This window comes from Nyctereutes procyonoides, unplaced genomic scaffold (genome assembly GCF_905146905.1).
Source record: "Nyctereutes procyonoides isolate TBG_1078 unplaced genomic scaffold, NYPRO_anot_genome, whole genome shotgun sequence".
NCBI lineage: Eukaryota > Metazoa > Chordata > Mammalia > Carnivora > Canidae > Nyctereutes > Nyctereutes procyonoides.
Window position 1 is genome coordinate 119,787,875 of NW_026575125.1, and position 131,970 is coordinate 119,919,844.

At 51.5% G+C, this 131,970-nt stretch overlaps 1 protein-coding gene across 1 annotated transcript; it reads right to left on the minus strand.

Annotated features, from left to right (window-relative positions):
- Window positions 1-39,850: 39,850 nt before the first annotated feature.
- Window positions 39,851-119,754, minus strand: GAB3 (GRB2 associated binding protein 3). Its single transcript, XM_055337436.1, has 10 exons — window positions 119,657-119,754; window positions 80,513-80,816; window positions 77,812-78,031; window positions 77,392-77,696; window positions 65,493-65,548; window positions 64,598-64,817; window positions 61,613-61,694; window positions 60,420-60,522; window positions 43,130-43,243; window positions 39,851-42,527 (listed from the first exon to the last, which is right to left on the minus strand). Exons 1-10 carry the CDS (start codon window positions 119,726-119,728, stop codon window positions 42,411-42,413), a joined length of 1,593 nt encoding a protein of 530 aa, XP_055193411.1. The 5' UTR covers window positions 119,729-119,754; the 3' UTR covers window positions 39,851-42,410.
- Between the last annotated feature and the right edge of the window lie 12,216 nt (window positions 119,755-131,970).

Genomic DNA, 131,970 nt, shown 5'->3' on the forward strand with positions numbered 1-131,970 from the left:
GAACCTCAGCGCCCCCAGGCCAAGGGTCGCAAGCGACCGCCCCCCCCCCACCTGCCAGCCGCCTGCGCGCCCCTGCCCGGCAAAACGGGTGTGTAAGGGGACACGAAACGGCCCTGGCGGAGTGTCGCGTCCGTTTTCTGTGTTCCCCCTTGGGGAATCCGGACGGGGGACACGCAGCGGACCTGTGTCATCCTGCTGGATGGCCCCCTCCACACAGCCTGGACGGCGACCGCTTCCACCCCTCTCCATTGCAAGCCCCAAGTGGAAGCCACGATCTTTCCCTCAGTTCCTTCAACAGCTTCCTGACTGCTTTTCTACTATTTTTGCTCCTCTACAGCCTATTTTCTACACAACAGAATTGCCTCTTAATTTTTTTAAAAGATTTTATTTATTTATTCATAGAGACACAGAGAGAGAGAAGGGCAGAGACACAGGCAGAGGGAGAAGCAGGCCCCACGCAGGGAGCCCGACGTGGGATTCGATCCCAGGTCTCCAGGATTGCGCCCTGGGCCAAAGGCAGGTGCTAAACCGCTGCGCCACCCACGGATCCCCTTGAGAGATATTTATAGAGAGAACACAATCAGAGGGAAGGAGCAGACTGAGAAGGAGAAGCCTACTCCCTGCTGAGCAGGGAGCCTGATTTGGGGCTCAATCTGGGACCCTGAGATCATGACCTGAGGCCTAAGACAGATGATTAATTGAGCCACTGAGGTGCCCCTGGGATATTGTGTTTAAAATTATTTATTTATTTATTTATTTATTTATTTATTTATTTATTTATGAGCGCGCGCGCGCGAGAGAGAGAGAGACAGAGGGAGAGACACAGGCAGAGGGAGAAGCAGGCTCCATGCAGGGAGCCCGACATGGGACTCCATCCCAGGTCTCCAGGATCACACCCTGGGCCGAAGGTGGAGCTAAGCCATGGAGCCACTCGGGCTGCCCGGGATATTCTTTTGAAATGTAAATAATTCTAACGTTTATCTGGAACAACATGAAAAAGTAACCAGGAACCTGCTGAAAAAGGACCCTAATGACCAGAGAATAGCTAGTCGACCCTCAAAATGCCTACCAATGCTAAATGTAGTGAGAACATGCTGTTGTGTTGTATGTTTACACTAACACAGAGAATATTCCAGGATGATTTAGACCTGGATGGATACAGGATGTTTTCCAAAATCCTGAGGAAAAATAATTATCATGGGCAGAGGAGCTAAGAGCCCAGTGATGCCGAGAGGACCACCAGAAGCTTCACACAGATGTTTCAGTCATTTTCTCCAAATGCCCTGAAAATGACAAGATGTGGCTGAGGAAGACACAGACACTCTCCCCTAAATGGAAAACAAAACAGCCCAAGGATCCTAATCATCTCAAGAGTCTTTCGGGCATTCCCTTCCTTTATTATAAGCATTCTACTCTAGTCAAGGAGAACATCTTTCTCTTTCCATGGAAGAAGCTACAAAGAAACTGGGAGAAATGAATAGATGATGAGGTTATTCGTATTGGAAAAAATCTAGGGTGGATATTTGTTGCATAAGCAGCTAAGAGAAACCAGATGTAAAAAAGAGAAAGAAAGAAAATGGACTTCCAGGTTCTAGTTCAGCATATAAGAGATTGGAAGTTGTCACTCTGCCCTAACAATCAGCCAAAAGCCGAACAAACAAAATAAAAAACCCTTGCTAGAAGTGTCAGAGAACCGGGGTTATGGGGCAAATCGCTGCCCCCCAAATGGAAGAGACACATAGATAAAGAGAATCACAACTGGAGTGCCTGGGTGGCTCAGTTGGTGAAGTCTCTGCCTTCCGCTTGGGTCTCGATCCCAGTGTCCTGGGATCAAGCCCTGCATCGGGCTCCCTGCTTGGTGGGGAACCTGCCTCTTCCTCCACCCCGCCACACCACTCATGCTCTCTTTTACTCTCTCTCTCTCCCCCAAGAAGTACAATCTTTTAAAGAGAGAGAGAGAGAGAGAGAGAGAGAGAGAGAGAGAGCGCACATCACAACTGACCCACAAGCAGACACCTCTATGAGAACCAGTGACAGGGTGGGAAACCTTGAATTGTAGTTGACCAACTGCTGGAGGCTCAGTGGGGACAGGTCTGAGGGCGACCCAGGCATGGGGCGGCCCCTCATTACTGTGAGCTTCACCTTAAGGAACTCTACCAAGTCCTTACAGTGCATACTGAAGAAACAGCCTCTCGTGCTTCTAGCAGGGGAATGGAAAAGGTACCCATCGTGACATATACCAGACCATTCTCATCCTAAAGTCTGCTCGCCAGAGAAACTATCTGGCCACCGCCTGACCTGCTGGGGTTTTATCAGAGCCTAACTGCCTGGGGAAGGGAAATACACAACTCCAGCCCTCTGCAGCCAATCCTGACCCACCTAAAAGAGGGAGGACTGAGATGCAGGCATGAAGTCTGCAGCCCCAGGTCACAGGCTCACCAGAGACGGGCCTCATCATATTATTACAGAATGCTTCCCCGACCCCACTCGCATCGCTAAAGGCCTATTTACCACAGTTCCGTTTACCCAGTAAAGCACGTCCAACTACCAAGAAAAACTTAGAAGGTGTGCTAAAGGGCAGAAAACAGTTTGAAGAGGCACAGCAAGTATCAGAATCAGATTCAGATAGAAGAGAAATGGTGGGATTGTCAGACTAACAAAATAACCATGATTAATATGCTCAGGGTTCTAGCGGAAGTGTACAACGTGCAGGAACAAATGGGTAAAGTGAGCAAAGAGATGGAAAATCTAAGCAAGAGTAAAAGAAAATGCTAGAGATAGAAACCACTGTAATAGAAATGAAGAATGTATTTGATGGGCTCAATAGTAGGCTGGACATTGCTGAGGAAAGAATCTCCTTAGTTTATTTATTTTTAAAAGATTTTATTTATTTACTCATGAGAGACACACACAGAGAGAGAGAGAGAGGCAGAGACACAGGCAGAGGGAGGAGCAGGCTCCACGCAGGGAGCCCGACTTGGGACTGGACCCCGGGACCCCAGGATCACGCCCTGGACCGATGGCGGCGCTAAACCGCTGAGCCACCCTGGCTGCCCGAATCCCTTGAGTTGAAATATATGCAGTGAAAACCTTCAAAACTGAACAAGGAAAGAGAAAAGAACGTATAAAACATAGAACACGATATCCACGGACTGTGGGACAGCCACAAAAAGTGTAACATCTTTCTAATGGGAGTGCCAGAGGAGACAAGAGAGAAGGAACCAAAGAAATATCTGAAGCAATAAAAACTGATAATTTTCCAAAATTCATGTGAGATACCAAACCACAGATTCAGGAAGCTCAGAAAATATCAAGTAGGATAATCCCCCAAAACATTGTATCTAGGCATAACATATTTGAACTGCAGAAAAAGATAAAGAAAACGTCAATAAAGAAGCCAGAGAACAATACAACTTCTCTATAGAGGAGTAAAAAATAAGAATTACATCCAACTTCTCCTCAAAACCAGAGAAATAAAGAGAAAGTAGACTGAAATATTTAAAGTATTCAGGGGCAACCCCCGCCCCCACCAATCTAGAATTCTACATCCTACAAAAGTGTCCTTCAAAACCGAAAGGAAATACTTTCTCGGACAAAGAAAAGTTGAGTGAACCAGTAAACGTACCCTTGCAAGAAATGTTAAAGGTTCTTCAGAGAGAAGGAAAATGGTCAGAAACTCAGATCAACATACAGAAAGGAAGAGCATTGAGAGAAGGATAGGTGAAGGGACAATAAAAAACTTTTCCTTTTTTAAAAAGATATTTTAAAGTTCTTTTTTTTTAAGATTTTATTTATTCACGAGAGACACACAGAGAGAGGCAGAGACACAGGCAGAGGGAAAGCAGGCTCCCCTCGGGGGGCCCGATGCGGGACTCGATCCTAGGACCACGGGATCACCACGCTAGCCAAAGGCAGACGCTCAGCCGCTGAACCACCCAGCTGTCCCCGAAAAACTTTTCCTTATTTTTTAATTACTCTAACAGATGTGTGTTCAGAATCTTACCAGCAGTAGTACATTTGACGATTCTAGCTTATGTATATGTGACATGAATAACACCACGGAGGCAAGAGATGGGAGGCAGGAATTAGAATTACTTTCTTCTAAAGTACTTACACTACCAGCGAAGGGATACTGTGTTCTTTGAAACCGGACTTGCAGGGAGGCCTGGGTGTCTCAGTGCTTGAGCATCGACCTGCCTTTGGCTCAGATCATGACCCCGGAGTCCTGGAAGCGAGTCCCGCATCAGGCTCCCTGCAGGGAGCCTGCTTCTCCCTCTGCCTGTGTGTCTGCCTCTGGGTCTCTGATGAATAAACAAAATCTTAAAAAAAAAAAAAGAAAGAAAGCGGACTTGGAATAGTTGCAAGTGTATATGGAAAACTCTGGGGAAACCATTAAAACTAAAGATTAATAACAACATTATTACTATGCTAAGAAAGGAAAGTAGAATCATGTAAAAAGATAAAACCACAAAAGAGAGAAAAGGACTGGAAGACAAAATTATGAACAGAGAATAAAGGTAACCAGTAGAAAGCAGTAACAAACATGGTAAATATTATTGCAACTACACGAATAGTCCCTTCAAACATCAATAGTCTAACTACACCAGTGAAAAGACAGAGATCGTCAGAATGGCTAAAAACCTGAAATCCAACTGTGTTGTCGACAAGAAACTAATTCTAAATATAAAGACGTGTAGACAAAAGCTAACGGGGTGGAGAAAGTTATAGCAGGCTAACGCTCAGCGAAAGGTTGCTGGAGTGGCTACATTAATTTCGTATCAGGGAAATTATAAGGAATAAAGAGAAGTATCACATAATGATAAAGGGGTCATTTCACAAAAAAAGCCGTCATGACGTTTAATGCGTACGTACCTACCCACAGAGTGTCAAAATACATGCGGCCAGAGCTGATAGAATTGCAAGGAGAAACAGATGGCTTCGCTATTACAGGTGGTGCTATAGGCTGGGTATGTGTGTCCCCCTAAAACTTGTATGGTGGGGGGATCCCTGGGTGGCGCAGCGGTTTGGCGCCTGCCTTTGGCCCAGGGCGCGATCCTGGAGACCCGGGATCGAGTCCCATGTCGGGCTCCCGGTGCATGGAGCCTGCTTCTCCCTCTGCCTGCGTCTCTGCCTCTCTCTCTTTCTCTCTCTGTGACTATCATGAATAAATAAAAATTAAAAAAAAAACCTTGTATGGTGAAATATAATCCCCAACGTGATAATACTTGGAAGTGGGGCTTTGGGGAGGTGATTAAATCACGAGGGGAGAGCCCCCCCAAGAAAGGCATTAGTGCCCTTACAAAGGAGGCCCCAGAGAGCTCCTTTGTCCTCTTTCACCATGGGGAGACACAGCAAAAAGACAGCCAGCTATGAACCAGGAGGTGGGAGTTCACCAGACCCCACGTTTTCAGCAGCTGGATTGTAAACTTGCCAGCCTCTAGAACTGTGGGAAATAAATGCTTGTTGTTTGTAAGCTACCCCGTCTCCGGTGTGTTTGTTATACCAGCTGAAATGGACTAGGGTACTTGGGGATTTCATCACCCACCTATCAGAAATGGGCAGATCCAGGAGGCAGAAAAGTAGTGAGGACATAGTTAAATCCAACAGCAACGTCAATCAACTCTAAATGACATGCAGAAGCTCCTTTGTACAGCAACAGCAGAGCACACAGTCTTTTCAAGTTCGCATGGAACATTCATCAGGATTAGTCACCTTAGGGCTGCCCGGGCGGGTCAGCGGTTGAGCGTCTGCCTGTGGCTCAGGGCGTGATCCCAGGGTGGTGGGATCGAGTCCCGCATCGGGCTCCTTGCATGAAGCCTGCTTCTCCCTCCGCCTCTGCTTCCTCTCTCTGTGTGTCTCTCATGGATAAATAATTTAAAAAAAAAGACCCACGGTATAGATATAAAAAAAGGAAAACACAAATAGACAACATTACGAACGATAATACCTTTTTAGCAATAATCGCACCTTGAATAAACCTCATTGGCTACGATCTGCCACTGCGCAAAGCTTATCGATAAGAATACCTAACAACAGACTTAAATAAATGGAGGAGGGGCGCCTGGATGGCTTAGTCATTTGGGTGTCCAACTCTTGGTTTCGGCCGGGGTCCCGATCTCGGGGTCATGGGATCGACCCCTGCATTGAGCCCCATGCTTCTGAGAGTCTGCTCGAGATGCTCTCCCTCTCCTTCCGCACTTCTCGCTGTTCACTTGCGCTCTCTCTACATAAAAATAATACCTTATGTATATGATATATATATGGAGGAAAATGTTAAAATCCACAAAAATGCTCCGTATGGTTTTATGACATTGTCATAAAATTAAAAAGTGATGGACAGTTTTCCCAAAAAGAATGAAACAGGTTTCACTCAAGGAGAGAAAACCAAATAGACTCCTCGAAAAGAAAGATGAAATAGAATCAAAGATCCGCTTTGCCAGAAGGCGGTAGGCGCAGCTCATTCCATCAACCCTTTAAGCAAACAATTGGTCCTCTGCTATTTAAACAGTTGCAGATGATTAAAAAAAAAGCTTCTCAACGCGTCCTAGAAGGTCAGCACTACCACCGCCATACCAAAGCCTGAGTGCAAGGTGGTACACAAAGAGAAAAATTTTAATTTTACTTTTTTAAGATTCTTATTTCTTTATTCATGAGAGACAGAGAGAGAGAGAGAGAGAGAGAGAGGCAGAGACACAGGCAGAGGGAGAAGCAGGCTCCCTGCAGGGAGCCCGATGCAGAATTCGATCCCGGGTCTCCAGGATCACTCCCTGGGCTGAAGGCGGCGCCAAACCGCTGAGCCACTCAGGGATCCCCAAGAAAAATGTTTAAAGTGATAAGGACACCCCTTTTAAAATAATCTGGGCAACTTTGTACATGTTGAATCACTAGAGGCATCCTAGTAAGATCAGGAATAAGACAGGGGTCCCCGCTACCACAAGGGTCATTTAACAGTGTGTCAAAATGCTAGCCAATAGGAAAGCAGCAGAGAGAGGTAGCAGTTATCAGTATAGGAAAGGAAGGGTCAAAAAGTATCATTATTTGTAAATGTGACTGTCTTTCTAGAAAATTCTGAAGAATCAACTGAATCCTGGTGCTAAGAGGAACATACCGAAAATTCATCAAAATAAGTGATACAAGGGTGCCTGGGTGGCTCAGTCGGTGAAGCTTCTGCCTTCGGCTTGACTTGTGGTCCTGGAGTCTGGGGATCAGGCCCATTTAGGACTACCTGCTCAGCGCGTGTGTGTGCGTGTGTGTGCGTGTGTGTGTGTGTGTGTGTGTGTGTGTGACTGCCTCTCCCTCTGCCACTTCTGCCGCTCGTGCTGTATCTCAAATGAATAAATAAATAAAATCTTTAAAAAAAGAAATAATATGGGGCACCTCGGTGGTCAGGGATAGAGCGTCTGCCTCTGGCTGAGGTCGTGATCCCAGGGTCCTGGGATCGAGTCCCACATCGGGCTCCGCACACGGAGCCTGCTTCTCCCTCTGCCTGTGTCTCTGCCTCTATCTGTGTCTCTCATAGATAAATACATAAAATTTTTTTTTACCAAAGTAAAATAATTTAAACAGAGAGGTATTGAGGGACAAATCAACATGCAGATTACAATTCAGGAGACAATAGAAAGTTCACAAACATACCTCGTCCAGAAGACCAAATCAGCAGGCAGATGTCCTCTCACACGTGATGCTGAGGAAAAAAGAAAAATCACGTCAGCTTTTCACAGCAAAATTATTCTTAGACGGATAAGAAGAGGTAAATATAAAACATGAAACTTTTTAAAGATATTCTATTGACAATATACACTCAAGATGAAGGGAAACCTCTGCACCAAACAGGCAACGGAAGGGATCACACATGAAACCTGGTGTGTACTGACCTATGAATAACGAGGCAACGGAAGAAACATCTGCCACCCGTATAGCAAAACACTAATATCCTATTAATCGTAAAAGCTCATTATAAAAGGTTAAAATGTGCAACCCATTAGGATATGAAAACAAAATGAACCAAAAAGATGACAAGACAATTCTCAGAGAGGGAGAAACAGAGTGACTTAGTGGTCAAATATGAAAAAACTCGGACCGGTTAATAAAGAAACGTGCATCGAAAGAAACCACCACGTTCCCTGATCCAAACAGCAGGGCGATACGGGGAGTTCCGACCCCGTGGGAGGAGGTCGACCCATACACCTTCCGGCCCACACTGGCCAAAATCCTAGAGCCTTCGTGCTGAGGGACCCGTCCTAAAGCCTCTGGGATAAACTCGCGCACATGTGATCTGTGTTCTACAAACACACACATGTTCGTAGTGACAGATGATGTCACCGTCATAGAGGAATGTAAACTGAGCCGCCCCGCAGCACCGGGTCTGCGGTCGCCGCACCCCCACAGCGCCACTGCCCCACGGGGTGGTCACGAACCCCAAGTGGGTATTGAGCACACTCAATGGGGGGAGGTGTAGGTGTCAAGTGCACGCGGAATTTGGAAAACACAGCGGCTAGAATGCAAACTACCTCGTTAGTACTCTTACTGACTATACACGGCGCAACGATCATATCTGGGATAGGAGTGGGTTCGGTAAAACCGATTGAAATCATTTTGTCCAAGTCTTTTTTTTTTTTTTTGGCTCCCTTAGTAAGTTCCCAAAGTGTTTCTGCTGCACGTTTTCTTGGTAATTTCATTCCTGAGTGTGTCATGGGCTTTACCGTCCCGGGAAACAGTGCTTTGCTGACCCTTACTTGTTACCCTCGGGCCCCGCGCTCGCTGGGGAGGCTGTTTCTCCCCCTTCCTCTGCCTTTCTCCCTGCTCATGCGCTCTCTCTCTCTCTCTCGCCCTCTCTCGAATAAATAAATAAAAGAAAATCATAAAATAACAACAACAAACCAGTCTTTACTGTTTTACAGTTTCCCTTTCCTAGCGGCAGTGTTGGTAATTTATGCCTCCGCAGGAAGACAGACCTTTGACCATTCCCCAAATGGTCTGACATGCGGTCGAGTAACTACTGTCTGATTCCACACAAGTTCCTCTAAGTCTGTGCTCGTCCACTGACTTTCTTGCGTTGTTGCGTGTGTTGGGGCTTTCTCCCCTTTTGGATGAGTATCTTAGCGGACCGATCACTTTTTTTTTTTTTTAAGAACCACATCTCAAATTTATCAGTTGTGTTATTTTTCTGATTGACTGACTCCTGCATTTATATTGCATGTTTCCTTCACTAGTTATTCTTAGGCTTATTTCTGGTCTGTGTCCTCATGAATTGCAGTGGATACTTTATTCATTTTCATATTTTCTGGCTCATTCACACAAGTAGGTAAGGCTATACATGTTCTTCCTGTTTTTTTTTTCTTAAGATTTCATTTATTTCTTCATGAGAGACAAAGAGAGAGGCAGAGACACAGGCAGAGGGAGAAGCAGGCCCCCTGCGGGGAGCCCGACGCGGAACTCGATCCCGGGGCCCAAGGATCACGCCCTGCACCGAAGACAGACGCTCAACCGCTGAGCCACCCAGGCGTCCCTCTTTGTACGTTTACATACACTTATCCCTCGATGACATGATGAAGTGGCTCTAAATGACACTTAAATTCTTCCACCCAGCTCCAAAATATGAGGCAGTCAGGATATCCATAATACGCTCCACAGTCTTTCCACCTTCCCCTCTCAATGAGCTTGATGATGTTGTTTCCACATCCTCGGGCAAAGTAACATTGACGTTCTCCTTTATGAGTATAATTCCTACGCCTTTACCACTTTTACTCTCAATACACTTCTTTTGGTGGCGTAACATTCATATAGAAAAGTGCACAAACCCTATACGTACAGCTCTACATATCGCCACAGAACCTCCGCAGCAATCAAGAAACCAAACCATTCGAATCAATAACCAGTACCCCAGGACTCACCTGCGCCCCTTCCCCAGTAACTGCTCCCTCTCTGCTCCCAGAAGTGGCCAACCTGGCTCTTAAGGACACCGGGCAGGTATTTTTGCTTCTTTTTGAAGGTTATGAAAATGCAGTTATACAGGATGGTCTCCTTAGTGCCTGGTCTCCTCTGCTCATGATACGTCTCTAAGACACATGTTTCCCGCTGGACATAGCTCGGGTTTTTACGTTTTCATTCATGTATGATATTCCATCATATGACTACACCACAGCTTTTTCCATCCACTCCAGTGCTTCTGGAGTTTTCATGTTTGTGACTATTTTAAGTAATGTCACTACGAATTTCATGTTTGAGAAATGTCATACACATGCACATACGACCAGAGATGCAGTTCTCGTGAGACCGATGGAGGAGCTTTCAGGTGATTTTGCTCATGACTTCGCTGGAACCACAAGATGCCCCTATGACACATTTACCCAGCGCTCTAAATTACAGCACATCACACGGTTAGGGAATGAAGAACATTACTCTACCACGTAGCAGAGGATACGGCCAAAAATGTGAAGATAGGTGGCTGCAGAGGTCATGCCCAGAATCAAACACAAGTCCCGAGTCCTCGTGGGAAGGTAGGGTTCGTTAGCCAGGACATCGGCAGTCGTGTCAGAAGGGTCCACCCCGACCCAGAGCTGTGACTGGAGCAAAAGGGTAAAATTAAGAGTCAGAAGCCAGGGTGAAACCAATCTGGAAAGAGTAAGTAAAGAACAGTAGGGAAATTATTTGGGTTACTCAGCTGAGAAGAAACAGAAAGCTGGCCTTGACCTCGCTTATTATGGAATACTAAATTTCCAAGAGAATCAGAGGTGTTTCAATCGGGGGGGGGGGGTGGAGGATTCAAAGCATACAATTAAGTAGATAATATGAAACCATGAAAATGAACACACCGATGGAGAACTCTTAGGTATACTACAAAAGCCACAAGCCATGAATAACGAATAAAAGTATGCAGTATTTGACTATATTCAAATGATAAATCTGTGGCAACATATATCAGGGAAAAAAAAAAAAAAACAACCCAAAACGGGAATGACTGAAAAAGTTATGGTGTGATCAACAACTGAACGGAGCATGATATAAAAAATCCAGAATCCCTGCCTCCCCCCCAAATCAGATCTCCCTCTCATTGCAGAAAAATGTTGGATTCTGGGCCGCCTTGGGGGCTCAGTGGTTGAGCGTCTGCCTTTGGCTCAGGTCTTGATCCCCGGGTCCTGGGATGAGGTCCCACATCGCGATCCTCGATCCCCGCGGGGAGCCTGCTTCTCCCTCTCTATGCCTCTGCCTTTCTCCCTGTGTCTCTCAGGAAGAAATAAAATATTTGAGAAAAGAAAACCATTAGTCACGTTCTACACCATAAGACACAAGTTAAAATTTGAAAGAATAGAAACTGGGGATACCGGGGGGGCGGGGGGCGGATTGGGGCCAGCGGTTCAGCGCCTGCCTTCAGCCCGAGGCGTGATGCTGGAGTCCCGGGATCGAGTCCCACATCGGGCTCCCTGCATGGACCCTGCTTCTCCCTCTGCCTGTGTCTCCACCCACCTCTCTTTCTCTCTCTGTATCTCTCATGAATAATTTAAAATCTTTAAAAAATAAAAAAAAATAAGAGAATAAAAGCCATATTGTATGTGCCCTCAGAACATAACAGAATTAAACTACAAGTCAATACAAAAAGACAACAGTAAGGTCCCATTATACTTGGAGATTTAATGGCATTGAAAAAACACAGGGCTCGAAAAAAAATCTCAAAAGAAATGCCGAGGTATTTTTATCTCAATGAAAATAAAAATACGACTTACCAAAGTCTGTGGGACGCAGCAAAATCGATGCCTAGAGAAAAACTGAAGACATGCATTAAAAAGAAACATCTAAGATCAATCTAAGTTTCCTCCTTAGGAAAGTAGGAAGAGGAGAGCAAATTATTCGTGTACAGATTTGTCTATTTATTTACTCATGATAGTCACACAGAGCGAGCGAGAGAGGGGCAGAGTCACAGGCAGAGGGAGAAGCAGGCTCCATGCCGGGAGCCCGACGTGGGACTCGATCCCGGGACTCCAGGATCGCGCCCTGGGCCGAAGGCGGGCGACAAACCGCTGAGGCACCCGGGGATCCCCAAGAAGAGCAATTTAAATCCAAAGTAGGCAGAAGACAAGAATGTTAAGAATTAGAGCAGAGCTCAATGAAATTGAAAACAGAAAAGAGGAAAATCAAAAGCTGGTACAAAAGATCAGTAAAGCCAGGCAAATAAGCCTCAGGAGAGGCAAACGAAGAAAAAAAAAAAAAAAAAACGCTAAGTCTCTAGGTAGGCTATCAAAGATTTTTTAAAAAGACACAAATTATTACCACTATGAGAAATGAAAGACTTCCACATTGTGAAGCTGCCGCTGCTGCCCCACGAGGTGCGGGGGGTGGGGGTGGGCGGACAAGGTGAACACCTTCTCTGACCCCCTCTTGGAGCCCTTCAAGCCCCCCAGTGCCTGGTAGCCCGGCTGCCAGCCCCAGTCGCTGCCATGTCACACACCCCCCTCCACAACCCCCTGGGGCAGAGTTTGCACAAAGTCCCCCCATAGTATAAGGGGAGCCATGTGAGGGGCGGGGGCGACGGTGAGGAGGTCTGTTCCGCCCGGTGGGGCTGGGGGGGGGGTGTGGCTGCCCCCCACCTCTCCCTGCCTCTCGCCTCTCAATAAGATGATCTTCAGCCACAAAAAATTAAAAATAAAAATGATTTTTAACACGCATACATGATTGTTTATTAATATGGCTTGTTTTTATATATTGCTAACGCATAATTATATAACATAAAAACAAACAGATTAATCATCTTAAGATATTTAACTACACAGACCCTTTAAAGCAAGAGGAATCATCGTGTCGCGGGGCTTTAATGTGCATAAACGCGACAGGTGAGAGAGCTGCGTTGAATGAATGACGGGAAAAGGAGTCGAACGGGACAATATACAATATGCGAGGGGACAACACAAAGAGTACATCTAAGTCAATACGTAGAAAAAAATGCAGTGAATATAAATTAGCATGGAAATATGTGTGTGAATACACGTACAATGTTCTTGGTGTACATAAAGTATTCCAACGAAATACTTAGGAGGATCACGTTGGCTACAAAAAGCAAGAGCTAACTCCGTTGTGCCTACAGGAGAATGCGTACGGCACACCATAGAACCTACAGTCATTACAAGGATAGTAACCCAATCCCACCAACGATTCTATCTGACAGCCTAGGCGAAGTGGACTGAATTCCTCAAAGACACGACGTGCTAAGAGCCACACAAGACGACGCAGCAAAGGTGCAAAGGCCGAGATGTATTAAGGATATTGAGTCAGTAATGAAAACCCTTCCGAAGGAGAACACCCACGGCCAGGACAGTTCCACCGGAAAATCATACCAAATACGGAAGGAAGAAATTATTCCGATTCTCTACAATCTCTTCCAGAACATAGAAGCGCAGGAAATACTTCCGAAGCCACTCTACGAGGCCAGCGTTACCCTAACACCAAAACCAAACGGACACAGTGTAAGAAAACTACAGACCGCTGTCTCTCGCCAACACACATGCAAAATCCTCAAGAAAATATTATCGAATCAAGGGGGAATCCCCGGGTGGCTCAGAGGTTTGGCACCAGCCTTCGGCCCAGGGCGTGACCCTGGAGCCCCGGGATCCAGTCCCAGGTCGGGCGCCCTGCATGGAGCCTGCTTCTCCCCCTGCCTGTGTCTCTGCTTTCCTCTCACTCTCTCTGTGTCTCTCATGAATAAATAGAAATCTTTAGGAAAGAGAAACTATTATCAAATCAAATCCAGTAACATATCTGAGGAACTATACATCACTACGAAGCGAAATTTATCCCGTGCGTGCAGGGATGGCTCAACAGGTGAAGATCAGTTAACACCATCTATCACATCAATAGGCTAAAAAAGACAAATTATATAATCCGATCAAGATACCAGGAAAGGGGCTTGGCATAGTTCAACCCCTACTCACGCCTGAGACATGCTCTGCAAACTAGGACTAGAAGGTAACTTCCTAAGCTCGATAAGGAACATCTGTAAAGCAATCTACGGTTAACATCCTACTGAATGGTGAGAAATTAAAAGCTTCCCGTTAAGATCAAGAACTTGCAAAGGAAAAAAAAAAAAAAAAAAGATCAAGAAGTCGAAAGGAAGGGATCCCTGAGTGGCTCAGCGATTTGGTGCCTGCCTTTGTCCCAGGGCGTGACCCTGGAGTCCCGGGATCGAGTCCCAAGTCGGGCGCCCTGCGTGGAGCCTGCTTCTCCCTCTGCCTGTGTCTCTGCCTCTCTCGCTGTCTCTCTCTGTGTCTCTCATGAATAAATAAATAAAATCTTCTTTAAAAAAAGAACTCGCAAGTATCTTTTACCTCTCACCACTCCCCTCTGACATTGTAGTGGAAGTCCTGTATGATACAATAAGCCAAGAGAAGGAAATAAAAGGCATCCAGAGTTGAAGGAAAAAAATGAAAGTGACTTTACAGATGACACGACTGTCTATGTAGAAGATCCCAAAGAATTGACCAGAAAACAAAAGCTACAGGAACTAATACACAAGGACAACAAGGTTTCAGGATACGAGGTTAAAATCTAAAACTCGACTGCTTGTCTCTATGTCAGCAATTAGCAAATGCAAGTTGAAATTTGAGAGGCACAAAAAAGCCATTTATATTAAATCAAACAGTCATTTACGTCAGCACCCCAAGAGTGAAATGCTAAAGTATCAATCAAACAGCATATACACAAAATTTGTACGAGGAAGACTACCCAACTCTGATAAAAGAGAACCCAAAGAAGTAAATAAACGGACAGACAGTCCATGTTCAGGGATGGAAAGGCTCAATATCGAGGAGACGCGGAGTTCTTCCCACGTTGACCTGTAATTCCAAAGCAATCCCACTCGAAACCCGAGCCGGTTATCTTCTGGATGATGACAAACTGATCCTAAAGTCTCCGTGGGGGGGAGGGGGCAACGGACCCAGAACAGCCGGCACAGTACTGCAGGAGAGGGACGACGTCAGAGGACTGACATTACGTAACCTCAGGGCTTACCATAAAGCTAAAGCAGGGGCACCTGGGTGGCTCAGCCGGTGGAGCATCTGCCTTCAGCTCAGGCCGTGATCCCGGGTCCTGGGATGGAGCCCCACGTCTGGCTCCCCGCTCGGCCGGGAGCCTGCTTCTCCCTCTCCGTCGGCCTCCTGCTCCCCTGCCTGTGCTCTCCGTGTCACCTACACAAATTAAAGCTTTAAAACATAAAGCTAAAGTCAACAAGACAGGTGGTGTTGGCGAAAAGGTGTGTGTGGCACGTGGGTCAACGGCACCGAACAGCCAGCCCAGAATCAGACCCCCCGCTGACCTCTGACAGAGGAGCAGAGGCTCTTTGGAAACGGAAAGACAGTGTTTCCGACACCCGGCACCGGATCGAGGGAGCACCTCGGCGCACGCGGAAAACACGGGAAGCCCGCATCTGGCACGCCTCGCAAAATCGTCCCAAAGCGGATCGCAGACCTACGTGGAATTCACTACACGACGGAGATGTAGACGACCCGGGGAAGAAGTAACTCATAGGCTGGACTGCACTAAGGCCAAACACCTGCGCTCCGCCGAAGTCGCGGTCCAGAGAACGAGAAGATGAACCAGAGTGGGAGAAAGCCTTTGCCGAGGACGCATCTGACCGCCGACAGCTACCCGAAACACGCAGAAAGCTTGTAAACCTTGAGGACAAGAAGATGAGCCACCGGACGACACGGGGGGCGGGCGGACGACCTTAGAGACCGCGTCGCGAAGATGCCCGCAGCTGGGAACTGAGTCTAGGAAAAGATGCTCCGGGAGCGCCCGGGGGCTCGGCCGGTGACGCGGCTGCCTGGGCTCAGCCGGGATTCCAGGGTCCCCGGAGGGAGCCCCGTGCCGGGCCCCCCGCTCCCGGGGGAGCCTGCTCCTCCCCGCCCCTCGGCCTCCCACCCGGCCTGCCCGCGCTCCCTCCGTCAGACAAGGGAGCGAAATCCTGACCCACGGCGAGACGCTGCACCTCCCGCCACGAGGTACCTGCAAACTGCACCGCTGGGCCACCTGCCACACCTGGGCCGCCCACCGAGACCCCAGCGCCCGCGGCCCGGCCCGGGGTGGTGGTGGGGGGGGGCTGGTGCGCGGCCAGCGGCAGTCGGCCTGCCGACGGGACGCCCGGGGCTAGACGGGCGGCCGCTGTACGAGGCGCTCCGGCCGCCCCGAAGCGCTGCCCTGCCGCGGCCCCCTCTCCTCGGCCTCGGCCCCGACGGCGGAGCCCTCTGGGCCACGGGGAGCCCCGCACGCGGGCGTCCGCGGCGGCTGTCCCCGTCCCCGCGCGCACTCGGAGGCGACCCAGCCGTCCTCCGGGAGGCCAGTGGGCACACGCCCGGCGTCCCGAGCCATCGCCAGGCCCCGGACGACCGTGCGGGACACTGAGACGCGCGTTAGGACGGGAGCCAGGGCGGGGTGACGGAGCTACACGCCAGGAGAGGGCCCCAGGCGCACAACGGCCCGGACAGGGCGAAACTCGGGGGCCGAGAGAAAGGTCAGGAGCTGCCGGGGCCTAGCGAGGCGGGAGGGGGACCGAGACGGGGATCACACGGGACTTGGGAGGCACTGGGTGTCCTCCGTAGGCTCCTGTGAGCGTGCATCCAGGCCCTGGCACGTTTATCCAAACCCGCAGACAGCCAACCACGGGAGGGTCACCCTAAGGTGACCTGTGCACGCGGCCGAGGAGTACAAGCTCGTCGGCTATGACACATGGGACGGCGGGGAGCGGGATGCGGACGGCAGGGAGGGCAGTGAGCGGGGAGGGCTGTGGGGTGTGGGGGAGCTCTTGGGACCTGGCCCTCACTTTTGCTGTGAAGCTGAATCTGCTCGAACAATACCGCATATTATTTTTTAGGAGATTTTATTTATTCCTGATAGACATGGGGGGGGTGGGGCCGGGACACAGGCAGAGGGAGAAGCAGGCCCCCTGCGGGGAGCCCGACGCGGAACTCGATCCCGGGGCCCAAGGATCACGCCCTGCACCGAAGACAGACGCTCAACCGCTGAGCCACCCAGGCGTCCCTCTTTGTACGTTTACATACACTTATCCCTCGATGACATGATGAAGTGGCTCTAAATGACACTTAAATTCTTCCACCCAGCTCCAAAATATGAGGCAGTCAGGATATCCATAATACGCTCCACAGTCTTTCCACCTTCCCCTCTCAATGAGCTTGATGATGTTGTTTCCACATCCTCGGGCAAAGTAACATTGACGTTCTCCTTTATGAGTATAATTCCTACGCCTTTACCACTTTTACTCTCAATACACTTCTTTTGGTGGCGTAACATTCATATAGAAAAGTGCACAAACCCTATACGTACAGCTCTACATATCGCCACAGAACCTCCGCAGCAATCAAGAAACCAAACCATTCGAATCAATAACCAGTACCCCAGGACTCACCTGCGCCCCTTCCCCAGTAACTGCTCCCTCTCTGCTCCCAGAAGTGGCCAACCTGGCTCTTAAGGACACCGGGCAGGTATTTTTGCTTCTTTTTGAAGGTTATGAAAATGCAGTTATACAGGATGGTCTCCTTAGTGCCTGGTCTCCTCTGCTCATGATACGTCTCTAAGACACATGTTTCCCGCTGGACATAGCTCGGGTTTTTACGTTTTCATTCATGTATGATATTCCATCATATGACTACACCACAGCTTTTTCCATCCACTCCAGTGCTTCTGGAGTTTTCATGTTTGTGACTATTTTAAGTAATGTCACTACGAAATTCATGTTTGAGAAATGTCATACACATGCACATACGACCAGAGATGCAGTTCTCGTGAGACCGATGGAGGAGCTTTCAGGTGATTTTGCTCATGACTTCGCTGGAACCACAAGATGCCCCTATGACACATTTACCCAGCGCTCTAAATTACAGCACATCACACGGTTAGGGAATGAAGAACATTACTCTACCACGTAGCAGAGGATACGGCCAAAAATGTGAAGATAGGTGGCTGCAGAGGTCATGCCCAGAATCAAACACAAGTCCCGAGTCCTCGTGGGAAGGTAGGGTTCGTTAGCCAGGACATCGGCAGTCGTGTCAGAAGGGTCCACCCCGACCCAGAGCTGTGACTGGAGCAAAAGGGTAAAATTAAGAGTCAGAAGCCAGGGTGAAACCAATCTGGAAAGAGTAAGTAAAGAACAGTAGGGAAATTATTTGGGTTACTCAGCTGAGAAGAAACAGAAAGCTGGCCTTGACCTCGCTTATTATGGAATACTAAATTTCCAAGAGAATCAGAGGTGTTTCAATCGGGGGGGGGGGTGGAGGATTCAAAGCATACAATTAAAGTAGATAATATGAAACCATGAAAATGAACACACCGATGGAGAACTCTTAGGTATACTACAAAAGCCACAAGCCATGAATAACGAATAAAAGTATGCAGTATTTGACTATATTCAAATGATAAATCTGTGGCAACATATATCAGGGAAAAAAAAAAAAAAACAACCCAAAACGGGAATGACTGAAAAAGTTATGGTGTGATCAACAACTGAACGGAGCATGATATAAAAAATCCAGAATCCCTGCCTCCCCCCCAAATCAGATCTCCCTCTCATTGCAGAAAAATGTTGGATTCTGGGCCGCCTTGGGGGCTCAGTGGTTGAGCGTCTGCCTTTGGCTCAGGTCTTGATCCCCGGGTCCTGGGATGAGGTCCCACATCGCGATCCTCGATCCCCGCGGGGAGCCTGCTTCTCCCTCTCTATGCCTCTGCCTTTCTCCCTGTGTGTCTCAGGAAGAAATAAAATATTTGAGAAAAGAAAACCATTAGTCACGTTCTACACCATAAGACACAAGTTAAAATTTAAAAGAATAGAAACTGGGGATACCGGGGGGGGGGCGGATTGGGGCCAGCGGTTCAGCGCCTGCCTTCAGCCCGAGGCGTGATGCTGGAGTCCCGGGATCGAGTCCCACATCGGGCTCCCTGCATGGACCCTGCTTCTCCCTCTGCCTGTGTCTCCACCCACCTCTCTTTCTCTCTCTGTATCTCTCATGAATAATTTAAAATCTTTAAAAAATAAAAAAAAAATAAGAGAATAAAAGCCATATTGTATGTGCCCTCAGAACATAACAGAATTAAACTACAAGTCAATACAAAAAGACAACAGTAAGGTCCCATTATACTTGGAGATTTAATGGCATTGAAAAAACACAGGGCTCGAAAAAAAATCTCAAAAGAAATGCCGAGGTATTTTTATCTCAATGAAAATAAAAATACGACTTACCAAAGTCTGTGGGACGCAGCAAAATCGATGCCTAGAGAAAAACTGAAGACATGCATTAAAAAGAAACATCTAAGATCAATCTAAGTTTCCTCCTTAGGAAAGTAGGAAGAGGAGAGCAAATTATTCGTGTACAGATTTGTCTATTTATTTACTCATGATAGTCACACAGAGCGAGCGAGAGAGGGGCAGAGTCACAGGCAGAGGGAGAAGCAGGCTCCATGCCGGGAGCCCGACGTGGGACTCGATCCCGGGACTCCAGGATCGCGCCCTGGGCCGAAGGCGGGCGACAAACCGCTGAGGCACCCGGGGATCCCCAAGAAGAGCAATTTAAATCCAAAGTAGGCAGAAGACAAGAATGTTAAGAATTAGAGCAGAGCTCAATGAAATTGAAAACAGAAAAGAGGAAAATCAAAAGCTGGTACAAAAGATCAGTAAAGCCAGGCAAATAAGCCTCAGGAGAGGCAAACGAAGAAAAAAAAAAAAAAAAAAACGCTAAGTCTCTAGGTAGGCTATCAAAGATTTTTTAAAAAGACACAAATTATTACCACTATGAGAAATGAAAGACTTCCACATTGTGAAGCTGCCGCTGCTGCCCCACGAGGTGCGGGGGGTGGGGGTGGGCGGACAAGGTGAACACCTTCTCTGACCCCCTCTTGGAGCCCTTCAAGCCCCCCAGTGCCTGGTAGCCCGGCTGCCAGCCCCAGTCGCTGCCATGTCACACACCCCCCTCCACAACCCCCTGGGGCAGAGTTTGCACAAAGTCCCCCCATAGTATAAGGGGAGCCATGTGAGGGGCGGGGGCGACGGTGAGGAGGTCTGTTCCGCCCGGTGGGGCTGGGGGGGGGTGTGGCTGCCCCCCACCTCTCCCTGCCTCTCGCCTCTCAATAAGATGATCTTCAGCCACAAAAAATTAAAAATAAAAATGATTTTTAACACGCATACATGATTGTTTATTAATATGGCTTGTTTTTATATATTGCTAACGCATAATTATATAACATAAAAACAAACAGATTAATCATCTTAAGATATTTAACTACACAGACCCTTTAAAGCAAGAGGAATCATCGTGTCGCGGGGCTTTAATGTGCATAAACGCGACAGGTGAGAGAGCTGCGTTGAATGAATGACGGGAAAAGGAGTCGAACGGGACAATATACAATATGCGAGGGGACAACACAAAGAGTACATCTAAGTCAATACATAGAAAAAAAATGCAGTGAATATAAATTAGCATGGAAATATGTGTGTGAATACACGTACAATGTTCTTGGTGTACATAAAGTATTCCAACGAAATACTTAGGAGGATCACGTTGGCTACAAAAAGCAAGAGCTAACTCCGTTGTGCCTACAGGAGAATGCGTACGGCACACCATAGAACCTACAGTCATTACAAGGATAGTAACCCAATCCCACCAACGATTCTATCTGACAGCCTAGGCGAAGTGGACTGAATTCCTCAAAGACACGACGTGCTAAGAGCCACACAAGACGACGCAGCAAAGGTGCAAAGGCCGAGATGTATTAAGGATATTGAGTCAGTAATGAAAACCCTTCCGAAGGAGAACACCCACGGCCAGGACAGTTCCACCGGAAAATCATACCAAATACGGAAGGAAGAAATTATTCCGATTCTCTACAATCTCTTCCAGAACATAGAAGCGCAGGAAATACTTCCGAAGCCACTCTACGAGGCCAGCGTTACCCTAACACCAAAACCAAACGGACACAGTGTAAGAAAACTACAGACCGCTGTCTCTCGCCAACACAGATGCAAAATCCTCAAGAAAATATTATCGAATCAAGGGGGAATCCCCGGGTGGCTCAGAGGTTTGGCACCAGCCTTCGGCCCAGGGCGTGACCCTGGAGCCCCGGGATCCAGTCCCAGGTCGGGCGCCCTGCATGGAGCCTGCTTCTCCCCCTGCCTGTGTCTCTGCTTTCCTCTCACTCTCTCTGTGTCTCTCATGAATAAATAGAAATCTTTAGGAAAGAGAAACTATTATCAAATCAAATCCAGTAACATATCTGAGGAACTATACATCACTACGAAGCGAAATTTATCCCGTGCGTGCAGGGATGGCTCAACAGGTGAAGATCAGTTAACACCATCTATCACATCAATAGGCTAAAAAAGACAAATTATATAATCCGATCAAGATACCAGGAAAGGGGCTTGGCATAGTTCAACCCCTACTCACGCCTGAGACATGCTCTGCAAACTAGGACTAGAAGGTAACTTCCTAAGCTCGATAAGGAACATCTGTAAAGCAATCTACGGTTAACATCCTACTGAATGGTGAGAAATTAAAAGCTTCCCGTTAAGATCAAGAACTTGCAAAGGAAAAAAAAAAAAAAAAAAGATCAAGAAGTCGAAAGGAAGGGATCCCTGAGTGGCTCAGCGATTTGGTGCCTGCCTTTGTCCCAGGGCGTGACCCTGGAGTCCCGGGATCGAGTCCCAAGTCGGGCGCCCTGCGTGGAGCCTGCTTCTCCCTCTGCCTGTGTCTCTGCCTCTATCTGTGTCTCTCATAGATAAATACATAAAATTTTTTTTACCAAAGTAAAATAATTTAAACAGAGAGGTATTGAGGGACAAATCAACATGCAGATTACAATTCAGGAGACAATAGAAAGTTCACAAACATACCTCGTCCAGAAGACCAAATCAGCAGGCAGATGTCCTCTCACACGTGATGCTGAGGAAAAAAGAAAAATCACGTCAGCTTTTCACAGCAAAATTATTCTTAGACAGATAAGAAGAGGTAAATATAAAACATGAAACTTTTTAAAGATATTCTATTGACAATATACACTCAAGATGAAGGGAAACCTCTGCACCAAACAGGCAACGGAAGGGATCACACATGAAACCTGGTGTGTACTGACCTATGAATAACGAGGCAACGGAAGAAACATCTGCCACCCGTATAGCAAAACACTAATATCCTATTAATCGTAAAAGCTCATTATAAAAGGTTAAAATGTGCAACCCATTAGGATATGAAAACAAAATGAACCAAAAAGATGACAAGACAATTCTCAGAGAGGGAGAAACAGAGTGACTTAGTGGTCAAATATGAAAAAAACTCGGACCGGTTAATAAAGAAACGTGCATCGAAAGAAACCACCACGTTCCCTGATCCAAACAGCAGGGCGATACGGGGAGTTCCGACCCCGTGGGAGGAGGTCGACCCATACACCTTCCGACCCACACTGGCCAAAATCCTAGAGCCTTCGTGCTGAGGGACCCGTCCTAAAGCCTCTGGGATAAACTCGCGCACGTGTGATCTGTGTTCTACAAACACACACATGTTCGTAGTGACAGATGATGTCACCGTCATAGAGGAATGTAAACTGAGCCGCCCCGCAGCAGCGGGTCTGCGGTCGCCGCACCCCCACAGCACCAGGATAGGTCTAGCTACCACCTGTCAGCACGCAAAGTTGTTAAGGTATAATTGACTGGGATCCCTGGGTGGCTCAGCGGTTCGGCGCCAACCTTTGGCCCAGGGCCCGATCATGGAGCCCCGGGATCGAGTCCCACGTCGGGCTCCCTGCATGGAGCCTGCTTCTCCATCTGCTTGTGTCTCTGCCTCTCTCTCTATGTCTATCATGAATAAATAAATAAAATCTTTAAAAAATAATATAATTGACTACATTCCCTATGGTGTACATTGCATCCCTGGGTCTTATTTATTTTAAAACTGGAAGTTTTGTACCTCTTAATCTCCTTCCCCTATTTTACTTATCCTCCCACACGCTGGTGGTCTGTGCAGCACCAGATCCTTCTCTGTATCTTAAGTGTTTGTGCTTTATTTCGTTTTTTAACATTCCACATATAAGTGAAATCGTATGATATCTGTGTTTCTCTGTGCGAGTTATTTCACGTAGCAGAAGACCCTCTAGGTCCATCCATGTTGCTGCAAATGGAAAAAGATCTCATCCTATTTTTTAAGGTTTTATGTTTGTACTCCGTTTGTACACGGAGACAGAGCAGAGACACAGGCAGGGGGAGAAGCAGGCTCCGTGCAGGGAGCCGGACGCGGACTCGATCCCGGGACCCGGGATCACGAGCTGAGCCGCCCAGGCGGCCCTCATTCTTTTGTGATGGCTGAGTAACATTCCTGTGTGTGTGTGTGTGTGTGTGTGTGTGTGTGTGTGTGTGTGTGTGATAGAGAGAGAGAGATAGAGAGAGAGAGAGAGAGAGAGAGAGAGAGAGAGAGAGATCTTTACCCACTCATCTCTTGGTGGACACTGAGGCTCTTTCCATGCCTTGGCTGTTATTGTGAACAATGCTCCGGTGAACACAGGAGGGCATAGATCTATCTGAATTAGTGGCTTCTTTTAAGAGTCTGTTTTTTTCAGTAATCTTGACACCCAGTGTGGGGGCTTGAACCCACCACCTCGAGATCCAGAGTTGCACATTCCGCCAGCGCAGCCAGCCAGGTGCCCCTGATTTAGTGCCCTTACTGTCTTCCCTAAGTACACAGAGGTGGAATGGCTGGATCCTATGGTGGTTCTAGTTGTAATTTCTTGAGGACTCTCCATGCTGTTTTTCCACAGCAGCTGTGCCATTTGGCATTCCCTCCCCCCCCCCCATAGCTTAAGGATTTAAATGAGCTACTTCATCCTGTTTGGCATTATTTCATTTAGCAGTTGTGCACCGACATTCGTAAGAATCATTCATAGCTTCATAGTCTGTGCTCTCTCTAGGGGCATCGATCCTCCATAAGCAACACATGGAAGTTTTAACTCTTTTATGCCTTGGACTACTTTAAAGTAGCACCGGAGTAGTCTGCGTCTTAAAGATTTGCTTGAATTGCCCTCTAAAGTCAGCTGACCTAGTACTTTTTTAGAAAAAAGATGTTATTTGCTTACTTGAGAGAGAGAATGCGAGCAGGGAGGAGGAGCAGAGGGAGAGGGAGACGCCGAGCCCCTGCTGAGCAGGGCGCCCGACTCAGGCCCCCGGGATCGTGACCGACTCAGGCCCCCGGGATCGTGACCTGAGCGGAAGGCAGACGCTGAACCCACTGAGCCGCCCAGGGGCCCCGACGCAGTACTTTTTATAGCAGCTGCTTTTGAACCACATTTCCTATTTCTTTTGTAATATCCGATGAGGGGGCGCCCGGTGGCTGGCTCGGTGAAGCCTCTGCCTTCAGCTCAGGGCCCGATCCCGGGTCCTGGGGTCGAGCCCCACATCGGGCCCCGAGCTCGCTGGGGAGTCTGTTTCTCCCCCTTCCTCTGCCTTTCTCCCTGCTCATGCGCTCTCTCTCTCTCTCGCCCTCTCTCGAATAAATAAATAAAAGAAAATCATAAAATAACAACAACAAACCAGTCTTTACTGTTTTACAGTTTCCCTTTCCTAGCGGCAGTGTTGGTAATTTATGCCTCCGCAGGAAGACAGACCTTTGACCATTCCCCAAATGGTCTGACATGCGGTCGAGTAACTACTGTCTGATTCCACACAAGTTCCTCTAAGTCTGTGCTCGTCCACTGACTTTCTTGCGTTGTTGCGTGTGTTGGGGCTTTCTCCCCTTTTGGATGAGTATCTTAGCTGACCGATCACTTTTTTTTTTTTTTAAGAACCACATCTCAAATTTATCAGTTGTGTTATTTTTCTGATTGACTGACTCCTGCATTTATATTGCATGTTTCCTTCACTAGTTATTCTTAGGCTTATTTCTGGTCTGTGTCCTCATGATTTGCAGTGGATACTTTATTCATTTTCATATTTTCTCGCTCATTCACACAAGTAGGTAAGGCTATATCATGTTCTTCCTGGCTTTTTTTTTTCTTAAAGATTTTATTTATTTCTTCATGAGAGACAGAGAGAGAGGCAGAGACACAGGCAGAGGGAGGAGCAGGCCCCATGCGGGGAGCCCGACAGGTCTTTGAAGCCATTGTGTTATCCTTGTCATTTTCTAGATACTCTTAAGGCTTATCCTGGATATATTCTTTGAATCGATGTTTAAGGCGGTATTTAAAATTTTCCAGATGACAGGGTGGCTTTCACTTTGTATATATATATTTTTTTTAAATTTTTTTTAAATTTATTTATTTATGAGAGAGAGAGAGAGAGAGAGAGAGAGAGAGAGAGAGAGCAGAGCATAGGCAGAGGGAGAAGCAGGCTCCATGCACCGGTAGCCCGATGTGGGATTCGATCCCGGGTCTCCAGCATCGCGCCCTGAGCCAAAGGCAGGCGCCAAACCGCTGCGCCACCCAGGGATCCCGCACTTTGTATATTTTTAAGGGTATTACGTATTTATTCATCACAGCACCGAAAGGTAGAGGCAGAGAGAGAAGCAGGCTCCTTGCTCCCGGGTCTTTGCTTGGTGGGGGCCTGCTGCTCCCTCTCCCTCTGCCTGCTGCTCCCCCTGCTTGTGCGCACTCTCTCTGTGTGTGTGTCGAAGAAATGAACATCCATAAAAAAATACTGTAGCTTTACATAACCCACTTAATCCCGTCTTGTGCATACCACCCGGTACAAGAGAACTTCCTGGGATGATGGAAATGTTCTGTGAGATCCAGAAGCCGCTAGCCACACATGGCTATTAAGCACTCGACAGCAAACGAGTGTCGTTAAGAAAAGCAATTTTCGATTTCAATTAATTACAGGTAAATAGCCACAGATGACCAGCGGCCACCATATAGGACAGTGCAGCTCTGGGCATTGTCTTTATTCCCCACGATGAGCATCAACTGTCCCTCCTCCCCTTTCCACAACCATTCAGGTTAATCACATTGTACTTTTCTCTTGAATGGTTATGTTTCAACATTTATTTATTCATTTTCTAAAGGAATTTATTTATTCATTCATGAGAGACACACAGAGAGAGAGGCAGAGACGCAGGCAGAGGGAGAAGCAGGCCCCATGAGGGGAGCCCGACGGGGGACTCGATTTCGGGACTTGAGGACCACGCCCCGGGCCGAAGGCAGGCAGCGAACCGATGAGCCACCCAGGGAAGCCCGGCGTATTATTTTTATGTTGAGTCACACGGGTCCCAGAAGCAAGAAAACCCAGGGGGAGAAGAGAAAGACGATCAGCAAAGTAGAGAGGCTGCAGGTCAGGATCACAATTACCATCTAGTTACAGACGACGGCCTCGACGAAGACGCTCCGCGTCTATAGAGCACTGAGCTGCCGTTATCAACCTCCCTGTACTTGACCCTTGAACGAAACAGGTTTGAATCTGAGGGGCCCACTCCTGTGCTGAAGTTTTCAACAAACACAGCCTAGTACTAAGGTTTTTTCTCCTGCTTCTGGTTTTATTCACATTTCTCTTCCCCCGCTCACCTTCTGGGCAGAACGCAGTCTGTGGCATACATACTCCGCAGCAGGCCTGTCACTCAGCTGTTTATACTGTCGGCGAGGCACGCACTCACGGTAGCCTGTTACGAGTAAGGCTTCGGGGAAGTCGAAGGTCACGCGCATTCTTCTGTGGTGCGGGGTGGCGGAGTCGAAGGTCACACGCATTCTTCTGTGGTGCGGGGTGGCGGCGGGTGTCAGCCACCCTAAGCTCTGTTGCGCAAGGGTCGAGTGTACTTCTGGGGATTTAAAGAGGGAATTTGAGCATGCTCGACGTTTCCAGCTTTAGACTGTCCCTGTGTACTCATTCCGTGTTGCAGGTGTCTTTATTTTTTTCCCCAAGATTAACTTGCCAAGTTGACACAGAGAGAGGGGGAGAGCGCGAGCGAGCGAGCGAGCGAGCGAGCAAGCGCACAAGCGGGAGGGGCTGCCGAGGGAGAGGGAGGGGCAGGCTCCGCGGTGAGCAGGGAACCGCACGTGGGGGCTGGATCGCAACCCCCGCGAGCATGACGTGAGCCCCCACGGCAGGTGCTCAACCGAGCCGCCCAGGCGCCCTCCGTGTGTCCTGAGACCGACTTGCCTTTTCGTGCAAAGTTTGTCAGCGCTGCTGAGTGTCTCCACGAGGCATAAACCCGGGCTGGAGAGGGACAGGAGGCTGTCGCCGGCCTCCGAGGAGGACCGAGCGCTCTGGCTCAGGGCAGGCGATACGGCGTCAGCGCACGATCCATCCTTCTCTTCGGAAACTCCCACCCGGTGCTTGCAACGCACCGCTGCCGTGCTGGAAGGTAGGTAATCCGGGTCGGAGCGGCTACCCACGGCTGGAGACAGGCCGGAGAAGGGGTGCGAGGGGCTGTGCGGCCCGGCCGCCCCCCCTCCCGTTCCGCGCACGTGCCCTCACCTGCGAGCGGGGACCCCAGCTTGGACCAGTCGGGCTTGAGATGGTAGATGATGCCATCCAGGGCGCCGGGCAGCAGCACTCCGCGCACCAGCAGCACGACGAGGGCCACGGAGGGGAAGGTAGCGGTGAAGTGCACGATCTGCGGGGGGGCGGGCGGCTCAGAGGGGCCCCCGGCACCCGCCTCCGCCTTGGGGGCCCCCGGCCCGGCGGGATGGCCAGGAGAGACTGGGGGCTCGGAGGTCCAGCGGGAGGCCAGCCGGCAGCCTCGCCGTCCTCCTCGAGGCCTCGGCTCCTCCCGGGGAGGCTGTGTGCTCGGCTCGGGCAGCAGCAGCAGCAGCCCCGCGGCGCGCAGGGGAGGCCACGGGGGGGGGGGGCAGGGGGACGGGCAGGGCCTGGACGGGGGCGGGGCGGGGGTACCTGTCCGACCGCCTCCAGGTGCTCGAGGACCCGGAGCAGGTGATCAGCCGGCTGGGGCCAGGCGGGGCGGCGGCGCATGCGCGGGCTGGGCCGGTCAGAGTCACGTGCCAGCCGCCTCCCTAGCCCCCCCCCCCGTCCCTACCACACACACACCCCCCCCCCCGCCGGGCTCGGCGCAGGCGCCGCAGGGAGCGCGGGTGACGTCGCCGGCGAGAGGCGGGGCCTCCTGAGGTAGCCTCGGCCGCTTCGGGACGCGGGCCACCCGTTCCATCCGGGCACCTGCGCCCCCGCCCCCCCCACCGCGGGCTTGGCGGGAAGCAGCGACGTGCCGGCGGCGTGTGCGCAGGCGCCCTGCGTGCCCCCAGCGGCCTTGCGCGCGGAGGGGCGGGGCTTCGCGAGCGGGCGGGCGAGGCGCAGCCGTTGAGGAGGAGTGCGGGCGGCCTCGCGCGGGGCTTTGGGCAGGCGGGCGTAAGTGGCGGCGGCGGCGGCGGCGGCCATGCAGGCCCCAGGAGACGGCGAGGGCGGCGCGGCGGGCGGCGCGGAGGGCGGCGCGGAGGGAGGCGCGGCGGGCGGCGCGGGCAGCAGCCGTGAAGGCGAGGGTGGCCCGCGCCCCGAGGGAGCAGAGGGCGAGGCGGTCAGGGCCCCTCCCCAGGCCGAGGTTGCCCCGCAGCCCGCGGGGCCCCGTGGGGACGTGCCGCCCGAGGTCGTGTTCGCCCCAAGCCGATTGCTGGAGTTGTATCTTTTCCGCGGAGGGGGCCCTGGGCGCGGGCGGCGGCGGGGTCGGTTGGGGGCGTGGCGGCCGCCCTGGGGGGGCGGGAGGGGCAGCGGGGCCAACGGCCTGGAGAGGCGACCTGAGGGGCCGAGGTTGGGCCTCGGAGGGGACGGGGGCGCTTGGGGCCTAGGAGGGGCCGGGCCGCTTGGGGCCTAGGAGGGGACGGGGGCGCTTGGGGCCTAGGAGGGGACGGGGGCGGTTGGGGCCTAGGAGGGGAGGGAGGCGGTTGAGGCCTAGGAGGGGACGGGGCCGCTTGGGGCCTAGGAGGGGACGGGGGCGCTTGGGGCCTAAGAGGGGCCGGGGGCGGTTGGGGCCTAGGAGGGGCCGGGGCCGCTTGGGCCTAGGAGGGGCCGGGGCCGCTTGGGGCCTAGGAGGGGCCGGGGCCGCTTGGGGCCTAGCAGGAGACGGGGGCCGCTTGGGGCCTAGGAGGGACCGGGCCGCTTGGGGCCTAGGAGGGGACCGGGCCGCTTGGGGCCTAGGAGGAGACAGGGGCGGCCTGGGCGACCTTCTGCCTCGAGGGCTGAGCAGGCCTCGGGCCCCCGGAGATTGAGCAGCCGGAGATTGAGCAGCGGACGGTGCCTTAACCGCGCCCCCAGCAAGCTGACGGTGCCCTTCCGGACACCGCTGGAGGCGGAGATGGCGCGCAGGTCCCTCGCACCGTATGTCCAGCGCCCCCGAGGACTAGTTCAGAAGGAGCTGACGGTGAACGGCAGCGCCCTGGCCATGTGAGTGCTGCGAGGGGGGGAGCGACGGTCGGAGGCGGGGGTGCGGGGTCCGGGGAGGAGCGGGGATCCCGGGGCGGGGGGGTGGGGGGGAGGACGAGGAGGGGCGCACGGGCTGGGCGGGGGAGGACGGGAGGGGCGCGGGTGCCGGGCGGTCTCTGTCTCTCCAGGCCCCCACGGAGGCCCTGCTCACCCCCAACGCCCTGTTCCTTTGCCCGCCCTGCAGTAGATGGACTGCCGAGGACCCGGTCTTCTTCCGCATTTCCGTGAACGCCTTCCTGGACCAGCTGTCCCTGGTGATGCGAAACATTCGAGGCTTTGGGTGCCCGCCAATGCGAAGCCTGGGCCGGGGAAAGAGAACCGACACCTAAACCTGCGCCCCCCGCCCCCGCAGGCGCGGCACGGGCCGTCGGTACCTGCCGTCGTTGCCGACCCGCTATCAGAGCCCCCACGTTTTTTCCCCCACAACGGGCCCCGGGTGCCTCCTGGTGCCCTCGAGTTCTTAGTTCTTTCCCCGGCCTCAGGGGAACGGGCCCTGCTTGTTGATTGCTGCAGAAAATAAAGCCGAGTTCACTGTTTCGGGTCTGAGTTTCTTTTCTCGGCTCCGGCTCCGGCTCCGGCTCCGGCGCCTCCAGGCTTCCTCGCCGTTGCTCTCCCGGGGGCGGGAGGTCCTGGGAGCCCCTTGCCGCCAGCACAAGGTTCTTGGCGACAGCCTGGGGAAGGGAAACTGCAGCCCCACGTTCAGGACTGAATGCTGTCGGGGTCCCGGAGTCCTCTCCCGGTTCTCCCCCCACGGTGCGGGTACCGCGCTGTATAACGGGCGACAGCTGGACGGGCTGGACTATTTCCTACTTCCTGAGAAGCAGAGCGGCAAGGCCACAGGCAGCGGGAGAGGCAGGCCCCACGCGGGGAGCCCGACTCGGGACTCGGGACTCGACCCCGGGTCCCCGGGATCTCGCAGGGGGCCCCGAGGGGCCGTTAGAGCGCCGTCGCGCTCTGGGTCTCCCGTTGCGGGCGCTGACGCCAGGCGGTTCCCGGCCGTGGGTCCCTGCGGGAACGCTCGCGTCCTCGCGCCGCACCCGGGAGGTGCGTTCACCGCGTTGGTCCCCTGCCTTGTCTTGAGCCGCTCGGTCCGCGGCGCAAGCTCGCCCTCCGGAAACGCCCAACGCCCTCCCGCCGCTAGGCTGCTCTCCCCACGTCCCGCCAGGCTGGCCGCCTGCCCGAGGAAACGGCGCGCTTTGAACGTGGGGAACAACCGCACGCCCGACACTGGGGATTTCCTGGCCCCCTGGCCCTGAGCGCCCCCCCCCCCACCCCGGGCCAGGGGCCTCCCGGGCCTGCGCAGGTCACCGGCTGCGAGCCCCACACTGAGGATTCCACCTTTGCGGCTGGGTCCCCCTCCCCCGCCCCCCAGCTTTGCTCCGGTGCTTCCTCTGCACGCAGACGGTTCCCGTGAGCCTTGCTCCTACGGGTACCGGCCCGGGCCCCCCGGGCGGCTCAGGCGCCTGAGCGGCCGCCTCCCTTCTGCTCCTGGCGAGGTCGCGGCCCCGGGCTGCAGCCCCGCACCCCTCTCCCTGCTCAGCGGGGAGTCGGCTTGACGAGTCTCTGTCCCTCTGCCCGGCCCCTCCAATAAACAGATACACGGTTTTTGCTAAAAAGGAGGATCAGTGGCACCAGAGCAGCTCTTAGGGCAGAACCCGGTTTGCACGGCCCCGACGCAGGCCCTTTCCCGGGACCGGCCTGATGCGCCCCCGCCCCTGCCCCCGCCCGGGGTGAGGTCTCCCGTTCTGGCCGGTGGGGACGGCCGGGGGGCCGTGTGCTGCGTGGGGCGGCGGTGACCCTCACCCCGGCGGCCCCGTCCCTTCCCGGCCTCGGGCGGGGCTCCCCCGGGCCCCCCCTGCAGCTCTCCGCCCCCGGGGGCTCCACCCTGGCCCTCAGCGCCCCCGACTCTCCGATCCGTCTCCAAGTCACAGAGGCTCCGGCTCCGCGCGGCCACACCGGCGCGCTCCGCACCGCAAGCTGGGGCACGGCCCCGTGTGCCTCGAGTCTCGGCCTCCCCCGGGGCGTTGCCCCGGATCAGCTTCCAGCCGCTGCGGTCACAGCCTGCTAGTCAGGGGTCCCCTGGGTGCCCCCTGGGGGTGGTCCGGGCGCTGGTCCCCTCACGCGCCTGAGCAGGCAATCTGCCTTTGCAGCCTCGATGGCCCACGGGCGCCGGAAGGACAGCAGCGACGCTCACCGCGACGGTGGCAGTGGTGGCGATGGCGGCAGCGGGGCCGGGGAAAGGAGGAGCCTGTCCCGGGAGCAGAGGGCTGCCACAGGGGGCCGCGTCCCCAGGTCTCGGTCACCTGCTCCTCCCCTCTCCCCCCTCTCCCTCTGCCTACCATCCTCTGCACGCGGAGCGGCTTCGGGTGGACAGGTGGCACCTCAGCTGCAAAGGCCACTGCTGACCACACTCTCCCCCTGCTCTCCAGCAGCTCTAGAACATTCTACTCGCTTTACTCGCTTATGTTTCTTAAAGGGTCTGTTCATTTATCTGAGAGGCAGATGGGGGCCGAGGAGGGGCAGGGGCGGAGCAGGCTCCCCGCTGAGCCGGGACGGACCCCCCCCCATCATGACCCAGGCCCAAGGCCCGCAGGGGACCCGCTGAGCCGCCCAGGCGCCCCTCCTTCTACTCACTTAGGCACTCCCCCCCCCCCGAGGTTAAAGGTCGCCTCGCTGAGGATGGCAAGTTCAGAGCCAGGTCCCCGGCCGCCTCCCGGCCCCTCGCTGTGGGGCCCGGGCTCTCTGCAGGCGGGCTGACGACGGCACAGCTGTCCTCCTGAAGTCCCCTCGCCCGCCCCGGGTTCCGTCGCCGTCCCTTCCTCTCCGTTCCCGTCCTTGCGGGTTCAAGTCAGGTGCACTGAGGCGGTGCCCCTACGCCGCGGCCTCCACCTTCAGGGCCCTCCCTGCCTTTCGGGGGAGACATCCCGTCCCCTGCCTGCCGCCGCGACCGACGTGGACGACAATGCGCCGCCGCAGACGTCCTTCCGTTTCCCGAGTCGCAAGGCTCCTCCCCGGGCCCTGGCCACCCCGACTTCTCCCCCAAAGCCGTGCCTTTCCCAGGAGGCCGCAGGGCCCGCCGCGCACGGGACGCACCCTCGGGCTCGGGGTGGCTTCTCTCCCGACAGTCAGCAGGTGCGGCCATCGCGGGCCTGTGGCTCGGTGCTTCGCGTCCGTCCATGGATGTCGTTTGTGACATTTTATTTCTTGATTCCTGAGGGACACACAGAGACAGCGGCAGGGACACCGGCAGAGGGAGAAGCAGGCTCCCCGCGGGGGCCCGACGCGCGCCTCCATCCCGGGACCCCGGGTCGCGCCCCGAGCCCTCGGCGGACGCCCAACCGCTGAGCCCCCCGGGCGCCCCATGTTATGGAAATACATTCCTCAGGTACGGATCGCACGAGAAATAAGTATATTTTCGGGGCAGCCGGTGGCCCCGGCCCCTAAGCGTCCCGGCTCCTGATTTCCGGTCAGCTCGGGACCTCGGCGTCCTGGGATCGGCCCCGCGCCCCGTCGGGCTCCCCGGCCTGCCCCGAGCCTGCTTGTCACCGTCCCTCTTCTCCTTCTCCTGCTCTCTGCTCTCTCTCTCTCTCTCTCTCTCTCTCTCTCTCTCTGAAATAAGTAAAGAAAACCTTAAAAGAAAAAAAAGAAATAGTTCCGTTGTGCACAGTGACCGTGGGTTCCGTCGGTTGAGGAGTCCTCCTTCCCGGGCTCGTTCTTTCAAGCGTCGGGGAAGCATCTTGAATCCGAGGACATGCCCGTCACCACCGTGCAGCACGTGTGTGCTTTGGTCGCCCAGCAGCCATTGCCTTTCTCCTGCTACCCGGATCCCCATTTCCCCCAGAAAGCCCCCCGTTTCCCTCCCGCCCGCAGCTCTGACCCTGGGAGAGTTGAGGGACCTCTGGTCCCAGGGGTGGCGTGCGGCTCTGGCCTGGCCCATCAGAGCGTGGCTTTCCCACGGCCATCGGCCACCCCAGCCAAGCGCGGGACGCTCTGGGGGCCGCGGGGGCGGCTGTGGGGGAGCTGCCGCCCGACAGATGGGAGGCGGGAGCGGGGTGCCCAGCGCCGAGGCCCGGGGCCTGGATCCAGCCTCGCCTGACGACGACCGGCCCTCGCCCCGCCCCGTTGGGTTACCCGGACCCAGACGCCCCCTTCGGCTGCAGCCAACGACAATACCGGGCACCGGGCCTCTGCGACTTTCCTCACCTGTGCGGTGGGGCCGAGGAGCCACCGACTGGCGGCCGGTTCATGCGACGACGCGGCTGCCCTTTCCCTTCCCCGACACGCCGGCGGGTCCCAGTCTCCCGAGAAGCGCTGCGGCCTCTTGTGGCCGAGAAGGAGGCGCTGCGGCTTCCGGGGGGTCCGGCTGCGGGGAGGGCTGGGGGGGGGGGGACAGGGACACGCGGCAGCAGCAGCCCGGGACCCAGCCTTCCGGCCCAGGGCCCCCAGGACGGGCGCCCGCCACGCACCGGACCTGGGGCCGCAGCACCCAGTCCCGGCCTCCCTCCCACCCAGCTCGGCCCAGAGCGAGGCCGGGCCGCGGGGCTGCGGAGGCTGCTGGCGGCGGTGACACCGTCGGGGCCCGACCTCCGCACCCCGACCCTCCCCGGGCTCCCCTGTCCCTCCGGGGCAGCACCTGGGCTGCCGGGGGGCCTATGCGGTTGGATGTGACTCTCCTTGCCCCGCCTCTTCTCTGGCCTCCTCCCCGTCCTCCCACCTGGTCCCTGTGACCCGGCCACTTTGGCCTCCTCCCGTCCTCCCACCTGGTCCCTGTGACCCGTCCCCTCTGGCCTCTTCCTCGTCCTCCCACCTGGTCCCTGTGACCCGGCCACTCTGGCCTCCTCCTGTCATCCCACCTGGTCCCTGTGACCCCGCCACACTGGCCTCCTCCCTCGTCTGCCACAGGCCAGGCCCAGGCCCCCTCAGGGCTCTTTGCTGTGGGAACTCTCTGCCCTGGGTCCGCCTGGCTCACCGCCCCCGGTGACGTTAGCAGGCCTGCGGGCGGGAAGCAGGCAGGTGCGGCCCAACGGAGACGCCGCCCAGCCACCCCCCGGGAGGAGTGTGGGTGCCACGAGGACAGTGAGGAGCCGGGCACGGAGCCCGACAAGGTCCCCCCCAACGTCCTCTCAAGTCCCCAGGCCCCGTGTGGGGAGAAGAAGGTAGACGAGGGCAGGTGGGGCAGCAGCGGGGACACGACCCCGCCCCCCAGCCGAGGGGTGCTAGGTCCAGGGGGCCGTGGCGGTGGGGGTGGGTGCCAAGGGCGGGGCCTCGCACGGGAACCCCCAGATTTGCTGACCTCAGGGTGGCCACGGCTGCCCTCCCTGGATCCCGGACCCTGCACCCCGTGACCATGCCTCCTGTTCGTGCAGAGGCCGACGCCCCCCGCAGGACACCTCTCCCCTGCCTACACCGCACCTGCCCCAGGACGCCCCGCACTTTTCACAGGACACCTCGCCCCCCCACCTGCCCCCAGCCTGAGGCCACACCCCGACCTCTCCTGTGTGGGTCTCTGGGATCCCGCTGCGGGCACAGTCCCTGCTCAGGGCCTCCTGTGGCTCGACCATCAGTGTCCCCCGCACCGCCCCGCGCCCCGGCTCCCTGACCACCTCCCTCCCGGGGGCAACGGGGGGTCTCATTCCCTTGCCAGGAGGCCCCCCCCCCACCTTCTCGGGTTCCCTCCCGCCCCTGCGTGCTCCGCTGCCCCTTCCTGAGTGTCCCAGGGCCCCGGCACTGGCTGCTTGGGGCTTTCTCTCTCTGCACCTGCTCTCAGCCCGAGGGGAGCTTGTGGGGGGCTCGGGGCTGTCAGGGTCGGGCCGGGCTCGCAGGTTGGTCCCATCCACGACACGCGTGTCCTCACACTCCCACATCCGGCGCCTACTGAGCTTGACCTCGCAGCTCCCACCCGCCCACCCTAGCACCGCGCCTCCCGGGCACCCCAAAACACGTCTGAGCTTTCGCAGCCTCTCGATCTCTACGGCAGCTCTGGGTGGTTTTGAAAAGTTCTGGGTCTCCGCCTCCCGACCCCTAGAAGCCTTTTCCACCCAGTCTTTCTGGTCGGGACGCTGACCTCGTTCTCCCAGTTGCTTGGGTGAAAACCCAAGCATCATTCTTGACTCGCCACCTCCTGGCCCCCGTCCAGCCCTCAGCGGATTGTTCCCACGCACACCGTCTACAATGCCCTCACCGTTGTACCCGTGCCGCCCTGCTCCAGGCCACTCCTTCCGGCGGTCGCGTGAGCGCAGTCCTGTGCCACCTGCCCTCCCGGACCTCAGTCTTAACCCTCCGACGCCCTCTCCTCAACCCGGACGCTACGGCAATCCTTGTGTCTCAAATGGAATTCAGGCCATGGGTCTCCACGGCCCACGGCCCTAAACCGGCTCCACGCTCATCCCGAACCTGAGCAAAGGTCGTCACATTGGCCAGGAGAGAGCTTCTTGGCTGTGCCTTCAGCATTGCAGGTTTGGGGAGTCGGCCTGCAGTCTTCTCGGGGCCTTGAGTGCGCAGCCCCATGCAGCTCCGGCCTCCCGGTCACCTCCTGCAGGCCTTCCCAAAGCTCGTGGCCTCGCCCTACCTACCTGCGTGGCCGGCCCCCCACAGGCCCGCGCACAGGCAGTTGCTCTCCCACTGCTGTGTCCCTTCCACACCACTCACGACCTTCTCAAATAGAGAACATACAAAGCCGTTGTTGTCGTTTCCCGCCTCCCCCGTCTTGGGTCAGCGGTGCAGTAACTGCGATCACATCACAAACTGCCCCCAGACTTAGTGAATTCAACAACTGACTTCGCACACGCATCTCCCACCTGGGCAGTCGCCGGGGGTTAGGCTCACGGGTGCTCAATGTAGCTGCAGAAATCACCTCCGAGAGGCCTCAGTCACAGCCTGCGGGCCTCGGGCCTCCGTTCCTTTCCCTGTGGTGCAGGCTTCCTCATGGCCTGCTGGCTCGGTTCCAAGGGTGCAAGTCCCAAGAGCGCACCAAGCAGAAGCTGGACCACATGGCCTGACCAGCCTCGGACACCTGGTGCCTCCTCCTGCTGCCTCCCCCACTGTGTTCTCTGGGCGAAGGCACTCACCGCCCAGTTCCAGCCAGCTCTGGGGGTGGCGATGCGGACTCCATCACTCAGCGTGGAGTGGTTAGATTCTGGAGGAGCAAGTGGAGGGGGGATAGCTCTGCAACCGTGTGACCACGTTGCCAGAATTCAACGTTCTTCAGTTGGCTTCGCCAAAGCCTCAGCCGCGGATACTTGAAAAGTAGCAGAAGTGCACATTTCCTGGAGGGGTTTACCATGAGCCCCAGTGATGAATGGCATATCCAGAGAGTCATGGCACGATGTTGAGTTAAGGATCGGAGTCTTCACAGTCACCAAAATATTCTTCCTAGTGCAGCTGCATAGGAATGGGGGTGCAGTGGCCTTGACAATATTTATTTGTTCTTCCTCATTGATATTTTTAATGAAGCTTCTCATTACGAACGTATCCAAGGGTGAATCATAAAATTGGGTGGAGAGTCATTCACTGAGTTTTGGTGGATTTCATCCAATGAAATCAATCACCGAAGGCAGGAATTTCCCAATTATATTGGTCATATTCCTGGTCCATTGCATCCTAGCTGAAGCCTTAGCTGCTCCATGACATGAATGGACAAGAAGATCTTCCAGTTCAGTTGAATATGAAGATGACTAGACTATGGGCAGCAGCACGGCGTGGGATCTGTTTTCCTTGAGTGGGTCAACTTCTCACAAGTGAGATAAGGACCAAATGGGGGACTGCTAATGGAAAACTCAAATGGGCAGTGGTGTGACCATAAATAAACTAGGACTCTGGCGTGAAGTCGTCAGGAACCCACCAAGGAAACAAACAAACAACAAACAAAAAGTAGCAGAAGGAGAAGAGTCCAAGTGAGGGGGAAGATTTCTGCAAGATCGCACTGGGGAACTCTGGAATATAACTTCTACTTAGACTTTGTCCCAATATGAGGAAAGGGAGCGGAGATTTCAGAACGCGGCCCCTTGTGAGGGCCTCCCAGCTCCCTGCTATTACAGGTAGAGCAGCTCTGGCTATTGTCTGAGGGGTCTGCTCGGAGAGGGAATCCCAGGGGTGGGCCGTTGGAAGCAAGTGCACAACCACCAGAAAGGGGCACATCCAACAGTGAAACGGGTCCGGGAGGCTTTGGGCGCGGCCCCAACAGAGCCCAAGTCGGAAAAGCTTTCCTGTAGTTTCCTCTACTAGGTTTTATGGTCATGCTTCTTACAGCGACTTTTGAATTCTCCTGGAGCTTATTTATTTTCCTTCATGCCAACTGGTATTTTGAAGTATGCTTCACATGCAGTAAACGGTACAAATATGAAACTCACTGAAAAATCCGTGGATTTTTACATATGTATTCCTCCATATAACCACCCAGATTAAGATACGGAACATTTCTATCATTCCAGAAAGCTCTCTTCTGCCCCTTCTCAATCAATAATAATCTCCCCAGGGTGCCTGGGTGGCTCAGGTCAGTTGAGTGTCCGACTCTGGGTTTCAGCTCAGATCATGGGCTCTGGGTTGTGGGATCGAGCCTCTCACCAGGCTCTGCACTCAGCAGGGAGTCTGCTGGAGATTCCCTCTCTACATCTCCCTCTGCCCCTCCTCCCAATCACTCTCTCTCAAATAAATAAACAAATCTTTCCAAACATAAGCTCCCCAAAAGAGGTAGCCACTCTTCTGACTTGTCACCATAGTGGATGGAAATGAATTAAGTCTCAGATCGAAGAACCAAAAATTGAAATAATGTAAAATTTTCAGACAGATCCAAAACAAGTAGGTTGCGTTTTTTACATGAAGGCAAACAGTCTCATGCAGATAAAACTCATTGCAGCAGAGGCCTTGACGGCGCAAGAGACCAGAGCAGCTGTGGTGCAGAGCATGACAGGACCTGATACATACAGCAGAGGGCACACACCAAACCCGCTGTTCCGCCTTTCCCACTGGGGGCCGCCTGGAATCGATGGCTGCGCGTGATGGCAAAGTGGGGCAAGGGTCGTTATTGTCCACGGGGATCTCCATCCGATGACCCGGCACTCGTGACCGGAAGGCCCTCGTGTCCCCGAGGCTCTCCTCTGTCTTCTGTACCGTGAGTGAAGTGCTGTGTGTGTTGTGGGGAGGGTCTGCGTCTCGGTCCCATGTCTTCCTCTCCCAGTGGGGCCCGGGGGCCCGCCTGCACCAGAGCCACACTCCCTCGGTGGCGGAAAAGAAAACATAAATTTGTAAGGCACATGGCACCGTGTAGGGAGATGACAGCAATAAGAGCAATGTGAACTCAAGAGAAGGAGAATCAGGAGGCTAGAAACTTAGGGGGGGCTCTGGTTAAGGGGCCAGAGCACAGGGGCCTGGAGTGAGATTACCCTTCGTTCGGGTCAGGTTGCCCGGCCTCCGCTTTGCACGCGCGCCTCCCGGGCCGGCCCGCTCCTCTCTGGGTCAGGGGCTGGGCTGGGCTGGGCTGCGCTGGGGAAGAGCGTTCCCGAGCTCGGCCCCACACCTCCGGGGCCAATTTGGCGTGGCCTCTTCTCATCTCTGTGCCTTTGGCCTGTGTCCCCAGACCTGAGCCCCCACATCTTTGCTCGTCCCTGCCTGGCTTCCCGGCTTCGAGCGCCTGCTGCCCCGGGCCCCCGGAGCGAGGGCGGCGCAGGACACTCCGCTGCCGGGGACAGGCCGGCCGGGGGCTGTCGCTTTCCGAGGTCTAGTGACGAAGGTCGTGTTGTACGTGCTGCCAGGGAGGGGTACTGAGCTCCACTCGCGGTGAAGCAAAGAGGCGTGGAGACGGGCTCAGGCCGGGCAGGAGCAGGCGGCCCCGAGAGCTGCTCCGCTGCCGACCTGGCAAATGGCAGTGGGGTCCGCTTCCACACGCCGGGCTTCCTGTCTTTTTATTTTTAAGATTTTATTTATTTATTCATGAGATTCAGAGAGACAGAGAGGCAGAGACCCAGGCAGAGAAGCAGGCTCCACGCAGGGAGCCCGACGCGGGACTCGATCCCGGGACCCTGGGGTCACGCTCTGGGCCGAAGGCGGTGCTAAACCGCTGAGCCCGCGGACCGCCCCATACCGGGCTCTCAGGGGGTGCTCTGCATTTCCACCGAATGCACCGCTTCACACGAAGAAGAGAGAACTCGAGTGTCATTCCTCCGTATAAAACCTTTATTAATGCCAGAAAGGAAACAGTACAAAACATACTGGGTTTTGCAGATCAGCGTGATTCTCCGTACAAGGCCGGTCCTACCCGGGACGGAGGGGGCCCCGAGCGGACAAAGGCCACCGTCCAGTGGCTCCCTGCCCAGGAGGCACCTGGTGGCCTCTCCTGCGGGAGGACCCTGTGCCTTCGAGCTCCTCCCTCCCCAAGGAAAGTGCCATGCCCCAAGTTCCTGGGGGGCCTGGGGGACTTGCAGGCTTGAGACCCTTGGGTCCCCCCTTCGGCACGGCACAGCCCCGATCTGCAGGAACTCCCCAACAGGATGACATGGGAGGAAAAGCAAAAAGGGGCTCCAGAGACCCACGTGGGCTCGCCCCACCACCTCCCGGAGGCCGTGCCCCGCGCAGGGCACACAGCTGCCGTGAGCACTTGCCTCCCTCTGGTATCTGTGATCGTTCCCATTTTCAGTGCAGAGCCCCAAGCCTCAGGCCCTGGTCACACTCCTGGCCCCGTTACCCACGAGCCAGCTCCGCAGGGAAACAAGAGGCGAGCGGCCTCGCGTGCACGGCGGCCCCTTTCCCAGGGGCGCTCGCTGCCGTCAGCCCCCAACTGGCTGCCCTTCCCGGCCGCGAGGCGTCAGGCTCCTGGGGAACCTTCCATCGGCAGTCTTACCGAAGCAGGGCCTGTCGCAGGGCCTGTCACACACACCCTGGAAAGGAGGCTGAAGTCCTTTTTTTCTCACCCCTAATTAATTGCTCCCAGACAAGTCACACGGCTGCAGTGTGTATTGCTTCGTGCAGCCGACGCTTCCGGGGACTGTTTTGCAAAGAGGTTTGGGGGGTGGTCAACTGGATGCCACCTCACTACCGGTGTCATTTTAGCTGTACTTTCTTTCCTGATCTAGCTCCAGTCGAGTGTGGTGCTTGGCACTTGGGCATAGAATATTCCGGCATCAGCCTGTCAGGTAATCAAGAATATGAACACAGGTGCACCCCCCTCCCCCCGGAGGTTACTGTCTACGAGGTCCACCAGCCCCGGATTGTTGCCTGAGGCTCGGCTCTGTGACTCTTTGTAAGTCACACAGGGAAGAAGGCGGCTCCTTCCAGGCTCTGGCCTGTGCGTTGTGACGTGGAGCTGGCTGCAGGGTGCAGGGGCCCCTCTCATTTCTCTGTCCAGGCTCGTGGGGGACCCTTACATCATTTAAAGCATTCGACAACGTCCCCACACCCCACTTTCCTCCAGGAAGAAAATGCCGTCACCAGATCCCGCTGCTTTGCACATGAAAAGTACTTCTCTAACGGTCTGAAAAGCCAAGACTGGACTTGACTTACCCTTGGGGCACTTAGAAACCCTCAAGCCCCACAGCAAAGCCCACAGCTGCCCCGACTGGCCCTGGCTGTCACAGACCTGCCTGCCTGCTTAAGCCATCCTCCTACGCGACACACAGCCGGTCAGAATGGCAGGCCAGCATCTGCTTCCGTCCCAGTTGTTCGGATTTGCCTTCTGGATGCAGCTGCTCTGAAGACTCGAGAAGGCCCATTGAATAAAACCCCGTGCCCGACTGAGACTCTCATCTGGGTCCACTTGACCCCGGTGCCCCATCAAGGAAGGGGTGACGCGATGGCCTCACGACAAAGTGGGACCGTGTGCTCTCGGGGCTTAGGCAGCACTAAAGCGGAAGGGAAAAACCCGCCAGGAAACTGGGTCCAGCATAGGACAGCCAGGGACGATCCCCCTTCCCGAGGGGACAACAAACCTCTGTGAGCATCAGCCAGCTCACGGGGAGCCCGCTGCCGGGGCACCGCGGGATCCCAGGCCGGATGTCACGGTGATCGTTAAGAGCTATTCGTGACGGTACCTACGGATGGCGTTACTTCCCCATTCGAACACCGCACAGAGGGCCTGGCGGGACATGCAGCCGTGTCCAGTCAAAAAGCACCAGCTCGAAACCCTATGACAGGGAGAGGCGAGGAGTCCTCCGTGTCTGCACGCGTTGCTCGTGGCCCCAAGGCCGGCCGAAGCGATAGAGCTCGTGCAAATCGTCGTGCCGGCGGGCAGCGTGGCCAGCTCTGTCCCAGGCCTCCCCCCGGGGCTGGGCTCCGTGCGGGCCCCTGGGCGGCCTTGCCTCCTCTCATGCTCACTCGTCCTTTCTTCCCAGCGGGAGCCACCATCCCTGGCACGCCTCGCTTCCGGGCTCGTTCAGGCAAGAGGTGGCCGAGGCAGGCGCACGCGTGCCGGGAAGGGGCAGGCCCACCTGGCCGGGGTCACCTGCTATGCTCATCGCGGAGCCCAGCACTCCCTGCCGTCGCTTGAATTCTCTTTCTCTGGGGAGACAAATGACTGATGTGCCTGTTGGGGTCTCCGGCTTGCGTCTCCTCAGCCGCGATTTCGGGGGCCGGGACGAGACGTCTCCAGGAGCCGCGGTGCCAGGACCGTCCGTGGGCCAGGAGGTCAGGACACAGGTCAGAATCCGCAAGTGTGACACCCAAATGGTCCCGATGGCAAGACCGGCTCTCCTCTGCGCCCCGACGCTCCGCTGGACAGCTTCTCCACCGAACTCTGGGAACCCTACTCCCCCAGTCTCGTTTTTACTGTTCGGAGCGTGCCTAAGTGAACGGCCCGGTCCGGGGCGCGGTCCACGGCCGTGGGGGCACAGCCTGGGGGCTCCGGGCCCGTGTGGCCGGGGAGGGCCGCTCAGCGTGCACAAATGACCCTCTCTCCCAGCGGTTCTTGCCAAGCCCACGGAACCTGCAGGTTCTCCCCGGATCTTGACCCGGATCGACCCTCGGTGCGATTCTGGCAAAAGAGCCGTGAGGGCAGGGCCCGAGCCTCCGCGCCCCGATCCCGGCCCGAGCACACGCCTCACACTTTGGACTGCCTCTCGTCCGTCCACTCCTGCTTCGTGCTCTGCAGGGCTTGGGTCTTCTGCTCATCCACTTGGACGTAGTCGACTCTTTGCTCTTCCGCGAGGAGAAGTTTCTGAGGGGGGAGCACAGAAAGGGTTTCGTCACATTGAATCACGAATCAGGAAAACGTTGGCCCTTTTGTGGTAGGTTCCAGCGTTGTTAACCCTTTGGAGCCCCCGCCCCGGTCCCCCGGTCGCTCTCCGCAGAGGCGGACACCTCGGGTGTGTGTTTGGACAGCTCTGGTCCTGGGCTCCTCCAGCCCTGCTCGGGCCATCGGGCTCCTGTGACCCATACGACGGCAGTGGAAGGGACGCACGCCGTCAGAGAGGGAGGCCGGCAGCTCGTGCTTCTGGCACGAGGGCAGCGGGGCCCCGGATGGTGGGCGACGGGGACACAGCGGGCCGTGGCCCGAGCACAGCAGCCGAGGCCCGCGCTGCCGCCAGCCCCGAGGGCCTGGGGGCGGGGTCCTGACTGCAGAGCCCCCCAAGGCCGCCCAGGCCCTCTTTTGTCCCCGCGGGTCTCCCGCTGCGGACCAGGTGTTCTGGAACATCAGCCCAGGTTTGGGGAACGAAATTACAGGTGAAGGAGAAGTGGGAGCTCATTTGGCAAAAGGAAAGGGAAACGCGGGGGGGGGGGTGCCCTCCCGGGACGGCTCGGGCACGACGGACGGCCTACCTGCTGTACAGGGGCCGGGGAGGCTGAGTTGAAGTCCAGAGCTAAGTAGTCCAGGCTGAATTTCTTTGTCCACGTCAGAGCGCCACTGCCTAGGGGGTTGGCTGTCCCGTGATTCTGGAAGGCAACATCACAGGGCCCACGTTACGGCTGTGAGGCCGGGGGCAGGGGGGCGACTCGGGGCGCACCGCAGCCCCTGCCATCGGGTCGCAGCAGGCTGCTCTCGGGAGACCTCCGTGTCTGCGCGACAGCTGGCCCTTGAAACACGACATCGCCAGGGGGCCCCCCGCACAAAGTGAGCCCTTTGTCCCCCCCGGAAACACTGGGCCGAAATCTCCCGCGACAAGAATTTAAGGATCTGACGGGCCCAGGGCCTTAGAGACCAGATCCCCAGAAGATCAGTCACAGTTAAGCTCGAGTAAAGGCGTCCCAGGTGCACGCAAAGGCCCTTTATACAAGGCGGACGGTGCAACGTGGGCGACACACACCCGTGGGCCCAGCACTCGGCCCCAGAGGCCCCCGACCCGCGCCACGACCTCCGTCTCTCCTCACAAGACACTACGCGCCACGTGGACGGCCGCATTTCCCACGCTCTCTTTAAAGCTACACTTCGGACGGCGTGCAAGTGCCCGTGAATCACACGCTGCGGCTCTGGCGGTTTTGGCCTCAGATCACTAGCAGCGTGTTGCACAGACTGGGGGGACGTCGCCGGCCCAGTCGCACGCGTCACGCTCAGCCCTGCGGACGCTCCGGCCTGGGTCGGAAGTGCCGCCTCCGGGCCGGGTCTGTCCTGCACTCACCGAACGCCTTGTACCCGGGCTGTGGGTGATGCACTTGCACGCTCAGCAGGAGCGTATCCACCCCGTCCTGCCCTCCGTCCTGGCCTGCGCTTGCTTCTAGAACACTCCGTCGCGTGGGGACAGTGGTGTCCTGCTGTGGTTTGATCTTCACGCCCTTGGTAACTAATTGGCCATCCTTTTTTTTTCTTAAATATTTTATTCATCCACTCATGAAACAGAGAGAGAGAGAGAGAGAGAGAGAGAGAGAGGCAGAGACCCAGGCAGAGGGAGAGGCAGGCCCCACGCAGGGAGCCGGATGCAGGACTCGATCCTGGGACTCCCTGGGCCGAAGGCGGGCGCTAAACCGCTGGGCCCCCCGGGCTGCCCCAATGGGCCATCTTTCTGTACATTTAAGGGCCATCTCTTTTTTTTTCTCTCTTGTGACTTGTCTGTTCGGGCGTATTTCTGTTTTTATGATTTTCATGTTGAAGCGCCCGCATTTTTCTAGTCCCCCCCCCTTCCTCCTCATGCGTCCTGAGGAGCAATTGTTGGGGATGTGCGGGACACATGGCCCATCGCAGCCTACAGTTGCTCTTCCTTTTTCTGGTATTTTTAAAATGAAGAGCAGTTCCCACTTTTAAGGTAAGGCAGCGATCTTTTCCTGAGTGGCTTGTTTTTGTGTCTTAAGGAATCCTTCCTATGCTGCGCTCGGAACTTGTGGCCCCATTATTTTCTCTTAGAATTACAAAGTTTTGCCCTACTTGACGGGATGAGCACTGGGTGTTATTCTGTATGTTGGCAAATTGAACACCAGTAAAAAATAAATTTATTAAAATAAATAAATAAATAAAGTTTTGCCGTTCACATGGAAGTAGTGATCTAGCCTGAGCTGGCTGTAACCCATGGTGGCGAATTAGGGATACACTCCATTCCTTTTTTTGTTTTTACCCCACATGGATGCCATCCTTTCTTCTCTGAGGCAAGGTCACCTAAGTTCCGACACGTGAGATGATGTTGAGCTCTATCAGATACTTGTCCTGCATCTAATGAGATAATCACATCTTTTTCTCCTTTGATATGTTAATGTGCTTGATGGACTTAATAGATCCTTTTAATTAATAGCTGTTATAGCTCATCTCTCAGAAAACAGTAAGGGGTGCACCTGTGCCGAACACAAGGTGTGGAAGTCTGAATCCCTGTATTGTACTCCAGAGACTACATAACACTGGACGCTGGACACTAACTAACTGGAATTAAAATAAAAGCTTTTTTAAAAAAGGTAATAATAGATTTTTAAAAGACATTTCCCCTTCCGGCATAGCTATTGTTTCCTCTGATCGGTTTTGGTCGCCTTCATGCCAGAGCTTTCCTGAAAGGTCTGATGAAATCATTGGCGCTCTGGTCATATTTAAGAATCAAAGCCCCCCCCCCCGCCAAAAAAAAAAGAGTCAGAGACCCAGAAGTTGAGTGGAAGCTTTGAGTACATTGCTGGTGCTGGTCAACTGTGGGGTTCGCTGCAGGGGATTCCACTGGATGCTTTTCTCGGGTGACGCTCCATGTCGGGAACTCGGGCTTCCTCGGGCTGCTCAAACAGCCCAGAGAACTATCTTCCAATCTTCGGGACTCTTTTGGAAAGATCTGATCATCCCCATTGTGGAGAAGAAGGGCTGGGGAACAGGTTCAGGAATGGTTCTCGTGTCCATCCCACGTATCGACCTAGTCACCGCGTGTTTGCTCTACCGTTCTTGGTCCAATGGATCCAATGTCCCCCGTCGGCAGCTCAGAGAAGCCTCGTTTCACTCCGTCGAGACTACACTTCAGCTTTTCTGCAGAGATGGGAAGTCACTGTGGCTCACCTCCATGCAGCGAGGGAGGGGCACCTGGAGATTTGCCTGCTGCTCAGGTGGACTTTGGCCCACTACCCCTTCGTTACCTTTCCCTCCAGCCCTGCTTCCAGAACTTTGTGCCATGGGCAATTCCTGAATCTTCTGGGCATTCTGTAGTATATTTGGCCTTCCCCACCTGCCTCCCCATCGTCCCCCATGTATTCAGGACTGAACTTTCTTGGGTTTGGTAAGTCATTCACCACATATCCATCTGTTTTCCAGTCCCCAGTCCCCAATGTCACTGCTGTTATCTTCCTGGAGTCTCACACCCTTGTGGGTTTGCACCTTTAACAAATCCCTTTAGTGACATTTTCCAGGATGTTTTGGGATGGAAGGAAAAAAATCAAAGCCTGTGGTCAACCCACCATCTTTACGGAGATGTCCACGAACAGATTCTGAGATGTTAAACCCAGTTTGTATACCTGGGAGAAATCCACCTTGCTCGTGGACATTCTCAGCTCCTTCATCGTGCTGGACTTAGTTTGCTCAAATCTTCGGGGCTGCTTTTCTAACCACTCGATTGAGCTATCATTCCAGACCATACAATCCTCCCATTTAAAGCAGACAATGCAGTGGTGCTTAGTATAAGCCCATATTTGTGCAATCGCTGTCTCAGTTAATTTTAGATCCTCTTCATCACCCCAAAAAGAAATCCGATACCCCTTAGCCATCACCCCCAGGCTCACCATCTCCCCAAGTGCTACGCAACCACCACTAATCTGTTCTTTGTGTTTATAGATTTGCTATTCCAGACATTCCATACAAATGCAATTGTACAGTATGTGGTCTTTTGAGATGACTGGCTTCTTTCACTCAGCATACTGTTTCCGGGGTTCACCACTGTTGCTTCATTGCGTGGCTGGATAGCATTCCACTGTGCGGCTATACCCCAATTTGTTCATCCAGTCCATAGCCAATGAACATTTGGGCTATTTTCATTTTTGGCTGTTAAGAAAGTGCTGCTATGAACATCTGTGCACAAATTTTGGTTGGACATATTCTTTAGGATATTTTAACCCGTGTGAATGAGTAAAACTGGTCTACAATTTTGTACTTACGTTATTGCTATGTGTTTTGGTATCAAGTTATTTTAGCCTTATGAAATAAAGTGGGTAATATTTCCTCTTTCTCCATCCCCTGGAGGCATTTATAGACGATTGCAACGATCTCTTCCTTTTGGTAGAAAGTGTACAGTTGTTTGGGCTTCATGATCCTTTGAAGTACAATTTTCCCTACTGATTCAGTTTCTCCTCTGATAGTTATATATTCACTCAGGTTTTCTAGTTCTACTTGAATGTATTTTGGGGTAATATTTTCTGATAATTTGCTTATTTTCACCAAAGTTGTCAAATTCGCTGGCGTGGAGTTATTCATAATATTCTCTTATGCCATCAATCTCTGGCATATTTGCAATTATTACCTCCTTTAAATTGTTAATATTGTTTATTTGTATCCATTTGCTTTGTCTTTATTGGTTATGCTCAATTTTAGGCTTCAAAGCCAATTAGGTGAGTGTTGATGCTCTCTAGTTTTGTTGTTTATTTTGTTCATTTCTGTTCTCACCTTTATTCATTTTCCCCTTGTGGGACTTATTTTTTCAAATTTTTATTATGAAAAATTTCTAAGAATCATCCAGACTGAAGAAAATATACTGTAAACACCTGTAACCTCACCATTTACATTCTATCACTAACATCTGACTACACTAAATTGCTCATGAGTCTAAGGGTTGGTATCTTTCATGAATCATGAGAAACTCTGCCAATTATCCCTTTGTATATTGCTTATCTATTTTTTTGACCTTCTCATACTATCTTCCATGTCTCAAATTTCTCTACGCTGTTATCTCCTTGTCCTGATTTACTAATAATTTCTCCACAACGATCTTCCAGTTCACTAAATCCCTCCTTGGGTTTAATCTGAGTTTCAATTTCATCCCAATCTTTATTTTTAGAAATTCTAAATGGTCTTTTCTAATATCCCTGGTCATTTTTTATTTTTATTTTTTTAAAGATTTTATTTATTAATTCATGAGAGACACAGAGAGAGAGAGAGCGAGGCAGAGACACAGGCAGAGGGAGAAGCAGGCTCCATGCAGGGAGCCCGATGTGGGACTTGATCCCAGGTCTCTAGGATCACGACCGGGGCCGAAGGCAGATGCTAAACCACTGAGCCACCCAGGGATCCCATGCCTGGTCATTTTTTAATACTATCTTGTTACTCAGTCCAACTTAACTCATCTTATTTCCTTAAGTATATCAAACATAATTATTTTATATTCAAAATCCAGTATTTCCAATAATGGCTTACTTCTATATTTGATTCTTTTGTTTGTAATTTGTATCAATTCCTTGGCATTTTTGGTCCTAGAGATTCTCCTTCCTTTCTTGCCAGTTGAGTTTTGCTTTTTAAAAATATGTTCTCTATCATTTTAAGATATTTTATGTGGTGGTATGTGGTTTTCATGGCAGCTTGCCTACTGAAGTGCCCCATCAAATTTTTAAAAAATAGAACAAATGTAATTCCACTTCCTCTTTTTCAAGATTGTATTTTTAAGTAATCTTTACACCTTACATGGGATTCAAATTCAAAACTCCAAGATCAAGAGCTGCATGCTCTACTGACTGAGCCAGTGAGGCATCCCAATGTAGTTCCACTTCTAATGTTGGATTATAATTTTGACTACCCTTTCTGCAAAGAACAGTATTTCATTTTTGGTAGAATTTGATGAATTGTTTCTAAAATTTGTATGGGAAAAGAAAGGACCAAAAATAGCCAAATAAACCTTAAGGAAGATAAACAAAGCAGGAAGACTTATCTTCCTAGGTATCGAGACTTATCAAGCTACAGTAACTAGCATAGGTTGGTATTGTCCAAAGACAGATACGTAGACCAATGGAACAGGTTTGAGAGTCCATAAAAAGACCCTTACATACATGGCAAAGATGGCACTGTAGAATAGTGGCAGAGCACAGTAATTTTAAATAAATGGTGCCAGGTCAATTAGAGAAACCTATCGAGGGAAAATGAAACCTGACTCCTACCTCAAATCATACACAAAAGTTAATTCCAGGTGTAATGCAGACCTAATTGTGAAAGGTACAACTATAAAGCTTCTGGGCAAATAACTAAAATTCACCCAATATTATGTAGATCATGTTAATGGTCCTGCAACTATTTAAGAAATTGAAGTCACCCAGAAGGCTTCACTGATGAATCTACCAAAAAACTTAAAGAATAAATAACACTAATTGTACACAATCTGTTCCAGACAGTAGAAGAGGAGAGAACACTTCTTGAGGATCCCAGCATTACCTGGATAACAAAACAAGACAAAGACACTATGAAAAACCTGCAGATCAACATCCATCAAATGACCATAGATACAAAATCCTCAACAAAATGTTAGCAAATCAAATCCAGCAATACATAAAAAGAATACTCCACCATAACCAAATGGGATTTATTCAGTGAATACAAGAGTAATTCAATATCCAAAAATAAACCACGATAGTCCACAATATTTACAGCCTAAAGAAGAAAACTAAATGATCATATCAATGAATGCAGAAAAGCACTTGATAAAATTCACCATCCATTCCTGATTAAAAAAAAAATCTCAGAAAACTAAGAATAGAAGGGAACTTCCTTAACCAGATAAAGGACATCTATAAGATACCTACAGCTAATGTCACACTCAATAGTGAAAGACTAAATGATTTCCCTCTGAAATGGAGACAAAGAGATTCATCTCACCACACGTACAATTCAACATTGTACTAAAAGCATTAGGCTGGTGACAATGCAAGTAAGAGAATGAAGGAGCATACAGATTGAAGAGGAAGGAATAAAGCACTGTATGGACAGAGGAGATGATCATGTAAACAGAAAAATCCCAGGGAATCCAAAGAAAATAAACCTCCCATATTTAACAAGTGTAGTTAGCAAGGTCACAGGACACAAGGCCAACACACAAAAAACAATCATATTTGTATATGCTGCCAACGGACAACTGAAAGCTGAAATTACAAAAATGCCATTTACAATAGCTCCAAAAAGTGAAACACACAGGTAGAAATCTAATAAAATATAACACCTATATTTTAAAATTATAAAATTCTGAGGAAAGAAGGAAAGAAAATCTGAATAAATGGAGAGACATACCATATTCATGAATTAGAAGACTCAGCATAGTAAAGGTGTCAATTCTCTTCAAATTGATTCATAGATTTAACACAGTTCCAATCAAAATCACCTCAGGATATTTTGTCAGATAATGACAAGTGTGTTCCAAAATTTATATGGAAAGACAAAGGAGCAGAGTAACAAAAAAATTGTTTTTCAAACAAGAATGATATTGGAGGGGTGCCTGGGTGGCTCAGTAGGTTAAGTGTCTGCCTTTGGCTTAGGTCATGACCCCAGGGTCCTCGGATGGAGCCCCACATTGGGCTCCCTGCTCAGCAGGGAGTCAGCTTCCCCCCCTGCCCCTCTCCCTGCTCATGCTCCCTTTTACTCTCTCTCTCCCTCTCTCTCAAAGAAATAAAATCTTTTAAAAAATGAGATTGAAGAAAATATGCTTCCCATTTTAAGATTACTGTAAAGCTACAGTAATCAAGACTGCGGTATAGATGAAATGATAGACACAGAGATCAATGGAGCAGAATATAAAGATTACAAAAGGGATCCCTGGGTGGCGCAGCGGTTTGGCACCTGCCTTTGGCCCAGGGCGCGATCCTGGAGACCCGGGATAGAGTCCCGCGTCGGGCTCCCGGTGCATGGAGCCTGCTTCTCCCTCTGCCTGTGTCTCTGCCTCTCTCTCCCTCTCTGTGTGACTATCATAAATAAATAAAAAATTTTTAAAAAATAAAAATAAAAAAATAAAGATTACAAAAATATACCCAAATGACGTTTTACAAAAGTACAAAGGGAATTTAACGATGAAGACTGTCCTGTCAAAAAATGGTACTGGAATATTCAGACATCCATATGTAAGAAAATCATCCTCAACACCATCTCATACCTTATATAAAAAGCAATTCAAAATGGATCACAGACCTTATATAAAACCTAAAAACAGGGAAGCCTGAGTGGCTCACCGGTTGAGCATCTGCCTCTGGCTCAGATCATGATCCCGGGATCAGGGATCGAGTCTCACATTGGGCTTTTTGCATGGAGCCTGCTTTTCTCTCTCTCTCTCTCTCTCTCTCTTTCTCTCTCTCTCTCTCTCTCTTTCTGTGTCTCTCATGAATAAATGAATAAAATCTTAAAAAAAAAAAAAAAACCCTAAGGACAGCCCGGGTGGCTCAGCGGTTTAGCACCACCTTCAGCCCAGGGCATGATCCGGGAGACCCGGGATCGAGTCCCACATCGGGCTCCCTGCATGGAGCATGCTTCTCCCTCTGCCTGTGACTCTGCCTCTCTCTCTGTGTCTGTCATGAATAAATAAATAAAATTTTTTTAAATAATAAAATAAAATCAAAATTTAAAAAACCCTAAAAACATGCATATTTTTAGAAGAAAACATGAGAAAATCCTAATGACCTAGGAGGGTTAGGCAAATAGTTGAACATGATAATAATCCATGAATGAAAAAAGTCAATAAATTGGGCTTAATCAATAGGCAGTCATGTCTCTGCCACTGGCTGGACCAACATTTTTCTAGATACGTCTCCTGAGGTAAGGGGAATAAAAACAAATATGAACTATTGGGACTACATCAAAATACAAATCTGCACAGAGAAAGATACCATCAACAGAGTTTAAAGGCAGGCTACGGAATGGGAGAAGGTATTTGTAAAATACAGAAAGAACTTCTTATACAACTCAACATCCAAAAACCAAATAATCCAATTTTAAAAATGGCTACAAGACATAACAGATGTTTCTCCAAAGAAGACATCCAGATGGCCACCAGACACATGAAAAGATGCTCAATGCCACTCATCATCAGGGAAATGAAAATCAAAGCTACAATGAGGTATCACACCTCACACCTTCAGAATGCCTAGAATCAAAAACACAAGACAGGGATGCTTGGCTGGCTCAGTCGGTAAAGCACGTGACTCTTGATCTCAGGGTTGTAGGTCTAAAGCCCATGTTGGGACTTACTTAAAAACAAACAAACACAAGAAACAACAGGTGTTGACGAGGATGTGGAGAAAAAGAAACCCTCTTGTACTGTTGGTTGGAATGCAAGCTGGTGCAGCCACTCTAGGAAACAGTATGGAGGGTCCTCAAGAAGCTAAACATAGAACTCCCCTACGATCCAGTAACTGCATGACTGGGTATTTCCCCAGAAAATACAAAAACACTAATTCAAGGGATACCTGCACCCCAATGTTTACAGCAACATTATCAACAACAGCCAAATCATAGAAGTAGCCCAAGGGTCCATCGACTAATGAATGGCTAAAGATGTGGTGTATATGCACACACACACACACACACACACACACACACACTGGAATATTACTCAGCCATAAAAAAGATTGAAATCTTGCCATTTGCAACAACATGGATGGAGTTAGAGGGTATAATGCTAAGCGAAGTAAGTCAGTCAGAGAAAGACAAATACCATATGATTTCACCCATATGTGGATTTTAAGAAACAAAACAAATGAGCAAAGGGAAAAAAAGAGAGAGGCAAAACAAGAAACAGACTCTTAACTATAGAAAACACACTGATGGTCACCAGAGGGGAAGGGGTGGGGAGAGGGGGAAACAAGTGATGGGGATGAAGAAGCGCGCTTGGGATGAGCACGAGGTGTTGTAGGGAAGTGTTGAATCACTATACCGTATACCTGAAACCAATATAACACTGTATGTTAACTATACTGGAATAAAAATAAAAACAAACAAATGTGGCTTAATCAAATGTAAAATCTTTGCTCTGCAGAAGAGAATGAAATGACAAGCTCCAGACTCAAAAGAAAATATCTCCAAGTCACATATCCATCAGATGATTTGTACACAGAATATGTAAAGAGCTGTCAAAACCCAGTGTGAGAGTGTCTCATGGTTTTTCTCCCTGATGACTTCCCCATTCGGTCTTCCCTCCCTTCCGCTAGGATCCTCCATGCTGTTTCTTATATTCCACATACGAGTGAAACTATATAATTATTTTTCTCTGATCGACTTATTTCACTCAGCATGCTGGAGGGGAGGGGTGTGGGGGGATAGGATAGCTGGGTGATGGGCATTAAGGAGGACATGTGATGTGATGAGCACTGGATGTTCTACATAACTGATAAATTACTGAACTCCACCTCTGAAACTAAGTATGTACTATATGTTGGCTAATAGAGGGGTGGTGGAAGGGGAGGAGGGCGGGGGGTGGGGGCGAATGGGTGACGGGCACTGAGGGGGGCACTTGACGGGATGAGCACAGGGTGTTATTCTGCAAGTTGGCAAATTGAACACCAATAAAAAATAAATTTATTATAAAAAAATAAAAAATAAAGAAATTTAAACCAGAAAGAAAAAGAATTTAAATTAAGAAGTAAAAAAACAAACAACCCAATTAACTTGTTCCTGATCTTGAGGGTCTTTTATAGATTTTGTGTGGGCAAAAGTTTTTATTCTCTAAGTTTTCATTTCTCTGGGGCAGTGATTCTCTGCTGGGGATGATTTAGCCCAATTAAAACTCGGACAAAAGGATCCAACAGATACTTGACCAAAGAAGACACATAAATGGCAAACAAGCAGACAAAAATAAGTCAGACATCATTTGCCATTAGGGAAATATATGTTAAAAACTACAATGAAAAAAAACTACAATGAGATATCACTTCCTACATGTTAGAATGTCTAAATTCAAAAAATAAACACAGAGCAGCCCGGGGGGGGGGGGGGGGGCTCGGCGGTTTAGCGCTGCCTTCAGCCCATGGTGTGATCCTGGAGACCGGGGATCGAGTCCCATGTCGGGCTCCTGGAATGGGACCTGCTTCTCCCTCTGCCTGTGTCTCTGCCTCTCTCTCTCTCTCTGTCTCTCATGAATGAATAAATAAAATCTTAAAAAAAAAAACCTGCAGTACGAAGTATGCTCCAGTAGAGCCACTAAAACTCATAGTTTTTTTTAATTTTTATTTATTTATGATAGTCACAGAGAGAGAGAGAGAGGAGAGAGAGAGGCAGAGACACAGGCAGAGGGAGAAGCAGGCTCCATGCACCAGGAGCCCGACGTGGGATTCGATCCCGGGTCTCCAGGATCGCGCCCTGAGCCAAAGGCAGGCGCCAAACCGCTGCGCCACCCAGGGTTCCCAAACTCTCATAAATAGTTGTTGGGGGTACAAAATGGTGCAGCCAGTATGGAAAAGCTTTTGGCAGTATCTTGTAAAGTTAAACATACAATTGACGACCCAGTTAAACGTGGCTGACAACCCAGCAATCTCACTTCCAGGTATTTACCCTAGAGGAGGACGTTTCAACAGTGGCATTATTGACTTTTGGGGTCAGATAATTCTTGGTCGTGGGGAGCTGTCCTATGTACTGTAGGATGTGTAGCATCATCCTGGGGCTCTTTCTGCTCAAATGCCAGCACCACAAACCCCTGTGCCAGGTCGTGCCAAGCAAAAATGTCTCTAGACCTTGTCAAATGTCCCTTATGGAGCTAAATCATCCCCAGCAGAGAATCACTGCCTCAGACAAATGAAAACTTAGAGAATAAAAACTTATGCCCACACAAAATCTATAAAAGACCCTCAAGATCATGAACAAGACATGGCAGCCTACTTTTGCAACTTCTATTCAACGACGTATTGGAAGCTCTAGCTATATATAGCAGTTAGAAAAAATAACAGATAAGAAGGCAGCCAAATAGGGACAACTGGGTGGCTCAGCGGTTGAGCGTCTGCCTTTGGCTCAGAGCTTGATCCCAGTCAAGTCCACATCGGGCTCCCTGCATGGACCCTGCTTCTCCCTCTGCCTGTGTCTCTGCCTCTCTGTGTGTTTCTCATGAATAAATAAATAAAATCTTTAAAATAAAAAATAAAAAAAGGAAGGCAGCCAAATTGGAAAAGAATAAGGAAAAGAATTCTGTGCGTTGACAACATGGTCTTATATGTAGAAAACTCTAAAGACGTTATGCAAAAAATTAATAACAAACAAAAAATAAACACATTCAGCAAGGTTGCAGGATACAAAAATCACACCCAAAATTCAGTTGCATTTCTTTACCCTAACTGAACCATCTGAGAAAAGGAAATCAAGAAAACGGTATCATTTACAATAGCATCAAAAAGATTGAAGTGTTTGGGAATAAATTTAACCAAAGGCTTGTAACGACAACTATAAAACATTGCCAAAAGAAAGCAAAGCAGATGTAAATAAATGGAAAGACGTTTCCATTTATGTTCATGGGTTGGAAAACTTCATATTGTTGAGATTACAGCATTACGCAAGGCAACCTGCAGATTCAATGCATTCCTTGTGAAAACCCCAATGGCAAAAAAAAAAAAAAATCCCAATGGCATTTTTGGCAGAAATAGAAAGATCCATCTGAAAACCCTTGGAATCTCAAAGAACCCTGGACATCCAACTCAATCTTGAAAAAGATCAAAGTTAAAAAAAAAAAAAAGATCAAAGTTGGAGGATTCACACTTTCTGATTTCAAGACTTACTGTAAAGCTACTGTAAATCAAAGCAGTGTGATACTGGAGCGAGGATAGACATAGAAGCCAATGGGCCCAGAAATAACTTTCACATAAACAGTCCATTGACTTTCAGTGAGGGTGCCAAGACCACTCAGTTGGGAAAGGGCAGTTTTTTCAACAAGTTATGCTGGGAAAACTGGATATTCACATGCAAAAGAATGAAGTTGGATCCTAACCTTAGACCGCACATAAAAATGAACTCAGTAAGGATTAAAGACCTCAACACAAGAGCTAAAAGTATAAAACTCTTAGAAGAAAATATGAGAGAAAACTTCATAACATAGGATTTGGCAATGATTATATGACGTCAAAAGCAGAGTCAAAAGAAGAAAAAAAAGAAATTCGACTTCATCAAAATTTAAATGTTCTGTACATCAAAAGGCACTACCAAGAGAGTGAAATGACAGCCCACACAGTGGGAGAAAATATTTGCAAGTCATGATCTGATAAGGAGTCACTATCATCATATATTTTTTTAAACTTTAAGATTTATTTATTCATGAAAGACACAGAGAGAGAAAGAGGCAGAGACACAGGCAGAGGGAGCAGCAGGCTCCATGCAGGGGGCCCGATGCGGGACTCGATCCCAGGACCCCGGGGTCACGCCCTGGGCTGCAAGCGGCGCTAAACTGCTGAGCCACCCCGGCTGCCCTATCATCATATATATATTTTTTTCATCATATACTTTTGAAAAAACCTGTACCACACCACCACAACAACAACAAAAACAACCTAATTCAAAAATGGGTAAAGACTTGACCAGACATTTCTCCAAAGATCCACAAATGGCCAATAAGCACATGAAAAGATGCCTAACATCATTGGTCATCAAAGAAATGCAAACAAAAGCCACCATGAGATGCCACCTCACACCCAGGAGGAGGCCTAGAATTAAAACCAAACCAATGGAAAACACTAAGCACTGGTGAGGATGTAGAGAAATCAGAAGCTTTTGCACCTCCTGGTGGAAATGCGAAATGGTTTGGCTGCTGTGAAAAACACTTTGGTGGTTCCTCGAAAAGTCAAGCTTAGGTGATTGTGCGATGCAGCAGTTCCACCTGTCGGTATGTACCCAGAAGAACTGAAAGACCCCGACACCTGTCCACCCGTGTTCCCGGCAGCAGAACTCACGACAGCCAACCGGCAGGAACAAGCCGAATGGCCATCAACAGATGAGCGGGTAAGCGAAACGTGGTCTCTCCAGCAGTGGAGTATTAGCTTTAGAAATGAATGAAACGTGGAGACACGCCACAGTATGAATGAGCACCGAAGCCGCTCTGCTGCGTGAAAGGAGGCAGACGCAAAAGGACAGGGGTCCTATGATGCCACTTCTGTGACGCACCGAGACCAAGCATATTCACAAAGCCTGAAAGTGCAGCAGAGGTCACCAGGGGCTTGGTGGAGAGGGTCGAGGGAGTTATTATGCGACGGGTACACAGTTTTTGTTTGCGATGATGGGAAAGTTCTGGAAACAGATAGTGGTGATGGCTGCACATCACTGGGACATAGTTTAATGCCACTGAGTTCTACAGCTAAAAACGGTTAAGATGGAACATTTTATGTTCCGTATATGTCACTTTAGTAAAAGACATAAAAAAAAATCCGCGGGGAGTGGGGGTGAATGGGTGACGGGCACTGATGGGGGCACTTGACGGGATGAGCACTGGGTGTTATTCTGTATGTTGGCAAATTGAACACCAATAAAAAATAAATTTATTATAAAAAAAAAAATAAATAAATAAATACTGTCGAAAATATAAATAAATAAATAAATAAATAAATAAATAAATAAATAAATAAATAAATAAATAAATACTGGGAAAAAAAATCTGGGCACCTGGGTGCCTCAGTGGGTGAAGCATCTGCCTTTGGCTCAGGTCACAACGACACAAGCACCAGGCTCCCCGCTTGGTGGGGAACCCGCTTCTCTCTCTCCTCCCTGCCTGCCACTCCCCCTGCTTCCGCGCTCTGTGTGCGTCAAATACAGAAATAAAATCTTGAACAAATCTGTAAAAGCACATTGCTGGGCACGTGGCCGGCTCAGTCAGTAGAGCATGTGACTCCGGGTGTCAGGGTTCAAGCCCCGTGGTGGGCAGGGAGCTTCCTTAAGATGAAACAAATGAAAAGAATGTTTATAACAATTCTATTCCTAAGTGCCAAAGAACTCGACACGATCCAAATGTCCTTCAATGGTAAGTAGATCAACTGTGACACATCCACACGCTTGAACAGTCAGAAAGGGCTACTGATGCGACTTGGGTGAACCTCGGAGACATAATACTGGGCCAAAGAAACCCGTCTCAAAAGGTGGCATACTGTGTGATCCCACTGATGCGGCATCTCGAAAGGACAAAGCTAGACTGGTGAAGGAGACACCAGTGGCTGCTGGGGACTAGGGCTGTGGGGCGTGTGACTACGAAGACGTAGCACGGGGTGAGGTGGCGCTGTGCCCTGCTCGTGCTGGTGGTACGCGGACCTACATAATACGTCACCTTTGGCAGAACTGCACAGCGACAGAAACTTCCACCCTAAGACCATCTAAAAACTACAAGTATTACATATGTATAATGCCATAACCAGTCACTGTGAGATTTAGGAGTCTACAATTCTCCTATAAAAGGCTTGCAAAACTATTGAGATTCAAGAATCTGAAAGTCCTTTAAAAAAAAAGAGAGAGAGATCACAGAAGTTAGGATTTTCATTCTTTTAACTTCTCTACAATTTCACAGGATTTTCAAATTCTTTAATTTTGGGCCTTCGGCCCAGGGCGTGATCCTAGGGACCGGGGATCGAGTCCCACGTCGGGCTCCCGGTGCATGGGGCCTGCTCCCTCTCTGCCTGTGTCTCTGCCTCTCTCTGTGTGTCTCTCATGATAAAATCTTTAAAAATAATAATAAAAGAATAAAAATTAACAAAAAATTTCGGGCCACCTGGGTGGTTCAGTGGTTGTGCGTCTGCCTCTGGCTCTGGGTGTGATCCCGGGGTCCTGGGATCGAGTCCTGCATCGGGCTCCCCCACATGGAGCCTGCTTCTCCCTCTGCCTGTGTCTCTGCCTCCCTCTCTGTGTCTCTCATGAATAAATAAATAAAATCTTTTTAATAGTTCTTTAATTTCAAAAAAATAAAAAAATAAAAATCATTTAATTTCAGTGGTTTTGCAAGCAAAATCAAACCCTGTAAGTCATGAGGGCTTGTTACATGGAATGAAAGGACTAATGCAACTGGAAGCCGTTTGCAGTTATTCTAGGACTACAGTTGATGAGACGGGCCAGGCTTTAACACAGCTCCGTGGCGCTGCCCCCACACCTACCTGCCTTCAGCCGGTGTTCCGGGCCCTTGATCTCCCCAGTAACGCCACTAACTACAGCCACTAACGGATGATGATAAAGTGGGGCAAGGAGTCAACCCGTGACGGCACGCTCGTAGCGCAACACTGGTCTTTCTCATAACCTCCAGTATCAGGGATGAACTGCTAGTGTCTGGAACGACTCTGCACTTGCCTCTATTAGGTTATAGATTCACTTCCTTTTTCTGTTCTCTGGAGACACAGCACAGCTGCTCAGTATCCTTTAGAAGAGTGTTTTCTTCTAGAAGTTTCCCAAGGGCCATTACTAAGTGTGAAAAACATTGGGAAGACCACAGCGGATTTGAATGTGAGTCACTTTCCATCTGCATACAGTTAAGTGAACTCACGGTACAGTTTTTATCAGATCGAAAGGCAAAGTGAAGCACTGACTCGCTGCTTCACGGGAGACGACCGTTTCTAGGCTTTCACCTGCCTACCGAGCTCCTGCGTACGAGGGCCAGAACCGCCTTCGCAAGCACATATCGTCACAGTGCCTCGAATGTCGTTCTTCTAAGATCTCTTTTCAAAATGTCACAGGTCTGGGGATCCCCGGGTGGCTCAGTGGTTTAACGCTTGCTTTTGGCCCCAGGGTGTGATCCTGGAGTCCCGGGATCGAGTCCCGCGTCGGGCTCCCTGCGTGGAGCCTGCTTCTCCCTCTGCCTGTGTCTCTGCCCTCCCCCCCATCATGAATAAATAAATAAAACCTTTTTAAAAAATGTCATAGGTCTTGGGGATCCCTGCGGGGCTCAGCGGTTTAGCCTCTGCCTTCGGCCCAGGGCGTGATCCTGGAGACCCCGGATCGAGTCCCGCATCGGGCTCCCTGCGTGGAGCCTGCTTCTCCCTCTGCCTGGGTCTCTGCCTCTCTCTCTCTCTGTCTATGTCTCCCATGAATAAATAAATAAAATCTTTTTTAAAAAGCCACAGGTCAAACAGAGGTTCTCTCCGGAGCCCATGCTGCTCCGCTGCAGAACAGGCACGGCTCTGGCTAACGCACCTCCTCATTCCCACAGGTGCTAACATGCCCTCTGTCATCAAAAACCCATGCTGCCAATAGTACCCAGGTAAAGAGAACAGAAGGAAGGACAGAGGGCAGGAGGGGGACATGACTGAATTAAAGGATAACGATGTCAGGTGTCTATGGGCTCAGATCCCCGGAAAGACCCTGTGACCCGAGTCTCCCCTGCCCGGGACACTGTGCTCCCTGCCCCCGGGACTCCAAGGGATCCCTCCGTCAGAAAGGTTCTCGAGCACTCGGGGTGGCGGAAAGGAACAGGCGCGATGGAGTCTCCACGCCTGCACTGGGCACACGCCAAGAGCTGCGAAGTCCCTGGGAGCAAGCAGGCCGTCGCAGGCCTGCAGGAAAGAACCGCCAACATTTGCACCTTGCCACCACACGTGCCTCAACCCCACCCTGGGGACCCTTGCATACTCGCCTCAACGTGGTGCGAGGCGCTGAAAACCGCAGCAAAGAAAACCTGCCTCGAACCGGCTGGTTCCCAGTAACCGGGTACTACGTTGCAGGGAGTGTTTTAGGATCGCAGGGGGCCCTCGGCCGTGCGCGCCTCCCTTAGAACGCAGCCCCAAGAACACGCGTCGGGGTGAAGCACACGAAGAGTGTGAAGCAGAGGATTACCATTTGGATGTAGCTCTCTTCCTCTTCTCTGGAAACAGAATCGGCAAAAAATCTTGCAGAATTAATACCGTTTCTTTCTGGAGAGAGAAATCTGGTTCGATTGCTGAGAACAAAAATATAGATGAGGTCAAGGCAATGTCTTACAGCTGCTCTGAAAGGCAGCCAGGAACTGACAGGGTCCCCATGGGCTCCCAGCCCTCCGCTTCCAGATACAATTTCCTCCTGGCCAAAGCAGTTCCTGAAGCAGTAGAGACTGCCCGGCTTCCGTCCCATCCTGGGGTGAGCAGCTCCCAATTCTCAAGGGCTACTTTTTTCCAGACCCTCCATGTGACACAGCTCACGAGCTTTCTAGAAACAGACCCAGGCATCGTATCATTTAGAAAACCCACACACACGCACACGCACACCAACACGCGCACACAAACTAAACGCTCCTGTGGGGCTCTCTCGTTTCCATCAACAGTAAGCAGCAAAAGCAGCGAGGTGTGGCCATCCCCCGATAGGATGAGAGCAAGACTGCAAATCATCTTCCGCCCTACTCCGGAGTCAGAAGCACGGGCTGCATCGCTGCAGTCTGACTGCAAACACAGCTGGCGGCCGAGCTCCGCTGTGCCGAGGGAGTGTACGCCGTGGCATGGACGGAGGCCCGGGGCACCGTCGGGCCAGGCCCAAGGCCTGGGAATGCAGCTTCTAAACGATGAGACGGGAGGCACATTTTGGGGTTTGCCGGCCGGGGCCCAGCGCCCTGTGTCCGAGAGCTCCCCCCGACCCTGTCCACAGAGACCGGCTTCTGGAAGCCTGGTGGGTATTAGTGGCCCTTCCCTCTGGGCCGCAGGTGCTTCTGCTCAGGCTGGGCCCGTGGGATTCCCTGTCTGAGGAAATGTGAATTGGGGTCGCAAGAGAGCCCATCCAGTTGGTGCTGGAGCCTCGGCACGTCGATGGGCTCAGGCCGTGGGGCAGGTGTGAGAGCAGCCGTTCTGGGGCTCCCAGCAGCTGGCTCCTGACGCTGGCGGCCTGGGCCACTCGTGACCCTGCTTCCTGGGTGATCCACACACACCTCGGGCTCCCGATCACAGACCCCATCCCTCTGACGGAAGCCCCACGGACTGGGCCCCGGCGACACTGAACCAGGGCCTCGGCCACGACCGGGACAGCCTGGGGCGGCTGAGGTCCCCCCCGGATCCGAGACATACCACGGTACAGTGCAGGTCCTGCTTAGAGATGCATGTTCCCGGATGGTGGACAGGTTCCTCAGGTCCAGGGGAGGTGGCCGTGCTAGGGGACAACACACAACACCCAGTGCAGTGAGTTCTCAGGGGGGTAAAGGCCGGAGACTGACGACTAAAGTCGCGACGCCCACGGACTCAGCACTGCACATCACACCCACGACCGAGCGGCGTGTCCCTGCCTGCCCTGGCCCGCTCACCGGTCACAGCAGCAGCTGGAGGGAAGGACGCTTCCGAGAACTCACCGAATCTCAGGCACACTTCTAGGCGCTGGCAGGCGCAGCGGGAGCCACTCGGAGCAGTCCCCGACCCTCTGGAACCCCAGCACCTACCTGACACCTGGCATGTCCCAAACGGACACTTCACCTTTCTCACTACAGGCAGATGGTGCAGCCTCTGGTCTGCCCTCCTCCAGTCCACCGTGTACCCGATAGTCTTTCTACCTAGAACATTCCTCCCCCCTCTGCCTGGTTAGTCATCTTCGGATTCAGCTCAATGTCTCCTGCACAGAAAACCTTCCTTGACGTGCAGACGAGACCAGGCCGCACGGCACAGGCTCCCGTGGGCTCCCGCCTTTACCCCTCGGAGCACCCCCCGCAGTGTGTGATGACACAGTCATCGTGATGATGGGATTTGGGTCCAGACTGGGAGGACTCCCAGACTGCTCTGGGAGGACGGGGAGTTTTTGGCTCGTCCACTGCAGGAGCCTTGGCACGTAGAGAAGCTGCTGGCATCTGACCCTTACTCTACCTCAGTGGCCCACCTTGCTGAGCTGGCCATGCATCTGTCCCTCTACCATGGTCCTGACCAGGTTCCTTTTGCGTCCTCCATGAGCCTACACAGAGAGAGACTATAGAAGTCCCCTCCGTATCATCAGAGCCTGGGACAGTGACTCCAGCTGCTCAGTCAGTTTCCCCGGAGCCTCTGACCTGAGCAGGGGACCAAGCTGGAAGGAACAGGTGAGTCACACAGTCCCTGGGGAGAGGTCTCTCCCGGCGGCATGTCACTCCAGCATCGGCCTCACCGACCAGCCAACTCGTGGCTCCTCCACCAGCCCTCACCCCGCCAGGCCCCACGGTCCACCCCTGCAGCCACCCCAGTCAGAGCCTGCCTGCCCGGCCCAGGTGTCCACCTTCACACCCTCCCAGGGATCCCCACCCCTATGCCCGTCCACGTGCTCATGCCTCTGATCGCCAGGCCGCACACAGAGCACTGCCCGATGCGGTAGCCACTAGCGGCACGGGGCGATTTAAATGTGTATTTATTAGCACAAAATAAAATTTAGAAACTCATCATAGTGGGACGTCTGGGCAGCTCAGTGGTTGAGCATCTGCCTTCGGCCCAGGGCGTGATCCTGGGGTCCTGGGATCGAGTCCCACATCGGGCTCCCTGCAGGGAGCCTGCTTCTCCCTCTGCCTGGGTCTCTACCTCTCTCTCTGGGTTTCTGATGAATAAATAAAATCTTTAAAAAAATCAATCGTGGCAATGAAAGATAGAGCATGGGGAATAAAGTCAAAGAGGCACTGAGGGGGACACTTGGCAGAAGGAGCACTGGGTGTTATGCTATATGTTGGCAAATTGAACTCCAATTAAAAAAAAATTAAAAAAAAAAGAATCCAGTTCTTCAGTTGTGGTAGCCACACTTCGAGTGTCCAATAGCCGCGCATCTATCATCACAGAGAGTTCTGGACAGTCAACTGAGCAAAACAAAGAGCTCCGTCAGAGTTACAAGGCCCCGTGAAAGTAGGCCTGACCACGGGGAGCACTCGTGGCCTCTGGGCCTCCCAACACAGGGTTCGTTGTCTTATTCGGTACTGGCTTGCTCGTTCTTCTTCCAGCTACTTTTTCCCTACCTTCCTCCTGCTCCCACCGGACAACCTGCTCCCTCATCTCCACATCCCACCCAGTGCCTAGCACAGCACCACACGCTCGGCAAACGTGCTGTCAGCGTGCCTGGACTCACACCGGAGGGGGCGAGGCCAGAATGACCGGGCTGGCCCGGGGGCCTCGGGTGCCCACTTAGGGCCTGGCCACCTGAAGCAGCAGGTCTTCCAAAGGGCGAACAGAGCTGGGAACCAAGCAGCCGTCACAGCCACTGTAGCAAAGACGTGCTGCTAATCACACGGGCCTGCTGGGCAGGTGGCGGGGGCAAGAGTGAGCTTAGCAGGTCACTTTGACCCGCTTTCCTTTTTTTTTTAAGATTTTTATGTATTTATTCATGAGAGACGGGGCGGGGGGGACAGAGACCCAGGCAGAGGGAGAAGCAGGCCCCATGCAGGGAGCCCGATGTGGGAGTCGATCCCGGGTCTCCAGGACCACGTCCTGGGCCGAAGGCAGACGCCAAACTGCTGAGCCCCATAGGGATCCCGCCTGACCTGCTTTTCTTTCCCCCCATCCCTCCTCCCTCTCTGTGCCTGCCGTTCGCAGACCGGAGAGGCCGCCTGGGAACAAGGCAGAAGCTTCGAGGAGCTCTGTGCCCACGGGATGCAGACTACGCACTGCTCCCAGACACCCCTGCTGATGGGCACGTGCAGGCCGGGGCGTGAGAAGTCGCACAGGACCAGGTGTGACACTCAGGTACTCATGTCACGAGTCATACCTCACTACCTGCCAGTGAGGACATCCGAGTGTGTTTAAACTGGGAGATGCCAGGCGGCTTTCATCGCCGTCACTTATTTCTGGGCCTTTGTTAGGGAAGCAGCCAGGGAGGGGCTCTCGGGACTGGCCCTGGGGGCTGCATGCGCTCGCTGCAGGACCCTAGGTGAGGTGCCCCGTGCCCCAGGTGCGGCCCTCCCTGCCCTGCCCGCCGCCCGGGCCTCCGAGGCGCCCCGCGAGTGCTCCCCTCCCGCACAGGCGCCCCGCGAGTGCTCCCCCCCCCCCCCGCACAGGCGCGACAGGCGACTTCCCACGAGCCCCCCCCCCCCCCGCACGCCAGGCCCAGTCGGGGCTTACGTCTCCTCTGGGGCTTGAGGTCCCTGTTCACCGGGGGGGGCTCCAGGTCCGCAGGCAGCTCGGGCAGGGGGCCGCACAGGCTTCCCGGGCTCATGGCCATGTAGTCGTCGCGGCTGCACGGCGCTCCGGCGACACGCGCGCCCGCCTGGGGGCCCATGGGCACGTAGCCGTCCCCGGGCCCGGCGCAGGCCGGGGGGCGCACGGGGGACAGCCTGCGGGGCTGCGAGACAACGGCGACAGGGGGCGGGCTCAGCAGCGGGGGCGGCGGCCACCAAGTAGGCGGCAAGGCTCCGAGCAGCCCCAGTCGGGTTCCGCCTCCGCGCCCCCGAGGCGGCCAGGGACACCGGAGACGGCGCCCGTGCACCTGCCGCAGGCGCTCCAGGCATAGCGCGCCCCAAGTCCCACCCCGCCCCCCAGAACTGGCAGGGCCCTTCCAGAAGGGCGGGCCCCATAGTTCCCAGGCAAGTGCAAGGCCTAGGGGGCCGGGGAGGGCCCTCACGGGCTCACTGCTGAGTCCCCACACACTGCAAGGGGAACAGATGGTGCTCAGGCTGTTTTTGGTGAAATTCAGGCTTAAAGGGACTCAAGTGCCAAACTTACCAAATTTATTTATTTTTGAAGATGTATTTATTTATTTATTCATGAAATGCAGAGAAAGAGAGAGACAGAGAGAGAGGCAGAGACACAGGCAGAGGGAGGAGCAGGCTCCCTGCAGGGAGCCCGACGTTGTTCTCGATCCCGGGTCTCCAGGATCAGGCCCTGGGCCAAAGGTGGCGCTGAACCGCTGAGCCACCGGGCTGCGTTTTTTTTTTTTTAAGATTTATTTATTTATTTATTCGTGAGAGACACAGAGAGAGAGGCACACACACAGACAGAGGGAGAAGCACAAACTTACCAGATTTAAACTAAGCCGCTTGTCTCGGTGTCTTAAGGATTGGCCTTCCACATCAGCTGTAAGAAACAAGCCGGGCTGGTGAGAAACGCAAGACAGTATGGGTCGAAACCGGGTTCCAAGCCCCTGGGCCCTACGCTCAGCTCCGGAGAGGTGGAGAAGCATAACACGCTTTCTACACGCAAGGCTGGCTACTATGTCTAGTTGGGCAGTCGGAACACATTCCCCCACGGAGGGAAATCAGGCCAGATTTGGGAGTTTCTGTAGGACGGCTTCAGTTCTCTCTGTGAATTAGGAGGAGATAGAGCAAAGAGTTAACAAATGCCTGTTGCATCCATTGTATGAATTTTCTGGGCATAGAGATGGTAGAGACAGAGCTGGAGGTTGGGAGAGAGAAGGTGTAAGAGAGCCCTAGAGACGAGCGGGTGGATGGGACGAGCAGACACGTGCTCATGAACTGGTGGTGACCATGACTTTCTATAGCAATAGTCAGCCACTCGGGCACAGACATGGAGAGAGAGGAAAGGTGGAATAATCCAGGACTAGATTCTTACCAGATGGCTGTGACAGTGTGATGTGAACATTTAGAATGATTGTTGAACTGAAAGAAGACACGTCCAGAAGACAGAGTGTTGACATAAATGGGCCTACACTCCAATGAGATATGATTTTTGGGAATTAGCATCTTACAGATGGCAGTGAAAACCATAAGACTAGATGAGTCTATCTAAGTTGCAAGTGTTACTGGGTATTTACCCCAAAGATGCAAACGTAGTGATCTGAAGGGGCACCTGCACCCCAATGTTTATAGCAGCAGTGTCCACAGTAGCCAAACTGTGGGAAGAGCCCAGATGTCCACTGACAGATGAATGGATAAAGAAGAGGGGGTCTATATTTACAATGGATACTGCTCGGCCGTCAAAAAAAAAGAGAGAGAGAGAGAGAGAGAGATTTTGCCATTTGCAATGATGTGGTTGGAAGCAGAGGGCACTGTGCTGAGTGAATAAGTCAATCAGAGAAAGACAATTATCACATGATCTCACTCATATGTGGAATTTAAGAAACAAAACAGAGGACCATAGGGGAAGGGAGGGAAAAATAAAACAAGACGAAATCAGAGAGGGAGACAAAGCCTAAGAGACTCTTGATCAAAGGAAACAAACTGAGGGTTGCTGGAGGGGGGAGGGGACAGGGTCACTGGGGAATGGACATGAAGGAGGGCACGGGATGTGATGTCACGAGCACTGGGTGTTATTAAGACTGACAAGTCACTGACCTCTACCTCTGAAACCAATAATACACTATATGTTAATTAATTGAATTTAAATTAAAAAATAAGAAAAAAAGAAATTATTGTCAGTTATTGCAAGTTCTATATTGCTATCTACACATCTGCGTTTCTTATAATTAAAATATTTAATACTAATGCTAGTTAATGTTTAAACTTGAATTTTACCTGTGATGCTAAAAATCAAATGAAAGCATATTTAAGTGGAAACATGCTTTCTTTCCCCACTTACATTTTTACTAGAAATAATGTTTAGCGGGCACCTGGAGGCTCAGTGGGTTAAGTGTCTGCCTTCGGCTCAGGTCATGATCCTGGGTCCTGGGGTCGAGTCCCACCTTGGGCTCCCTGCTCGGTGGGGAACCTGCTTCTCCCTCTGCCTCTGCCACTCCGCTGCGCCCACCCCCCTCCTTGGTCTCTCTCACGCACTCATGCTCCCTCTAATAAATTAATAAATAAAACCTTTAAAAAAATGTTTAGGCTTCAAGACTATCGATGACAGCACCGGATGCAGCATGGAAGTTTGAATCACTATACTGTACCCCAGAAACATACAGAACACTGTATGCTAACTGGAATTAAAATTAAAACTTCAAAAATATTTGTAAAAACTTTTTAAAAATATAGGGATCCCTGGGTGGCTCAGCAGTTTAGTACCTGCCTTCAGCCCAGGGTGTGATCCCAGAGTCCCAGGATCAAGTCCCGCATCGGGCTCCCTGTGTGGAGCCTGCTTCTCCCTCTGCCTGTGTCTCTGCCTCTCCCTCTCTGTGTCTCTCATGAATCAATAAATAAAATCTTAAAAAAAAAACTTTAAAAAAATATATACCTTTTTGTGAATTTTCTTTCTTTTTTTAAAAAAGATTTTATTTATTGATTCATAGAGACAGCGAGAGATGAGAGAGAGAGAGAGAGAGAGAGAGGCAGAGACCCAGGCAGAGGGAGAAGCAGGCTCCATGCAGGGAGCCCAACGTGGGACTCGATCCCGGGACGCCGGGGTCACACCCTGGGCTGAAGGCAGGTGCTAAACCGCTAAGCCACCTGGGCTGCCCAAATTTTCTTATCACGTTACTTCTGCTACAAAATAAGTGCAAAAATAAAAAAGATATAACTTGCCCAAGGTCTGAGAATTCATAACTAAAAGCAATGTTACTTTTATTTCTGTCATTAACTTCTGATTCCTAATCCAGGGTTCCTTTCACTGTATCATGTCATTAATGTTAATACATGTGTGGACTGTACCGATAACTAAATAAAATAAGAAAAGATAAAAAAAATAAGTTACAAACGTTGAGAGCAGTTTAATGAAAGACCCTATAGAATCTCAGTATTCAAAAAGCAGGAAGATGAGCAACCAGAGAATAATAAGAAAAGTCCAGGGACGCCTGGGTGGCTCAGTGGTTGAGCACCTGCCTTTGGCCCAGGGCGTGATCTTGGGAGTCCCGGGATCGAGTCCCACATCGGGCTCCCTGCATGGAGCCTGCTTCTCCCTCTGCCTGTGTCTCTGCTTCTCTCTGTGTGTGTGTCTATGAATAAATAAATAAAATCTTTTTTAAAAAATAAATAAATAAAAATAAAAAATAAAGTCCAGTACGTGCTCTCAGTTGAGTGCGTACAAGGGAAGTGTTCCTTAAGAACTTGTAGATATGAAAAGTCAGGCTGCCTTGGAAAAATAAAATAAGCTGAAGAGTCAACATCATCTTTTCTCGGCGGGGCAGAGGTGCAGAGGGAGACGGAGAGAGAATCTCAGGCAGGCTCCAGGTCCAGTGTGTGAGCCCAATGCGGGGCTCGATCTTATAACCCTGAGATCACGACCTGAGCTGAAACGAAGAATTGGACGCTTAACTGACTGAGCCCTCCAGGCACCCCAGGAGTCAACATCTTGAAGTGAGAGAATAATTCCCAGATCAGAAAGATGTGATGGAGGTTGTGCATTAAATACAGAGCTTCCTCAAATTCCTTTATCGGTTGTGTCTTGATAAAGTCACCCTAAAGTGAAAATATTCTAAATCGGAAATGTGCTTACTCCACCTAACCTACCAGACATACCTTAGCCTGGCCTGCCCTACACTGCTCGGTACACTAACACTCCCCTCCAGCTGGGCAAAGTCAGCTAAGACATAAGCCTATTTTGTAATAAAGTGTTGGCTACCCCGTGTAAAATGTATCGCATACCATCCTGAAAGCGAAAACCAGAGTGGTTGTTACGTGTATCGGTTGTTTGGCCTCCTGATCGCGGGGCTGACCAGGAGCTGCCGCTCACTGCTACCGCCCAGCATCACAAGAGCAGACTGGACCACGTATCACCAGCCTGGGAAAAGATCCAGATTCAAAATTCTAAGTACAGTTTCTACCGAATGCAGATTGCTTTGCGTTATCATAAAGGAAAAACATCCTAAATTGGGGGCACCGGCGTGGCTCAGCCGGTTGAGTGTCTGACTCTTGGTTTCAGCTCAGGTCTTGATCTCAGGGTCCTGGGATCGAGCCCCGCATTGGCCCCCGCCACACTCTCAGTAGGGAGTCTGCTTGTCACTCTCCCTCTGCCCCAGCTCTTGCTCGTGCACACATGTGCACTTTCTCTTCCTCTCTAATAAATTAATGAATCTTTAAAAAATTCCTAAATCAAACTACCATAAGTCGGGGGCCATCTGTATACACATATATGTACATATATGCATATCTCCATTTCTTTATATATTCTTTTCTAACACAAACGGTAGCATATTATACTCCCTGATCTGCAACTTCATTTTTTCATTTAATATCTTGGAGATCAGGGCAGAGAAACACAATAAAGAGTTTCTTCATTCTTTTATTCACTGGCCTTATGTTTCATTATAAATGATGATCATTATAAATGATGGGCCATCATTTGAATATTCTAATATTAGATATCAATTTTATTCCCAACATTTTGCTTTAACACAAAGGAAAGGGGTACCTGAGTGGCTCAGTCAGTTTAGCATCTGACTCCTAATTTCAACTCAGGCCATGATCTCATCAGGGTCCTGAGATTGAGCCCCACATTGGGTTCCATACTCAGTGGGAAGCCTGCTTCTCTCCCCCCACCCCCCGCTTGTGCTCTCTCTCTCTCTCTGTCTCAAATAAATAAATAAATAAGTAAATCGATCTTTTTTTTAAAAAATTTTTAAATAAATAAATCTTTAAAAACAAAGGACAGAAATGGTTGAAAAAACAGACATAATGAAATAAGAACTGAATGATGTACTCAGGAAAGATAACGAAGAGAAAGATAAAACCAGCCTCAGAAATGAAGCCTAAGTTACCAGATTCCCAGGGAGAGATTCAACAGAAAATTTAATAAGTGCCATTGAAGAAATGCCAGAAAACAACTAAAAGAATAAAAAAGAAAGAAAGAGAATCACAGAAAAAATGGTTGACATAGAAGACAGGCAAAGAAGATGCAGTATACATATTTATTATTAGATTCCTCAAAGAAGGAAAACCAAACTGTGGTATAGTACTCATATTTAAGAATATAATCCAAGAAAAAGTCCATAAACAAAGTACACCTGACACCACATACTGAAAGGGCCTGCCAAGTACCTGGATTACCTGGAGAGTCAACTCTACCCAAGATGCTAAATTCTATTACAACGGCTATATTGATAAAATGACAGAATGAAAATAAATAAATACTTGGAAATAGTTCAAAGCTAGAGAAAGAACAGAGAAAACCAAAAGACATCACAAAATAAATATAAAAGCAGAAAATCGTAGAGTGTAGAGCAAGAGTTGACTTAATTTTAAAGAAACAAAATATTGGGCAGTCCGGGTGGTTCAGTGGCTTAGCGCCACCTTCAGTCCCGGGTGTGGTCCTGGAGATCCGGGATCAAGTCCCACATCAGGCTCCCTGCATGGAATGGAGCCTGTTTCTCCCTGTGTCTGTGCCTCTCTCTCTCTCTCTGTGTCTCTCATGAATAAACAAATAAAATTTAAAAAGAAGAAAGAAAGAAAGAAAGAAAGAAAGAAAGAAAGAAAGAAAGAAAGAAAGAAAGAAAGAAAGAAAGAAAGAAAGAAAGAAAATCTTAAAAAAGAATAAAAAAGAAAAAAATCTTTGGGGCACCTCACTGGCTCAGTTGGTGGAGCATGTGACTCTTGATCTCTGGGTTTTGAGTTCAAGCCCTACATTAGGCACAGAGATCACTTAAAAATAGTCCTAAAAAAAATCAAAATCTTTGTTTCCTGGGAGAAAAAAAATACAAAAGGCAATTGATTAGCCAATCTAATCGATAAAGTGAGGGGGGAATAGCACAAATATATAAAATAAGAACTGAAAAAAACAAAAAACAAAATAAGAACTGAAAAGGAGGAAATTATCATTGAGGTACTTGAAAGAAATACAAGACAATTCTGCACCAATTTCTACACAAATTTTAAAATCTAAATGAAATGCATAATTTCCTAGGAAAATAAAGCAGACCAAAAGTGACCCAAATAAGAATAGATAAGAATAGAAATCTTGTCCGTGTAAATTACCCCAGAATAAAACAGAAAAAATTCACCATGGAGCTACCTCCCCAAAGCATCACAACCACGTGATTTCCACGGGGAATTTTACCAAACTTCCAAAGAACGGTGCTACACAAATTGTTCCGAAGCACAGGAAAATAAAAACGTATTTCTAATTCTTTTTATGAAGTAAGTATAACTTTGGTAGCTCAACCTAATAAAAATAAAGCAAATTAGAAAATTACAGGTTAGGGTGGCCCAGCGGTTTAGCACCACCTTCAGCCCAGGGCATGATCCTGGAGACCCAGGATCGAGTCCCACGTCAGACTCCCTGCATGGGGCCTGCTTCTCCCTCTGCCTGCATCTCTCCCTCTGTCTGTCAAATAAATACAAGGTTTTTTTTAAGATTTTATTTATTTATTCAAGAGAGAGAGAGAGAGGCAGAGGCACAGGCAGAGGGAGAAGCAGGATCCATGCAGGGAGTCCGACGCAGGACTCGATTCCAGGACCCCAGGATCGTGCTCTGGGCCAAAGGCCGGAGCTAAACCGCTGAGCCACCCAGGGATCCCCTAAATACAAGTTTTTTAAAAAGAGAGAATTCAAGAAACACACAAGACAGAGTGTGAAATATATAATGCATATAACTGAGGCCCCAGAGGAAAAATAGGAACAGGAGAGGCAATATTTGAAGATATAGCAACTGTGAATCAATAAACCTCAAAAAGAATTAAAATTGTCTCAGAATGAAGTTATGAGACACCATGAGCACTGATAAACTAGAAAAAAGCTTAATGTAGGGACGCCTGGGTAGCTCAGTGGTTGAGCGTCTGCCTTCAGCTCAGGGCGTGATTCTGGAGTTCCAGGATCGAGTCCCACATCGGGTTCCCTGCTGGGAGCCTGCTTCTCCCTCTGCCTGGATCTGCCTCTCTCTGTGTGTGTGTCTCTCATGAATAAATAAATAGAATCTTAAAAAAAATAGAAATGCAATGTTTAACTTCCAAATCGGTAGAATTTAAAATGCCGGCTGGTATTGGTTAGCAGTATTTAGTACTTAATACAGGCCTGGATGTATTGATACCATATAAAATTGAGTTTAAGACAAAAACATTCCTAGAGAGTCATGACAGATTGGGAAGCTTCAATTCAGTACAAATATATAAAATTATAAGAGGTTTGTAACTAATAGCATAGCTTTAAATCATACACAAAAATTGGGCAGAATTAGAAGGGAGAAAGACTCTTCGATCACAGGGGTAGACTTGAACATAGCTCTCTCGGTGACTGGTGCAAGGAGGACACAGAAAATCAGTGCAGCCAGAGGGGGTACGAGTGACACGGCCACTGAAGCCCTTGACCAGTCTCAGGGCACAGCAGGCATCCTTGCCAGGGATGTCTACAACATTCCCAGAAATACCTGTGTGTTGAGCCGCCGAAGAACTCTCCAATTTCTAAGGACTGAACTAGAGGATGTTCCCTAACCAAAACATATTCAACGAGAAGAAGAACTAAAAAATTCTCAGGTTTGGAAGTTAAGAAATACAGGGTTGTTGGGTTTTTTTTTTAAGATTTTATTTATTTATTTGTTTGTTTATTTATTTATTGGAATGAGAAACAGAGAGAGATTGCGAGTGAGCACAAGCAGGGCTGTAGAGGCAGAGGCAGAAGGAGAAGCAGGCTTCCCACGGAGCAGGGAGCCGGATGCGGGACTCGATCCCAGGACCCCAGGATCACAACCTGAGCCCAAGGCAGACACTCAACCATCAAGCCACCCAGGTGCCCCAGAAATGCAGTTTCAAGTAATGCACGGGGCAAAGAAGGGACCACAGTGAAAACTAGAAAATATTTTGAACTGAATGAAAATGAAAATGGGACATCTCAAAATGTGTGGGGTGCGGCTGAGACAGTGTTCACAGAAAATTTGTAGCCTTAAACATGTACGTTAGTTAAAAAAGAAAGGAATAAATTCAATAGGCCACCCATCCATCAAAAGAAATAAATTTAAAATATGAAAATTACCTCCAAGGAAGTACAGCAGGAGAAACTTTTTCTGGAAAGAACCAGATAGTATTTTTTTTTACACCCCTTAAAAGTGTAAAAATCTGGGCAGCCCGGATGGCTCAGCGGTTTAGCACCGCCTTTGGCCCAGGGTGTGATCCTGGAGACCCGAGATCGAGTCCTGTGTCAGACTCCCTGCGTGGAGCCTGCTTCTCCCTCTGCCTGTGTCCCTGGCTCTCTCTCTCTCTCTCTCTCTCTGTGTGTCTCATGAATAAATAAATAAAATCTTTTTTTTTTAAGTGTAAAAACCATTCTTAGTTGGTGGGCTGTAAAAAAACAGGCTGTTGGTCAGATTTGGCCCAGAGGCCACAGTTTGCTGACCCAAGAAGGAAGGAAATAATAAAGATATGAGCAAAAATTAATGCAACAGAAAACAAATATACAATGGAGAAAAAAAATCAACAAAGCTAAACCTTGTACTCTGGTTAAAAAAAAAAAAAAAAGCAAACCAAGGAGGCCTGGCTGCTAAGTAGGTAGAGCATGTAAGTCTTCATCTCAGGGTCCTGAGTGCAAAGCCCACGTTGGGCGTAGCGCTTACTTAAAACAAAACAACTAGTAAAACTGATAAACTGCCAGCAAGATTAATAAAGAAAAACAGACGAAGTTCACATTTTCAGTATCAGGAATGAAAAGAAACTATTCTCATAGATCCTACAGATAGCAAGAGGCTATTATAATCAATTTTATGACAATAAATTCAAAAAATCAGGAGAAATAAAGAAATTGCTTGAAAAACATAGGAAATCTGAATAGTCTACCAAAGACTAAAGAAATAAATTGATTCCGTAATTGAAACATCTTTCCACAAAGCAAACCCCATGCCCCAATGGCTTTTCTAGTAAATTCTACTAAATCAACTAAATGTTTCCAAATAATAATTTTCTAGTAAATTCTACTAAAATCAACTAAATTTTTCCAAATAATCAAAAAGAGGGCAACTTCAGCATAATCTTTTTTTTTAAAAAAACCAAAACCTGGGCAGCCCAGGTGGCTCAGTGGTTTAGCACCGCCTTCAGCCCAGGGCCTGATCCTGGGGTCCCGGGATCGAGTCCCACCTTGGGCTCCCTGCATGGAGCCTGCTTCTCCCTCTGCCTGTGTCTCTGCCTCTCTCTTTCTCTCTCTGTGTGTCTCTCATGAATAAATAAATTAAATCTTAAAAAAAAAAAACAAAATAAAAAACCTGACACAGCTATCACGAGAAAAGAAAATCATAGGACAATCTCCCTCAGAAACACATATCAAAAAACAAGTTCAAAACAAAGTATGAGCAAAACAAATTAGTTTATTTAAAGAATAGTCTTTATGATGAAGTTGAGTTTATTTCAGGAATGCAGGGTTGGTTTGGTCTTCAAAAAAAGTCAATCAATGAACTTCCTCACATTGAGAGGATAAAAGAGAAAAATCACAGATCATAAAATGTTTCAACAAAGTCAGTGTCTAGTATGATTTTTTAAAAATAACACTCAGTAGGGCGCCTGCATGGCTCAGGGGTTGAGCGTCTGCCTTTGGTTCAGGGTGTGATCCCAGGGTCCTGGAATCGGGTCTCCTGTTGGGCTTCCTGCAGGGAGCCTGCTTCTCCTTCTGCCTAGGTCTCTGCCTCTCTCTGTGTGTCTCTCATGGATAAATAAAATCTTTTTTAAAAAATAGCACTCAGCAAACAAAGTAGGGTTATCAGAGAATGTCTTTACTAAGTTGTATGAATCGTATCAACAAAAATCTGCACGTCACACTGTAATGGTGAAATGCTAGGAGCTTTGAATCTGAGAGCAGGAATAAGACAAGGATCCCTGTTATGACCACTCCTATGCCACAATGTCCTGGACTTCGTAGCCCAAGCAGTGACGGGAGAAAAAGTGAAGGAGAGATATGTGTAATAAAAAATGAAATGCAACTATTATAAGCATTTGCTTGTGATATGATTGTATTCAAAGAAAATGCAACTTAATATATAGTTCAGAAAAGTTTGATACGAAGTCAAAACACAAAAACTAGGGCAGCCCGGGTGGCTCAGCAGTTTAGCACTGCCTTCAGCCCAAGGCCTGATCCTGGAGACCCAGGATCGAGTCCTGCATGGTGCTCTCTGCGTGGAGCCTGCTTCTGCCTCTGCCTGGGTCTCTGCCTCTCTCTCTCTGTCATGAAGAAATAAATAAAATCTTTAAAAAAAGCCACAAAAGCTAAACTAATTTTTATACAATAGCAAAAAAGTCACTAAAACACCAGTGCCAAGAACACTGTAAAATAAGAATTCAGTGGGAACATGTTAATAAGAGAGATGTAAGACTTTACTAAAAACCACAAATCAAAGAACAGGTGAGAAGACTTCAAGACCGAAGGGCCAGTAATTCTGGGTGGGTGGCACTGGTGTGGACTGGACCACAGGGCCCGGCGGGAGTGGAAGCAGAGCCGAGATGCACACCGTCCCACACATAGCATTTGGTTATGGCCTAGGGGGCTCCGGAGAGCATTGGGAATCCGGGGGCCTTTGCAGTCCAGGGTGCTAGGTCACTGGAAGGAGATCCCTGTGGACCCTAATGAACCCTGACCCCACTCCACTGTCACAACCGTCGATTCCAGGCCGCCCTCAATGGGGAAGGAGAACAACCAATCTGACATGTTCCCTCTGCTTTATTAGCTCCATTTTGCTTCTGCCCATCACCGTCGTTTTGGGTCTTTGTTTCATGGCCAAAACCTCTATCTTAATGACTTTAATTCTGATGAGACTGTTGCCTTCGTGTAAAAGAACACAACATCATTGTTTTCGGCCTGTCTTGAAATTTTAAATCTCAATTTTTGGTTCAAGTTGAGACCCTACAAAAAAGATTTCATGTTTTTATTAATCCCTACACCCAATGTGGGGTTGAACTCACAGCCCTGAGATCAAGAGTCGCATGTTCTACCGACTGAGCCAGCCAGGTGCCCCTTCAATTTGAGACTGTAAAAAAGAGAGAGAGAGAAGGTGTGAGAGCACGAGCAAGGGGAAGGGGCAGAGGGAGAAGCAGCGGGGAGCCCGATCAGCGGCTGCATCGCAGGACCCTGAGGTCATGAGCTGTGCCAAAGTAGATGCTTCAGTGACTGAGCCACCCAGGTGTCCCAGTTCGAGACTCTTTTTTTTTTTAAAGATTTTTTTTTATTCATTTATTCATGAGAGACAGAAAGAGCGAGAGAGGCAGAGATCCAGACAGAGGGAGAAGCAGGTTCCATGCAGGGAGCCCGACGTGGGACTTGATCCTGGGACTCTAGTGTCACATCATGGGCCAAAGGCAGGTGGTGAACCACTGAGCTACCCAGGGATCCCCCCAACTCAAGACTTTTGACTTACTTTCTTATTTTACCATTTTACTGTTCTAGTCATTTCACTTCCCCAAATCTGCTCGTGTATTTTTTCACTTTGCCCTTTTTGCCCACTGTGCACACGCTGGCACCTGAAGACCCTTTGTGTTCAGCATATAGTCATATGATCGAGGTCAGCAGAAAGAAGTCACGTGTAAAGGTCACACCACTGGGGACGTTGGGGGAGTCTTTGCCAGGGCCACTGGCAGAGTGAGAAACTCATACAATTTGAAAGGAGTCGGCGATCCTCAAACCTACAGAATCTCTTTAGGAACCCACCTTATAGGCAGCAGTGTGGGGGTGATCACATCGATTATGTTTGCCTGGACAGGGTGCTGGGGGGGGGTGGGGGGAGAGCGCGGGAGAGGCAGCGGGGCAACGTCATCAGAATTAGCAGCTGCACAGGAAAAGGCAGAGAGGGCCCCGGCAGGGCGTGCCCCCCGAAGCAGGCCACAGGCCTGGGCCAGCGTGACCTTGATGGGGACACCACTGGGCAGGGTCACTAACAGTGGCGAGGACGTGCGGGGCGGGGGGGATGGCCGGCAACTGAGAGAGCTGCGGCCCACGCGACAGCCGAGCCTGGCACCGGGCTGAACGGAGGTGGCGATGCCAGCGTGTGTCCCCGGCGGGACCCCAGGGACTCCGGAGCACGCGGGGCGCTGGCTGTGCGGCTCTGCCTTCGTCCCACAGCCTCGGGGCCCTGGCCGCAGGGGGCGGGCGGGTGGCGGCGGCGGTGGCCGGGGCGGCGGGGACCCGCCTTACCTTTCCGGGTCCTCACGTTGTCCAGGCCGGACAGGGAGACTCTTCTGGACGCCGCCGCGCCCTCGGGCTGCGCGTCCTGGCGCCGCTCGGACAGGTGGCTCGGCTTCGGGGGGCGCGGGGGCGGCGTGCGGGGCGCGGGGTCCGGCTCCCTGGGCGCGCGGGCCGAGCTGTCGGGGCGCGGGGAGGAGCGCGGGGGGGGCGCGTGCTGAGCGCCGGGCTGCGCGCAGGCCACGAACACGTCGTCGCACGACGTGGGCTCCGGGGGGCGCTCCGCGTGGGGCCAGCTGTCGCACCTGGAGGGCAGGCTGCGGGGAAGAGCACGGGACCGGCTGGGGGGCGGCGGCCGCGTCCCCGCGTGGGGCACGGTGGCAGGGAGGGCCGCGCGGCGCGCCTGCTGCCCGCCCACGCGCGCTAGCGTACCTGGCGTGGCGCGGCCGGCCGCTCTCGCAGTGGGACAGGACCAGGTAATCGGGAAGGGACAGAAAGTCGGCCTCGCTCCGGCTGTCGTCGGCCGCTCCGCGGAGCTCGGCCCTCGGCAGGGAGGCGCCCAGCGCGCGGGCGGCGGGAGGGGGGCCGGGGGGGGGCCCGGCCGGCGGCTGCAGGGAGGCGGGCGGCCCAGGCCAGCGCTCCGCGGGGGCTGCTGGAGAAACCATTTCCCGGGTTGGCGGCGCGGAAGGGCCATCGCGCCCGCTCCGACTTCCCGACAGCGTCCCCGAGGCCAGAGAAGATGCGAATCACAGCTGGTGTTTGTGCGGGCGGAGGCGGCCGCTTCCCCAGGCCATAAACAATGTCTGGGGAGCAAGGCCAACGTTCCAGGAGCGAAGTGTTGAATCAATTAAGAGTAAAAACGCCGAGCATTCTCGGCCTACAGACCGCACTGACGCGGCTGCGCACAGCTTCCTATGGCCCTCGGCCGTAGCCCCGCACTACTGTTTATTCACTCAGCAAATAGACACACACACACACACACACACACACACACACACCTATTTCTATGCACATGCATGTGCATGCTTCCGCATTTTGCACGCATCTATGGCTGCATGTGGAGATACCTACGTCTGTTCACGTCTATGCAGAACGCCGCCTACCGCACCTACCCTGCACGCACCACTCATCGAACCCTGCAAGACACGCTGTGCCCTCACTGGAGTCTACAGACCACAAGAGGAGACAGACAAGTAAAACATAAAGAAAGAACACTGTTAACGAGGTGAAAGGAAAAGGAAAGAAAGACATAGGGTGTGATGGCTGCTGAAGGCGGGATTTCTCAAGGAGCAGGATACTCGCAAGCTGCCAATGGAAAGCCTGCTTGGATTTCCCCTTCGAACCCCGCTGGCGCAACTTCAGGATTTCTGAGTCAGAGGGGCCCGGAGCCGCCTGAGTTCAAGGCCAGGCTCCCCACCTAGCTGCTGCGACCTCAGGCACGCTCCCTACCTGCTGCAAGGTTCCTTCTTTGTAAAGTGCGGATGCTACTAGTGCATACGCCACAAAATCAGCCCGGGATCACCCGAGCTGCTGCACCCGAGTTCAGCAGAGCTCCCGGCCACAGTATGCGCGATGCGTTCACGGGCTGTGGTTGCTGCATGCAGGACCAAACGCTTTCTGTGAAAAGCCACAAGAAAGGCCTTCGGGTGTGGTTCTCAGATGAAGAGGACTCTACTCTTACATCCTCCTAAAAACTAAGGTGGGGGGCTACGGGGACCGATAAAGCTCATAGGGCGCACTTTCTGCTTTCCTCTGACTTCCTGCCAGACCTGTCCACTCTGCCTGGTGCCTGAGTCATTCCTGTTCCTCCCCGGATACCGGGAAACAGGTTACACATATGTCTATGTTTAAGGACAACTCCCACAGGAGGAGACACACAACATGGCACACGGATACACCCAGGGTGGGCTGAAGGGGGGGACGAGGGGGGTGAAGAGGGAGCGGCAGGCCTGGAAGAGCCAGTCAGGGCCGCTCCGCTTGTTTGCACCGCGTTGGACTCCGGCCACGGAGGATGCACTGCAGCCTTGCAGGCGAGCTTCATGTGTTGTGGCAAGGACGCAGAGCTAGCCATCACTTCATTTCCTTTAAATTCACTGCTCTCGAAGCTCAGTAATGGGAGTGCAGAGCTAGCTGCACTTAATAGGCTTCCCGGGTTCGGGAACAGAGGACTGGAGCTCGGGAGGCACCCGCGGGGGCGGCCCAGGGCCCTGCGGCCGACCCACCGCCACCACCTAGCGCCCACTGTGTGTTTCGGGGGCAGGTGACAAGCCTGCTGTTAAGGGTGAAGCCCCCGGACCCTGGAATCTAGGGCTGAGGTTTCCTCTACTAGACCAACGGGCTAAAGGAAATCACACCCCCCATGTCGCAGGCTGAGGATCGGGGCCGGGTGCAACGATGTCAGGGGCCCAACGGCCAACTCCGTGAAGGTACGTGAGCTGTAACGCTAGGCATGCTATACCCGGTGCATCACATAGAAACACATGTGCGTGCACGTGGATGAAAGAGAGAGAGTGAGAGTGAGAGAAAGCAAACGGGAGGCAAAGAGAGCAGGAGAGCGAGCTCACACGTGGCCCAGAGCAACCTCAGAGCTTAATTGGCCCTGCACAGACCTCAAGCTGATTGCAGATAAGAGAAATCTTCCCCGCCCACGAGAAGTGGCCAAGTCCTATCTTTCTACCATCCAGTGCCGAACAACCCAATAGACAGCCGAAGAACTAGAGTTCCAGGAATCATAGAAAAACGCTGATAACTAATAGTTCTAGGAAACCAGCAGCAGCGACAGGATGGGGGAAAATCAGGGCCCTATAGGACACGCTCACCCACACCCTAGTTTTATTGCATCTGGTTGTCTGTGGCTGATAAAGGCAAAGCTGCGGAGTGGCTTCGAAGCCGCTGAAGTCACCTGTAACGTTCAGTGTGTAGCGCATTCGGGCCTGCAGTGTAGACCCAGGTGAAAGAAGCCACCTCTAGAACTGTGGCTTGTGGGAGAATTGCTGACATCCGGTAGCCTGTCCAAGCCCCCTTGAGGAGGTGGGCCTGGCATCAGCCCTGCTTTTCCCGCGCAAGCTCTCCGGTGCACCTGCAGCGCCCCGGGCCACCCCCTGGCGCACGGAACCTCCGACCCTGCTCTCACCTGCACCATCCTCCAGGTGGCCGAGGTTGCAGACCTGACTGATGCTGTACACCCACACCAGCATTTCTACCTCGGTCTTGGCCACCAGATAAAATGTACGAGACGTAGTCTTGACAATGAACACGAAGTTATTCTGAAATTCCTTGCGGACGAAGCCAGGGCCCACGTGCTTCCACACGGCACACTCGCTGAGGTCAATCACGCGGATGGGCTTGCTCGAGTGCTTGTTCCTGTAGTACTCCAGGACGTCGGGGTTGCCGCTCATGCGGCCCCGCCGGAGGACAAACCAGCGCTTGCGCCAGGCCTGCAGAGAGGCAAGTCAACGACACGTTACTGGACCGACCGCTCTTGCTAGTCAGCCTCCGCCAAACCGATTTCATGACAGGGACAGCAGAAAAACAAATCAGCCGTTCCAACAATGAACTGCGAAGTCCACCGAGCTTTGGATTTAATGAGTAGGGCACCGTCTTCAAGTCTGTTTTATTCCGCGATCGCAAGGACGGGTCCCGAGTGGGGAGTGTAGTTCCGGCATTCACACCCCCAGGTCAGAGGACCAGAGCTGTGCAACCATCACCGTCGGTGCAGCAAAAGTATGTACTAGAAAGTACGTATACTCAGGCCGAAAAAACTCTCAGGAATGGATGAGAAGAAAGCTTCCCTACCATCAGCCACCTCAATGCAAAAGCCACGGCCAGACATCGAAATCAAACACAAAGGCGGACTGCCCACCTCTGTATCATCTACCACTGTTACCCAACTTCTCAACAATTGCTCAACGAGAAAAGAAAAATCACACACATTTGACAGAGAGCATGACTGTCATCTGGAGTTCACACCCAAGTGCTTTACCATAACCCAGTTAGTGTCCGAAACTATCCTATGGGAGAGGTAACACCTTTACGTCCGTTATATGTGCGAGAACAGTAGGGTCCAGAGAACTTAAGTACCGGGCCCAGCTGTGGGTAGGGACTGGAACTGACTGCAGTGAGGGTGGAAGGAACCGGTACTGGATGTGAGATTTAAAGAAAGTAGAGACTGGGGCACCTGGGTGGCTCTGTGGTTCAGCACCTGCCTTTGGCTCAGGGTGTGACCCTGGAGTCCCGGGATCGAGTCCCACGTCGGCCTCCCTGCATGGAGCCTACTCCTCCCTCTGCCTGTGTCTCTGCCTCTCTCTCTCTCTCTCTCTCACGAATAAATAAAATCTTTTTTAAAAATAGAGAGGGGGGATCCCTGGGTGGCGCAGCGGTTTGGTGCCTGCCTTTGGCCCAGGGCGCAATCCTGAAGGCCCAGGATCGAATCCCACATCGGGCTCCCGGTACATGGAGCCTGCTTCTCCCTCTGCCTATGTCTCTGCCTCTCTCTCTCTCTCTCTCTCTGACTATCATAAATAAATAAATAAATAGATAATAAATAAATAAATAAATAAATAAATAAATAAATAAAATTCAAAAAAATAGAGAGGGATTTTTTAGTGATATCTGGATATAAAGTGGGAGAGCTCTGGGCCAAAAGATTTTTTTTTTATTTGAAACAGAGAAAGCGAGAGAGAGAGAACACAAGTGGTGTGAGGGATAGACGGAGAGGGAGAGTCTCAAGCCGACTCCATGTTAGCATGGAGCCCGACGTGGGGCTCGATCCCATGAGTCGGAGATCATGGCCTGAGCCAAAACCGAGATTGGGTGCCCGCTCAACTGTCTGTGCCACCCAGGATTTACTTTTAAAGCTGGAAGACCCCTGGGCCTTCACCTCCTAAATGCCAGCGTCTCCCAATCCGGGATGGGGACGCCCCGGGGGGGCAGGTAGAAACCGGTGTCTTCTGCGCATCCTAAAGGCTGGGGGTGGCACAGGGCAGGGACAGTGACCGAAGCCCTGGCGCCCCGCTGAGAGCCAGTGGGACAAGCAGCACGGGCTCGGCGGGCTGCTCTGGCCCACCCCTGGGCCCCGCCATCCCGGGAGCCGTCGCTGGTGTGAAGGGCCGCGCGTGTCCCCGAGCGGGGAGGGCCCCAGATCCCTGGTGCCCGACAGTGCCACGGCGCCTTGCACCTGGGCAGAGCGCTCGCGAGGTGGCAGCGCCGCTGCCCGGGGGTCGGCCTGCTGCAGGCGGCAACCCAGGGAGATTTATCGCCGTGCGGTCTGCTCTTCTGAGCGGTGGCATGTGTGACAGCAGGAAGCGTGGGCTTCTGCCAGGAGGCTTGGTGACCACTGGGACAGGAAGTCTTTTGTATCTCCGGCTTCATTTACGCCTGACACATTTACAAGCACCCCGCTCGGCCCAGGGGCCAGGGGAAGAGGAAGAGCCGCCGTCTGGGGCGTCCCGGCTCCCCCCTCCCGGGACCCCAGGACCCCGAGACCCCAGGCCCGCACCACCTGCTCGGGCGCGGTGGGCACCAGCACGTCGAGGAACAGGGAGGGGGGTGGGCGATCATCCCAGATGAGCCGGTCCGTCGGGGGGTGCCAGGGACTAGAAAAGCCTAGACGGGCCTAGACGGGCAGTTGGGGCCACAGACGGGCTCGCGGCGGGGACTCAGGGACTCAGGGGCTCGGGGCTGCTGGGGGGCCCTGGGAAGAGGAGAGGGGCTGGCGTGCTCGCCGGAAGGCCCCGAGACAGGAGGTACCCCCACAGCCGGGCCTCAGGGAGCCCTCACGGGGCGCGGGGTACCCCCAGCCTTCCGAGGGCAAGGCCGAGAGGAAGTGTGCGGCACTTCCCGAAACGGCCTCGGAAAGGGGAAGCCGAGCGGCGCGCACGGCGGGCCTCGAGTGAACTGCCCACGGGCCTGGGGCCTGGGGTCCGGGGTCCGCTGACGCCGAGCATCTTGCCCACTCATGCATCCTGCCCGAGCGCAGCCAGCCGTGCACCAGTGACCTGCCACATGTGCCTGTCAGACCTGGGCCTGCAGAAGCTTCCAGCACGGCTGAGCTGAGCCCAAACAACAGCCGAGGCAGCGGCCAGTGCAAAGGCCCTGGGGTCACGGTGCCAAGCGAAGCACCCGTGTCTGCCCCAAGCTCACATCGCTGAGGCATGCATTTCAAAGAGGCATCGGCTTCGAGCACACTCTCCCCCAGAACACAGGGCTGGCCCCAGCACCAGACGGACAGCAGGCCCCCTCGCCCCGCTGAGGCTCCTCTGGGGCTCCCCGGTTTCAGGGATCTTGGTTGATTTTCACCGCTGACCATTTGGGCTGCTTGCTTTTTCTCTCCCCACCCTTGTGTTGCAAACCCACCCAGGGGGAGCCCCTGAAACCCCGTACCCTGACCCTTGACCCCCGTAAGAGCAGAACCCCAGGCCCCGGTGAGCACTGTCTACCGAGCACCTCGCACTGTGGCCCCAGGTGTCCTGTGTCACTTCCGGGTCTCCTGAGTGATAAACATGTCTTTCCTCGAAGTTTCCAGACAGCTGCTGCTGAAGGGCATCTTGCAGTCATAGTAAGAACCACAGGGGCCAGTCCAAGCACCACAATGCTGACTGATGGGCTGAGGCTCGCCCCGCAAGGACCAGGAGAGGAGGGGAGGTTCAGCAGGGCAGAACAGTGACAGTCACCCAGTAACTCGACAGTGGCAGCGTAACTCACCAGCACGTCCTCCATCACGTTTCTATTTTACTGATATTTTCTATTTTTAAATAATATTTGATTGATATAGAAAGCACGCGTACAGGGAGGGTAGGAGAGAGAGAAGCAGGCTCCGAGCTCATCTGGAGGTGGCAGTCAGGCAACAGAGACCCCCAAAAGCACTGGGCCAGCACCAAAGTGAAGCTCTTTACAATGAAACCGAGCGGGGCATCTGGCGGAGTGCCAGGGTGATGTCAGGGTGCTTGAGTTCGAGCCCCATGGTGGGTGGAGACATTACTTAAAAATAAACTGAAGGGGATCCCTGGGTGGCGCAGTGGTTTAGTGCCTGCCTTTGGCCCAGGGCGCGATCCTGGAGACCTGGGATCGAATCCCACGTCGGGCTCCCGGTGCATGGAGCCTGCTTATCCCTCTGCCTGTGTCTCTGCCTCTCTCTCTGTGTGTGACTATCATAAATAAATAAAAATTAAAAAAAAACTGAAAAAAAAAAGATCCAATCCAACAGCACCCAGAGGAAATTCTCCAAGCTGACCAGTGTCACGCCAGAGGGACCGGGGAGCCCACCTACAGACCCTCTCCCTGGCCAAGGATGGCACGATTGGGGCTTTAATAAATGTCATGACTACGGTGGCTTGAAACCCACCAACTGGGTTTAAATCCACGCATCCCTCATGATCTTACAGAGAAGAAAGCATCTTTCACCCTCACAGGAGGTGAGGGAACCAACCGCTTCACCCGTCGTGCGAGCTGGTCAGCCAGGGGAAAGGGATGGATCGTTATCCTGCTTCTCCTAGACAAGCCATGCCCCTGGGACGATGAAGGCAAACATCTTTTGATAAATATACTCTAATAAAGGAAAATAAATAACAGAAAGAACACATCACCATCTGCAAAGGGAAGGGGACTAGCAGACTCCCCGCCGAGCAGGGGGCCCGATGTGGGGCTTGATCCCGGGACCCCAGGACCATGACCCGAGCTGAAGGCAGATGCTTCACGCACTGAGCCACCAGGCGCCCCAAGATGAAAGCTTTGAATTATACAGCCTAGGGGATGCTCCTCTGAGTGACAATACAAAAAATGCAAAGAAGGGGATCCCTGGGTGGCTCGGCTGTTTAGCACCTGCCTTCGGCCCAGGGCGTGATCCTGGAGTCCCAGGATCGGGATGGATTCCTACATCGGGCTCCCTGCATGGGGCCTGCTCCTCCCTCTGCCTGTGTCTCTGCCTCTCTCTCTCTCTCTCTCTCTCTCTGTGTCTCTCATGAATAAATAAATAAATAATCTAAAAAAAATGCAAAGATGAGATTTCTACACATGCCGGGGCAGGACTTACTCACAGGGAGAAGGAGGTGGCAACTGAGGCACCGGGTAGCAGAGGTATTTTCCAACTGGCTGTGGTTAGAGGGGGGCTCACCTAGTAATAATTAGGCCATACATTTGTTTTATGTGGTTTGCTATATTTGTGGGGCTTTTCTTTTTCTTTAAGATATTATTTATTCATGAGACACAGAGAGAGACCGAGAGGGGCAGAGACCCAGGCAGAGGGAGAAGCAGGCTCCCTACAGGGAGCCCGACGTGGGACTCGATCCCGGGTCTCCAGGGTCAGGCCCTGGGCTGAAGGCGGCGCTAAACTGCTGAGCCCCCCGGGCTGCCCTGTGGGGCTTTTCTATGATAAAAAGGATTGTAGGGACGCCTGGGTGGCTCAGTGGTTGAGCGTCTGCCTTTGGCTCAGGGCGTGATCCTGGGGTCCCGGGATCGAGTCCTGCATCGGGCTCCCTGCGTGGGGCCTGCTTCTCCCTCTGCCTGTGTTTCTGCTTCTCTCTCTGTGTCTCTCATGAATAAATAAATAGTCTTAAAAAAAAAAAAAAGATTGTAAGCCGATTCCTCTGCAGAGGGCATGTTCCCGGATCCCCCCATAAACGGTTGTGAAGCGCCCACCACGTGCCGGGCAGTGGGCACAGAAGGAAGCAGGGCGCTCTGCGTCAGGGGATCCGTAAGCTCAGAGGATGTGCGGGCCCGAGGGCGGCTGTCTCGGCCCCCTTGGGAGCTGCTCCCATGTCACCAGGCCAGGGCCGCGCCTCGCACTGCTGCACCGAGCTCCCCCTTGTCTCCCCCCGGCCCTCCTCTGCTGGGCAGGTGGCGAGCAGCTCGGGGGGCCGAGATGGGAAGGGGGGGTCAGCAGTTGAGGACAGACCACGAGCGCGAGCGTGTCCTGCCCCAACAGGATCTAGAAAGCAAAACCACTATGCAAACAATCAGCCACAGTTATGACTCAGAGAAACAGAGCACGAGAAAGGGGGGCTGGATTGAAAGCAGGACCTGCATTGAACTCGGCTTCTCCCCCGGCTCCCTGGGGGACCCTGAGCAGCCCCCTCGAGTGCTGCACGCCCCAGCATCTGCACGCGGAGGGGATACGCCTGGGCCTGCCTCCCGTGTGGCGCAGCCGCGGCTGGTGGCAAGACGTTATCAATCAATTTGCAAGTAACTTCTAAAACCAGAAAAGAAAGTGACTTATAAAATGATGATGGGGCTGGCTGTCACCAGGGCACCGGGTACCGCTTGCCCTGGGGAAACCGCTTCCCCCGTTCTGGAAGCCCCGCGCCGCCGGGCACCAAGGGCTCTGCTGCCTTGTCCAGCTCTGATAAGCAAAGATCTGTTCCCCATCAGCCTTTCCTGCCGCAGCCACCGAGCTGACTCACTGCCACCCCACCGGTGTCACCTCCCACAGCAGAAGCCTGCAGCGTCCCGTAAGCCTGTGGAAAAGCGCGTGTGCTCAGTCCTCGAACCTGACGGAGGCTAAAACCGAGCTCCTGCAGGAAGCGGTGTCTGGATCGCAGGTCCGTTCGCTTTTATGGACTTGGCGGCGGAATCACGGACTCCCGTCCTTCCAAGGCCGGAAGCTATGTTGTCCTCCTCTGAAGCCAACCCAGCCTGCTGCCTTCATGACTTACGGACGCCTCTTAGGTCGTGTCTTGACAGTGATCCAGCAGGTTCCATGGAAGCACAAGGGCCAGCGGGGCTGACGTGGGGGCTGTGCAATGGGATCAGGGAAGGGGGCCAAGACTGGAGTCTGAACTTCGCTGTGAAGGGCTGAATGGTGGGTCCCCGGCCCTGCAAGGGCCTGCAGAGCTGCAGAGCTGTACGCTGACGTCCTAACCCGCAGCACCTCAGAGTGGGGCTGTGTTCGGAGACAGAGTCTCTACCAAGATAACTGAGGCCATTAGAGCGGGACGTAATCCAACAGGGCTGGTGTCCTCATGACACCATAGAGGGAACATGTCGCGAACACGCGGAGGGAGGAGACGGCTATCAACAAGCCAGGGAGAGCGGCCTGGGACAGAGCCATCGACGCTGCCCACATCTGGATCTCAGACTTCTAGCTTCCGAAATCGGGAGACAATAAATTTCTGTGGCCTGAGCCACCCAGGTGGTGGCACTTTGTTACAGCAGCTCTGGCAAATGAATACATTCCTCGGCCCTTATGATGTGCTTGAACCGCCTGCGAGAACCTTCCCCTTCCAGCCACACTGGTGCGCCCGGCTCTGGATGTATCTCCTGCCCATAAGACCAACCAGAAAACTACACTAAGTATCCGCATCGACAGCTTTTAGACACTGGGGGACAGTCAGCGCAGGGCTGTGGCCTGTGTGAGTAGAGAAACAAGAGGTGAGCCCGACGAGCACGCTGGCTTGCAGCCGAGGCACATTCCCAGGCCACGGTGCAGGGAGGGGCCCAAGCGCAGCGCAGCTGCCTCGCAGAGCTGAGAAGACAGAGATCGGAATTCGGGATGGTTGAGGTGGCCGACACCTGCAGGGAAAGGAACCGGACGGGAGGGGGTCAGGTAAGGGAAGAGGCCCAGAGATCTACGTCAGGCATTCCCCCATAAGGACTGGAGCGGCACACGACCGAGCACACACGCACAGGGTGAAAGTGCAGGCGCATCCAGGGATGACCGCTGCGGCTGGTGCGGCGGGGCTGGGATGCGTCTCGGCGCTGACCTGCTACAGTGGGCAAGCCTGAAACACTCGGAAAACACCCTAGAGAGGCCACAGCTTAGGGTTAGAAATAGGCCAAACTAGCCCTGCCAGTGTAGCCACTCCAGACCTGCCCTAAGAGGCCTTCAAAAGAAGCCTTGGCGGGGCAGGGAGGGGGGCACCCGGGTGGCTCAGTCGGTTGGGCGCCAACTCTTGATTTGGGCTCAGGCTGTGATCTCAGGGTCCTGAGATGAGCCTGCACTGGGCTCCCTGCTCAGCGGTTAAGCGCCTTCCTTCGGCCCAGGGCGTGATCCTGGGGTCCCGGGATCGAGTCCCACATCGGGCTCCCTGCATGGGGCCTGCTTCTCCCTTGGCCTGGGTCTCTGCCTCTCTCTCTCTCTCTCTCTCTCTGGGTCTCTCTCTCTCTGGGTCTCTCTCTGGGTCTCTCAAAATAAATAAAATAAAATAAAATACTACTCTCACACCTAACTCTGGAAAACGAACAAGGGGTCATGGAAGGGGAGGTGGGCAGGGGGGTGGGGGTGACTGAGTGACAGGGACTGAGGGGGGCACTTGGCGGGATGAGCACTGAGTGTTATGCTATATGTTGGCAAATTGAACTCCAATAAAAAAATTTTTAAATAAACTAAATAAAATATTACTCTCGAGAAACAGGACTGGTTTTGTGGGTTCATAAAAACCTAATCACCAGGATTTCCTCCTCATATATTTATGTGCCAATAACTGGGGATATGGTGGTGAACCAGGGAGACAGGATCTCAAAGCTGGACCTTAGGCAGTCAGGCAAGGCATAGTACTGGACTTTTTTAATCTTTGTAGCTTTTGGTAAAGATTTTATTTATTTACTGGACAGAGAGAGAGCAAGAGAGAACATGAGCAGGGAGGAGGGGCAGAAGGAGAAGCAGACTCCCCACTGAGCAGGGAGCCCAACGATCGAGTGGGGCTCGATCCCAGGACCCTGAGGCCACGACCTGAGCCCAAGGCAGATGCTTCAATGACTGAGTCACCCAGGCGCCCCGGTACCAGACTTTTTAATCTAACTCCGTGAATGCTCTGTCTGGACAGCACAGCACGTTGTTCGGGATTAAACAGGAGTGCGAGGGCAGCCCCGTGGCGCGGCGGTTTAGCGCCGCCTGCAGTCTGGGGTGTGATCCTGGAGACCCGGGATCGAGTCCCGCGTCAGGCTCCCTGCGTGGGGCCTGCTTCTCCCTCTGCCTGTGTCCCGGCCTCTCTCTCTCTCTGTGTCTCTATGAATAAATAAAGTCTTTAAAAAAATAAACTGGGGTGCGAGCGTGATCCGTGGAGCGTACGCAACGTGAGCGTCTGTGGGGTACTAAGGTAATCGGGCCCGAGGTTTACAGGGGATAGACCCGAGAGTTCGCGCTCTCCTCCATCCGTGCACTCTGTGCCTCCCGCGGTGGGGTACACCTGGCGGGCTACAGCGCGCTGCACTCCTCGGGCTCCAGAACTCGCTCCGATAAAAGAGAAGTGACCCGTCTGGGTCGTGTCCGCTGTCGAAAGACCCTGAAACGAGCCGAGAAACACCCTGAAAGCCTCCGAGGCTGTGAAGAGACACCCCCGGGTTAAACTGCTCTTCTGGCCGGAGTGATTACTGTCCCTTTGTTTCAGCGGAACTGGCCCCCTGCCCCCTCTGCACTGGTGAAATCCCAAAGCCATGAAATCATTTCCTCCGCACACGCACAGGCGGGTCAGCAACCTGCCTTCGGAGCCAGGCTTTCCGACTCAGGCCGAGGGGACGAGAGCCACGTGTGGCTGCGTGGGCCGCCGCGGCCCGACCCTGCGGGCTGCCGTCCTCCGGGCCCGCAGTTCCGGCCCTGGCCTGTCCGACGGGGCCGCGCGGGCCTCCGCACCTGCAAGCCCCGGGACGCCGAGCCGGGTTCGGGCGCCCCGACGGCCGTAGGCCCTGCTCTGCCCGCTGCTCGCCGCGGCCTCCGATGGGGGGGGGGGCTGAGGGGCTAGCCTGGGGGGCTGCAGCCCGCATGCCCAGGGACGGCGGGGGCACGGCTGGTCCAGGTACCCGAGCGCCTGCAGCGCCTTGGCCCGCCTGGCGCGCAGGGCAGGGGCGAGCAGGAGGGGCCCCTGCGTGGGGCCGGGGAAGAGGAGGAGGCCGCCGGCCTCGGGGGTCTCAGGAAAGCAGTTTAGGAAAAGCCCCTCAATGCACAAGAGGTCAAGAAAGCACAGGAAAGGAAACCTGGGGCCACCCGGGGGGCTCAGCGGTTTAGCGCCACCTAGGCCCGGGGCGTGATCCTGGGGTCCCGGGATCGAGTCCCACATCGGGCTCCCTGCGTAGGGCCTGCTTCTCCCTCTGCCTGGGTCTCTGCCTCTCTGTGTGTCTCTCATAAATAAACAAATAAAATCTTAAAAAAAAAAAAACTTTCGGGGATGCCTGGGGGACTCAGCGGTTTGGCGCCTGCCTTCGGCCCAGGGTGTGATCCTGGTGTCCCAGGATCGAGTCCCGCATCGGGCTCCCTGCATGGGACCTGCTCCTCCCTCTGCCTGTGCCTCTCTCTCTCTGTGTGTGTGTGTCTATCATGAATAAATAAATAAAATCTTTAAAAAAAAAAAAGAAAAGGAAAAGAAACCTGGAAGACGGGGAGGGGGGGCAGGCAACAGGCACAACCAGATGCTCGGTTTCCACCCGAGGGCGTCACCACTCACATCTGCGGCACAAGGACTCGAGGCTCCAGTGAAGACAGGCTTAGGATGCGTGCCGGCGCGAGGAAGAGGACGCAGGCCGTGCTTCTAGATGGTTCGCAGTGCTCTCGTGGCCCGGGAGCCGTGACAGGGTGTGTCGCCTGCAGGGCCTCACCAGTGCCTGGGGTGGGGGTCGGGGGGGGGGGCAGGAGGGCCTGCAGGGACACAGGCCAAACCCAGAGAGGCGGCTGCGGCCACACGGGGCAGGACGGGCCCAGCCGCAGCATGCGGGCCGTGAGGCGCGGGCGGCTCCGAGCGGAGCTGGGGGTCTGGCGCAGCAGCCCCGTGTGACGCGTGAGCAGGTGCTCAGAGTCCTCTGCACGGGCGGCCTTGCTCTCCCCAACACGTCGATCGGCTTAGACACAGTATCCTGGGAGGCGGGCAAGGCAGCTGGTGTCCCAGAAAAGGAAGCTGCTCCTCAGAGACACGAGAGTCTTTCACTAATCCAAGTTTCATGGCTCCCCTGTCGGTGTTCCAGAACATTCTTTACGTTAAGGGATGCAATAAAAATGAGTGGAAATTAAAGAAGAGAGAAAACAGTGGGAGTTGGCTGGGGACCCCGGAAGAGAGCTGGAAGTGTCGCCAGGCGGGACCTCAGGCTGGCTGCTCCTGCCACCGCTGCAGTCTCCTGGGGGTTTGCGGGGGGCCGCTGACAGAGCCGTACCCTCAAAGGCACTTCATTAGACCCATTCGGCAAAGACTGCTTGAGCCCACACCAGTCCCAGAGCCCGTTCCCCGGAGTTGGCCGTGTCTTCCCAAGTGGAATGTTTCTGTCCCCTTACATACATTCCTCTCTAGAGGCCAGAGGACACGGAGGCGAAAAAGCAAAGAGAAATAAGGCTTGGCCTTGGCTGAGTTGCTGGCTTCTCATTCCCCGCCACCCGTCCTCACCACTGGTCCTCTACGGACTGGCTCCCCCGTCGGGTTTTCCGTGCTGGGTACTTAGTAAGTGCTAGTGAGCGCTCAGAAGACCCAACCAGTCAATCACCGCCTGCCGTTGCTGGGGCCCCCGGGAATCTTGGATGTGCTCCCAGAACGTGAGGTGGAGGGGAGCGCTTGGTAACTACTGGGAGCTCCCATTCTCTTCCCAGTGGTTTCACCGTGAAAATGCTCAGGAAGTTTGGGGTGTGTTTATGGGTTGCAAAAGGTGAAAATCATCAAAGTAACAGAATTCTGGATAATGTTCTACTTTCTCTCCGCCTTCTACTTCCTTGCCAAGGGGGGACCGCAAAAGCCATGGGACCCAAGGGCAGCAGGTCGGGAATTTCCAGGAGCGCGTTACACGGCTCCTCGTTGGCCTGGCTCAGTGCCAGCAGGCCTGGGATTGCTGGTGACCCTTCAGCCTGATGGCCTGTAACCTTCTGTTCACTGCCAGATAGAGCTAGGACTTGTCCCAGGCATGGAATAACTTCCTGCGATTGTCCTGGAGATGGCCTGGCCCACAGGATCAACTGCCATGCTTGTCAACAGAGGCAGAAAAGGCCCGTATCTCTGCAGCGTGCCGGGCCTTGGAAGGAGGAATCCTGAGGAGGAATGTTCAGCAGAGATAAGTGTGGCACGCTACATGACATGGACTTGACCTTCCTCGTGTATCGTCGGGCCAAGTGCCACCGAGTGTCCCGGCCAGTTTTGCATCACTTCGTACATGGCAGGTTCTGGGAGGTCACGGAGACCAGATAATCAACTTTGCAGGTGTTGTGAAGCTGGGAGGGTCGCCAATGCATCAGGTAACGGGCTCAGGATGCGAGATGGCCCGTTGTTCCAAAACCAGCTCAGGAATAAACAGTTGTTTGAAACTAGGAGGTTCTGGGCTAGAGGAAGAGTCTGAGGCGGAGCCGAAACACAAAGGAGGGGACGGAGCCTGAAGGAAGGTTCGGGGACCATAACGCTTGGCGACGGAGCTGGTTGATGGGCATGAGCGTCCGAGAGTCGGCTTTTATTTATTCTTTTTTTTAATTTTTTATTTATTTATGATAGGCACACAGTGAGAGAGAGAGAGGCAGAGACACAGGCAGAGGGAGAAGCAGGCTCCATGCACCGGGAGCCCGATGTGGGATTCGATCCCGGGTCTCCAGGATCGTGCCCTGGGCCAAAGGCAGGCGCCAAACCGCTGCGCCACCCAGGGATCCCGAGAGTCGGCTTTTAAAAGCCACGCTTGTCCCCAAGTGCTGGGGACAGACAAGGGTGGTGGTTACACGCATCGTGAATGTCTGTATATATATTTTTAAGATTCATTAATTTATTTGAGAGAGAGCGAGAGAGAGAGCGAGGAGAGGGCATGAGCAGCGGAAGGGGCAGAGGGAGAGGGAGAGAGAGAATCTTCAAGCAGACTCTCTGCCCAGCACGGAGCCCAACTCGGGGCTCGATCTCACAACCCTGAGTGGAAATCAGGAGTCCCACGCTTAATCGGCAGAGCCCCCAACGCCCCAGTAATGTCTGGAATGCCACTGAACTTCACAATTACAAGGGGTTAAAATAGCCCATATTATATCCTGTGTGTTCTACTACAACAAAACATGACAAGATCGCGGGCCGCCCTGGGGGCTCAGCGGTTGAGCATCTTCCTCTGGCTCAGGGCGTGACCCCGGGGTCCCGGGATCGAGTCCCACGTCGGGCTCCCTGTGAGGAGCCTGCTTCTCCCTCTGCCTGTGTCTCTGCCTCTCTCTCTGTGTGTGTCTCTCTATGTCTCTCATGAATAAACAAATAAAATCCAAAAACTAATAAAAATAAAAAAATAAAAATGAACTCAGTGTAGCCAGAGATCCTCTTGTTTGGCTCAAATACAGGAACTTGGGAAGCGCTTGGGAAAGCTGGGGTCCTGTGCCATGAGCTAGAAGAGCTCTGAGGCCTGATGCCCAGAACCTTCCTAACGGGCCCGACAGGTGCCCGAGGCCCAGAGGACGCTCGGGACACCTTGCTGAACACCTGCGGGAGCACCGGCCCACTGCACAGCGTCCAGATCATTCCGCCCGGACTGAAGAGGCCCATTTAAAACAGGAACTTGGGGGCAGCCCGGGTGGCTCAGCGGTTGAGCGTCCGCCTTCAGCCCAAGGCGTGATCCCTGAGTCCCGGGATCGAGTCCCACGTCGGGCTCCTTGCATGGGGCCTGCTTCTCCCTCTGCCTGCGTCTCTGCCTCTGTCTCTCTCTCTGTGTCTCTCGTGAATAAATAAAATCTTTAAAAAAAAATAAAACAGGAACTTGGGACAGTCCGGGAAACTTGGCAGAGGACTGTCCCCTGACGACGCCGGCAGCTGCCTGCGGGTGTGACCCGAGGACGGGACGCTGCTGCCACACACCCTGACACCCGAACGGGGTGGCAGCGGGGTCCCCAAAACCAAAGACGTCGGCGCGAGGCCACGCTGCGTGTGAGCCAGGGGCGCAGGTGAGGGGTGAGAGCAGCGGGGCAGCTCCGCTCCCACTCCCCAACACTGCCTGTGACCCCACAGAAGCTCCTGGGCCCCAGGGACCGCAGGGCACCTGTTCAAGGGCTGTGTCCGCGCCAGCCGCACACCCACCCCGGGCCCAAGGAACCCGGCCCAGTCCTTGCCGGGCTCGGGGCCTGCACACACGAGCTGCAAGGAAGGACCCATCACGGGGGACAGCTCAGCCACCCCCCACTGACCCCAATGCCCTTTCTCTGTCCAGGGACCCGCGTGCCAGTCACGGTTCACAAATGGGTGTGGAGGGAAGTGAGGAGATCTGGCCGGGACCGCACGCACTGAGACCCGGCGACACCACGCGGCCCGGGTGGGCCCTCCGTGCAGGCAGGCCATCGGGACCCCTCCTCCGCGTGTCTCCTGTCGCCTGAAACCCGCCACCTTCCCACCAGTGGCCCGCTGCGCCGTGACTTCCGAGAGTCCGGAATGGACCAAGGTGAGGACTGTTCACCGCGATCCTGCAGGAATCACTTTCCTGTTTTGGCTAAACTGTGCCCTCTGAGCGGGGTGATGGGACACCTAAGTGACCTAGGTAGGGTCTTTCCATGAGCTGGTTGGACTTTCCTTTCCCACTTTGGGGAACCATTTCCCATTTCCCTCCTCATTCTTTTCGAGGAGTTTCCCAGAAGGGAACATGTGAATTCTGATCCGCTTTAAGTTAGCAAAAGGCTACCTTTTAGACTGATCATTCTATTCCAGATCACTTTTTTTAATATTTTACTTATTTATTCACAAAAGACACACACAGAGAGAGGCAGAGACCCAGGCCGAGGGAGAAGCAGGCCCCACGCAGGGAGCCCGACGCGGGACTCGAGCCCGGGTCTCCAGGACTAGGCCCAGGGCTGAAGGCGGCGCTAAACCACCCGGGCCGCCCTTGACACGGTGTGAAAGTCACCTGTTCTTTCCGGTTTCACAGACTCACACATAAAAACTTGAGTCAAGCATGTGTGTTAGAAGTGATTTTCTCGCAACACGTCCCTCTCTCTCAGTCCCTTCACAGCGTGGAGCAGAGCACGTCAGGGTCGAAGGCTCTGGCCAGGCATGCGAGAGCTCTCGTGTGGGGTGAACGCCGGGGTGCGGTTACACGGCCACTTGAACTTCAGTTTAATTTCTGATTACATGGTTCTCACGGCCAAAGACCCCAAACCACTGATTTCTCATCACACCGAAAAGCCACAGTGTAACAGACTTGCTTCTTGTGAAATAGGAGCTGGTGGTGATGAACCGAAAGAGCCCCGGACAAGGAGGCCTGGGAGGGGACCCCAGAGCAGCCCGTTGGGGGACCCGGGTGGCACGGCCCCGCCGCCTCGTCCTGAGCGACAGCGGGGGCTCGCGTCCGCGGCCGGCCAGGCCACCATCCTACACGCAAGGACACAACATAAGCGCCGTCACCAGAGGACAAGCCAGTGTCCAGGGAGCGAGGGGCTTCGCAAGCGCCGCGGACACAGGCCTCAGTAAGTCACACAAAGGGGCCACGGCAGCGTGGCACACGTGAGAGGGGAGCTCCCCAGCCACAAAGACCCGTGACCTCGATGTCACCCACTCCAGCCCGCCCAGGGGCTCATGGTGGGCAGGGGGAGACACACACCTAAATGGAGGGGGGGACACTGCCTTTGATCCACGTGCACTCGGCCACCCACCCTCAGCAACGGGGACCCCAGCCCAGGCTCGCTGACACGCCCACCGTGCGGGTCCCTGGGTGCCGCCGGCCCCGTGCAAGCTGGAGGCCTTCCTCACTCCAAGATCATAAAAAACATCTATATTTTCTGTTCATCTTTTCTGCTTAATGATTACAGGCGTATAACCGTGAGGCGCTGAACAACCCACGGAAACCAAGAGCTACTGATCTGCTTACAAAAAAGTCAAGACTACCCACGTGGTGAAAGACGGCTCGAGTTGAGACACCGACTGGTCTGGGACCACACCACCCCGCACGTGCCCGATCTCGTCTGACCCACAAGCTAAGCAGGCTCCGGCCCGGTCAGCACTCGGATGGGAGATCACGGGTGTGCGGTGAGCTACGAATTAGTGATCAAAAGACATTAAGAGCCCCTATGAGACACTACAATAAATATAAATGAGCAATAAGGGGAATCAGCAAAACATAGGAATAAGGATTTTGCAGAGGACGCGGCTAGCACCAAATCATATACCCGGGCACACGGATTAAAAATGTGACACCCGGGGCGCCCGAGTGGCTCAGGGGTTGAGCATCTGCCTTCAGCTCAGGTCGTGATCCCACAATCCCTGCAGGGAGCCTGCTTCTCCCTCTGCCTGTGTCTTTGCCTCTCTGTGTATCTGTCATGAATGAATGGATAGATAGATAGATGAAAAATATGATACCTTGGGGCTCCTGGGTGGCTCAGGTCATGATCTCACGGTAGTGAGACTGAGCCCCACATCAGGGTCCCTGCTCAGCAGGGAGTCTGCTTCTCCCTCTCCCTCTGCCCCACCCCCTGCTTGTGCTCTCTCTCTCTGTCTAAAATATATAAATAAAATAAAATATATAAATAAATACAATTATTTTAAAAAAGTAAAAATGGGGGCAGCCCCGGTGGTCCAGTGGTTTAGCGCCACCATCAGCCCAGGGTGTGATCCTGGAGACCCGGGATCGAGTCCCACATCGGGCTTCCTGCATGGAGCCTGCTTCTCCCTCTGCCTGGGTCCCTGCCTCTCTCTGTGTGTCTCTCATGAATAAATAAATCAAATATTTTAAATAAATAAATAAATAAATAAATAAATAAATAAATAAACAAACAAATATAAAAAGTCAAAATGGAATACCTTTGCCATCAGAATGGCAAAATTTTTTCAGACATGTGCACAATGTTGTGTACTCATGGATGTTTATATAGTTATTTGTAATGGCCAAAAATCAGAAAGAACTAAATATGCATCAAAAGGGTGAGTGAAGGGGATCCCTGGGTGGCTCAGCGGTTTGGCGCCAGCCTGCAGGCCAGGGCGTGATCCTGGAGTCCTGGGAGTGAGTCCCACGTCGGGCTCCCTGCATGGGGCCTGCTTCTCCCTCTGCCTGTGTCTTTGCCTCTGTGTGTGTGTGAGTGTGTGTGTCTCTTATGAATAAATCAATAAAATCTTTAGAAATAAAAAGGGGGTGAATGAATTGTAGTATCAATATGCAAGCTGTGCACATATCCCCCCACCCCAGGCTACTCTCCTTCGTGTGACTCTTGGAGCAGTGATGTCCTATCCCATTCACAAGTGTGCCTCCAGAGGAGAGCTCCCACTCCCCAGCTGCTGCTGTCCCATTCTCGTGGAATGCCGTCAACCCTGTGCCCCCAGCCCCCCGATGTCCTCCCCCGCCCCCAAGGGGAAAGCTCGAAGGCCTCGCCGCAGACCCCACTCCCGGCCATCACCTCTCCGACTGCGTCCACCTGGGCTCACTGCTCCCGCTCTCAGGGTATCTCTGACACTGCAGCTCTACACCATGCAAGGACAGCCACGGTGACCAGTCCCCCATGTGGGACTTGTAGACAACGGCTGTTGGAAGCAAGAGGCCCCGGGGGTGGACAGGAGCACGTCCTCCGGTATCTTTCTGTGGTGCTAGTCCTGTCCGTGGTGGTCGTGGAATAGTCATCGCTAACTTCTACCGACTGCTAATGAAGTCTCCGAAAAAGCAGTGAAGGAGAAAGTGTGACCTGTGCCAGTCCGTAGTGCCGTCACCATCCAGGGCATGAAGCATCAGGGGCTGCTGTGATCACAGACCACCAGGGGCGCCTGGCTGGCTCGCTCGGAGGGGCACCTGATTGTTGATCTCGGGGTTGTGGGTTGGCGCCCCACCTTGGGTGTAGTGGTCACTTATAAACAAATAACGGGGGGCAGCCCAGGTGGCCCAGCGGTTTAACGCCACCTTCAGCCCAGGGCGCGATCCTGGAGACCCGGGATCGAGTCCCGCGTCGGGCTCCCTGCGTGGAGCCTGATTCTCCCGCTGCCTGGGTCTCTGCCTCTCTCTCTGTGTCTCTCATGAGTAAATAAAATATTTAAAAAAGAAAGAAAAATCTCTAGAAAAGACCCTTAGGAAACAGACAACCAGATGTGGGCTCCGTGCAGCCGGAGGCCAAGAGTGCCCCCTGCGGCTGGGTGGTTGCGGAGGTGGCTGATGGGCTGACCCTGAGGTCTCTGAGCTCCGCGATGCATGTCCTGTGTCTTCCCGTCCCCGCCACACGCCTGTCGTCACCCCTGCCGGCTCTCCGCACAGCCCTGCAGGAGCCGTGGTGGCGCCGGGGCAGAGGGGCCGCCGTCCCTGTGACCCCCCCAGGTCCCCACCCCTCATCGTCATCCCGCTGTGTGCGAAGGGTGTCGTCCAGCTGCACGACGGCCGCCCCCCCCCCCGCCCCAGCCCCAGGCACGTGGGGCCACCGCGCCCAAGCCTCGGCCAGCTGCCGGCGTCGCCGTCCTCCCGGTGCCCGTAGGGCAGCATCAGAGCCGCGGGGGCCTCGCGGAGCGGCTCGCACAGCGACAGCCTGGCACCCGGCTCCGGGACGGGATGCACAGGGACGGGGACGAGGCCAGGAAGACTGTGTCCCACTGCGGGGCGGGTCCCCGGCCGGCTTGCGCGGGGCAGGGCGGCTGGCAGCTGCTCCCCTGCGGTCCTTCCCCGCGGCAATCGCCGGCTGGGCCCGGACAGGTGACAGCCGCACGGCCGGCCCACGATCGTCACGAGCCCTGTCCCGGAAGCGCCGTCCTGCCCGCCCGGGATGGGAGGACGTCCTCGGAGCGATCGGCCGCGGATGTCGCCAGCCGAGGACCGGGAGCACCGTCCGGGCCAGCGCCCCTCCACTTGCTCCCGGGAGGCCCACGCGGCTGGCGGGGCAACCAGCTACCCCGCACGACTGGGCCCTGGGGACGAGGGCCTGGGGTGGCAGGGGACAGGGAGCGGGGTTCGATGGCCCAGCAGGACCGCAGACGCCACAGCAAGGGGAGGACGAGCCCGAAGACCTCAACTCCGGGCCCAGAACGCGATCCACCGAGTTGCTCCGCTGCGACAGCGCAGAACGACTCAGCTCGGACACCCACGGGCGCGACACGCCGCGCGCTTCCCCGAGCCTCGCTCGTGGCACCAGGAGCACCCTTAAGAAAGCCGGGGGCTGGGTGACGCCTGGCAGGCTCAGTCGCTGGGGCGTGGGGCTCTTGATTTCAGGGACATGAGCTGAGCCCCACGCGGGGTGCACACCTTACCGTGAGTGAATAATAAACCAACAGACGAGACTGGGAAGCTGAGAATTGGAATGGAGAGATCTGAGGCCACTTGGAGGACCCCGGACACCCTAGTCCCCCAACCCCCAAAACACACTGATGCTATGACCAGGAAGTCAGAATCCTCGGGGATGAAGGTGCAGGTCACCTCACCAGGGAAAGAACCCCCATCGGCCGAGGTGCTGGCTGAGCACAGGGGGGACAGGAAACCACGGGCGGCATGAAGCACCCCTGGCTCTGCCTTGCTGGGACATTCTACTGATCTGCCGTCTCCTCCCCCTTTCTTTTCTTTTTTTTTCCCCCTTTCTTTTCCATATTATTTTACTGACGGTGTGTTGGTGACAATGAACTCTACAGCTGAATTCAGAGCTTACAGACTCACGACAATAGGAGAGAGAGTCGCCCCCCCCCCTTGACAACAGAGAAGGAACAGGTCTGCAGCACTGGCAGCAGATTTCTCACCAGAACTAGTTCTGAGTTGTGGTTTGGGGTGTTTTTTCCTGGCTGTTTAACCTCAAAGCTGGTTCTCCAGCCCTTTCAACATTTCTGTGAGCTACCCAGTATCGCTCTGATAAGCTCCTTTTCTGCTTAAATGAGTCGGGGTCAGCTTCGGCTGCTTGCAAATTAAGATGCTGACTGCTACAGCACCCCCATGGACTATGCGGTCAGTCCGGGTCTGTCCATTCCTAAAACACACCCAAGCTGAAGGAAGAAATCAAACATCGATAGAAAAGGAGAAATTAGAGAGCTAGAAAAATTAAAAACTAGAATAACCAAAAAGCTGGTTCTAACCAAAATGAAAATCAATTACCTAGAAAAACCATGAGCTAACCTAATCAACAGGCGAGAAGGGCAGAGGGCAGAACCTTACAATGCAAAGGAAGAGATGCCTCTGGGGAGAGTAAAAATAAACTTGATTTAAGAACCATTCTGTAAAATCATACGTACATGAATTCGATAGCCAGAGTGAAACAGAAACTCATCCAGGAAAAGTAGGATTTACAAAACTGACTTGTGGTCAGAATAAAACAAACTTGTGAGCTGTCCATTTATGATTTCTGCTTTAAATTAAACCGGCACTGGGCGCCTGGGGGGCTCAGTGGGTTAAGCACCTGCCTTCGGCCCAGGTCATGATCTTGGGGTTCTGGAATCGAGCCCCATGTCAGGCTCCCTGCTCAGTGGACAGTCCGCTGCTCCCTCTCCCTCTGCTCCTCCAACTCGTGTTCTCACTTGCTCTCTCTCCAATAAACAAGTAAAATCTTTAAAAAAACATTCTAGTATATGACAAACTTCCAAATTTTCGTATGGACCAAATATGACCTTTTTCTCGAAATCTGCTAAAGATTTTACAGGAATAAATAAAGCCAAATTCAAAGCCAATGACCGACTTCAGTCATAAATACTGCTGCAAAAATTCAGTAGAAAACAGCATGCGGAATTCAGCAACACAATTAAAAAAAAAAAAACACCCTGTCCAGCTGAGGTTAATTCCAGAAATGTTAAAAGGGTTCAATATTTCATGATCTATTAATAGAATTCATTGCTTTGCTAGATTCGATGACAAAAATCATAGATCTCCATTAAAAATGCTGACTTTTTAATCAAATTTAACAATGGTGGATCCCTGGGTGGCTCAGCGGTTTGATGCCTGCCTTCGGCCCAGGTCGTGATCCTGGAGTCCCTGGATCGAGTCCCGCATCGGGCTCCCTGCATGGAGCCTCTTTCTCCCTCTGCCTGGGTCTCTGCCTCTCTCTCTCATTCTGTCTCTCATGAATAAATAAATAAAAATATCTTTTAAAAAATTTTTAATAAAAAAAATTTAACAATAGTTTTTGAAAAAAACACTAGTACAAGACTCAGTGGAATGTATTACTAGCGTGAAATAAAATTTCTTACTGGGGATCCTGGGTGGCTCACTGGGTTAAACGTCTGCCTTTGACTCAGGTGGTGACCTCAGGGCCCTGGGACGGAGCCCCGCATCCAGCCCTGCTCCAGGGGGAGCCTGCCTCTCCCTCTCCCTCTGCCTGCCACTCTGCCTACTTGTGCTCATGCACACACACTCTATCCCTCTGTCAAATAAATAAAGAGAATCTTAAAAAAACATTCTCTTAGGGGATCCCTGGGTGGCACAGTGGTTTGGCGCCTGCCTTTAGCCCAGGGCGCGATCCTGGAGACCCGGGATCGAATCCCACGTCGGGTTCCCGGTGCATGGAGTGTGCTTCTCCCTCTGCCTGTGTCTCTGCCTCTCTCTCTCTCTCTCTCTCTCTCTCTCTCTCTCTGTGTGTGTGTGTGTGTGACTATCATAAATAAATAAAAAAAAACATTCTCTTAGCCCCAAAGCCATTACCTTTAAATACAACACAGTTTAATCGAAGTCTGATTGACAAAGAACTGCACATAATGAATGTGTACAGTTTGATGCGCTTGACCGTTTGCAGACACCCATGAAACCATCACAATGAAGGTAAGAGACGTACCTATCACCTCCAAAAGTTTCCTTCTCTGTGTGGGGTGGTGGTAGAAACACGTGATACGACATGAGCCTTGTGACATGCAATAAATACTGTATTGCTCGGGGATCCCCGGGTGGCTCAGCGGTTTAGCGCCTGCCTTTGGCCTGGGCATGATCCTGGGGTCCTGGGATCGAGTCCCACGTCAGGCTCCCTGCATGGAGCCTGCTTCTCCCTCCTCCTGTGTCTCTGCCTCTCTCTCTCTATGTCTATCATAAATAAATAAATAAATAAATCTTAAAAAAATACTGTATTGCTAAAAAATAAAAAAATAACATAAATAATAAATACTGTATTGCTGACTACAGGCATTACGCTGTTCGATGGATCTCTAGAACACATCCATCCTGCACAACCCAAACTCCATACCCATAGGAGCCAGCAATCCCACTTCGGGGTCTGGACCCTGAAGTACCGAGGTCACTATCTCAACGAGGTCTCTGCTCTCCCGTGGTCAGCGCAGCATCATCCACGAGAGCCAAGAGAGGAGCGTGTGAGCGTTCATCAAACGGTAAAGAAGGAAAATGTGGTAATAGCCACACGGTGAAATATGGCTCAGCCTTACAGAGTTCATCTAGGGCCGCCTGGGTGGCTCACTCAGTTGAGCACTCACCTCTTGGTTTCGAGTTTCTCAAGGGTTGTGAGATCGAATCCCGAGTTGGGCTCTGGCCTCATTGCAGATTCCGCTAGAAGGTTCTCTCCCTCTGCCCTCCCCCACTCGTGCAAGCACACACATCCTCTGTCTTTCAAATAAATAAATCTTGAAAAAAAATTGATTAAGAAATCTAACATAACCCCTTCCCCAATAATAACTGTTTTTTGTTTGTTTGTTTGTTTTGAAACTAAGCAAGCTGATTCTAAAGGTCATGGGGGAAAACAGAAATCAAAAACAACCAGTACTAAACAGTGAGAGAGTGGCACGTGAATAGAGCAATGGGAGAGGACAGAAAGCCCAGAAAAACATATAGGGATTTCGTATATGATGAAGGGCAGCATCTCAAATCAGTGGGGGTACGGATGAAGTTTTTAACAAGCAGCGTTGGGACAACTACATAGAAAATACTGACACATTTTACTAGGTACAAGTTTTTTTTTTTGCACACATATGCACACGAATTACAGAAGCAAAGTAAAAATACAAATGACAAGGTGGGGAAAATTAGACACAGCTTTTCTCACAAGGGACTTATCAGCTCCCAGAAATTGAGACTAAAAGAGCAACGATGGAGAAGGTGCACATAGGTCACAAGAAAATAAATGAATATATCAAAAAATGTCCAGCCTCCCCCTGAATAAAAGAACTGCAAATGAAAACGACACAGAAATGCAATTTTTCACCTGTCAGACGGCCCACAGCTTGACAACACGTTCTTTTGGCAAGGCGCTATTGTACTCTGCTACTATGAATGCAAAAAGGGATATTTGGTAATATTCACTAAATTGATACATTCGCAGACCCAGAAATCCCAGTTCTGCGAATCCTACTGGTTTACCTGCACAAGTACAAAATGTTGCATACGCAAAATTTTCCTAGTTGCGACAATGGTTGTAATAAGAGTGAAGACGACCTGGGTGTGCAAAAGAAGGAACTGGTTGAATAAATATGGGATCACACAACAGACTGTCAAAAACAGTGAAGACGGGATCCCCGGGTGGCTCAGCGGTGTGGAGCCTGCCTTCGGCCCAGGGTGTGATCCTGGAGACCCGGGATCGAGTCCCACGTCGGGCTCCCTGCGTGGAGCCTGCTTCTCCCTCTGCCTGGGTCTCTGCCTCTCTCTCTGTGTGTGTCTCTCATGAATAAATAAATAAAATCTTTAAAAAAAAAAAAACAGTAAAGACGCGGGTGCCTGGTGGGCTCAGTCAGTGGAGCGTGTGACTCCTGATCTTAAGGGTCATGAGTTCGAGCCCCACGTTGGGGGTACAGATGACTTAATAAATAAAACATGTTTTTAAAAACTGTTAAAAACATGAAGACCTCTGGTCACTGACATGGAGAGGATGAGAGAATACATTTTTTTTCCCAGAACTTTTAAAATCTTGGCAACTTTCAAACCTACAATTCAGTATTACTAACTGGTCACCATGCTGTACACTACATCTTCAGGACTAAGTTATTTTATAGCTAGAAATTTGTAGCTTTTGACCACCTTCACCCATTTAACCCACCCTGCCCCCAGCCTCTAGCAACCGCTAATCTGTTCTCTGCATGTATGAATTCAGGGCTTTTTTGTTTGTTTTTGTCTTTAGGTTCCACATACAAGTAAGATCGTGCAGTATCTGTCTTGCCCTTAGTTCATTGAGCACAAGGCCTTCAAGGTTGATCCGTGTTGTCGCAAATGGCAGGATTTCCTTTTTGGGGGCTGAGTTATATTCCACTGTGCAGATACACCAGAATTTCTGGACCATAGGGTAGCTCTGTTTGTGGCTTTTTGAGGAACCTCCATATATTTTCCACAGTGGCTGCACTAGCTTGTATTGCCACCAACAGCGCACAAGGGTTCCCTTTTCTCCAAATCTCTTGGCTTTTTGGTACTAGCCATCCTAACAGGTGTGAAGTGACTCGCCTTTGTGGTTTTGATTTGAGTTTCCTGGGTGATTAGTGCTGCTGAGCACATTTTCACGTATCTGTTGGCCATTTGCACGTCTTCTTAAATCAACACACTGAGATGCAGAATGGCATATAGAGTAAGCTACCCTTTGCGTGAAAACAGGAAGAATAAAAAAGCAAATACGTATTTCCTTATATTTCTATAAAGAAATACTGGAAGGGGCACCTGGGTGGCTCAGTTGGTCGAGCAGCGGACTCTTGGTTTCGGCTCAGGTCGTGATCTCAGGGTCATGGGATGGAGCCCCACGTGGGCTCCACGCTCAGTGGGGAGTCTGCTTGAGACTCTCTCCCTCTGCCTCTGCCCCTCGCCCTGCTCACACTCGCTCTCTCTCTCCCAAATAAAAAAATAAATATATATTTTTTAAAAAGATACTGGAACGATGAAGGAAAAATCTAATAAAAATGTTTACTTGAAGACTAAGGATGATCAAGATGGATGAAGACAGAGGTGAAGAGGAGGTTTCTTAATGTATATCTTATATATACTTTTCATTTTTGAAACATGTAGATATATCATGAACTATTCAATACCAGTTTAAAGGCCGAGACAAAAGTGTAAGGAAGACAGGAAGATCACCTGAACAAAACTGCCCCCAAATAGACCCAAGTGAGTTTGAAGGTTTCTGTTGCATTTAAGATCATGTTATAGAAACAGAAATACAAACGGTTTTTAGAGATGCAGAGATGCTCAATCTCACTGATTAAGAAATTCAATTAAAACAGAAGACCAAAAAATAAAAATAAAAATAAAACAGAAGACCATTTATCAGCTATTGACTTTGCAAAGATCAAGACATTTCATAACATACTACAATTGAGGGGTAGCAGAGGGACAGGTTCTTTCATGCACTGTTGCTGGGAATGAAAACTGACACAGCCACTTAAGACACTAATTTGCTATCTATTGGCATTTTACATTCACATACACTTTGACTCAGCAATTCCACTTCTGAGAGTTTTCTCACAAGCATAATTGCACATAACCACAAAGACCAATGTACAAAGTTACTCCCAGCAACACTGTTTACAGTAGCATGAGACTAGAAACAAGAAAAAAGTCTATCTTGGTGCCCCCAAACAGTAAACTATGAAGCTGTTAAAAATAATGACAAATAAAATAATAATAATAATAATAATAATGACAAATAAAAAAATTTTTTAAATAATGACAAATATCTATATGTGCAAAAGGGAACAATCCCTAAAATATATTAAGAAACGGGGTTATAGAATAGTGAGTATAATATGATACCATTTATGCAAAAAATGTGCTTGAATACGCATGGAATACATATCTGGAAAGAAGAAACTGGTCCCAGTGCCTGCAGCATACATTCCTCAAAAATACACTCTCTGGGGGTGGGGTGGGGGGTGTCTGGGTGGCTCAGTGGTTAAGCATCTGCCTTTGGCTCAGGTCATGATGTCAGAGTCCTGAGATCAAGCCCCCCATGGGGCTCCCTGCTCAGCGGGGAGCCTGCTTCTCCCCCTGCCCGGGCTAGCTCGCTTGCTCTCTGTCAAAGAAATAAAATCTTTAAAAATAATATATTATCTGGCAACAAAAAGGAACAACGAATAGGGATACCTGGCTGGCTCAGTCAGTGGAACGTGTGACTCTTGATCTCAGGGTCGTGAATCCAAGCCCCATGCTGGGTGGAAAGCTCACTTTCCAAAAAAAAAAAAAAATGAAGATATATATAGAGAGAGGAAACATTACTTAACAAATGGTGTTGGATCAGTTGACTGTTTGTGAAATAATATCATTCCCTCATTTCATACTAATACAGATACCAAGTGAACTAGAGAAATGAAAAGTTTAAAAAAATGAAACCAGCCATGGTGATGATGAGCGTGTAAATCTGAAACTTTCAACGTATCCTCTAAACACAACTCAGAGGCTGAGATCATCCAAATGTCAGAACCTAAGAACAGAAATGAATAAACACTAAGAAGAAATAAAACAATAAAGCAAGAGTTGATTAAATTCAGAAAAGAAATAGAAAGGGTTTCTGTTTCTGCCTAGGATGCAGAAAGTTGCAATGAATATCCCTTCCACCCTGATAAGAAACCCCGAACAAAACAGAGAATCTTCATTTTCTTGAGCTCATCGAGAGCTGTGGTCACCAAGGCCCAGGGCAGAAGGGATTTGTGGTAGGAAGCCCCCTTGGTGGTGACCGTAAATATAGAGACTTCCAGGTATCTCAGAGCCCACACCCCAGCAGACACACCCAGGTACGTGGCCTTCCTCTTCACCATAACAAGAAACAGGTTCCTGCAATTAAAACAGCTATTTGGGGTGCCTGGGTGGCTCAGCGGTTTGGTGCCTGCCTTGGGCCCAGAGCATGATCCTGGAGTCCCAGGATCGAGTCCCACATCGGGCTCCCTGCATGGAGCCTGTTTCTCCTTCTGCCTGTGTCTCTGCCTCTCTCTCTCTCTGTGTGTGTGTGTGTCTCTCATGAATAAATAAATAAAATCTTTTTAAAAAATCTTTAAAATAAAATAAAATAGCTATTTGTCGGGGCGCTCAGTTGGTTAAGTGTCACTCTTGGGTTTCAGCTCAGGTCTTGATCTCACAGCTCATGGGATTGAGCCCTGCATCAGGCTCCGCACTCAGTGGGAGCCTGCTTGAATATTTTCTCCCTCTGACCCTTCCCCTGCTCACGCCAGCTTGTGCTTTCTCTCCCTATCAAATAAATGAATCTTTAAAAAACAACAACAACCAGATATTGATCAACAGGATTCTCATTTCAGCTGAGGACACTTACTGTTCAATCTACAACAGAATCTCTCACTCTTGGACTACTGACATTTTGGGCCAAATTCTTTGTCGTCATCGTTGCCCTGTGCTTGTAGGATATTTAGCAGCATTCCTAGTCTCTACCCTCTAGATGCTAGTGGCACCCTCCCTACCAGTTCTAATGACAAAAATGTCTCCAGATGATGCCAAATGTCTCCTGGGGATAGGGAGGATAGGGTTGCATACTTAACACAAAAAAATACTTTTTTTTTCAAGGCACTTGGGTGGCAGCCCATTCTGGATTCTGGCTCAGGTCACGTTCTCAGGGTCCTGGGATAGAGCCCCGAGCTGGGCTCCACACTCAGTGGAGAGTCTGCTTCAGGCTTCTCTCTCCCTCTGTCTCACCCCTCCTCAAATAAATTTAAAAATAAAAAAATACTTGTTTTTATCATCTGAAATTAAACTTTTTATTTTTTGCTAAAAATGGTATCCCTACCTGCAGGGGAAAAAAGTCACCCCCATTGAAAACTGTTGATCTAGACCCTCAAATACAAACATGAGCAGACAACCAAGAATCACCAAGCTTTTTTAAAGATTTTATTTATTTATTCATGAGAGACACACAGAGAGAGGCAGAGACACAGGCAGAGGGAGAAGCGGGCTCCATGCAGGGAGCCTGACATGGGACTCGATCCCAGGTCTCCAGGATCACACCCTGGGCTGAAAGCGGTGCTAAACTGCTGAGCCACCCGGGCAGCCCAGAATCACCAAGCTTTTAAAGAAGTTGAAACTGAATTTAAAAAGCTCTTCTTCAAATATGGCAAATATAGTCTTCTGCCTCAGGGCCTTTGCACTTTCTGTTCCCTCTTTCTAGAAACTCGTTGCCCCAAACATCCATATGGATATGAGGGAGAAAGCCAGGATGTAATAAATATGCTAGGGAAAATTATGACAAGATTATCCAGAAAAGATGGGAAACCTGCTGTGAAAAGGAGACAGTTCTTAGAAATTAAAAACAGGAGTAGCAATCAATGGGCTGAAAAGCAGAAAGTTTACAACTTATGCATAAATCAATGAGCTAAAAGCCTGACTTGAGACAGTCTCTCAGAACACTGAGCAAAAGGACAGGATGATAGTAAGTATGAGAGAAAAGCTGGGACCTATCTGGAGAGCAGATCTACTCCTCTGATTCTGGGACAGGGACCACCGACCGTATTTTTCTTTCTGGTGGGCTCTGCTAATGGGAAACACTGGTGGAAGAGTGCAAGGCAGGTAAAAGGGCGATGAGACTCTCAGTAGCTCTCAGTATCCTTCCAATGGCAGGGAGACAGCACAGCCCCAGCTGCCAGCTTCCTCAGGTCCCCTCTGAGGCATCAGCAGCCTCTTTGGCAGGAGTCAGAGCAATAGATACATGGCTACGGGCTCCCCTCCCCTAAGCTCTTAGGTTATGGTCATGCCAAACTTCACCTTATGCCCCAGTTCCTTCAATAGTAGCTGCTTTCTGTAGTAACTAACATCAGAATGCCTCCTTTTTGATCTTCTAGCCTTCTAGAGTATTCATTTGATCAAGATAAAAGAACAATGCTAAACATGTATGCAACTCATAACAAAGCTTCAAAACACTGAGGCAAAAACTGGTAAAACTTCAAGGAGAAATAGACAAATCTACAATTATAGTCTGAGATTTCGACACCCCTCTTTCAACTGGTAAAACACAAAGACAGAAATCAACAAGGATGTGGAACTGAGCAACACTATCCACCAACTTGACCTCATTGATATTTATAGAACACTCCACCCAACAACAAAATGCACATTCTTCTCAAGTACACACAGAACATTTACCAAGATAAACCGTATATCAGATCAAGCCTCAGCAAATTTACAAGGATTCAAATCATACAAAGTATGTTTTCTAACCACAATGAAATAAAATTAGAAAACAACAAAAATAAGTTTACAAGTTAAACACACAAGTCACAGAAGAAATAACAAGGAAAACTAGAAAATAACTTGAAGTGAATGCAAAAAAAAAAAAAAAACAACCCCACAACATAGCAGAATTTCTGGAATGCCACTAAAGCAGCGCCAAGGGGGAAATTCATAGCACTGAATGTCTATCTTAAAAAATAAGGTGTGGACACTGCAGAAAACAATATGGAGTTTCCTCCAAAAATTAGAAATAGAACCACCAAAAAAATTCTGATTTTTTTTAATGATTTATCTATTTATTCATGAGGGACACAGTCTGAGAGAGAGAGGCAGAGACACAGGCAGAGGGAGAAGCAGGCTCCTCACAGGGAGCCCGATGCAGGACTTGATCCCAGATCCTGGGATCACGACCTGAGCCAAAGGCAGGTGCCCAACTGCTGAACCACCCAGGCATCCCAAAAAATCTGGAACTACCATATGATCCAGCAATTCTACTTCTCGGTATTTTTTCAAGATTTTATTTATTTAGGGATCCCTGGGTGGTGCAGTGGTTTGGCGCCTGCCTTTGGCCCAGGGTGCGATCCTGGAGACCCGGGATCGAATGCCACATCGGGCTCCTGGTGCATGGAGCCTGCTTCTCCCTCTGCCTCTCTCTCTCTCTCTCTCTCTCTCTCTCTTTGTGTGTGTGTGTGTGACTATCATAAATAAATAAAAAATTTTTAAAAAAATTTTATTTATTTACTCATGAGCAACACGGGGGGGGGGGCAGAGACAGGCAGAGGGAGAAGCAGGCTCCATGCAGGGAGCCCGATGTGGGACTCGATCCCAGGACCCCAGGATCATGCCCTGAGCCGAAGCCAGACGCTCAACCGCTGAGCCACCCAACTTCTGGGTATTTGTATGAAGAAAATGAAAACCCCAATTTGAAAAGATGAACCCCTATGTTCACTGCAGCATCATGGAAACAACCTACGTGTCCACTGATCAACAAACGGATAAGAAATATGTGGTCACGGGATCCCTGGGTGGCGCAGCGGTTTGGCGCCTGCCTTTGGCCCAGGGCCCGATCCTGGAGACCCGGGATCGAATCCCACGTCAGGCTTCCGGTGCATGGAGCCTGCTTCTCCCTCTGCCTCTGCCCGTGTCTCTGCCTCTCTCTCTCTCACTGTGTGCCTATCATAAATAAATAAAACAAAAAAAAATTTAAAAAAAAAGAAATATGTGGTCACATACACAGCCATAAAAAAGGAGAACAAATCTTGCTATTTGCAACAACAGGGATGGGTCTAGAGGGTATTGCCTAAGTGAAATAAAGCATACAGAGAAAGACAAATACCGTGTGGTTTCACTTATATGTGGAATCTAAAAAATAAGACAAATGAACAGACAAAAAGGCAGAAGGAGAACCATAAATGCACAGAACAAACTGGTGGTTGCCAGAGGGGAGGGGCCAGGGCAAAAAAAGTGAAAGGGGAGGGGGAGCTACAGGCTTCCAGCTGTGGGATGAGTAAGCCAGGGGATGGAAGGCACAGCACCGGGGTACAGTCGATGGCACCCAACAGCAGCGCGTGGGGGCAGGTGGGAGCTCCACCTGCGCTGAGCGTAGCATCACCTATAGACGTGGCGCAGCACTGTTTACACCCGAAATTACTCTGACGTTGTTATGCCGACCACAGGGCAACAACAACAACAGAAAAGAAAAAAAGGAATGTGTCGAGTCGATGACCTCAGGTCCTACTGTGGTGACCGCAGAGAGCGGCCCGGCTGCTGGGCAGTCAGTGCTCCGGGAAAGCAAACACAAAAGACCACACAGTCCGCTGGCCCGTTTATAGGAGATTATCAGAAAAGGCGGATCTAGAGATGGAAAGATCAGTTGCTGCCTGGGGCTGGGGGAGGGAGTGAGCACGGACTGCAAACAGGCCCAGGCATCTTCTGAGAGGACAGAAATGGTTTAAACCTGGACTGCAGTAACGGTTGCACGACGACAGATTTACTAGAAATCATCCAACTACACACTTACAATGGGTGAACTCCATAGCGTGTGTGTGTGTACACACCTCAATAAAGCTGTCTTTAAAAGCCACCGGGAAAAAATAAAAATAAAAATAAAAATAAATAAAAGCCACTGGAATGGTGGGGATGCATCCTAAGGATAGCGGGCCGGGCAAGACGAAACATAATCCGGACCGAGCTAAAGGTGTTGCCATGGCCGTGCTTACACCAGAGCTTCTCGATTTAACGTGTGGCTAAGCACCCAGAGTGCTCTTGCAGCAGTTTGCCCGACCGAAGCCCGGACCAAATGGTGGCTACATTCAACGAAGTTCAGGTACTAGGGGTTCCTAGTAAGAGGAGAATCGCAAAGGCAGAGGGAGGTAGGAGGATGTCATGGGTCTCCCATGTGCGCTGTCTTCGCTCACCATCTCCACCGTGTCTCCTGAAAGACTATTTTAGGAAAGTTGGATGGATGAATGAAGTTTTGACCCACTTCGACCTCAGAGCAGACCCACTGAGTTTATGGCAATCTCTCCGCTTCTCGAACGTGTAATTGGAACAATATCCCTGGCAACTGATCAAATGCCTACATCAGCCTTCTGGTCTGTGGAGTTGAGGACTTTGATAGCAGGAAGGGCAAAAATCACTGGCACTCCCCCCACTCACTACCAGAATAGCCATCCAAAAGCAACTCCAGGGCAGCCTGGGTGGCTCAGCGGTTTGGCGCCTGCCTTCATCCCAGGGTATGATCCTGGAGACCCGGGATCGAGTCCCACGTCGGGCTCCCGGTGCATGGAGCCTGCTTCTCCCTCTGCCTGTGTCTCTGCCTCTCTCTCTCTGTATCTATCATGAATAAATAAATAAATAAAATATTAAAAAAGAAAAAGAAAGCAACTCCACAGGCTTGGAGGAATCACGGAGATGAGCCCCCAACAAAAATGTAAAAGATGCAGGGGAGGTGACTCTATCACACCCCACTTGACATGCCTGTTCGGCCTCCTGGAGAATGCATGATCATCACATTCGCCGAGTGTTGATGCCAACTGCAGCTGCTCTCCTGGACACAGCCTCCTCACTAGATCAAATCAACACACCCCTGGCATCTGGTACGCAGCTATCACTGGCAAACGCTTTTATCCCTCTATCAACTAGCAAGAATCAGAAATAGTTCATCTGGGGGGGCCTGGGTGGTTCAGTGGTTGAGCATCTGCCTTTGGCTCAGGTAGTGATCCCCAAGTCCTGGGATCGAGTCCCACGGCAGGGACTTACCCCCTGTAGGTAGCCTGCTTCTCCCTCTGCACCCCCTGTAAGTAGCCTGCTTCTCCCTCTGCCTCTCTCTCTACGTCTCTTATGGATAAATAAACAGAATCTTACAAAAAATGAAATAGTCCACTGTCAACTGACATGAACAATAGCACACCGTTTTTTTTTAAGATTTTATTTATTTATTTATTCATGAAAGACACACAGAGAACAGAGAGAGGCAGAGACCCAGGCAGAGGGAGAAGCAGGCTCCACGCAGGGAGCCCGACGTGGGACTCGATCCCGGGTCCCCAGGACCACACCCTGGGCTGAAGGTGGCGCTAAACCACCGAGCCACCCAGGCTGCCCTAGCACACCTTTATGATTTTGCCCCAAAGCTATGAGAAGTCTGCTACTGTGCCATAACGTACTCCATGGAGATTGATTTCCTTGACATCTCACAGAGCACCACACTGGGACACTGCATTAATGACATCATGCCAATTAGACCTGTTGAGCACAAAGCAGAGAGCACCTTTACTTAAGAAGACGACACATGCCAGAAAGTCCAAGTTAACTCTCTAAGTTTCAGGGGCCTGACCCCTAAATGAAGTTTCTAGGGGCACAGTGATCTGGAGCAGGCTATCTTCTCCAATGTGGAGGAGAAGTTGCTGCATGTTTCATTAGTAGACAGGGACACTAAGACAGTCATTATAAACCTGTCCCTGGGGTGCCTGGCCAGCTCAGTCAGAAGAGCATGCAAGAAAAAAAATAAAAATAAAAAAATAAAAAAAGAAGAGCATGTGAGTCTTGATCCTGGGGCTTGTATCTTCGAGCCCCATATGGAGGGTAGAAATTACTAAAACATAAATAAGTAACCATTAAAAATACATATAAATAAATAAATACATCCTACATATTCAAGAAGGCAGAGAAAGCATTAGCATATTAAGGAGAGAGAGAGAAAAAAGATTTAACTTCTAGAGATGAAAAATATAAGGTCTGAAGTGAAAAATACACTGGATGGCATTAACAGCAGATTAGACACTGCAGAAAAAAAAGTAAGTAGAAAACTGAAGATTGGGATCCCTGGGTGGCGCAGCGGTTTGGCGCCTGCCTTAGGCCCAGGGCGCGATCCTGGAGACCTGGGATCGAATCCCACATCGGGCTCCCGGTGCATGGAGCCTGCTTCTCCCTCTGCCTGTGTCTCTGCCTCTCTCTCTCTCTCTCTCTATGTGTGTGTGACTATCATAAATTAAAAAAAAAAATCTGAAAACTGAAGATACAACTATCCCTAAGAAATAACTTTAGACCCACAGATCCAAGAAGCTCAATGAACCCCAAAAGTACAAGAAACATGAAGAAAATAATACCAAGGCACATCATAATCAAATAACTTTAAACCAGTAATAACAACAGGTAGAAAAAAACATATATAAAGGAACAATGCATATGAGAAAACAGTAATGCAACATCTTTAAAATTCAAATTTCAAATTCAAATTTCCCTTTCTTTCAAAGGGAAAGAAATTAAGCTAAAATTATTTACCTACAAAAAATATCAATCAAGAATTGAGGCAAAAGAAAAAATAAAATACTACTAGTAGGGATTTTTTTTTTTTTTTGCTGAGTAGGGAGCCTGCTTCTCCTTCTTCCTGTGCCCCTGCCTCTGCTCATGCTCTCTCTCACACATGCTCCCTCTCTCTCAAATAATAAATAAAATATTTCTTTGAAGATTTTTATTTTATTTATTCATGAGAGACACAGGGAGAGAGGGAGAGAGAGGCAGAGACACAGGCCGAGGGAGAAGCAGGCCCCATGCAGGGAGCCCAACACGGGACTCGATCCTGGGACCCCAGGATCACACCCTGGGCCGAAGGCAGCACTAAACCACTAAGCCACCGGGGCTGCCCAATAAAATCTTTTTTAAAAATGATAAGGGACTATAACAAACAATTTTATCACAATTAGCTCAAGTACTTAAATGAACTAGAGAAAATCCTTGAAAACCAAAGCTTATTCGACAAGATAGAAGTAATCTGAATAGTCCTATAACCTGGCAAAAAGAGATCATGTTCATAGTTAATAACCATCCCACAAAGCAAAGTCCAGGCCCAGATGGTTTCACCAGTGTATTTTAGCAAACATTTAAGGAAAAGGGAATAGCACTAGTAGCCAATATCTTTCAGAACATTGGAAGGCGGGGAGACACTTCCGAAACGACCGTATGAGGTCAGCATTATGCTAATAGCAAAGCCAGACACAAATAGTACAAAAATGAAAACTACAGACCAATATCCCTCACGGACAAATGCACAAAAACCCTCAGCAAAATAAAAGTAGATTAAATCCTGCAACATATGAAAAAAATAATATATCACAACCAAGTGATATCCCAGGAGTTGAGGGCCAGCTCAGCATGCAAAAATCAACGGTTGGAATACTTTACCCCAGAAACAAAGAAAGAAAAAGTGTATCATTATTTCTGGAGATGCAGGAAAGGCATTTAATAAAATCCAATTCAAAAATAAAATAAAATAAAATCCAATTCATAAAAGAAGTCTCAAAAATAAATAAATAAATAAAATTAAAAAATAAGAAGTCTCAGCAAACCAGCAATATGAGGGAACTTCCCTGACTTGATAAAAGGCAACTACAAAAAGCCTACAGCTAGCACACTTAAAAGGTAAAAGACAAAAAAGAAAAAAAAAAGGTAAAAGACTAAATGCTTTTCCCCTAGAATCAGGGGAAAGGCCGGGGCGTCTGGTCTCATCACCTGTAAGTAATATTGATAGCAAACTATAAACAAGCCTCCCAGAACTAAATAAATATGTGACTTCAGCAAGGTTGTAGGATACGGGGTGAATACATAGAAATCAGTGGACAAACTGATTCTGAAACCGATAAGCAAAGGCAAAGGACCTAGAATAGGCAAAAACAGCTCTGAAAAGAAAAACAAAGTTGGAGGGCCAAATCTGCCGGGCTCCAAGAATTATCATAAAACTCCTGCCATCAACACAGCATAAAGCTGAACAAAGGAATCGGTGTAACAGACTAGAGAACACAGAATTGCATCTACCAATCACAACCGATTCATCTTTCACAAAGTTGCAAAAGTAATTCAATGGAGTAAAGACAGTCTACGCAATAAGTGGTATTGGAACAAAAGGACTAAGGTCGCAAAAAAAAAAAAAAAAAAAAAAAGAAAAACCCACAACCTAAATCTCACACCTTTGACAAAATTTGACTCAAATGGATCATTGAGTAAATATAAAATATTCAATTATATAACCTTTAGGGGAAAAAACCAAAATCTTTCAGATCTAGGGCTAGGCAAAGAGTTCTAAGGTTGTTTTTTTAAAATGTTTTATGTATTTGGCAGAGAGCACAAGCAGGGGGACAGAGGGAGAGGGAGAAGGAGAAGCAGGCTCCCCCGCTAAGCAGGGAGCCCCATGTGGGGCTTGATCCCAGGACCCTGAGATCGTGACCTGAGCCGAAGTCAGATGCTTAACCCACTGAGCCCCCCAGATGACGCTGAGTTCTTAGACTTAACATTAAAATCACAATCCATAAGGGAACGTTTGATAAATTGGATCTAATTAAAACTTCAAACTCCTTGTCCTACAAACATACTGTAAAGAGAATGAAGGGGCACCTGGTGGTTCAGTAGGTTAAGTGTCCGACTCTTGATTTTGGGTCAGGTCATGATCCCAGCGTCGTGAGGTCAAGCCATGCATCAGGCTCTGTGCTCAGTGAGGAGTCAGCTTGTCCCTCTCCCTCTGCTCCTCCCGTCTCTCTCCCTCTCTCCCAAATAAATACATTAAAATAAAATCTTGGGGGACGCCTGGGTGGCTTAGTGGTTGAGCGTCTGCCTTTGGCTCAGGACATGATCCTGGAGTCTGGGGATCGAGTTCTGCGTTGGGCTCCCTGCACGGGGCCTGCTTCTCCCTCTGCCTGGGTCTCTGCTTCTCTCTCTGTGTCTCTCATGAATAAATAAATAAGATCTTTTTTAAAAAATATTTAAGAAAACCTAAATATGATAATACAAGTCCTCAGTGTAATGCATGGGATATATAGACCATTCAATACATGTGAATTATTATCCTTTATTATCATTGCTGTTACAGCACTCTTTAAAATTGAGAAAGTAAAAAGGCAAATGTGCATTAATAGAAAAAGTGTTAAAGTACGTCACTTCAATTACAGAAATATTAGGTACTGGTCTAAAAGAATGAAGCAGGGCAGCCCCGGTGGCCTAGTGGTTTAGCCTCTCTCTGTGTGTCTGTCACAAATAAGTAAATAAATAAATAAATAAATAAATAAATAAATAAATAAATAAATAATAAATAAATATCTTTAAAAAATAAAAATAAAGGAATGAAGTAAATCAATCTGCATTAATCTGGAAAGATGTCCAGAATCATTGTGAAAAAGGCAAACTGCAGGACACTTGTAGAGTATGATCTCATTTGTGTAAAAATAAAATCGCTATGTTTTGAAGAAATTTTTCTACAATGATACTCACCAAACTGCTAACAGTTGTTATCCCTAGGGAGGGGAGTGGTGTGAGGAGGAGTTCAGAGAAATGGGGGCTCTTGCTTCTTATTCTACTTATTCCTAGATTGTTTGAATTTTTACCAGGATCTATAACAATATTTTTGATACACACAATACAAAGCAAAAGCGTCAACTATCTGCTAAAGGAGTGGGGTGGGGGATCCCTGGGTGGCGCAGCGGTTTGGCACCTGCCCTCAGCCCAGGGCGTGATCCTGGAGCCCCAGGATCGAGTCCCGTGTCGGGCTCCCTGCATGGAGCCTGCTTCTCCCTCCTCCTGTGTCTCTGCCTCTTTCTGTGTGTGTCTCTCATGAATAAATATATTTACTATTATTATTTCTCTGTCTATGATAAATAAATAAATAAAATCCTTAAAAAAATTCAAAAAAAAAATAAAAGAGGGGGCGATAAAAATAACCTGATTGCCTTGTCTCAGGGATTCAAGAGGATGGAGCAGGAGCTTACCTTGGACTGAAATATTAACCTAAAAATAGACTCCGCTTGCACTTGTAACTTAACCAACAGGAGCCGGGCTGCTGGCTGGCCCGGGGCCCCAGGACGGAGTCCTCGCCTGCCTGTGCCACTAAGCACCTTGGTTACGTGCTCGGGTTCCAGACGGCAGCCCTCCCTCCGATCGCTTTCACGATCGATCACGGGCTGGACTCAGAGTAGGTGCTCGGCTGAAATCAAGAACGACGACCCCTGGCAATATGCGAATTCAAGGTGGCTGTGTAGACGCGGCCGGCCGGGTCCCGTTGGCTTGACTCACGATCGCCATCTGGTGGCAGCAGGGATTCCTGCCGGAGCCGGAGCTCGGAGCCCGGCCAGGCGTGTTCTGGGGTGCCCTGCACAAAACACCGCGGCCGCCGAGGGAGCGCGAGCGTCCGAGGGCACAGCTATGGGGTCACGGTCTAGCCTTCGGGGGCCGCTAGACTACGTCGACGTGCTGCTACGTGTTAAGTGTCCTGCATCAGCACCTCGTCACCAGACGCTCCCCACTCCTACCAGCTGCTCAAAGTCCACACTCGCTACACCTGATTCGGTCAAAGACAATGACCACTTGTGGTTCTAGGTCTACACCGGATGCTTTGCCAGAATTGATGAAACCCTACTAAGCTTTCCTAAGCCCGTGTGGTCGGGACAAGATAGAAAACAAGAGCAGAAATCTTCTTGGGAGTGCGTGTCAGTCTGAAAATAACGTGGTGCGCCCTGTGAGAAGGGCTTGGCCGCCTGTGCGGGACTCAGGGGACAGGTTTTCTTGTCCTGCGTCCCTTGAGCACCATCGAGTCCTCCAAGTAGGTTCACTGCTAGGGAAGCAGCTGAGTGACAACAGTGGGAGAAATGCTGTAGCTTGTGTTTGGGGACAGGGGACTGAAAGACAGTGGTGAATCGACACGGTGGCAGCTCAGGTGAGCCATCTCGGTGGCCATCCGTGTGTGACATCTACGTGCTCAGCTGAACAACAGTCCTGCAAAATGTTGCTCGGCCGAGGGTCGCCTGGGTGGCTCCGTGGGTTGAGCATGTGAGTCTTGATCTTGGGGTTGTGAGTGCCAGGCCCATATGGGGTCTAGAGAAAACTTCAAAAAAATCAGTTAAAAATGAAGAAAAAGGGGTCCCTGGGTGGCTCAGTGGTTTAGCACGTGCCTTGGGTCCAGGTCATGACCGAGGGTCCCGGGATTGGATCCCGCGTCGGGCGCCCTGCGTGGAGCCTGCCTCTCCCTCTGCCTGTGTCTCTGCCTCTGTCTGTGTCTTTCTGTGTTTCATGAATAAATAAATAGAATGTGTCTTAAAATCAGGGGAAAAAAAGCAATGAACAAGTGCAGCTTTGAAAACCTTTGTAAAACGCCGCTCAGCAGAGCAAACAACAAAACGTTCTCAGGGTTGCTGGCGCAGGCCGCTGCCTGCTTCAGGGGGAAGGGGCCAGTGGCCGAGGAAGTTCCTGCTCTCACATGGGTCCCGTCACCCCTCGTGGCGGGATTCACTCCCCATTCAAGTGTTTCCCGTTTGGCGTCCTCGGGTGGCACACGGTGCGTGCAGGGAGCGCGGAGCTGGACGCGGGCCCCGGGCTGGGGGCGCGCTGGGCGGCACAGCCGTGTCCGGGGCGCTCGCTGCGGCCCCGCGCGTTGGTGGCCGGGCGGTGGGGGCGGCGCGGGCGGGACCCGGGAGCAGCCGCAGCCCCGTGTGTGTGTGTGTGCGCGCGCGAGTCCCCGCGGGAGCGCGCTCAGCGACCCGGCCCCGGCCACCGCGGAGGACAGCGGGCCACAGGGCGGGCGCAGCGCGTGCGGCTCGGCGCGGGACGGCCCGGGGGCCGCGCCCTCCCTGCCGAGCGCCGGGGCCGGGGCCGCCGCAGTCCGCGGTGCCGCGGCGGCTGCCAGAGCGCGGTGTCAGCGGAAAGAGCCGGGGAGCGACGGCGGAGGAACCGGAGGCCGCCGCGGAAGGCTCCGGGCCGCGCGCGCCCGTGACAGCCGCGTCGGGGGCGCCCCGGGGGTGCCGAGCCCCGCCGCCCCGGCCCCCGCGCCCTCCCCGCCCGGCCGTCCGCGCCGGCCTCCGGCCCCCGAGCGCGACGCGTCCCCGCCAGTCCCCCGCCCGCGGTGGCCCGGCCCGACGTGCGAGCCCGCGGCGCGCGGCCCCGGGGCGCCCCCACTCACGTAGCGCTGCAGCTTCCTCTCGGGGGGCGACTTGACGAGCCAGCCCGTGCACACGGCGTCGCCCGCACTCATCGTGGCCGCCGCCGCCGCTTCCTCCAGCTGGGTCGCCGCGGCAGGAGGAAGTCGGCCGGGGATGCCGGCGGGGCGGGCCCAGCGCCGCCCGCCCCGGCACCGCCCCGGCCCCCGCCGCGACCCCCGCCCCCGGCCCCCGCGGCCCCCCGGCGGGGACGGCGCCACCGCCCGCCGCCCGGACGGCGCGGGGGAGCGCGCGGCGGCGGCCGGGGCGGCCCCCGGGGCCGCGGGAGCCCGGGCTCGGGCCGCACCTGCGAGGCGCCCGCGGCGGCGGGAGGAGGCGGGCGGCCCGCGCCCCGTCCGGGGCCCTCGAGCGTTTCCGCGGATCGGCTCTCGCCGCCGCCCCCCCGGATCGTGCGGTCCGCGCGGCTCATATGGGCCCCGGAACCCGCGGCTCCCCAGCCTCAAAGCTCGCAAGCCGCCAGCGAAGCCCCGGGCCGGGGTCTCCCGGGATGGGCGCACGCACCCCGGGAAATGGGCCTCAGCATCGGCCCACCCTGCCGGCCAGGAACGTGAGAAACCCACACTTTGTCAACAGAGAAGCGCGCGTGATTACCGCGACCGTGGGCACCCACGAAGCGCACGTACCTGACCCTTGCTCCCCGCGCCACCACCCTGACCCGCAGCGCCCGGGGCCCCTCCTGAGCTGCCCCTCCCGTGAAAGTGACGCTACACTGCGTGTTATTCTATATGTTGGCAAATCGAACACCAATAAAAATAAATTAAAGACAAAAAAGAAAGTGACACTACGAAGAGAGACTTCTTGGCCTCCTACCCTACATTCGAAATCTCGAGAAAGACACAACTCCCTTGTAGGGCACCAATCCTCTGCTCTCATAGGATCGCTCACGCTTTCATGGAGGAAACAGAATGTGCTAGAAGTGTCTCAACAAAAATGGGACTTAATTTACGAATGGAGCTGCTCACAAAATCATTGGGTGCTGGAGCGCGGGGGCCCAGGGCTACCCCCATCCTAGGCTCCAAGGCCACATCACCCAGACGCTATGACTTCGGCCAAGCTGGCCTCCAGCTAGTGGCACGGCTCAGAGCCCACTCGGCCCTGAACACCACCACCAGCCCCCACTTGCCTGCGGCCCCTCGCCCCCCTCCAGGGTATCACATTAGCCACACCTAATTCACAACCAGAGATCCACATTCAGGGGACTGTGATAAATATCATTCTATTTGTTTCTTTGGTTTTTTGTTTCATTTTGTTTCTTTTTTTGCTCTCCCACCTTTCCAAATAGGGTGAAATGAAACTTTCGGGAAACCACATATGCACCAGAGGCCACCCGCTACCTAGTCAACATCCATACACACCCTGTGCACAAACCACACGTACTTCGCAACAACACCTTGCCCCCAGGGAAATGATGTTGCCGTCGCTCCTACAAACTGAAAAGCACTCCTAAAAACAGGAGACCAAAAGTTCCATTAGTCATTGTAGCCACATCTACGGGAGACTCCGTGCTTCTCTACTTCACGCATCACCCCACCTCAGTATCCTAGACCTCAAGAACAAACACTATAGAGCTGACCTGTCACCTTTATTTGAGATCTATCCAACATACGAAAAAAAAGTTGCAAGATTTTGTACGTACGCACAGTTACCGCGATTCTTATTCCTAGAACTGCTCTTGAGACCATAATTGGTCTTTATGATCTTCCTTCTTCTACTACCTTCTCTGTCCTCCCTTTGTTCTCAAACCAAGAACCCAAGGGGTCAGAACCCTTTATGGATCTCGTGACTGACCCAAACCTTGACTGCCCCCAAACCCGAGGCCTCGGAGGTCCTGCCTAGACTGGCTGTGGTCAGAGGTGCCCCAGGGGATCCCCTGCATTCCCGACACACTCCTTCCCAGCCCCATTGAGCAGCAGACCTTTTCCCCTCCACAAGCAACAGTATCAACACACGACACCCCCCCAGCCAGCTTGGTCAACCCTCGGCTTGCCTGCTTTGCCTGTCCATTCAGTAGCATCAGAAAACCCTCAGGCCACAAGGCGAGCTCAACGCGCGGGTGCGAGTCAATAGAACCAAAGTCTGGCCCTGAAGGAAGCGCCCTTGCTGTGGGAACCAGCAGAGCTCAAGGCTCTGGGGATGGAGAGGAACTCCACGGGAGCTTAGGCAGGACGGGACAGGAGCTGCTCCCACTGTCACCCCCTGAGTCCTGAGGCCGGGGATTCTGACTGTAGACAAACAGCACCGTACACTGGTCACCACTTGCAGTATTTCGGCCTCATCCTGTAAAAGACAAAACCTCCGCCTCTCAGCACGGTTCCCCAACGGCGACAATCGCGGAGTCTGCAGCTCGCCAAGCAGCCGGCCAGGCAGGGGCCTCAGGGCGATGAGGACCGTAGTAGCGCCAGTGCTGTCCCTCAGCACAAGCACACGCGGGCACCTGTCCTTTGCCTTTCCCTGATTTTTTTTAAAGATTTTATTTATTCATGAGACACACACACACACAGAGAGAGAGAGACAGAGGGAGAAGCAGGCTCCATGCAGGGAGCCAGACGTGGGACTCGATCCCAGGACCCCAGGATCACACCCTGGGCTGAAGGCAGGTGCTCAACCACTGAGCCACCCGGGCTGCCCTCCCTGATTTTTTTTTAAAGTAAATGCTACCCCTGGGGGTGCCTGGGTGGCTCAGTTAAGCATCTGCCTCATGGCTCAGGTCGGGATCCCTGGAGCCCACGCAGGGCTCCCTCAGCGGGATTCTGCTTCTCCCTCTCCCTGTGCCCCCCCTTTCCCACCCCCCTTCTCAAATACATAAATAATTTTTTTTAAAGATTTTTATTTATCAGAGAGAGAGAGACAGAGGGAGAAGCAGGCTCCACACAGGGAGCCCGACGTGGGACTCGATCCCGGGTCTCCAGGGTCACACCCTGGGCCGAAGGCGGCGCTAAACCGCTGAGCCCCCCGGGCTGCCCCACAAATAAAATTTCTTAACAAGTAAACTCTACCCTCAACATGGGGGCTCAAACTCACGGCCCCAAGGTCCGCAGTTGGCTTGCTCTACTGAGCCAGCCAGGCCCCGGGTCTGCGGCTGCTCTCCTTCCGTGACACACTGCAGAGGTGAGCAAGGTGCAGCGAGTCGATGGGGGAGGGGACGCGGGCGAAGCGTGGCTACAGCGACGGCCTGTTCGGGCGCCCGAGCTGCTGCCCCTCGGGATGGACGCAATCCGATTCCATCACTCTGCCGCAGGCAGCTGGCTGGTCACCCCGGGGGGTGCTACCCGACTGGGGGCTGTCCCCACTGTGGGCGGGCTGGGCCCATGGCAGCGGCAGCGGGTGTGACCCTATCAACCGATGCCTGTCCCTGGGAGCCTCCCCGCTTGTTGCTGGTTCCCTGGGCCTTGCTGCCACCTCGGACGCCTCTCAGTTCAAGCCCCGGGTCTACCATTTGCTTCCCCCTGAGACCTTGACCAATATACGCAGTCATGAAGAAGTCCCATGAGGTTACAGGTGTGAGTTAGGGACAACTAGGGCCTGGGAGACGTGAGCCCCTTGCTCGAGCGACTTTCTTGTACCTTCTACAGCTGCTCGAGACTGGTGTCAGATGCCGACGATCACGTGCAGGGGATGCTCAGTTGGCAGCCAGTGTACCAGGAGCAGCTGCGGCCACGTGGTTCCTACAGCTCCACGGGCAGGCATTTGGCCTTTGCGGCCCAGGAGCAAGCCAGAGGCTGGTGACCAAAAGGAAAAGATTTCTTTTGTGGTAGAACGTATTCTTTGCTTCGAGACTCCAGCGGCCCGCGGAATGGTTCTCCTGCTGGGACTGGCCGGAGGCTCCACGTAGCCTGCCCGTGGGTCAAAGGGTCTGTTCATCTTGCAGCTACACGATCAGAAAGGTCAAGCGGCCTGGGCCTGCTCCAGAATCTTCCCTTGCCCTCGGTGCTGCTGGAAACATGCAGCCTCACAGATTGTGAGCATCAACAGCATCACCAGATGCTTGTTGAGTGCATTGGCGGGAAAGAATTTTGCAACTTTTTTTTTTCAGTAGACACTACCCCCAGCTTGGGGCTCAGCTTCCCGACCCTGGAGATCAAGAGTCACCCTCTTCCTACCGACTGAGCCGGCCAGGAGCCTCAGGTGGGGAATAATCAAATGCAACGAGTATATGTTGCCCACAGAATCCGAAGAAGGGCACCAAATGCTGTGTCTCTTTCGAGTGGTAGGTGGTAGCACGAGCTGCAGCAACCTGCTGAACGCCCAACATGCTCCAGACCATCTCAAAGTGTGACGGAGGCTCAGGCTTTTGGGTTTTGGTGTCTTTATCTCCTCTGGCATACGTGTGTGTTAATAAAGTAAGTAGCTTTTGATCACCAGGTCCGGGAAGCATAACGTCTTCAACATGATGGGCCTGCATGAAGTTCAGCAGGACAGTTGCAACCATCAAGTCCCATTGACCCTGGACTACGACAGGGAGCCGGAGGACAGACAGCACCGGGGCAAGGCGCTGAGGCCGTGCTGCGGTTCCTGCCGGATGAAGGCAGGCTGCTTCCCATGGTCTCTGCTGGTTGCATCAGAGGCGAGAGCACTTGTTAGGCAAATAGCCACTTAGCAGCCGCCAGGGGCTGTGCTGATTTGCTCTAGAAAAGCAACAGCATCTGGAATTGCAGCTTCAATTCAAGTCACAGCCTGATTAATTTTACAATTACCCACTACTCCTCTCTGGCCTGACCATATGGAGTAAATAAGCAGGTGATATGGGCAACCGTTCCTGCGTCTTTCAGGAGGCACGAATCAAAATTGCTGCTGCAAGGTCGCTCCTAAATTGCTAGGGAGAGATGACCTGTTTGGATGGCAACTTTTATTTCCCTTTCGTCAAGCCCCTTCCTACCTAGCTTCTTTGCACTCCCGCCTGGGGAGAGGAGATCCATTTGAATAACAAGTGTTTTCCCGCACCAGGATTCCCTCCGCGGCTTCCCCGTTTATTATTATTTTAAAATAGGTTTGGTTTGGCCACTCGTTAAGTGCTATAGATCTTACAACTAGAAGGATGGGGGAGGTGGGGGAAAAAGAACTAGAAGGATTTGGGAACATAAATGCCTACTGGTAGGAGTTTCTATTGTAGTTATGTTATGATGGGCAAAATGGGCAGGAGTTTAACTTAGGTTCCGTGAAAAGAGAGAAAAATTGAAAAGAAAATGCCTCTCTGATTTCTAGATCAGGGACAGCCATGGGGGGGGATGGGGGGGATACAGATGATGTTTGTGAAAGGACAAAGAGAGGGAACCGGGCTGCACCCTCCTATACCCCACCTCCCGCCCACCTCTTGTTCAGATCACCTATGAAGCCCGGGAACGAAAGGCCTGGGCCGCCACGGTACAGTTTCAGACAAAGAAACTCATTTTTTTCTCTGTGGACATCTGTAAAGTACTTCTCTAAAAGTGAAAGCAACCCAATTTCCACCTGAAATATGAAATCTGGCTTTACTATTACCAGTGATAGTCTTCCTCATGTCTTAGGGGGAAAAAAAATCCTGACACTATAACCATTACTGTTATATGAAAATAGTATGAGATAATAAATAAATAAATAAATAAATAAATAGTGTGAGATTATTGTCACGAGTCCAAATCAGACACTTTTTTTTAAAGATTTTATTTATTTATTCATTCATAGAGATGCAGAGAGAGAGAGAGAGAGTAGCAGAGACACAGGCAGAGGGAGAAGCAGGCTCCATGCAGAGATCAGGCCCTGGGCTGCAGGCGGCGCTAAACCGCTGCACCACCGGGGCTGCCCCAAATCAAACACTTCTGAGCTCGCTCTATGAGGACACTGTTACTCTGATCTCAAAACCAGAAAAACACGATAAAACAGGAAAAGCAAAGAAAGCTACTGATCAATATGTCTCATGAATACAGACTTACAAATCCTCGGCAAAATACTAGCAAGTAGAAGGCACAAATACATAAAAAGGATCATACACCATGACTGGTTGGGGTTTATTGCAGAGGTGCAAGGCTCATTCACTATGTGAGTCAATCAGGGGCGCCTGGCTGGCTCAGTCGGTGGAGGGTGGAGTGTGGGACTCTCCATCTCAGGGCCTAGAGTTCCAGCGCCACGTTGCAGGTGACAATTACTGGTAAAAGCAGGAAAAAAAAGAAATCTGTGCAATCCACCACGTTAACAAGCAAAAGAAGAAAAGTCACAAGCTTGTATCGATTGATGCAGAACAAGCATTTGACAAAACCCAGCACCGATCCGTGACAGACACTGTCGTAAAGTTAGGAGTGGCAGAGGAGGGATCCCTGGGTGGCGCAGCGGTTTGGCGCCTGCCTTTAGCCCAGGGCGCGATCCTGGAGACCCGGGATCGAATCCCACGTCGGGCTCCCAGTGCATGGAGCCTGCTTCTCCCTCTGCCTGTGTCTCTGCCCCTCTCTCTCTGTGACTATCATAAATAAATAAATTTTAAAAAAAGGAGTGTCAGAGGAGCTTCTGCAACTTGTTCAACAACGTGCACAGAAGACGTAGGCCTGACCTATGTGATGCTTAAAAACCAGACACTTTTGGGCACTGGGTGGCTCGGTCAGTTAGGCGGTGAGGCGTCTGCCTTCAGCTCCGGTCATGATCCCGGGGTCCTGGATGGGGCCCCATATCAGGCTGGGCTCCTACTCACTCTCCTTCCTCTGCTGCTCCCCCTGCTTCTGCTCTCTGGCTGTGTCTCAAGGGAATAAATAAAAATCTTTAAGAATTATAAATAAAAACTGGCCAGTTTTCTCTTAAGATTGGAAACAAGGCAAGAATATCTGCTCTCAGGCACCTGGGTGGCTCAGCGGTTGAGCATCTGCCTTTGGCTCAGGTTGTGGTCCCCGGAAACCCGAGATTGAGTCCCACGTTGGGCCCCCCACAAGGAGCCTGCTTCTCCCTCTGCCTATTGGCTCCGCCTCTGTGTGTCTCTCATGAATCAATAAACAAAATCTTCTAAAAAAATCCAGTTGGGCAGACTTATGTGTATCTGTTTCTGGGCTTCCTCTTCTCTCTCTCTCTCTCTCTCTCTCTCTCTCTCTCTCTCTTTTTAAGATTTTATTTATTTGAGAGAGTGTGTGTGCACTCACACATGCATACCCAAGTAGTGGTAGGGATGGAGGGAGAGGGAGAAGCAGATTCCCCACCTAGCAGGGAGCCAGGCACGGGGCTCATGGAGACCCTGGGACCATGACCTGATCCCAAACCGAGAGTCAGGGGGATCCCTGGGTGGCTCAGCGGTTTAGCACCGCCTTTGGCCCAGGGCGCAATCCTGGAGTCCGGGGATCGAGTCCCACGTCGGGCTCCCTGCATGGAGCCTGCTTCTCCCTCTGCCTGTGTCTCTGTCTCTCTCTCTGTCTCTCATGAATAAATAAATAAAATCTTAAAAAAAAAAAAAACCCGAAAGTCAGACACTTAACTGACTGAGCCACCCAGGTGCCCCTGGGCTCACCATTTCATTCCCTGTATCTATGTGTCTATTCCCCCATCAATACCATGCAGTCTTGACTACTGCAGCTACTATATAAAAAGCCTCAAAATCATATAAAGAGATTTGTGTGTTGATCTTGTATACTGCGAACTTGTAAAACACAGTTATTATTAATCATTGGTGTTATTTTCTGTAGCTATCTTGGGATGTTTCTATGAAGACAATTGTGTTACCCACAAATTGATACAGTCTAATTTCTGCCTTCTACATCTCTGTGCCTTTTGCTTCTAGAAGTTTCAACATTATGGCTAATAAGAATAGTGAGAGCAGGGCAACCCCTGTGGCCCAGCGGTTTGGTGCTGCCTTCGGCCCGGATTGTGATCCTAGTAACCCGAGATCGAGTCCCGCGTCAGGTTCCCTGCAGGAGCCTGCTTCTCCCTCTGCCTGTGTCTCTGCCTCTGTGTGTGTGTGTGTGTGTGTTTCTCACTAATGAATAAATAAATAAAATCTTAAAAAAAAAATCAAGAGCTTTCAAAACTCAATAGTCCAAAAAACCCAAATCACGAATAATTCAATCAGGAAATTGATAACACATATGAAGAGACAATTCATTGAGGAGGACAAACAGATGGTGACAAACGAGCACATGGAAAGATGTTCAGTATCATTAGCCATTAGGGCAATGCCTAGGAAAACCACGATGGGGGGAACCACATAACCTATCAGAATGGCTAAAATTGTTAAAAATCAGCAGAATCCGTCCATTGATTCCCGACCCATGGTGGCAGAAAGGCCCAAGTGGGCAGCTCAGGGGCTTCGCCTTTCTACCAAAGTGCAAGTCAAAAGAAATATCACATACTTAGGGGACAGCGGCAGAAATCTGTTCCAAGGCTTGAGGAGTGCAGGGAAGGGAGTTCCCATCACATCCGCACTTATAACTCACTGTTTGGCTTAGGAAGGTGGCAGTTTTATTTATTTTTATTATTTTTTAAAGATTTTATTTATTTATCCATGAGAGACAGAGAGAGATGCAGAGAGAGACAGAGGCATAGGGAGAAGCAGGCTCCACGCAGGGAGCCCGACGTGGGACTCGATCCCGGGTCTCCAGGATCTCGACCTGGACTGAAGATGGCTCTAAACCGCTGAGCCACCCCGGCTGCCTTTTTTTTTTTTTTTTTTTTTGGAGGTGGCAGTTTTAAGCCAGGGCTCCAGAATTCGTCGCCACCCTCCTCGTGGTCCTGGGGGGTGGATGGCTCCTCTGCTCAAACCTGGGGAAGCTGTGACTGCTGGATCCTACAACACAGCAGCAATGATCTTCTGGGACTTCCAGGGCCCAGTTACAAAAGGTTATTCGAGCAGTTTTCCGCCTTATCGAGCGCGAGGCCTGCTTTGGGAGCCGGAGCCACCAAGTCCGGAGCCCGACACCCCGAGGCTGCCGCTGTAGGGCGGTCCAAGCCCAGGATGTCGAGCTGGCCTTGCAGCTGTATTCTCACCCTAATTGTCATCTGTCAGCATGACAACATGTTTAAGGAGTTTAAGTTCTCGGATGGTTTGTTATTCAACTGACAGATTATGCTGAGGAATTCCGACCAAACACAGTAGAATGTCTTGCCTCTGCTCCTTAATGTCTGGGGCCTCAGCTGAGATGACTCAATGGCTGGGGGCCATCAGATGGCTGGAGGCTACGATCTTCTGGAAGCCTCCTCACTCCCGTGCTGCTGGTTACCTGGAGATTTCGCCGGAGTGGGATCATATAATGTTTGTCTCTCTGTACTTACTTCCTTTAGCATGAGGTTTTCTTCTTTCTTTTTAAGGATTTTATTTGACTTTTTTTTAAAGATTTTATTTATTCATGAGAGACACAGAGAGAGAGGCAGAGACACACACAGAGAGAGAAGCAGAGACACAGAGACACAGAGAGAGAGAGAGAGAGGCAGAGACACAGGCAGAGGGAGGAGCAGGCTCCATGCAGGGCGCCCGACGTGGGACTCGATCCCGGAGTCTACGGGATCACGCTCTGGGCCGCAGGCGGCGCTGAACCGCTGAGCCACCGGGGCTGCCCTTTTATTTGACTTTTTTAAACATTTATTTACTCAAGAGAAAGAGAAGAATGAAACAGAGAGAGAGAGAGAGAGAGAGAGGGAGAGAGAGGGAGAGAGAGACCATAGAGAGAGAGGGAGAAGCAGACTCCCTGCTGAGCTGAGCAGAGAGCCCGACACGGGGCTCGGATCCCCGGACCCCGGGAACATGACCTGAGCTGAAGGCAAAGGCTTCACCGACTGAGCCACCCAGTCGCCCCTAAAGATTTTTTTTCAAAGATTTTATTTATTTATTCATAAGAGACACAGAGAGAGGCAGAGACACAGGCAGAGGGAAGAGCAGGCTCCCTGCAGGGAGCCCGACGTAGGACTCGATCCCACGACCCCAGGATCACGCCATGGGCCCAAGGCAGATACTCAACCGCTGAACCCCCCGGGCGTCCCTAAAGATTTTAAGTCATCTCCACCCCCATTGTGGGGCTTGAACTCACAACCCTGAGGTCAAGAGTCGCCCAGTCCACCGGCTGAGCCTAGCATGATGTTGCAAGGGTCCATCCGGCGGCAGCAGAGACCCCTACTCCACCCCTTTTTATGACTGAGTAGTATTCCACTGTGTGGACGGACTACGTCTCGTCGATCCTGTCGCCGTAGATGGACATTCGGGTCGTTTCCACCTTTAGGCTGTTGTGAATAATGCTGCTGTGAATGTACATGCACAAGCATCTGTTTAAACATCTGTTTTCAAGTCTCCTGGGTAGATACACATAGGAGCGGAATCGCTGAGTCATACGGCAACCCCGTGCTTAACCTTTTGAGGAACTGCCAGACTGTTTTCCCCAGCAGCTGCACCATTATGCGTGATAGCAAAGCGCTGGGGCTCACGCCTGACCGTGCGGCTTGCTCGGTCACACCATGCCCAGTCTGGGACCTGCGGCTCAGGTCCTGACATCACGCAGTCAGTCCGTTTCAACCAAGGACTGAAGAAAGTCAAGAGCTCTGTCTCCCAGCAAACGGGGGTGTGTAGGTCCTAGCTCTAGTCTTTCTTTTTTTTTCAAGATTTTATTTATTCATGGGAGACACACACAGAAAGAGAGAGAGAGAGAGAGAGACGCAGAGGGAGGAGCAGGCCCCATGCAGGGAGCCCAATGTGGGGCTCGATCCCAGGGCTCCAGGATCACATCCTGGGCTGAAGGCGGTGCTAAACCGCTGGGCCACCCTAGTCTTTCTTTTTATTTTTTTTAATTTTTTTGTCTTTCTTTTTAAATGTATCTTTATTAAACGTAAGAACTACTACCTTTCTTGGCCTGTCTGGGGAATCAAACCTAAGACGTTGGTGTTGTTAGGTCACATCCTACCCAACTGAGCTAACCAGCCACCCGGCCAGCCCTAGCTTTACTTTTATCCCAAATTCTAGAGGCCTGGGCTACAATTCTTCTTCTTCTTCTTTTTTTTTTTTTTTTACGATTCTTATTAAGACTTGGAAAAGGGGGGCAGCCCGGGTGGCTCAGTGGTTTAGCGCTGCCTTCAGCCCAGGGCCTGATCCTGGAGCCCTGGGATCGAGTCCCACGTCAGGCTCCCTGCGTGGAGCCTGCTTCTTCTCCCTCCGCCTGTGTCTCTGTCTCTCTGTTTCTCATGAGTAAATAAATAAAATCTTTAAAAAAAAAGAAAAAGACTTGGAAAAGGGGACACCTGGGTGGCTCAGTAGCTGAGTGTCTGCCTTCATCTCAGGGCAGGACCTGAGGTCCCCTTGCCTGTGTCTCTGCCTCTCTCTCTATGTCTCTCATGAACAAATAAATAAAATCTTAAAAAAAAAAAAGACTTAGGAAAGGCTCTGTGTGGCACCCTAATGGGGGATGCCACCTCCAGAAAGAGGCCAAGCACGCACTGTGCTTCTCTCCTAGTGGCAGTGGACCAGGTACAGCAGCTTGATTTTCTCTTTGGGGATCTTTTTCAATATGCCTCAGTCCACTGGATGCCCAGAAACCTCATGGGTCCCTGCATTTTCATGGGGCTCATCTGTCACCCTGTGAGGAAATATTTGCTCAGGTCCAGTCGGCACGATAACATTAATGTACTGCACCAGCAAGATGTCTTGGGAGACAGTGACATGATCAAGTCAGTCCCGGGGGACCTAATTACAATAATATGCCAGAGAATTGAAAGGACAGTTCCATGGGCTTCCTTTAAAAAAGAAGATTTTATATTTGTTTATTTCACAGAGAGAGACAGAGAGAGAGCACAAGCAGGGGGAGCGGCGGGCAGAGGGAGAAGGAGAACCAGGCTCCCTGCTGAGCAAGGACCCTGATGCAGGACTTGATCCCAAGACCCTGGGATCATAACCTGAGCCAAAGGGAGACACTGCAGCAACTCAGCCACACAGGCGTCCCCCAGGGGCTCCCTTTTGACTTTTCTCTCCATAATTGTCCCCAGCCCTTGAGGCAAAAAGCCCCTGTGGGAATTTTTCCAGCTGCTGATGCTGATTGTGTTTATTCCAATTCTGCAGTCAGGAACTGGGGGAAAAGCCACGGGAGGACCACAGTGAAAGGGACACAGATTGGTCTCCATTTCTGACCAGTCGGCCACAGTGGCATTCTGTGTCCCCAGGGAAAGAAGGATGAAGGTTTGCGGTATACACTGGTGTTATGTGTACCCCGCCTCATTTTTCACTTGAGGGCTGTGAGCTTGTGGGCTGGCTGGGTCTGGGGATGAGATGAGGGGCCGTGATTTTTCCCTTGTGGCAATTCAAGGCAGACTGCCGTTCACCAGACCTAGAGGTTTTGTTGTTGGGGTCATACAGATC

Excerpts from the sequence above, each read along its gene's own strand:
- GAB3 (XM_055337436.1), bottom strand. The coding sequence starts at position 119,728 with ATGAGTGCGGGCGACGCCGTGTGCACGGGCTGGCTCGTCAAGTCGCCC. Across the intron at positions 64,818-65,492 it reads AGCGGCTTAGTTTAAATCTG|CCCCGCAGGCTGTCCCCCGT; the intron begins GTAAGTTTGTGC and ends GTTGTCTCGCAG. Across the intron at positions 43,244-60,419 it reads AAGAGAGCTACATCCAAATG|AATCACGGGACAGCCAACCC; the intron begins GTAATCCTCTGC and ends GTTGCCTTCCAG.